This window comes from Tyto alba, unplaced genomic scaffold (assembly GCF_018691265.1).
Source record: "Tyto alba isolate M040663 unplaced genomic scaffold, T.alba_DEE_v4.0 Super-Scaffold_24, whole genome shotgun sequence".
NCBI lineage: Eukaryota > Metazoa > Chordata > Aves > Strigiformes > Tytonidae > Tyto > Tyto alba.
Genome location: NW_024881298.1, coordinates 101,741 through 223,737, shown reverse-complemented (window position 1 = coordinate 223,737; position 121,997 = coordinate 101,741). Strand labels below are relative to the sequence as shown.

The 121,997-nt window shown below is 54.0% G+C and overlaps 4 protein-coding genes and 2 long non-coding RNA genes across 6 annotated transcripts; 1 reads left to right on the top strand and 5 right to left on the bottom strand.

Annotated features, from left to right (window-relative positions):
* Positions 1-3,544: 3,544 nt before the first annotated feature.
* On the bottom strand, positions 3,545-10,914 carry LOC122153828 (sushi, nidogen and EGF-like domain-containing protein 1). Its single transcript, XM_042797185.1, has 5 exons — positions 10,644-10,914; positions 6,961-7,091; positions 6,046-6,333; positions 5,554-5,691; positions 3,545-3,787 (listed from the first exon to the last, which is right to left on the bottom strand). Exons 1-5 carry the CDS (start codon positions 10,912-10,914, stop codon positions 3,545-3,547), a joined length of 1,071 nt encoding a protein of 356 aa, XP_042653119.1.
* Positions 10,915-12,585: 1,671 nt separating this feature from the next.
* On the bottom strand, positions 12,586-38,251 carry LOC122153827 (IgGFc-binding protein-like). The gene is made up of 19 exons (XM_042797184.1): positions 37,219-38,251; positions 36,793-37,127; positions 35,949-36,519; positions 34,362-34,963; positions 33,335-33,902; positions 32,054-32,640; positions 30,788-31,355; positions 29,929-30,128; positions 29,254-29,395; positions 28,367-28,698; positions 26,247-26,820; positions 24,635-25,233; positions 22,324-22,888; positions 20,424-21,025; positions 18,665-19,190; positions 17,234-17,436; positions 15,590-15,964; positions 14,338-14,622; positions 12,586-12,760 (listed from the first exon to the last, which is right to left on the bottom strand). The coding sequence occupies exons 1-19, from the start codon at positions 38,234-38,236 to the stop codon at positions 12,758-12,760; spliced, it is 8,655 nt and encodes a 2,884-aa protein (XP_042653118.1). The 5' UTR covers positions 38,237-38,251; the 3' UTR covers positions 12,586-12,757.
* Positions 38,252-38,271: 20 nt separating this feature from the next.
* LOC122153851 lies at positions 38,272-42,783 on the bottom strand. The gene is made up of 3 exons (XR_006165699.1): positions 42,201-42,783; positions 41,384-41,437; positions 38,272-38,442 (listed from the first exon to the last, which is right to left on the bottom strand). It is a non-coding gene; the product is annotated as an uncharacterized LOC122153851 (long non-coding RNA).
* A 417-nt stretch (positions 42,784-43,200) lies between these two features.
* LOC116959888 (IgGFc-binding protein-like) lies at positions 43,201-67,411 on the top strand. The gene is made up of 19 exons (XM_042797183.1): positions 43,201-43,830; positions 44,488-44,546; positions 44,693-44,728; positions 45,135-45,265; positions 45,746-46,027; positions 46,839-46,976; positions 47,636-47,820; positions 52,509-52,585; positions 53,373-54,620; positions 55,923-56,236; positions 56,902-57,232; positions 57,628-58,223; positions 59,300-59,864; positions 61,115-61,608; positions 61,665-62,646; positions 63,237-63,436; positions 64,108-64,488; positions 64,707-64,993; positions 67,319-67,411. The coding sequence occupies exons 1-19, from the start codon at positions 43,727-43,729 to the stop codon at positions 67,374-67,376; spliced, it is 6,468 nt and encodes a 2,155-aa protein (XP_042653117.1). The 5' UTR covers positions 43,201-43,726; the 3' UTR covers positions 67,377-67,411.
* Positions 67,412-67,427: 16 nt separating this feature from the next.
* On the bottom strand, positions 67,428-70,457 carry LOC122153852. The gene is made up of 3 exons (XR_006165700.1): positions 69,694-70,457; positions 68,564-68,644; positions 67,428-67,584 (listed from the first exon to the last, which is right to left on the bottom strand). It is a non-coding gene; the product is annotated as an uncharacterized LOC122153852 (long non-coding RNA).
* A 29,399-nt stretch (positions 70,458-99,856) lies between these two features.
* LOC122153848 (cytochrome c oxidase subunit 6B1-like) lies at positions 99,857-105,651 on the bottom strand. Its single transcript, XM_042797230.1, has 4 exons — positions 105,556-105,651; positions 103,627-103,734; positions 103,404-103,504; positions 99,857-100,073 (listed from the first exon to the last, which is right to left on the bottom strand). Exons 2-4 carry the CDS (start codon positions 103,730-103,732, stop codon positions 100,020-100,022), a joined length of 261 nt encoding a protein of 86 aa, XP_042653164.1. The 5' UTR covers positions 103,733-103,734; positions 105,556-105,651; the 3' UTR covers positions 99,857-100,019.
* Between the last annotated feature and the right edge of the window lie 16,346 nt (positions 105,652-121,997).

Sequence of the window (121,997 nt, the reverse complement as noted above, 5' to 3'; positions counted from 1 at the left end):
CAAATCCCCCAATTCCCCCCCAATTCCCTCCCAGTTCCCCCAGTTCTCCCCAAATCCCCCAATTTCCCCCCCAGTTCTCTCCCAATTCCCCCCCAGTTCCTCCCCAAATCCCCCAATTCCCCCAGTTCTCCCCCAGTTCCCTCCCAGTCCCTCCCACTTACTCCCAGTTCCCCCAAATCCCCCAATTCCCCCCCAATTCCCTCCAGTTCCCTCAGTTCTCCCCAAATCCCCCCAATTCCCCCCAATTCCCTCCCAGTTTCCCCCAGTTCTCCCCCAAATCCCCCCAATTCCCCCCCCAGTTCCTCCCCAATTGCTCCCAATTCCCCCCAGTTCTCCCCCAATCCCCCCAGTTCCCTCCCAGTCCTCCCCAATTGCTCCCAGTTCCCCCAAAATCCCCCCAATTCCCCCCCAATTCCTCCCAGTTCCCTCCAGTTCCCCCAGTTCTCCCCAAGTCCCCCCAAATCCCCCCCCCCCCCCCCCCCGTACTGCCAGCAACACCAGAACCCTCAGGGCGCCCCCCACCATCTTGTGACCTTTGACCCCTGGGAGGGGGGACACACACGTCAATCCTCGAGGACCCAGGAGTGGGGGGGGGGGATGGGGGTGGGGTGGTGAGAGTGGGGGAGGGGGTGTGCCCCCCCCCCCCCCCTCCCCCCACGCTCCCAGTGGACCCGGGCGTCCGGGTGGGGGAGGGGCGGGTGAGTCACAGCAGATTCCTGAGTGGGGCGTTACTGGGAGGGCCCTTTTGGGGGGGGTATGGGGGGTGGGGACGGGACAGACGACATGGGGGTCCCCCCCCCCCCCTTACGCAGTTCAAGGGCCCGGCCCCACGCAAGGAGGGACCCCCCACCACCACCCCCACGCGGGGGAACCCCTCCCCCCACTCAGGGCACCCAAGTATTCAAAGAGCCCCCCATCTGGGGGACCCCCCACGCGGGGAAACCCCCCTCCCACTCAGGGACCCACCCATTTAGGGGACCCCCCCCAACCGGGGGACCCAGGAATCCAGGAAACACGCCCCCACCCGTGGGACTCCCCACTCAGGGGATTCAGGAGTCTGTGGGAACTCCCCACCCATGGGACCCCCCACTCAGGGGACTCAGGAGTCTGGGGGACCCCTCGCACCCCAGGGAACCCCCCCACTCAGGGCACCCCGCCACCCAGAGGACCTCCCACCCGTGGGACCCCCCACTCAGCGGGGAGCCAGGCATCCGCGGGACCCCCCACCCAAGGGACCCCCCACCCAGGGAACCCCCACTCAGGGCACCCAGGCACCCGAGGAACCTCCCCCCAACTTGGGGGACCCCCCCACCCACCCAAGGGACCCCCCCACGCGTGCGGGGTGCCCCCACTCACCTTCCCACGTCAACAATGAGCAAACCAGGAATTTTTTTGGGGTGGGGGGGAACAACAACCACACCTAGGAGGGGGCGGGGCTACACCTGAGGGGGGGGGAGGTCATCACCTCGCCGTGGGCGGGGCCACAGGGGCCACCCACCCCCCGTGGGTGCTCCCCAGGGGCGGTGGGTGTTCAATGGGGGTTGTGTCCTCCCCTCCCCCACCCCTCCCCACCCGCCTCTTTCCCCTCCCCCACCCGTGCGCCTGGGGCCTCTTGGACCGGTTCAATGGGGCCTTGTTCTCCCACGCACACCCGGACGCCTGCGTCCCCCGTGGGGGCCCCCCCTTCCGCCCCCCCCCCGCCCACGCCTGACCCCACTGACCCCCCCCATCCCCCTCACAAGGGACCCATTGAGGCTGTTCCCAGGGTGGGGACGGTGTCACCCCACCCCCAGCATCCCCCGTGGGTGCCCCCCCCCCCCACCCACGCCCGACCCTGTCGCCCCCCAAGGGACCCACTGAGGATGTTCTCAGAGTGGGGTGGGGTGGGCTGGGGGGGGTGTCACCCTTACGTCCCCTCTCAGGGCGGGTGACGCTTTTCCCAAGCGTCGGGGTGTTGCCACCACCCCTGGCAACCCCACTACAGCCCAACCCCCCCATGCATCTGTGTGACACACCACACACACACCCCCCCCCCCAGGACTCAGGCGTCCACCCCCCACGGCCACGGGGAGTTCCTGGGGTGGGGGCCGAGTGGAGCAGGGGGTGGGGTCGGGTGTAACCGCCGTCGGATGGTGCGGGTGCCAGGCAGCAGCCGGGTGTAGCCCAGGGGTGGGTGCCGAGTGTTCTCTGGGTGTAGAACAGGGTGGGTGCTGGGTGTAAGCGCTGTAGGGTAGCTCGGGTGCCAGGCAGCAGCTGGGTGTAGCCCAGGGGTGGGTGCCGGGTGTTCTCTGGCTATAGCACAACGTGGGGGCCGGGTGTAACTACCATAGCATGGGGTTGGTGCCAGACACAAACCAGGTGTAGCCCAGGGGTGGGTGCTGGGTGTTCTCCAGGTGTAGCCCAGGGGTGGGTGCTGGGTGTAAGCACTGTAGCGCAGTGCAGGTGCCAGGCAGCAGCCGGGTGTAGCCCAGGGGTGGGTGCTGAGTGTTCTCCAGGTGTAGCAGGGGCTGGGGGCTGGGTGTAAGCGCTGTAGCACGGTGCGGGTGACAGGCAGCAGCTGGGTGTAGCAGGGGGTGGGTGCTGGGTGTAACTGCTGTAGTGGAGTGCGGGTGCCAAGCACCGACAGGGTGTAGCCCAGGGGTGGGTGCCGGGTGTTCTCTGGCTATAGCACAGGGTGGGGGCCGGGTGTAACCACCATAGCACAGGGTGGGTGCCAGACACCAACCAGGTGTAGCCCATGGGTGGGTGCTGGTGTTCTCCGGGTGTAGCCCAAGGGTGGGTTCTGGGTGTTCTCTGGGTGTAGCAGGGGCTGGGTGCTGGGTATTACCACTGTACCACGGTGATCTCCGGGTGTAGCACCCGCCGGGTGTTGCGCGGGTGTAACGCGATGCCCTCAGGGTGCCAGCTGGCGCTTCGCCAGGTGTCGTCTGGTGCGGCGGCGCAGCGGCACCCGAGCCGGGTGTCCTCCCAATGTAGCACAGCGTAGGAGCTGGGTGTTCACCGGGTGTAGGAAGTTGGCAGAGCGGGTGTTAACCGTGCGTGCCCATGGCACACCGGTGCGAGGGGGTGTGTGTGTGGGGGGGGGGGTGTGGGGGTGTCCCGGCATGTCTCTGCCTGTTGGCGCCAGGCGGTGACACCCCACGCTGCAACGGTGACGCTGACAACCGTTCCCTGTTCCCCACCCACACACCCACACACACACCCCCCTCCACCATGTCCCCCCTTCACGGCGCCGGGGCCACGTGACACGCGTGTCACCCCTCACATGTGTGTGTGTGTACACATGCACAGATGTTGTGCTTGACGGGGGGTGGGGGGGTGTGTGTGTCTTTATTGGTGTTTCCGTGGTAACATGTCCTCCGTGGTGATGTGCCCTTCTGCACGGGGGAGGGGGGGAAGGGAAGGAATTTAGGGGACACAAACGTCCGGGTGCCCCCCAGCTGCCCCACCCCAACCCCAAACCCTCAGCGGATCGACTGATGGGTGTCCGGGTGTTGTCGTCCCTGTCCCCCTCCCTCCCTCCCCGGAGGACCAGGCCAGCCCCTCACCACTCGCAGATGTACACCCTCTCCTCAGTGGTCGTGCGTGGGGTGGGGGATGGCGGCGGGGGGGTGTCGGGGGGCAGTGAGGGGCTGGGGGGTCCCTCGGTGACGGTGAACTCGTCCACGCGGAAGAGCCAGCGCCCCGGGATCCCCACGTTGCTTTTGTGGCCGATGCGCAGCACCGCCGGCGAGCGCGAGCCCGGGATGTTGTAGTAGTGGATGTCGTCCCCGCTGTTGAACCCAGCCTGGAGGCGGGGGGGTCAGGAGGGGGGGGGGGGGTCGGGGACACGGAGGGGGGGGTGACAGAGGGGGGACGAGGTGGGGGCAGGAGCCATCGGGGGCCAAGGAGCCGTGGTTCTGCCCCAATCCCCTTCACTTTGGCCCCAATCCCCTTCATTCCTGCCCAAATCCCCTTAATTCTGCCCAAATCCCCTAATTCCTCCCCAAATCCTCTTAATTTTACCCCAAATCCCCTTAATCCCACCCCATATCCCCTTAATTCCACCCCAAACCCCCTTAATCCCACCCCAAACCCGCTTGATTTCACCCCAAACCCCCTTGATTTCACCACAAATACCATTTACTCTGCCCAAATCCCCTTAATTTAAACCCAGATTCCCTTAACACTGCCCAAATCCCCTAATTCCTCCCCAAATCTCCTTCATTACACCCCAAGCCACCTTTGATTTCACCCCAAACCCACTTGATTTCACCCCAAACCCCCTTGATTTCACCCCAAACCACCTTTGATTTCACCCCAAACCCACTTGATTTCACCCCAAACCCCCTTGATTTCACCACAAACCCCCTTGATTTCACCACAAATACCATTTACTCTGCCCAAATCCCCTTAATTTAAACCCAGATTCCCTTAACACTGCCCAAATCCCCTAATTCTTCCCCAAATCCCCTTAATTCTACCCCAAATCCCCTTAATCCCACCCCAAACCCCCTTAGTTCCACCCAAAACCCACTTGATTTCACCCCAAACCCCTTTGATTTCACCACAAATACCATTAACTCTGCCCAAATCCCCTTAATTTAAACCCAGATTCGCTTAACACTGCCCAAACCCCCTAATTCCTCCCCAAATCTCCTTCATTACACCCCAAACCCCCTTGATTTCCCCCCAAATCCCCTTAACTCTGCCCCAATAACCTAACTGCACCCCAAATCCACTTAATTCCACCCCAAATCCCCTTGATTTCACCCCAAATTCCCTTCATTCCACCCCAAACCCCTTTAATTTCACATCAAACCCCCTTAATTTGGATTAAATCCTCTCAATTACAACCCCAAATCCCCCTAAATCTGCCCAAACTCCATAATTCTGCCCTAAATCCCTTTAATCCCACCCCAAATCCCCTTAATACCACCCCAACCCTCTAAAATCAGTCCAACCCCCTTAATTTAACCTCAAATTCATTTAATTCCACTTCAAATTCCCTTATTTTGGCCCAGATCCCCTTAATTTCACCCCATATTTCCTTAATTTGGCCAAAATCCCCTTAATCCCACCCCAAATCCCCTTAATTTGTCCTAAATCTCCTTAATCCTACCCCAAAACCCCTTAATTTGGTTCAAACCCCCTTAATCCCACCCCAATTTGCTTTAATATGTCCTAAAACCCCCTAATCCCCTTAATTTGGCCTAAATCCCCTTAATCCCCCACCAATCCCTTAATGTGGCCTAAATCCCCTTAATCCCACCCCGAATCCCCTTAATATGTCCTAAATCCCCCTAATCCCACCCCAAAGCCACTTAATTTGGCCTAAATCCCCTTAATCCCACCCCAAAACCCCTTAATTAGGTTCAAATCTCCTTAATCCCACCCCGAATCCCCTTAATATGTCCTAAATTTCCATAATTCCATCCCAAATCCCCTTAATCCCACCCCAAACCCCCTTAATTCATCTTAAATTCTCTGATTTCCTCCCACCCAGGCAGGTGGCCCCTGTCCCACGGGGACAGGGGGGAACACCGGGGTGTCCCCCGTGTCCCCAACACCCACCTGGGCCGGGATGCCCCCCAGGCCGGTGTGGGCATCCCCGGCGTTGGAGATGCCCGTGGTCCATTGGATGTCACCGTAGTTGAACATGACGAAGGAGGTGGCCCCATCGGTGGCCAACACGGCCTGGAAGGTGTTCACCTGCGGCGGGGCGGGGGGGAGGGGGGAAGAAGGAATGTCACCGTGTCACCGCGTCACCGTGTCACCGCGTCACCACGACCCCCCCCATTGCTGTGGCCCCCAGCTCTCTCTTTCCATCCCCGTGTCCCCGTCTCCTCGTGTCCCGCACAACATGGCCCAACCCCACCTCCCCGTTCACTGTCCCCGTGTCCCCCGCCATGTCCCCCCATCCCACCTTGTGACCCCTCCCCATGTCCCCCCCACCACCACCATTCCCTGTGCCCCGCCCCCTTGGGAGGTGACGCCGCGATTGGAGGCCACCAAGGCTGAGGGGGTGCGGATCAAAGATGGTTGAGCACCCCCTTTGTCCCCCACCTTGTCGGAGGCGGCCCCGAAGAAGGAGACGCGATGCCAGGTGGCCACGAAGGCCCAGGTGGGCCGGGGGGCTGGGTCAGAGGGGGCCACCGCGGGGACAAGGTCACGAGCCAGGCGGGCCAGCAGCTCCGGCTCCCGGCTCTGCCGGTAGAAGACTTCTCCTCCCAGTCTGGTGTCCACGTCAGCCCAGTATGGGGCCACGAAGGGGCGGTGGCCGGGCAGCGGGAAGGGCTGGGGGGTGAATTCGGGGACTCCTGTCCCAAACGACACCACCCCGTTGTTGTTGACCTGTAGGAGACAACCAGAACCCCCCCCAACAGTGACCCGCTCCTGGCGCGCGGCCGTCACCTGTGGTGGCCTTCAACTGTGGTGGCACCAAGCAGGGTGGCCCCCGGCAGGGATGTGTCTTCAACCACGGCAAACCCAGTCGTGATATCTCCAATCACGGTGACCCCCCAACCATCTCAGCTCCCAACTGGTGGCTCCCAGCCAGGATCCTCTGATCCATGGTGGCCCCAACCATCTTGACCCCCAACCATGGTGGCCTCCAACCGTGATGTCACCTACCCATGGAGCCCCAAGCCTGGTACATCCAACTTTGGTGGCCCCCAACCATGGTTTCACCAACTATGGTGGTCTCCAACCATGGTGGCACTCAACCCATGGTGACCCCCAACCCCTGGTGACCCCCAACCCCTGGTGACCCCCACCCAGGGAATCTCCACCCATACTGGTCCAACCCATGACGCCTTCACCCACAGTGGCCCAAATTCATGGTGTCCCCAGCCCAGGCCACCTCCAACCCCGTGATGTCACCCAACCACGGTGTCTCCAACCCACAGTGTCCACAGCCCGGGCCCCCCCGAGCACCCTGCCCCACAGCACCCTCCTGCCCCATCATGCCCTGGGACCCACATAGAGGGAGTGGTGGGGTTGTCCATAGAAGGAGAAGGTCTCCTCGAGGATGATCTTGGGGCTCATCCCGTCGTCTTCACGGGGGGTGGCCTTGTCCCCTGCGCTTGACCCGAAGGGGTAGAGCAGCTCATCTGGGGTGGGGGGGGTGGGGGGCACCCATCAGGGACCCACAGCGAGGAGTGGGGAACCTCCACGCCGTGGAGTGGGACCCCCATGGTGGCCCAGACACTATTCCTCCCCCCCCCATGTCGCTATGGGACCTTCCAGTATGAGTGTGGGACCTCCCAAAAGGGGTATGGGAACCTCCCAGTATGGGGCTGGAAGCCCCAGGGTCACCCTGGGACTCCCCACTATGGGGCTGGGACCCCCAGGGTCACCCTGGGACCCCCCACTATGGGGCTGGGACCCCCAGGGTCAAACTAGGACCTCCCACTATGGGGCTGAGACCCTCGGGGTCACCCTGGGATGTCCCCCAGTATGGGACTGGGACCCCATGGGATCATCTAGGACCTCCATGTCCCGTGGGTGCCCCCCCATGTGTCCCCACTCACCCGGGGGTCCCATGGGTGCCCCCCACATGTCCCCACTCACCCGAGGCTCTTGTGGGTGCCCCCCATGCTCCCACGGTGTCCCCACTCACCCAGGGGTCCCATGGGTGCACCCCATGTGTCTCCACTCACCTGAGGCTCGCGTGGGTGCCCGCCACGTTCCCACGGTGTCCCTGCTCCACTGGGGGTCCCATGGGTGCCCCCCACATGTCCCCACTCACCCAGGGGTCCCATGGGTGCCCCCCATGTCCCCAGGGGTCCCCACTCACCTGGTGGTCCTGTGGGTGCCCCCACATCCCCACAATGTCCCCACACACCCAGGGGTTCCATGGGTGCCCCCCATGTGTCCCCACTCACCCGAGGCTCTTGTGGGTGCCCCCCAGGTCCCCAGGGGTCCCCAGTCACCGGTGGGGATGAGGAGGAGGAGGAGGAGCGCGGGCAGAGCCTTCACCTGCCCAGGCCTGGGGGAAGGGGGTGGGGTGGGGGTAAGGGGCACTCGGCCCTCCTTCATCTGTCTGTCCGTCCTTCATCCATCCATCCATCCATCCATCCATCCATCCATCCATCCATCCATCCATCCATCCATCCATCCATCCACCCATCCATCCATCCATCCCCAGACCTTTCTCCATCCACATCTCCATGACCAGATGGATGGAGAAACCCTTGAAGATCTCCTGGATTTGTCCACCTAATCATCCATCCTTCTTCTGGGGATCCAACCACCCAACTGTCCACCTATTTCTCCTTCCACCCACCCAACCATCCGCCTCTCTCCTTCCTCAATGATTTTCTCCATCCATTCTTCAACGGTTTCTCCACCCAACCCTCCACCTTCAGTGGTTTCTCCATCCATATCTCCAGGGACGGGTGGGTGGGGAGGCCACCAGAGAAGTTCTTTGGTTTCTCCATCCATCCATTGACGCTTCTTGGATGGATGGAGAAAGCATTGAAGAACTTCCTTGATGGTTTCTCCATCCATCCATCCATCCATCCATCCATCCATCCATCCATCCATCCATCCATCCATCCATCCATCCATCCATCCATCCATCCATCCATCCATCCATCCATCCATCCATCCATCCATCCATCCATCCATCCATCCATCCATCCATCCTTCATCCATCCATCCGTCCATCCCTCTGTCCGTCCATCTGTCCTCCATCCACCCCTCTCCCCCCTCCCTCCCTCCCTCCATCCGTCCACCCCTCACCCTTCCATCCCTCTGTCCCTCCCTCCCCCTGTCCGTCTGTCCCTCCACCCCTCCCTGTCCCCATGGACACCTGTCCCCATGGCCCTGTGTCCTCCAGGTGTCCCCATTGCTGGCCCTGTCCCCTGTCTGTCCCTGGCCCCTGCCTGGCCCTGTCCCCAGCAGTGTCCTTGTCCCCATGCCCCCATGTCCCCCGTGTGTCCCTGTCCCCTCCAGATGTCCCCTGCCTGTCCCTGTCCCCACGGATGTCCCTGTCCCCATGTTCCTGTCTCCTGCCAGTCCCTGTATCCATATCTGTCCCTGTCCCCATGAGTGTCCTTGTCCCCATGCCCACATGTCCCCTGTGTGTCCCTGTCCCCTCCAGATGTCCTCTTCCTGTCCCTGTCCCCATAGATGATCCTGTCCCCATATCTGTCCCTGTCCCCATGTCCCTGTCCTCTGCCTGTCCCTGTCCCCATGCCTGTCCCTGTCCCCATATACATGTCCCCTGCCTGTCCCTGTCCCCATGTCCCTGTCCCCATGAGTGTCCCTGTCCCCAGGAGTGTCCTTGTCCCCATGCCCCCATGTCCCCCATGTGTCCCTGCCCCCTCCAGATGTCCCCTGCCTGTCCCTGTCCCCACAGATGTCCCTGTCCCCATGTCCCTGTCCTCTGCCAGTCCCTGTCCCCATATCTGTACCTGTCCCCGTGTCCCTGTCCCCATGGCCCTGTCCCCTGCCTGTCCCTGTCCCCAGGAGTGTCCTTGTCCCTATGCCCCCATGTCCCCTGCGTGTCCCTGCCCCCTCCAGATGTCCCCTGCCTGTCCCTGTCCCCATATCTGTCCCTGTCCCCTGTCTGTCCCTGTCCCCATGGCCCTGTCCCCTGCCTGTCCCTGTCCCCATGGATGTCCCTGTCCCCATGTCCCTGTCCCCATGGCCCTGACCCCAGGATTGTCCTTGTCCCCATGCCTACATGTCCCCTGTGTGTCCCTGTCCCCACCAGATGTCCTCTTCATGTCACTGTCCCCATGGATGTCCCTGTCCCCATATCTGTCCCTGTCCCCATATACATGTCCCCTGTATGTCCCTGTCCCCATGTCTCTGTCCCCCGCCTGTCCCTGTCCCCCACAGAGATCCCACAGGTGTCCCTGTTCCCATGCCCACACATCCCCTGCGTGTCCCTGTCCCCACTCTCACATGTCCCTTACGTGTCCCTCTGCCTGTCCCTCTCGCCCCATGCAGCTGGATCCCCGCCATCCATGTCCCCACTCGTGTCACGTGTGTCCCTGGCTCCATGGGGGTCCCTGTCCCTGTGTCCCCTGCGAGCATGTCCCCCTGTCTGTCCCTCTGCCTGTCCTTCCCCGCGTGTCCCTGCGTGTCCCTGTCCCCACGCACACGTCCCGTGGGCGTCCCTCTCTGTGTCCCCCCCACAAGCGTGTCCCCGAGTCCTCACATGTCCCTTGGCCCTGTGTCCCCCCATGTCCCCAAATGTCCCCCAGTGCCCTCCAGTGTCCCCCCCATCCCCATGTCCCTCAATGTCCCCTGTGCTGCCTAATGGCACCCCATATCTCACTGTCCCCCATGTCCCCTAATGTCCCCCACGTCCCTCAATGTCCCCCCATATCCCCATGTCCCCTAATGTCCCTCATGTCCCTCGTGTCCCCCCATATCCCTCAATGATGCCAATGTCCCCCAATGTCACCCTATATCTCCATGTCCCTCAATGTCACCCCATGTCCCTCAATGTCCCTCATGTCCCTCCATGTCCCCCCATATCCTCATGTCCCCCATGTCCCCCAATGTCCTCCATGTTCCCATGTTCCTCAAAGTCCCCAAGGTCCCCCCCGTCCCCATATCCCCATGTCCCCATGTCCCCCCATATCCCCATGCCCCCCATGTCTTCATGTCCCCCATGTCCCCCATATCCCCATGTCCCCCAATGTCACCCCATGTCCCCATGCCCTTCAATGTCCCTAATGTCCCCCCCATGTCCCCATGTCCCCCCATGTGGCCCATATCCCCCATGTCCCCCATATCCTCATGTCCCCCATGTCCCCCAATGTCCTCCATGTCCCCATGCCCCTCAAAATCTTCAATGTTGCCCCCATGTCCCCCCATGTTGCCCATATCCCCATGTCCCCCAATGTCTTCCATGTCTCCATGTCCCTCAATGTCCCCAATGTCCCCCCCATGTCCCCATATCCCCATGTCCCTCATGTCCCCACATGTCCCTCATATCCCCATGTCCCTTAATGTCCCCCATGTGCCCCATGTCCCCCGTGTCCCTATGTCCCCATGTCCCCCCGTGTCCCTGTGTCCCCATTTCCCACAATGTCTTCCATGTCCCCATGTCCTTCAATGTCCCCAATGTCCCCCCCATGTCCCCATGTCCCCCCATGTGGCCTATATCCCCCATATCCCCCATGTCCCCCATATCTTCATGTCCCCCATGTCCCCCAATGTCCTCCATGTCCCCATGCCCCTCAATGTCCCCAAGGTCCCCCCCATGTCCCCATATCCCCATGTCCCTCATGTCCCCCCATGTCCCTCATATCCCCATGTCCCCCATGTCCCCCAATGTCCCTATGTCCCCATGTCCCCCAATGTCCTCCATGTCCCCATGCCCTTCAATGTCCCCAATGTCCCCCCATGTCACCCATATCCCCATGTCACCCAATGACACCCCATGTCCCCCATGTCCCTCAATGTTCCCCCATATCCTCATGTCCCCCATGTCCCCAAATGTCCTCCATGTCCCCATGCCCCTCAATGTCCCCCATGTCCCCCCCATATCCCCACGTCCCCCAATGTCACCCCATGTCCCCATGCCCCTCAATGTCCCCAATGTCCCCCCCCTCACCCCATATCCTCCTGTCCCTCAACGTCCCCCCATATCCCCCTGTCCCCCCCCTCCATGTCCCCAGTGTCCCCGTGTCCCCGTGCTCACCGGGGTCCCATGGTGCCGCGCAGTGCCCACGGTGTGGCCAGAGCCATTTTTATCCCCAGGGAGGGGACAGGGCTGGGGACAGGCGGGGGGGGGGGGGGGGGGGGGGGATGGACCCCCCCAGGTGGCACCTCCCAGGGCCTCGGGCAGTTCCGCCTCTGCCCACACCGTCACTGGGGGGAACTGGGGTGGACTGTGGGCTCTTGAGGGGGGGAAGAGGAGGGGGGTGACGACACTGGGTGGCACTGGGATGGATTGGGAGGCACTGGGGGGGGGGGGGCACATGTGGGGAGAAATGGGGACACAGGAGGAGCAGGGATGTACTGGGAGGGATGGGAGGGATACACTGGGGTGAACTGGGATGCGCTGGGGTGGGGGGGCACATTTAGGAGGGGTGGGGGGCACGCGGGGGGGGGGGAATGGGATGCTCTGGGAAGGGGGTGCACAGCAGGGAGGCGGGGGGGATGCACTGGGAGGGACTGGGGGACACTGGGGACCCCAAGAACAACCTCCCCCCCCGCCCCTCCTCTTCCAGGCATCCGGGAGCCTCCTCCCCGCTCCCCGCCCCCCCCCCCCGTGGGACCCATGCATCCGGGTGCCCCCCCCCCCACACCCACACCCCCCCACACCCCCCCCCCCCGACCCGTGTCTGGGCACGGGGACAGGGCCGTGACGCAAAATATTGACCGAAACGGGTCAGGGGGGGCCAAGAACCGCCTGGGGCGCGTCAGGGCTGGCAGGGGACCCAGGCGTCCGGGAAACACCCCCCCGTGTCCCCCCCTCGGGGGACCCACGCATCCGGGACCCCCCCCACCCCCCCCAGGGCCCTCCCTTCCCTGTGACGCTCGCCCACGCTCTTCGCTTCCCCCCAAATCGCGCTGATTTCGTTGCAAAGCGACGGCTGGGTGCGGGTTTCAACAATTTATTTTTTTTTTGGGACACACACACACACACACACACACATGTAAAAAAACCTCAAATTTGGGGCTGGGGGAAGGGGGGGGGCGGGGAGGGGGAATGTCCCTTTTTTCATCGACGCTTCAGGTTGGCCACGATGACCCCAGTGATGAGGAGCGGTGTCCCATTGCCAGGCCTTTAAAATGTCGTTTTTCGGCATCACTGAGCCAAAAAAAAAAAAAAAAAAAAAAAAAAATAGAAAAGAAGACATTAATCCCCCTATTTTGAGGGCAAATCCCATTTTTGAGAGCTTTTCCCTGTTTTTTTTTTGTGGATTTCTCCATTCTTTTGCAGCTTTTCCTCCTTTTTTGTGCCTTTCCCTCCCTTTTTGCAGGTTTTCCCCCTTTTATTACAGGTTTTCTCCATTTTTTTTGCAGCTTTTCCCCCATTTTTTTTGCAACTTTTCACCCTTTTTTGCAGCCTCTACCCCTTTTTTGCAGCTTCCCCCCTTTTTGTGTGTTTCTCCCCCTTTTTTGCAGCTTTTCCCCTTTTTTTTGTGGTTCTCCCCCTTTTTTGCAGTTTTTCTCCCTTTTTTGCAACTTTTCCCCCTTTTTTTGTGGTTTTCCCCCTTTTTTTGCAGCCTTTCCCCCTTTTTTGCAGCCTTTCCCCCTTTTTTGCAGCTTTTCCCCCTTGTTTTGTGGTTTCCCCCCTTTTTGCAGCTTTTCCCTTGTTTTGTGGTTTTCCCCCCTTTTTGCAGTTTTCCCCCCTTTTTTTGTGGTTTTCTCCCCTTTTTTTGTGGATTATCTCCCTTTTTTTTTGCAACTTTTCCCCCTTTTTTGCAGCTTTTCCCCCTTTTTTGCAGCTTTTCCCCCTTTTTTGTAGCTTTTCCCCCTTATTTGTGCCTTTCCCCCATTTATTTGCAATTTTTTCCCATTTTTTGCAGTTTTCCCCCCTTTTTTTGTGGGTTCCCCCCCTTTTTTGCAGCCTTTCCCCCTTTTTTGCAGCTTTTCCCCTTTTTTTGGTGTGGTTTTCCCCCCTTTTTTTGTGGCTTTTTCCTCTTTTTTTGCAGCTTTTCTTCCTTCTCTGTGGCTTTTCCCCCCCTTTTTCCCACCTTCCCTCCACCCTTTTTTGTTTTTTTTCCCCCCTCTTTCTCCACACATGATGACAGCATCCAATGACGAACCCATCGGTTCCTTGCGGGTGATTTTGGGCCTGATTTGAGGGGAAAAAGGACTATTTTGGTTAACATGAAGGATGCCACCCGTGGAGGGCTTCTCTTGTGATACAGTGGCGGAAAAAAAGGTGATTTTGGTTAAAATCAAGAAATGGGACAATAGGTGAAAAACTCTTAGTGACAGTGGGATGAAGGTGGCGTCCGTGGGGGCTTTTCTTGCGTTAAATTGGTGGGGAAAAAAAGGTGATTTTAGTTAATCTGAAGGGAGGGGCTGAATGGCTGAAGATCTCTTGATGATGGTGGGAGGGAGGACAACCCCCGTGGGTGATTCCCTTGCGTGAAACGGTTGGAAAAAAGCCCAGTTTGGTCAAAACGAAGGAGCGGTTCAAGGCGTGGACATCTCTTGATGATGAAGACAACAAATGTGGGTGTTTTGAGTGAAATTGGGGGAGGGGGGGGAGCGCAATTTTGGTTAATAGGAGGGGATGGGACCAATGGATGGATGTTTCTTCCCGGTGGTGGCACCAAAGCCCACGGGGATGGAGCCATGACGGAGCTGGGACACGAAAAGAGATGAATCTCACCCAAAACAAGACCCCTGTTGTCACCTCCTGGGGACACTCACGTGGGAGAAGTCGATGGCTCTCCAGGCCTTGGCCAGCGCCGCCGCGTTGCCCACCAATTTCCCGTCGGGCCCTTGGAGGTCGTTGGCCGCGTTCCCGTCGTAGTTCCCGCAGAGCCCGCAGAGCTGCTTGCTCAGGTCCCGGCCCACCGTCACCGTCACCTCCCCGGCGGGGCTGAGGCCGACGATGAATTCGGGTTTTTGGGTGACCCAAATGGTGCCGCGGGTCTCGGTGACGGTCAACGCGCCGGAGAAGTCCACGGGGAGGGCAGCTGGGACGCCATTGACCTGGAGAAGACATCGACAGGGAGAGCATGGCTCCGCGCTTGGAAAGAAATTTAAAATGGGGGTGAAAAAAAGCCAGGAAACCAACTCATTTCTCCGCCACCAGCTTTCTCTGTAGTGGTGGAGCTCAAAACGGGGTGAAATCCCTCTGGTTTAGGTCTGGAGACACGGCATGACACGGGGAGGGGTACGTGGGGGCGTGGGGTGATCTCGTGGGGTTTGTTCCTGGGGGGTGGGAGGTGGGATGGGGACCTGGGCTCCCCCCATGGGGCTAAGGTGAAGGAGGGCATCCACGGGTGCTTCCTTTACACTAAATTACAGAAAAAAAAAAGGGCAATTTTGGTCAATATAAAGGGGTGAGCGGCTGCACGGAGCTCTCTTGGTGATGGTGGGATGGAGGACAACACCCGGGGGCGCTTCACTTGCACGGAATGGCTGGAAAAAAGCCCGGTTTGGTCAAAACGAAGGCGTGGATATCTCTGGACGATGGCGGAACGAAGAGCAGCACACAGGAACGCCTCCTTTGCAAGGAATTGAGGGGGAAAAGGGCGATTTTGGTTCAAAGGAAGGGATGGGCAAATACGAGGACATCTTCACGACAGCGCTGGGATGAAGGGTGGCACCTGCTCAAGCTTCTCTTGACTCCAAGCAGGGGGGAAAAAAAGCCCCTTTCACTCAAAGTGGAGGGTCGGGCAACTTCACGGGGAGTCGAAGGCAGCAGCGGGCCGAGAGGCGCCCCACGCGGGTGCTTCTTTTGCCGGAATTTGGCGGAAAAAAGGGGGTTTTGGGTCAAAACGAAGTGCTGGGCCAATGTGTGGACGTGAGGGTGGGGCGGAGGACAGCCCCTGCAGGTGCTTTGTTTGCACGATGCTGGCGAGGCGTTGCAAAATGGTGGGAAATCATGGATTTTGGTTACAATTAAAGGCAGGGAGGGGGCTTTGCCGGTGGCAGCAACGTGGGGGCGACCTACCCAGACCTTCCTGTCCTTCTTGATGGTGACGAAGGCGCGGGAGCTGAAGAGGTGAAGGGCTACCACAGCTGGTTGGTCCTGGTTCTCCCCCACATCAGCCAAGAGGCGGAACCAGGCGGAGTGCTGAGGGTCGCACAGGGTGGCCACCACGTAGATGCCGGTGGCCGTGGCGGTGCCGGTGGCCCCGTCGAAGGAGAGGAAGCGGGAGGCGGGAGCCAACGTGCAGCGACCCGGTTGCTCCACGCAGCCCCGGACGCCGTCTTTGAGGCCACACGCTTGGCCGAAGGGGCACCCGGCCCGGTGGCACTGCACGCCACCGGCCGCCTGGCACGTGCAGCTCTCGCTGCAGTCAGCGGAGAGGATGGTCTCGGCGATCTGCGGGGCAGGGACACTCAATAAAGAGAGGATTCCCCTTGCAAAGCTTGCAAAAATGGGGAAAAAAACGCTGAGTGCAAAGCATGTTCCCCTTGCAAAGGTGCAGGAAGTTAAAGGAATGCTGCGTGCAACCCGTGGCCTCCTTGCAAGGATGGAAAATGCGCACAGAAAGGTTGAGTGTAACGGGGTTTGCTCTTGCAAAAACTGCAGGGGGTCAAGAAATGCTGCGTGCAACCCACTGCCTCTTTGCAAAGATTGCAAAAATGGGGAAAAAACATGGAGTGCAAAGGGGTTTCACCTTGCAAATGTGCAGGAGGTAAAGAAACGCTGTGTGCAAGCCACATCCTCCTTGCAAGGATGGCAAATGTGCACAAAAATGTTGCATGCAGAAGGGTTTGCTCTTGCAAAAACTGTAGGAGGTAAAGAAATGCCACGTGCAACCCTCCGCCTCTGCAAGGACTGGGAATGTGTGCAGAAATGCTGCGTGGAGTGGATTTTGCTTTTGCAAAAGCTGTAGGAGGTAAAGATGCTATGTGCAACCCACTGCCTCCTTGCAAACATTGAAAAAATGGGGAAGAAACACAGCGTGCAAAGCGTTTTCCCCTTGCAAAGGTGCAGGAGGTTAAAGAAATGCTGTGTGCAACCTGCATCCTCCTTGCAAAGATTGCAAAAATGGGGAAAAAACACTGAGTGCAAAGGGGTTTCACCTTGCAAATGTGCAGAAGGTAAAGAAACGCTGCGTGCAACCCACGTCCTCCTTGCAAGGACTGGGAATGTGTGCAGAAATGCTGCGTGGAGTGGATTTTGCTTTTGCAAAAACTGTAGGAGGTGAAGACGCTATGTGCAACTTGTGGCCTCGTTGCAAAGATTGAAAAAATGGGGAAAAAACATGCTGTGCAAAGGGTTTACACCTTGCAAAGGTGCAGGAGGTAAAGAAATGCTGCTTGCAACCCACGTCCTCCCTGCAAGGATGGCAAATGTGCACAGAAATGTTGCATGCAATGGGGTTTGCTCTTGCAAAAACTGTAGGAGGCAAAGAAACTCTGTGTGCAACCTGTGGCCTCCGTGTAAAGATTGCAAAAACGGGGAAGAAACACGATGTGCAAAGGGTTTTCACCTTGCAAAGGTGCAGGGGGAAAGAAACGCCGCGTGCAGCCTGCCGTCTCCTTGCAAGGACGGCAAATGCGCACAGAAATGCTGCGGGCCATGGGGTTTGCTCTTGCAAAAGCTGTCGGAGGCGCTCGTTTTGCAAGGCCGCTCGCCACAAACCTTGAAGTAGCGGCCGCGGTGCAGGCACCCGCAGGCCTCGGCCGGGACGCACTCGTCGCCGTCGAAGAAGAAGCCGTCGTCGCACTGGCAGCCCTCGAAGCATTTGTGGGTGCAGGGGGTGATGGCGGAGAGGCTGGCGCAAGTGTGGTCGCAGCTGCGGGTGCAGAGCTCGTAGTGGCTGTTGGGGGGGCAGGCGAGGGCTGCTGGCGGGGGGAAGCGGGAAGAAAAGCACCGGCGTTATTATTTGCTCTTCAATTTCCTCCTTTATCCCCCCTGGGGAGGGGGAAACAAAAGCGGCACTTTGCAGTTGCACAATATTTACGCTTTGCAACAGCGCTGCATGCAGAGCGCTTCGCTCGGCCAAAAAAAAAAAATAAATAAAAATCCTTCCCTTCCAAAATGCCCGCAGCGGCTTTCCCCGGCCAAAAAAAATCCCCCTCAGCAAAAAAAAAAAAAAAAGAAAAAAAATTCCTCCCTTCCAAAACGCCCGCAGCGGCTTTCCCCTTGCAAAGCAAACCCAAATTTTGCATGCAACGGCCTTCCGCCTCGCCCACATTGGCACGGCTAATCGGCCGCTGGTTGCGACTGCTTCCCCCCCCTTGCAGGGATTTAAAACTGGCTCCATGCAGCTCCTTTCCCCTCGCAAAAAAAAAAAAAAAGCTGCATGCAATCGCTGCCCGCCCTGCAACCTTTGCAAATGAAGAGCATCTGCAGGCAAACACTTCCTCCTTGCAGAAATGCAACCCCGCTTCATGCAACTGCTGTCCTTCTTGCAACCTTTGCAAAACCATCGGCCGCATGCAACTGCTTCCCCCTTGTAGAAACTCATCCCTGCTGCATGCAACCATTGTGCTTCTTGCAGAAAGGAAACCCCGCTGCATGCAACAGCTTTCCTTCCTGCAACCTTTGCAAAACTAAAGATCAGCTGCATGCAACCACTTCCCTCTTGCAGAAACTCAACCCTGCTGAAATGCAACCTCTTTCCTTCTTGCAACCTTTGCAAAACTGCAACCCTGCTGCATGCAACTGATTCTCCCTTGCAGAACCGCAACCCTGCTGCATGCAACTACTGCCCCACTTGCAACCTCTGCAAAACCAAAGATCAGCTGCATGCAACCGCTTCCCTCTTGCAGAAACTCAACCCCACTGGAGGCAGGCACTTGCCTCTTGCAGAACCTCAACCCTGCTGCACGCAACCACTGCCCTTCTTACAACCTTTGCAAAACTAAAGATCAGCTGCGTGCAACCGCTTCCCTCTTGCAGAAACTCAACCCTGCTTCATGCAACCTCTTTCCTTCTTGCAACCTTTGCAAAACTGCAACCCTGCTGCATGCAACCGCTTGCCCCTTGCAGAACCGCAACCCAACTGCATGCAAACACGCAACCTTCCCCTCTTTCCCCCCCCCCCCTCCTGAATTTGGGGGGACTCACGGCAGCTGGCCGCCTCCCGCCACTCCTGCAGCCTCCCTCCGGCCGCTTGACACGCCGTGGCGTAAGCCTGCAACCCACGGCAGAGCCCGGCGGCCCCCGGGCGGCCGCAGCGCTCCCGTGCGCACCCCGCCACGTGCTCGCGGGGGGGCAGCACCCCGTGGCACCCGGCGAAGGGCCCCGTCGCCTCCGCCAGCACCTCGCAGGGCTCCGGCTGTTCGGAGGGTGAGCAAACGGGAGGGGGAGCGTGGGGGGAGTCGTGGGTGCAAGTCGGGGTGAGGGTGCCCCAGGCCGCCCCTAAATCTGGGGGGGCGGCGGCGTCGTTGGCGGCGTCGCCGTCAAAGCTGCCGCAGAGGCCGCGGGGGCGGCGGTGGAAAGGCGAAGGGAGGGTGAGCACCGCGTAGGAGACGCCATCGTAGAGGAGCTTGAGGCCCCCCCGGACTTGGAGAACCCGGTGGGGACCCTCCTGGGCCACCGTCAGGGCCCCCTGGGCCAGCGTCAGCGGGAGGAGGTGCTGCTCGCCGTCCACCTGCGGGGAGGGAGGGAGGGAAGGGGGAAAAGGGTGAGAAAGCCAAGTGGGATCGGCGCCCCGACGGCAGGTTTGCAACCCCAAATAGGGGGTTTGCAAATCCAGCTCTGCAGCCCGAAGCGGGGCTTGCACTGAAAAACAGAGATTGGACCCCAAAGCGGGGCTTGCATGGCTGGATTTGCATCCAAGTGTCAGGTCTGCACCCCAAATAGGGGTTTGCAAATCCAGCTCTGCACCCTGAAGCGGGGCTTGCACTGAAAAACGGAGATTGGACCCCAAAGCGGGGCTTGCATGGCTGGATTTGCACCCAAATGTCAGCTTTACACCCCAAATAGGGGTTTGCAAATCCAGCTCTGCACCCTGAAGCAGGGTTTGCACCCCAAAACCAGAGATTGCACCCCAAAGCGGGGCTTGCATGGCTGGATTTGCACACCAACATTAGGTTTGCAACCTGAAGTGGGGCTGGCACAGTCTGATGTGCACCCCAACAGCAGGTTTGCACCCCAAAGCAGGGCTTGCATGGCTGGATTTGCACTCAAGTGTCAGGTTTGCACCCCAAATAGGGTTTTGCAAATACAGCTCTGCACCCTGAAGCGGGGCTCACACCAAAAAACCAGAGATTGCACCCCAAAGCAGGGCTTGCATGGCTGTATTTGCACCCCCATGTCAGATTTGCACCCCAAACTGCGTTTGCAAATCCAGCTCTGCACCCTGAAGCAGAGCTTGCACACCAAAACCAGAGGTTGGCCCCCAAAGCGGGGCTTGCATGGCTGGATTTGCACCTCAATGTCAGGTTAGCAACTTGAAGTGGGGCTGGCACAGCCTGATGTGCACCCCAACAGCAGGTTTGCACCCCGAAGCAGAATTTGCATGTCCAGCTTTCAACCTCAATGTCAGGTTTGCAACCTGAAATGGGGTTTGCAAATCCAGCTCTGTGCCCCAAAGCAGGTCTTGCATGGCTGGATTTGCACCCCCATGTCAGATTTTCACCCCAAGCGGGGTTTGCAAATCCAGCTCTGCACCCTGAAGTGGGGTTTGCACCGAAAACGAAAGATCAGCCCCCACAGCAGGGCTTGCATATCTGTATTTGCACCCCAGATCAAGGTTTGCACCCCGAAGTGGGGCTTGCAAAGCCTGCTCTGCACCCCGAAGCAGGGTTTGCACCCCGGAGCCGGGTTTGCATGCAAGGCCTCGCGGCCCCGACAGCCATTTTTTTGCAGGGGCGCCACTCACCGTCACCTCCCAGGCCGTGCCCCTGGCCATGGCGACGGTGACGCCGTGCACGGTGACCAGCAGCCGCCGGATGAGCGGCTCCTCCTCGCCGCTCTCCTTCTCCACCTCCACGGCGAAAGGCACCAGCGGGTCCTCGGGGCCGGCGGCCTCGACGGCCGCCAGCGTGTAGCTGCAGCTCCCGGCAAAGCGCAGCAGGTGCCCGTCGAAGGTGCGGTAGGTGGCCGCGCCCAGCACCTCGCAGCGCCCGCACTCGCGGGGGTAGCAGCCCTGCACCCCGTCCTGCACCGTGCACTCCTCGCCTGCCGTGCAACCCCCCGGCTGGCACTCCACCGCCCCGGGCCCTTTGCAAGTGCAAAGCTCGGTGCACCGCGGGCAGGAGTAAAACGTCTCGCCCGCCTTGTAGTAGCGGCCCTGGTGCAAGCAGCCGCACTGGGCCAAGGGGACGCAGCGGTCGCCGCTCTGCAGGAAGCCGGCGTCGCAGAAGCAGCCTTCGGTGCAGGGAGCGTTTTTCTCGCATTCCTCCATTTCCGTTTCGCCGTGGCACGTGGCCGGGCAGGCCGGGCCGCAGAGCTCGTAGTGCTGGTTCGGGGGGCAGACGAGACCTTTTTGGGGAAGGGGGAGAGACAAATCAGCAGGGGTGATGTTTGCATCAGCCAAAACCTTTGTGCGTGGAAGCCCGAAACCCCCTCCCCGTGCAAAATAGCCTCTGCGCATGAAAACCCCTTATGCAAACCAGCCGTTGCATGTGCAATCCCCAAATGATTCACCCGTGCAATCCCCAAATGATCCGCCCGTGCAATCCCCAAATGAGTCACCTGTGCAATTCCCAAATGATTCGCTTGTGCAATCCCCAAAGGATTCGCCCATGCAATCCCCAAATGATTAGCAAGCCCCAAACCCTCTGTGCAAACCAGGAAACCTTCGTGCTTGCAAGCCCAACCCCCCGTGGGTGCAAGCCCCAAACCCCTCATGAAGCCTTTGCTGCGTGCAAGGCTCGAGTGATTCATGCAAACCTGACAGCCGTCGTGCGTGCAAACCCCAAACTACTTGTGCGTGCAAGTCCCAAAACCTCAGTGCAAACCAGAAAGCCTTTGCCTGTGCAAGCCCCAAGCCCTTTGTGCAAACAGGAAAGTCTTCACGCATGCAAGAACCAAATAATTCGTGCAGGCAAGCCCCAAACCCTTTGTGCAAAGCAGAAAGCCTGCGTGGGTGCAAGCCCGTCATGCACATGAGCCCCACACTCTTCGTGCATGCAAGCTCAACCTCAACTGTGCAAACTAGAAAGCCTTCCTGCATGCAATTCCCAAGCCCTTTGTGTATGTGCAAGCCCCCAACTCTTTGTGCAGGCTAGAAAGCCTGTGTGGGTGCAAGCCCTTCATGCATGCAAGCTCCAAGCCCTTTGTGCAAGCTAGAAAGTCTTCCTGAGTGCAAGCCCTTCATGAACACCAGCCCCAAACTCTGCCTGCATGCAAGACCAACTGCAACCATGCAAACTGAGAAGTCTTCATGCATGCAAACCCCAAATAATTAGTGCATGCAAGCCTCAAACCCTTTGTGCAAACCAGAAAGCCTGCATGGGTGCAAGCCTTTCATGCATGCAAGCTCTAAGCCCTTCGTGCAAGCTAGAAAGCCTGCGTGGGTGCAAGCCCACCATGCATGCAAGCTCTAAATCCTTCATGCATGCAAGCCCCAAACTCTTTGTGCAATCTCCAAAGCCTGTGCAGGTGCAAGCCCTTCATGCATGCAAGCTCCAGGACCTTTGTGCAACTGCAAAAGCAAGCCCCCGCCCCTCAACGCAAGCAAAAAAAAGCATTTTTGAGCGCAAACCCAACCACCTCCATGCCTGCAACCCCACCCCGAACACCACCCACCCCCTCACCCCCCCCCCCGCTCCACGTACTGCAGAAGGTGGCGGTGCGCCACTGCCGGATGCGGATGCCCTGGCTCTGGCAGGCGGTGACGTAGGCGCTGATGGAGTGGCAGACGGTTTCTTGATGCCCCTTGTAGAGGCAGGTGTCGAAGAGACAATCGTTGAAGTAGGGGGTCGGGTCGATGCTGCCGTGGCAGGCGGCGAAGGGTCCCTGCTTCTTCACCAGGAGCCCGCAGTGCTTGTCGCCCCGGTAGGCGCGTTTCTCCGCTTCCGTGCAAACGTTGCAATTCTCCGTGCAACCGGCCCAGCAACCGGGGACGTCGGCCACCTTCCAGGAATCGGCAAACTGGATTTCGTCGGCAGCCGGCTGCCCGTTGCGCAAGTTGAGGTCGTCCTGGGGGTCGCCGTCGGCGTTGCCGCACAGGCCGCAGACGGCCCGCGAGTAGGTGTTGGGGAGGATGACCCTGGCGTAGCTGTGCCAGTCGAAGGTGACAATGACCTCGAAGTCGGTCTTGATGAAGCCGTGGACGCCGCTCCGGTAGGCGTGGAGCTTTTTGCCGTGGTCGTAGGGCAGATCCACCAGGATCCCGTTGACCTGGAAGGACGTGGCGCCACTTTTGAAGCCCACCGAGATGCCACTCAAAGATTTTGAAGGCCAAGAGGCCACTCAAGCAACTTTGAAGCCCCCCCAAGATGCCCCACAACAAGCTTGCAGCAAAACCATTGGCCATACAACCTTGAAATCCACCCAGATGCCAAGCAACAACCTTGCGAACCGACCAGGCCCACCTGAGCAGCACACAATGAGCTTGCAATCCAGCAGGGCACCAGGCAACCACCTTGCAACCCAACCCAATGTCACGCAATGACCTTGCAACCTGGCCAGACGTCATACAACAACCTTGCAAACCAGCCAAATGTCATGTAACGACCTTGCAACCCAGCATAATGTCACGCAACCACCTTGCAACCCAGCCAAATGTCATACAACAACCTTGCAAACCAGCTGAGCACCATGCAACGACCTTGCAACCTGGCCAGACGTCATACAATTACCTTGCAAACCAGCCAAATGTCATGTAATGACCTTGCAAGCCAACCCAATGTCATGCAATGACATTGCAACCCACCCAGAGGCCTTGCAGTGGGTTTGCAACAGCAGGGCACCATGCAATGACCCTGCAACCCAGCCAAATGTCATGTAGCAACCTTGCAACCCAACCCAAAGTCATATACTGACCTTGGAACCAACCAAGGGACCTTGAAATGGGTTTGCAACAGCAGGGCAACATGCAATGACCTTGCAACCCAGTGATCATGCAACGATCTTGCAAACCAGCTGAGCACCATGCAATGACCTTGCAACCCACCCAGGGGCCTTGCAATGGGTTTGCAACAGCAGGGCACCATGGAACGACCTTGCAACACAGCCAGATGTCATACAATGACCTTGCAAACCATCCAAGCACCATGAAACAGTGTTTCAAACCAGCTGAGCACCATGCAATGACCTTGCAACCTGGCAAAATGTCATGTAATGACTTTACAACCCAACCAAATGTCATGCAATGACCTTGCAACCCACCCAGGGGCCTTGCAATGGGTTTGCAACAGCAGGGCACCATGCAATGACCTTGCAACCTGGCCAATGTCACACAACCACCTTGCAACTCAGCCAAATGTCATACAACGACATTGCAAGCCAGCCGAGCACCATGCAACGACCCTGCAACCCACCCAAATGTCATGTAGTGACCTTGCAACCCAACCAAATGCCACTTAAAGACCTTGCAACCCACCCAGGGGCCTTGCTATGGGTTTGCAACAGCTGGGCACGATGCAACGACCTTGCAACACAGCCAAATGTCATGCAACCACCTTGCAAACCAGCTGAGCATCATGCAATGACCTTGCAACCCCACCAGATGTCATGCAATGACCTTGCAACCCAAACAAATGTCACATAATGACTTTGCAACCCACCCGGAGGCCTTGCAATGGGTTTGCAACAGCAGGGCACCATGCAATGACCTTGCAACCCAGCCAAGCACCATGCAACGACCTTGCGACTCAGCCAAACGTCATGTAACGACCTTGCAACCCAACCCGATGTCATGCAATGACCTTGCAGCCCAACCAAATGCCACTTAATGACCTTGCAACCCACCCAGGGGCCTTGCAATGGGTTTGCAGCAGCAGGGCACCATGCAACACCCTTGCAACCCAACCCGCTGCCACGCAATGACCTTGCAACCCGCCAAAACACCTCACAAAGACCTGGCAGCCCACCCAGATGCCTTGCAATGACCTCGCAGCTCCCCGGCGCCTGCTTCTCCCCTACCTTGAGCTTCTCGGGGTGCTCCTGGCTGAGGCTGAGGGTCACGTTGTAGACTTTTAAGGTGACCTCCTTAGTGTAGGAGACCACGCGGCTGCCGCGGTTGTTGTTCTCCACGGTGACGGTGAAGGGGACGAGCGTGGGGTCATCCGAGCAGAGGGCGGCCAACTGGTAGACGCAGGTGCCCATGAAATCGAAGCGGCGCCCGTCGAAAGTGGTGTAATGGGGGTCGCCGGTGGCCACGCAGACGGCGCGGCTCTTGGCCACGCACCGCCGCACGCCCTTCACCGTGGCGCACCGCTCGCCCCGCTTGCAGCCAGCTTCCTTGCACACCACCATGCCCAAATCCGGGGCGCACCTGCAGCGAGCCTGGCAGGTCTCGTCGGCCCAAAACTCCTCACCGGGCTTGTAGTAGCGACCGTCGTGGGTGCAGCCGCAGCTGGCCACCGCCACGCACTGGCCGCCGCTGAGGACGTAGCCCTCGTTGCAAGCGCAGGTCTCCACGCAAGGCTGGCTGCAGGAGGCCGGCGCGTCCCGGTTGCTGCACGTGGCCGGGCAGGCGTTGCCGCAAGCTTCGTAGTGGCTGTTTTCGGGGCAAGGTAACGCTGCCGGAGGGCGGGGGTGGGGGGTGGGGGGTGTGAAAAATGGGACAATTAGAGGCGGGGAGGCTGCAGCAACGTCACGTGAGCATTGCAAAGAGTTCGCGTGGCGAGCAGTTTGCACGCGGCGCCCCGCGGAGGGATATTGCACCCTGGGCGTGCCCCCGAGCGCTTGGCATGCAACACCCTGCGGAGGGGTATTGCACCGCGTGCCTGCACTGGGCGCTTTGCACGTGCTGCCCTGTGGAGGGATATTGCACCTTGTGCGTGCACTGAGCACTTTGCACGCACCGCTCCAGGGAGGGACATTGCACCGCATGCCTGCATCGAGCGCTTTGCACGTGCTGCCCCGTGGAGGGATATTGCACCCTGTGCATGCACCGAGCGCTTTGCACACACTGCTCCAGGGAGGGATGTTGCACCACGTGACTGCACTGAGTGCTTTGCACGTGCTGCCCCGCAGAGGGATATTGCACCCTGTGCGTGCCCCCGAGCGCTTGGCATGCAACACCCCATGGAGGAGTATTGCACCGTGTGCCTGCACCGAGTGCTTTGCACGTGATGCCCCGTGCAGGGATATTGCACCCTGTGAGTGCACCAAGAACTTTGCACGCGCTGTCCCGCCGTGGGATATTGCACCGTGTGCGTGCACTGAGTGCTTTGCACATGCCTCCCCGCGGAGCGATATTGCACCGTGTGAGTGCGCTGAGCACTTTGCATGTGCTGCCCTGCGGAGGGATATTGCACCATGTGACTGCACCAAGTGCTTTGCATGCGCCTTCCCGCAGAGGGATATTGCACCGCGTGCCATTACCAAGCACTTTGCACACATCATCATGCAGAGGGATATTGCATCGTGTGCATGCACCTAATGCTTTTTTTGCATGCAGCATCCCCTCTGCAAATAACCCCGAGCGCTTTCCCATGCATCCCCCCCGTGCTCAATATTCCCTTGGTTTTTTTTTTTTTGCAAAAAACCCCCCCCAGCACATCGCCCGAGCAGGAAACCCATTGCTTACGGCACCCCGACGGCGTCCGCCAGTCGTGCACCACCGCCCCGTGCTTCTTGCAGGTGGTTGCATACGCCTCCAGCACCTGGCAGAGGATTTTCTTTGCCCCGGCGCTCATGCACACGTCGTAGAGGCAGCTGCGGTAGAACTCCCGAGGCTTCACGACGTCGTGGCAAGCCTTGAAGGGCCCCTGGAAGGTTTTTTTGAGCAGACCACAGTACTGGTTGCCCCCGTAGAGCTCCTTTTTCTCCTCCTCACACACCGGGCAGTCACCTTCACAATAATCCCAGCAAAATGGGTCATCGTCTTCAGGGATTTTCCAGCCGCCGGCCCAGGCCACCACAGCAGCGACGTCGGTGCCATGCTGGGGGACGTCGTCCTCGGGCTTGAGGTTGAAATTGCCACAGAGGCCGCACGTGTGCTTGTAGTAGCTGCTAGGGAGGTCAATTTGCAGGTGCCAGATCCAGTCGTAGGTCACGCGGAGCCCGAAATCCGTCTCCAGCACGGCGCTGAGCCCGCTCTGCGTGAGCTGCACCCTCCCGGCCTCCAGGCTCACCGGCAGCAGCGTCACCACGCCGTTCACCTGCGGGCGGGGAACACCGGAGGTGAGCGCCGTGCGTGCGATTGCCTCGCTGCGGCCTGTGCCTGCCCCCACGGCGGTGTGCAGTCACCCTGCAGTGCTGTGCAAGGGCTTGTAGCACCATGCAAGGGCTTGTAGCACTGTGCAAGGGCTTGCAGCACTGTGCAAAGGCTTGCTGCACTGTGCAAAGGCTTGCTGCACTATGCAATTGCCTTGCAGTGCTCTGCAAGGGCTTGTAGCACTGTGCAAGGGCTTGTAGCACAGTGAAAGGGCTTTGAGCACCATGCAATCACCTTGCAGTGCCGTGCAAGGCTTGTAACACCGTGCAAGGGCTTGTAGCACTGTGCAAGGGCTTGCTGCACTGTGCAATCGCCTTGCAGTGGTGTGCAAGGGCTTGCAGCACCATGCAAGGGCTTGTAGCACTGTGCAAGGGCTTGTAGCATAGTGGAAGGGCTTGTAGCACTGTGCAATCCCCTTGCAGTGGCGCACAAGGGCTTGCAGCACCATGCAATCGCCTTGCAGCGCCGTGCAAGGCTTGTAGCACAGTGCAAGGGATTGTGGCACTGTGCAAAGGCTTGCAGCACTGTGCAAGGGCTTACAGCACCGTGCAATCACCCTGCAGTCACGTGTGAGGGCTTGCAGAACCGTGCAAGGCCTTGCAGCACCGTGCAAGGGCTTGTAGCATTGTGCAAGGTTTTGTAGTATTGTGCAAGGGCTTGTAGCATTGTGCAATCGCCTTACAGAGGTGTGCAAGGGTTGTAGCACCATGCAAGGGCTGGCAGCATCATGCAATCACCTTGCAGTGCTGTGCAAGATCTTGCAGTGCTGTGCAACGGCTTGTAGCATCATGCAATTGCCTTGCAGTGGCGTGCAAGGGCTTGCAGCAGCGTGCAATTGCTTGAAGCCCCGTGCAATCGCTTTGCAGCGGCACGCAAGGCCTCTGCAGTCGCCCACCGCAGCTTGCAGTTCCTGCCGGGGTGTTTCTGCAACAGGCAGCCACCACCATGGCAGGCGACCGCGTGCGGTGGCGTGCAACGCCCCGCTGCAGCGCACGGTGGCTGCACTGCCCCGTTAGAGCGTGCGACCAACCGCCGCCAGCTCCGTGCCATCCTGGCAACATCCAAACGTGGGGCCAACCCTCAATCAGCGGCCGCTGAGATGCTCCGGGCATCCAAAATTCCTCCTTTTTTTTTTGCCATCTCTGCCTCGGTCAGGCTTTGCTTTTGCCTCACCCGACTCGCCTGTGCTGGCTGCCACTGCAAACCTCCCGGGGAGGGGTGTCCCACCCGCTTTGAGGTTTCTTGCAGACCTGCTGGAGCCACCTTTGGTGCTTTTGGATTCCCTAAGGGTCAAAAAAAAACCCTCAGCAGATCCCCGGTGGAGCCCAAAGTTTCAAAAAACCCCCATTCCCCTTGGAGGGCTTGAGCCGAAAATAACAGTGGCCCTGACGGAGGAGGAACATGGTGGGCCAAAAAGGAGGTAGGGAAGAGGTGGGCGAAAAAAGACTCGGGGGAAAAGCCAATTTTCCCGCCGTTTTCGGCCAACTCACCCTGACTTTGCCCACTTCCCTCCGGCGGATGGAGATGCGTTGGCCGTAGACCTCGATGGTGGCCAAGCTGACGTAGGAGACGGATTTCACGCCGCCGCGGAGGTCGTTCTTGCCTTCCACCTTGAAGGGCACCAGCGCGGTGTCGTTCCCACAGGATTCGGCCATGGTGTAAGTGCAGGTGCCTTGGAAGTCGAAATTAAGCCCGTCGAAGGTTTTGTAGTGAGGGTCCCCCCAAGCCCAGCAGGTGGAAACCTGCGATGGGACGCATTTAGCTTGTCTGCCTTTCATCTCGCACCTCTCCTTGGGCCGGCACCGAAGGGCTTTGCAGGGATCTGGAAGGAAACGAAACCGTGGGAGCAACGTGGGGAGATGTCGTGGTGAGGGGCCGCCATGCAAACCAAAGGTCCTCGGCGGGTGCTGAGGTCCCACCAAGCATCTTCTGCTCCCCGCCGGGCTTGGGCAGGAGTTCGGCAGCTCCAAGACGTAAATCAGAGCACAACAATCCGTCGCCAAACCCCAATTCCCTCTTTTCTGCTAGCTTTTTTCCCCCCTTGTTCCTTGGAAAAAAAGTGTCGAGATTAGATCCATCCTTCAAGGTGCCAGCATGGTTAAAACAAGACCCGCGAGCGAATGCAACGCCAAGGGGCGGCTTTTTTTGAAGCGTTTTGCTCCTCCAAAATTCTCCCACCACATCCCTGGAGCCTCTTAGGGTTGGAGACGGGACCTGTGGCCTCATCTTGCCGTAGGGTTTGCACCTCAGCCTGCACCTCTAAATTAAACACCCACCCCCCACCCCGGGTCTGCTCTGGCTCCGAGATCCTCCCTTTTATTTATTTATTTGTTTGTTTGTTTGTTTTTTCCACTCAAGCAACCCCAATTTTCCTTACTTTGATTGATGCAACCCAAGGCCCCATCCCGGACTTCACAGGTTTCATCGTCGGTGCAGCTGTGGCTGCTGCAAGTCAAGCCCTCGCCGGGGACGCACGTGCAACGCTGCTGGCAGTTCTCCTTCAGGACCGACTTGTGGGGCTGCAGGGCGAGAGGTGGAAAAGTGTGGTGATGAGAAGAGCAGGCTGCGCTACGCAGGAACGCATAAAAATACGTAGAAGGGGAGGGGAAAAAAAAAATCATATATTCAGGTCTACTGGAGAGAATAAGCGGCTTTGCAAAATGCAAAATTGCTGAGGAATTGATAGCTTTTGTTGCAAGGAAAAAAAAAAATGCAAAAAACCCCCATCCCTTCACCCTCTTCCATCTCCTCTGAAGGAAAAATATTATTATTTAGAGCTTTCAGCTGCCGAAAGCACTGCTCCTCTCTGAGTATCCACAGCCGTGCTAGCACCTTTATGCCAAGTGATAAAAGAGATGGAAATGTCCTAATTTTCTTCACAGAACCACTCGACAGATGGAAGATTCTGAGGTGTTTTTTTTTTTTTTTCCTCCAAGGTGCTTCGGGCTGTGCACACGCCACCTTTGGAGCAACGTGCTGGCGAGGCGGGTGGAAGGAAAATGTTATTAACCCCCACACACACACCCCCATCCAAAACTCAGGAAGTGACCACCTTGTAATATTTCCCGTCCACAAAGCATCCGCATTTGTCCCGGGGAACGCAGTTTTCCCCGTCAAAGGTGTACCCGTTCTCGCAGCGGCAGCCTTCGACGCAGGTTTTAGGGCATTTGGAGGCATCGACAAGCCCCGTGCAACTGTGGACGCAGAGGTTGGTGCAGAGGGAGTAGCTGCTGTTGGCCGGGCAGCGGAGGGCTGGAAGGAAAAAGACGAGAAGCCCAAGCTTGAACATTGGGTGGAAGAGCGGTGCCAACCCAGAGTTGCACCCCAGGGAGACGGCAGAGCCCAAACATTGACAAAAATACGACACGTTGGCGCTTGGTGTTGGGGACGAGTGGGAAAAGCCAATGCAAGAACCAACCAGGTGAAGTTTTCTCAAGGTTGGAACGTCCCATTTGCCCCCAGCGTCCATGAAGCTTCACCCCGTTGGCGCTTGCGTTGGTTTTTCCTGTTTTCAGCCCATACCAACAAAACAGCACCTGTTTGGTGCCCAGACTGCCAATGAAAATCCGCTGGCTTGGCACCTGCGTTGGATTCTCCTCCTTGCCCAAAACACGGATGAAAACACTCCCGGTTGGTGCTTGCGGTGGCTTTTCTCATCCCCAGCGCCAATGGAAATGCTCTCCCTCGCGGTGGCTTTCCCCGGGTGAAATTATTTTCACGCCACCATTGTCCTCCCCAACCCAACAGAACCACTTGCGTCGCCTCATGCATCGAGGGCAGCCAGCACAGACACCCAGCCCCAGCGTCCTTTAGAAATAAATTGTGAAGCCCCACGTATTTTTCAATTCATCCCAACGAGATGCGATTTCCTGCCTGTGGAGGAAGTTTCCCACCCGTGAGCCCCAACTTACGGCAGAAGGACGGTTTCCTCCAAGCCCCGATGATGACGCCGGCCTCTTGGCACGCGGTGGCGTAGCTCTGGATGCTCTGGCAGAGGACATGGGTGTCGCCTTCAGCGAGGCAGAGGTCATGGAGGCAGGCTTCGAAATACAGAGCGGGGTTGATGACGTGGTGGCAGGAGTCGAAGGGGCCCTTGGAGACCTTGAGGATGCCGCAGTAGTTGGGTTTTTGGAGGATGACCTTCTTCTTCTCCTTGCAGATGGGGCAGTCGGCCTCGGGGCAGTCATCACTGCACGACCCACCCGGCATTTTCCAGGCAGAGCCAAAGGCCAGGGCGTTGGCAGCCCGTTGGCCACCAGGGAGGAGGAAATCGTCGTTGCGTTCCCCGTTGTAGTTGCCGCAGAGCCCGCAGAGGTGGCCCCGGTAGCTCTGAGGGACTGTGACCATCACGTGGTGGAGGAGGTCATAGTGTACGACGAGGCCGAAGTCAGTCTGAAGCAGGACGCCCAGCCCGTGTTGGAGCACCTGGACCTGCCCCTTCTTCAGGATGACTGGGAGGTGGTGGGATACGTAATCCACCTGGGACAGGGAGAGAAAAATCCTCCGGTGAGCCTCAAAGGACGCTACCAGGAGAAGGCTATGGAGGAAGGAGCAAAAAACATTGGGGGAAACACCTTCCAACCAATCTTTTAATGAATTTTTAAGCTCCCCCTTTGAAACTGGCAGACAAATCAGGGATGAGAATGGCTTCGTCTTGGAGATAGGGGTGAGGCATCCCCTCCGTCAAGTAAAAACAGGTTTGGGGCTCCCACGCTCACACCTGGAAAGAGGTGGCCCACGAAACACGGCCTTACAGTGGCCATGCAGCTTCACGCCAGGGTCAACGCGAGCCTGTGGACTTTGACACCAGCATGCTTGCAACCAAAGAGAGCTACAGCTGTGCTTCACCCTCCACCACGACAGGTCCCTTCTTGCCTCACCCCAAGGTCAACAGGAGCCTGTAGACGGCGTCACCAAAATGTTTGCACTCAGAGGTGGATCACAAAGCACAGACTTACCATCATGGTTGGTTCCCTCTCTTGCCTCGTTTCAAGGCCAACATGAACCCATAGACTTTGAAGCCAACATGTTGCACCCTAAAAGAGGTGGACCACCACGTGTGGATCTACTGCAGCTGTGTCCCTCCGGCCTCATGGCCAAGTCCACATGAGCCCGTAGACTTTGTCCCCAGCACGTTTGTCCCCAGAAAGAGGTGGAGCACAAAATAACAGCCTTACCATGACAACTCCTCTCTTGCTTCGTGTCAAGGTCACCGTGAACCCGTAGACTTCAACGGACAATGCTTGGATGCCGGAGACCTTCCTCTTCTGCCGGGGTTCCTTCTCGATTTTCACAATAAATGGTTTGACGTTGTCCCCAGAGCAGGTCTCGGTGAGAATGTAGGAGCAGGTGCCCGGGATGTTGAAGGCCATCCCATCAAAGGATAAATAGCTGCGGTCGCCTGTGGCCATGCAGGCCCTAGGCATCACAGGTTGGCATTGGAAGACACCATCGATGACTTTGCCTTCGCTGCCTTCGGGGCAAGAAATTTTTTGGCAGGCCACGGTGCCGCCAGCCTGGCACTGGCATTCCTCCTGCTTGGTGGGATAGAAGGTCTCCCCTGCCTTGTAGTAGAAGTCCTGTTTGAGGCACCCGCACTGCGACATGGGGACGCACTCGTCGCCGCTGAGCACGAAGCCTTTGTTGCACACGCAGCCCTCCCTGCACTGCTGTGAGCATTTTATTGGGGTGTAGATGCTGCTGCAGATGTGGCTGCAGCTCTGGGAGCAGATCTCGTAGTGGCTGTTTGCAGGACACGAAATACCTGCCACAAGACAAGGAGATTCGTTAGGAGCAAGGAAATTACAGGCCGGATCCTGCAATTTTCCTGCAATTAGGGACACGGTGCCTGGTGACGAGGTTCACCAGTTGGTTATTTTTTTTTTACCCAAATGCTTCATGGTTCAACCTCTTCTCTTCCCCACTGTGGACATGATGAGGGAAGGGGTGTCCATAAGGGACATTTCAACACTTCTGAGGTGGCGATTTTAGGCCCCTGAATTACCTGGTTTTCCCCATTATCATAGAGGAAACATTCCCTCAAGCAACAGAATCGCTCCCACGTTGGGTCCCCAGTCAACATCCAGGTCTGGTCACTCTCCCCTAATTTAGGTAGTTTTGGTGCATCTCATGTGATTTGCCCTCTAAGTGATGCAGACAATTAGCCCTCACTCATGTTTTAGCCAATGCAAAGAAATTGGTGCTTATTGGGGCTAAATTCTTCAATCCGTCATAGACGGATGAGACATCTTGTTCCCCGGAAGGCTTTGTTTCTGGGCATTGGCTGTAAACAGAGATGATGGGACCAGCCCGGACGTTGGACAGGATAAAGAACCACTGAGTGAGATGATTCCCACCTCTGGTTTGTCCCCACATGGGTTTGGCCCAGGATTGGGGTTCCCTTTGATGCTCGTGACCCCTCACGAAGCAAAAAACCCCCTCCAATTAGCCCAACTCACTGCAGAAATTGTTCGTCCTCCATCTCCCGATGATCACACCAGCGGCCTGGCAGGCAGAGGCGTAGCGGGTGATGATTGGGCATATCACCCCCTCCCGGTCCGGGAAGAGGCAAAATTCATGCACGCAGCTTTGGAAGTATTTGCTGGCATCCACATGATGATGGCAAGCTCCGAAGGGTCCATCCACTTGCAGCATGATCCCACAAGCCATCTTTGAGGCCTTCTGGTGCTGCAGAGCCGCCTCCATGGCAGGACATTCCGCCTTTGACAGCTCCACGCAACCCGGGACGTCCATCACCTTCCAGCTGTGCCCCAAGGTGTCTGGGTTTGCTGTCACTTGGCCGTTCTTCATCATCATCTCATCGCCTGCATTCCCGTTGAAGTTCCCACAGAGGCCACACAGTGTGTTTGCGTAAGTTCTGGGCACTGTGACAGTGACTTGGCTTTGCCAGTCATAGGTGACAGTGAGGCCAAAGTCGGTCTCTACCACCGCTTCCTGCCCACCTCTGTAGATGAAGATCTTCCTATCTCCACCATGATATGGTAGATTAGCCAACTGATCATTGATCTGGGGACAAAAGCAAAGGAAAAAACCCAACATTTTTATCCAACAGTAAAGGCAAATTGTGTTTTCACACCACCTGCAACTTGATCTCCAGCCAAAGCACCCAAATTATGTAGACGAAGACTTTTGAGATTTAATCATCTGCCCCAAATATAGATGCCCACCAACTTAGAGGGGAACAGTGCCTGAGGCTCCACAGCCTATACCACGCACCAATCTTCTGCTTCAGGTGGTGATCCTTATATTTAGGCAGTTAAATATTATCTTGATTAACGTGGGACAGACCTGGTATCTTTGGACCTCAGCTGCGTGGTTGGAGACAAATACTCAGCATTACCCAATACAGAAAAAAACCTACAGAGGAGTGCAGGTGGAAGAGAATAAATGGGCCAAGGAGGTTGGGGTGAGGAGCAGAAAGTGAAGAACATAGAGATTAGATAAAGAAACATTTGCTAAACTCACCATGATTTTGTTGGGGTGTTCCTGGCTGATTACAATGTTTTTGCCGTAGACTTTGACCATCACAAGAGCGATGGAGGACAGACGTTCATTGTCATGGCGCCCGTTTTGCACCAGCACCTGGAAGTCCACCAGATCTTTTCTCTTCTTGCACAACCCAGCCAACTGGTACATGCACGTGCCCTGGAAGATGAACTTCCCACCATCGAAGCTCTCGTAGTGGGTGGCACCAACCGCCGCACAGGTCCCGTAGGCCTTGGGATAACAACCCTGGATGCCGTCCTCCACCCGGCACTCTTCCCCGGCATGGCAGCTGGTCCACTGGCATATGGCCCTTTGGTGGTCCTCATCGCAGACGCAGCGTTTGGTGCAGGTGCTGTCGCCCCAGAACTCCTCGTGGAGGCCGTGAAGGCGGCCCTCGAAGACGCAGCCACACTCATCCTGGGGGACGCACTTGTTGGCATCGAGCACGAAGCCCTCGTGGCACTGGCAGGTCTCCACGCAGGCCGAGGCATCGCAGTCAGTGGGCATCGCGGCGGTGTTGCAGGTGGTGGGGCAGGCAGTGCCACACGCGGTGTAATTGCTGTTCTTCGGGCAGGAGAGAGCTGGTAAAGAGACAGGACACCATGGTCACGGTGGGATGGGACACCATGGTCACGGTGGGATGGGACGCTGTGGTGATGGTGGGATGGGACACCGTGGTCACGGTGGGATGGGACACTGTAGTCACGGTGGGATGGGGCACCGTGGTCACGGTGGGATGGGATGCCATGGTGACAGTGGGATGGGACACCGTGGTCACAGTGGGATGGGACGCCATGGTCATGGTGGACATGATGCTCCTTGACCGTAAGAAAGTGCAGCAAAGTGGTAAGAAAACTTTCATGGGCTTTCTAGATCTTCTGCACGGACCTTCTGGATGTACTTTCTGGAGTCTGCATGGACTTCCTGGACTATCCACATGGACTTTTGGGAGTCTCCGTGGACTCACCGGACCTTCCACATGCACATGATTCTGGAGCCTGCATGGACTTTCAGGCGAGACTTTTCAGTCTCAAAGGATGTTCTGGACCTTCCGAATGGACTTTCAGGACTTTCAGCAGAGAATTTTGGGAGTCTGCACAGATTTGATGGACTTTCTGCTTGGAATTCTGGGACTTGGACTTTCTGGAGTTTCTACCTAGACTTTCTGCTTGGACTTTTGGGACTTGGACTTTCTGGAGTTTCTACACAGACTTTCTGCATGGACTTTCCGGACTTTCTACACAGGCTTTCTAAAGTCTCCATGGAGTCTGCATGGACCTTTCTGCTTGGACTTACTGCAATAACCTTTTCCAGACCTTGCTTGGGATCCACAGCCCTTTTGGGCCTGCCTTTGTGCAGCCTAATTCAATACAACCCGGCCTCACCTGGCTAGGGAGATGAAGAGCGCAAAGGAGAATCAAACCTCGCTGTTGATGCAATTTCCATTTAATTCCTATTTTCTGCTCATTCCCATCCCATCACCCCTTAATTACACGCACCGTAATTAAAGTCACAGCGCCCTGCCCACCCAACAGGAGGATTTTCTGCCAACCAGGAGCTACTCACGACAACGTGCCAGTGTCCTCCAGTCAGAAATGGTGATTCCCTCCTCCTGGCAGTCATCTGCGTAGGCTTTGAGCGCTTTGCATAGCATGACGTGGACCCCGTCGTTCACACAGAGATCATAGATGCAGTTTTTCAGGTAGATGTCAGGGTTGATGGTGGCGTGGCAGCGCTCAAAGGGCCCTGGGTGTTGGGTGAGCAACCCGCACGACGTCTCCCCCTTGTATTTCGCCTCCTCACCCCATTGGCAACGTCCACAGTCGCCGTTGCAGGTGTCCCAGCAATGATGGCTCTCGTTGGCCACCTTCCAGCTCCGGCCCAGCTCCACAGCGTTCTCCGCCAGGTTGCCATCAGACATGAAGGAATCATCCTGGGGGTTGCCGTTGCTGTTGCCACACAACCCACACACTTTGCCGGAGAGCGTACTGGGGAGCTTCACCACCACGTGGTTGTCCCAGTCGTAGAAGATCTTCAGCCTGAAGTCGGTTTGAATCAGCACGGACTTACCCCGCTGCTGCAGGCGGAGTTTCCCTTGGGCAAGGGAAATGGGGAGGTGGGAGCGATGGTTGTTTACCTGGAAGAGAAAAAAAAAAAAAAAACAAAAAAACCAAAAACAAAACATGAAAACCAAACAAATAATATCAAGCATTGGGCAAAAAATTGAGGTTTTTAGCTTAGAGATGTCTTCTTGCAAGAGATGACCGTGCAGTAGCATCACCGACTCGTGTGTGGCAAATTATAGAAGTGTTTAGGCTGGAAAAGTCCCTTAAGATCATCATTAATTGTGTTATTCCAATTAAATATCGTAACATTGCTTTGGATTTTATAATTATTTTCTTTTGCATACCCTCACGATCCCGTTCTCGGCCCTGACCACAGTGATAGTGATGTCGTAGACACGGATGATCAGGGAGCCAATGCAGGAGACTTTTTGGTTAGCCCTGTGTTCGTTTTTGGCCTCGACTCTGAAGACAGGCAGGGTCGAATCGGAATCACAGGTCTTGGTCAAGGTGTAGGTGCACGTGCCCATGAAATCAAAGGTTTTCCCATCAAAGGTTTTGTAGTGGGGATCGCCGGAGACCCAGCAGGTTGAGAAGGTTTCTTGCATGCATGCGGGTTGCTCATCTGACCCCCTGCAGTTGTCCTTGCATCCCAGGTCTTCACAGGAAAGCAGATTAGAAGCTGGTGAAAAAGGGAAAAAAACCCCATGAACGGCGACCATGGAGAAGACCCCGCCTTCGGCAAGGTGCAACCACGTGTTGGCCCTACTTACGTGTGGCACAAAGACCGGCGAAGCCATAACCGACATAATATCGGAAGCCAAAGACCAGGAGCCCGAAGGGCGAATGCTCGTGCTCAATGGTCTGGATTTCTGCTGGTTGGTTCATGGTGATGGGGGCCCAGGAGAAGTCTGTGCCGGGAATCGCTTGCCAAGCTATGGTTCCCTCCACCTTCTGGTTGAGGGTGATGGTGCTGGTGTCCGCATTACGGGAGATGAGGCTCATGTAGTTGTCATAGCCAGACGGACTACTGACTCGGTAGGACGTGCAGTAGGCAGAGACGGGTGGGATGTTGAGTAGGAAGGGGTCTTTGCCCTTCAGGTTCTTCTTGGCACCGGTGAAGAAGAAAACCACCTGAATCGCAGCCGACGAGCTCAGGTGAAGAGGCAAATTGGCACTCATCTCGAACTTGTGGACCCCCTCGGCCTCAATGTCTTCAGTCGCAGCCGAATTACCCCTGTTGTAGGTCAGGGAGGCTTTTGTGTCTGCCACAACATAGACAAAGTCAATGTTCGTCTGCAAGGGGATGGGCGGGACAATGTAGGTTTTCCCCCACGCGCTGACAGGCAGAAGCTGCTCAACCACATAATCGCAACCTGCGTTCACCTTCACACAGCTGTGTCCACTGAAGACCGCCACGTTGTTGTCCGATACGATCTTAGTGCCGGACAAATCATCTCTGCTTTGCAGTTGGAAGCTGTGGTAGGGGTCCAAGAAGACGCGGAGGGTGGACCCAGGGAAGTAATGCCTCCCTCCGTAATAAAACTTGCCCAAGACCTTGATGGAAACGGTGGCCGGTGACTTCCCGGCCACGACAACAAACTCCTTCAAGTAGTCGTGGTTGATGTCCTCTGGAGTCACCACGTAATATTTGTTGCCCAACTTATCCACAGGCAAAACGGTGGTGGCACCCGCAGTGTGACGTTTGGAGCTGATGAAGACCACGGAGATCTCCTCGGTGGACTGAATCAAGACGGCTTTATCCGAAATCTGGCTGCCGACAAGTTCCATGTCGCCTGGGATCTCTAGAGAAACTGACTGGTCTTTGCCAAGGATGACGCTGTTGGCGAAGGTGCCGCCGTGCGCTCTCACCGTCACCTTGGTGGAGTTGAAGTAAGCCGTAAGGAGGAGGTGGATGTCGGGGTGGCTGAATTCATCGTAATTCTGCAGGAAGACGGTGAAGAATTCCTTGCCACGGAAAGATGCGGTGGAAAGACCTGGGAAAAGCAGGGAAAATGGTGTTTTTTTGGTGATTTTTGTCTTTGTTGTTTTATTTTTTTGTTGTTGTCAGCTGCAGAAATGACAGTAATTTCTACTGTAAAAATTCTATTGTAAAAAAAAAAATAATTAAAAATCGAGAAATAAGGCTGCTTCTTTTTTGGTGCAGAAACTTGCAACAGGAAGTTCCGCAACAAACAAGGAATGAGGGTGTTTGGTTGAAAAAAAAAAAGCTGCAGAATGTTCTGAAAAAAATAGGGAATAACACCTTTTTTTTTTTCCACAGAAACACACAGTGGAAAGCTCGAAGAAATGAGGAAATAAATTTTCCTGCAAAAATTGCAGTAGAAGTTTATGAAAATTAGAAATTAAGGATTAAATATGGGTTTTTTTCTTGCTGAAACATGCAGTTAGAAAGGCTTGAAAAATAAAAATGGGAAAGAAAAGCTTTTTGCTGCAGAAATTGCAATAGAAATTTTGGAGTTTGGGGGTTTTTGTTTTGTCCTTTTTTTTGTGGGTTTCTTTTGTTTGTTTGTTGTTTTTTTTTAAAGCACATAACAGAAGGGGTTTATTGCAGAAATTCTAATAGAAAGGCTGGAAAAATAAAAATCAGGTATAAGAGCATTTTTAGAAGAAACCTGCACAAAGTTGTGAAGGAAAAAACAAAAAGAGAAAGGTTTTTTGGGATGCAGAAATTGCAGCAGAAAATCCTGAAAAAAACTTCACTGGAAATAGGTCTTTTTTTTTGCTGCAGAAACTCGCAGTCTTAAAAAACTAAGAACTTTTGTTGCGGAGGGAAATAAGAATAGGAATCTTTTGCTGGAAAAAAATGGGGAATATGGGCTTTTTCTGAAAATAGAAGGAATAATAGAATTTTGGTGGTAACAAAGCTGGTTTTAAAGACTTCTTGATGAAAACCTCCTAAGTAGGAAGGATTTTTCTTTAAAAAAAAACCCAAACAAAAACAATAAAAAGAAGTAATAAGGCCTTTAAAAATTTTTCTTCTTTCTTTTTTAAGAAAAAAAACCCACCCAGGTGTGTGGATGTTAACAAGAAAAAAAAAAAATTAAGGGCTTTTTCTTAAAAAATATGGGTAATAAGGGCTTTTTCTGAAAGGAAAAGAAAAAAAAAAAAACAAACTGATAATAGGGTTTTGGTGAGAAACAGGTGATAGGATTTTTTTTGTGTGTGTGCATAAAGAACAAGTGATGAGGCTTTTTTATTTTTCTCTGATAAAACAGATAATAAGGTGGTTTGGTTTGGTTTGGTTTCCTGGGGGAAAGAAACTCCAAATACCACACCCCCCCCCCACACACACCCCCCCCCAGGTATTACAGGTTTTTTAATGCTATAAACCCATGAGGGACTAAGGGTTTTTTCTTGACACCGCCCTCAATCCAAACCAGATTAAAATGAACTTTTTTCTTCTTAAAGGGAAAAAAAATACAAACCAAACAGGTAATATAGGCTTTTTTTTTTTTTTTTTTAAATAATAAAAACCCCCAAACAACAGGGAAAAATGGCATTTTGTATCATGAACAGGTGAGAATTTATTTTTTTTTTAAATACCAAAACCAAGGGGAACATGTTTTTTTCTTAAAAAAAAGAATCCCACAAACATGGGAATAAGAACTTTTTGCTCAAGAGCAAACAGCTAATACGGACTTTTTGGTGAAAAAAAAAAACAGGAAATCAGGGCTTCTATTGGGAAAAAAGTCCTAAAGAGGTGATGAGATCTTTTAGCTAACAAAAAACCCAACCCCAAAAACCCTAAAAACGCCAGGTGATAAGGTTTTTTATAGAAAAAAGAGAGGTAATAAGGGCTTTTTTGGTAAAACCAGGAATTTGAGTTTTGTTTTGTTTTGTTTTTTTTTTCCTTAGAAAAAGCAAGGGAAAAGGGCACTTTGGTGAAAAACAGGGAATAATGAGATTTTTCTGGAAAAAAAAAACAGGTAATAAGGGCTTTTTTTTCTGAAAGAAAAGTAGCTAGTAAGAGGGGTTTTTTTTCTGAAAAATAAACAGGTGATGGTGAAGGTTAGTGAAATAACAGGTTGTTGTGTTTTTTTAAAGTGATAAAATCTTTTTCCTAGAAGGAAATGGTGATTAGGGCTTTTTTTTTCCGGGGGGGGGTGGGGGGGGGGGGGGTGGAAGGGGGGGAAGGTATTAAGGGCTTTTTAGTGAAAAAGAACTGGTAATGGGCATTTACTGGTAAAGGGGCATTTGAGTGAAAGAAAACAGATAGTGACGACTTTTTGGTGTGGAAAAGACAGACAAATGGCAAGGGCTTTTTTTCTGAAAGAAACAGGGAATAAAGACTTTTTCCTAGGATAAAAACGAACCAGATAAGTAACTACACATGTAAATAAGGAATAAGGACTTTTTTCTTAAAATAAAAAGTGATAAAAGGGAGTTTTCTTTAAAAAAAAAGCGGGGCAATAAGGCCTTTTTGTCACCCTAAAAGAAAGCCTCTGTGTATAACGGCTATTTTATCTGATTAAAAAAAAAGAAATTGGTAATATATATATATTTTTTATTTTTTTTTACCTCAAGAAACCCACACAGCAAACAGGGAACAAGAGCATTTTCTTTAAAAAATGAGGAAATAAGGACTTTTTTTTTTTTTTTCCTGGGGGAAAAAAGGTGATAAGGGCTCTGCTAAACAAAAAAAAAAAAAAAAAAAAAAAAAAGGCAAGCTGCTGATAAGGACTCTGGTGAAAAAAAAAAAAATCAGGGGGTGAGAGATTTTTGGTAAAGAGGCAAAGACGTAATAAGATCTTTTCGCTGTGGGAAAATGAGGGAATAAGGCAGATTTTCTGAAAAATAAAGAAACCGAGAATAAGGACTTTTTGCTGCAGAAGAAAGTCCTAAAATAATCCCTAACCCCAGGAAATTCGATTTTTTGGAGGAGGGGGGAGGAAATGGGGTTGGGTTGCTGCTCACCACAGAAGAGCGCCAGGCAGATTGGGAGCCACCGCGTCCTGCTCGTCGCCATCGCTGGGAAAGAAAACAAACAACGACCAAACCCCATGAAAATGCTTTCTTTTTGCGAAAAAAAAAGGCCACTCAGGGATCAGCTGGGGCTCACAGGCGCCCCAGGTGTCTCCAGCATCCCCTCTTGGCCCCAAAATTGTCCCAAAAGGCTTTTTTCGGCCCCGTGGAAACCTCTTGCAACTCGTTTTGGGTTGGGGCTGAATCTTACTCGACCCCCTCGGCCCAGCGTCACCCCTTCGCCACCTCCTCCAACCCAACAATCCCCAAACCCCCTCCTGACGCCACCTCGAAGGTCTCCCACCCTTCCCATCAAACCCTCCCGGTAATCTTCCACAAAGCCTCCCAAGGATGAAATCTGCCCCCTCAAATCACCAAAAGTTGGGTCGAAAAGGGGCCAAATAGCAAGGCCGAGCCTTCCTCCCACCTTGCTCTCAGAGCTGCTGGTCCCCCATCGTCACTCAACATCTGTGGGGGTTAACACCCAGGCCGTCGTGCCCAATGGGGATTTATGGAACGGGTTCCATCAAAACCAGGTCTACCTGGCCTTACGAGGAAGAAAAAAAATAAAATCTGCGTTTTATATAGTTTTGCAGTCAATTTAACCCACCTGGGGCTCCCGTGTGGTGAGCGGAGACGTCACCGACACCATTTTGCTTTTGTTCAGGTGGCGCCCACCCGGGCTCACACCCGGACAGGACAAGGCAAAATGCAAAAAAAAAGAAAAAAAAAAAAAGGCAAAATAAAACCTCAATCCCACCCCACTTACCCGCCGGCTCCTTTCTGCCTCAGCGTCTCTCTTTCCTCTCCCCGAAGCCCATGGATGTATGAAGATGGATGAAAAAACCACGCAGGGATGGTCCCAAAATCTCCCTTTTTATAACCAGATGGGGCTTATCTGTATTTTCCTGAGAATCTCCTGGCAGAGCTTCACAGGAGAAGCAGGAGAAGGAACTGGCTCTGAAACAGGCCGATTTCAGCCGATTCAGCAGAATCTCGTGGAAGGGGATGGGGTAGGGGCTGCTGGGTCTTGGCACGGCCCGAGGAGGTCAGGTTGCAAAACTGCTCTTGGAGTTCCCGAGAATTGGAGTTTCTGGCCCAAGTGGCGGAGCCAGGACATGAAAATGTGCAGCTGGTTTCCTTCACCTGCCCCGTTTCCCTTGCAAAAGCAAAAAAAAAAAAAAAAAATCCGCTGTGGACTTGGTGGTGGGTGCAGGATCTGCAGGAGGCAGAACGATGGGTTCAGGGTCCATAGGGGATGGTGCAATAGGCACGGGATCAACGGGGGACGTTGTGATGGGTGCAGGATCTGCAGGGGATATTGCAAGGGGTGCGGGGTCCACGGGAGATGGTGCAAGAGCTGCAGGGTCCAGAGGAGATGGTGCAATGGGTGTAGGGTTCATGGGGGATGGTGCAATAGGTGCAGGGTCCATGGGGGATGGTGCAAGGGGTGCAGGACCCACAGGGGCCATTGGGATGGGTGCTGGACCTTCAGAGGATGTTGTGATGGGTGCTGGACCCACAGAGGATGTTGCAATGGGTGCAGGACCCACAGAAGACGCTGCAATGGGTGCAGGACCCACAGAGGAGGCTGCGATGGGTGCAGGACCCACAGCCCTCCCTGCTGACAGCCTTTCATCTTGCTTTTATTTCGCGATTGCAAAGGCCTTTGGGCGAAGAAATCCTGCTGCCCGCACAGCGGCCCCGGCTGTCCCCTCGCACCTCCCCAGGCCTCTCGCTCTTCCCCCCACCCCTGACATCTGCCCAACCCGCCCCCAAAATTTCATCAAACTGCTGGAAATTATGCACGCACAGCACGTTTTTGCTCAGTGACCCCTTGTTCTCGCTCCCTCCAGGGGTGGTGGTGTGTCAACTGTTTTTTGGGGGTTTTTTTTGTTTGCTTTTTTTTTCTTTTTTTTTTGTTTGTTTTGTTTTGTTTTGTTTTTTGTTGTAGTTTTGTTTTGGTTTTTTGTTTGTTTTGTTTTTTTTTTTTTTTTTCCCCTGACGTTTAATTAGAAAAAAAATCCCTTATGGGAATTCCCGAGAACTGGAAACCCACCCAGCGTCTCCTTGCCAAAGCCTTATCTAGAATTCAAAAAACATCAGGAGGAGCCAAAGGTCTCCCATGTCCTAAAATCCTCCCCCCCCCGAGAGACCCCGGCAGGACTGTGGATCCGTGCTGCTTTGACAGGCAGAAAATTGGCAGATTCCACTGCATTTACATTGCTTTTTTTTTTTTTTTTTTTCTCGTGGTGGAGGGAGCCAGGAGGGCTGAGTGTTAAAAAGAGGGGTAGGATGAGACAGAAACCCCATTTCTCGGTGGCCGAGCTCGTGTCGGTGCCTCTTCTCTCCTCGTCTCGCTTTTCCCTCGGGAAATCAGGACGCGGCCAGATCCCGAGGTAAGAGATTTTATTTCCACTGCGAGCGTCCATCACTCCCTTAAACCCTCTCTCTTTAAATCACTGAAATCGCACGAATTCCAGCAGCTGCCCTCTCTCTCCAAAGGGCTTCAACCTGCACAAATTGAGCGGAAACACTCCCCAAAAAGCACCCGGTGCCGTTGGGCCGCTCCGGAGCTGGAGTTTGTTTTGCAAAATACGCCCATGGGTGCTGATCAGATCACCCCATTCCCATTGGGCATTCTCCATCCTGCCTCAGTTTCTCTTTTCCCAGCCAGGAAAACACCCAGGTGTTAGGTTTGGGGGTTTTTTAATGTTGTTTTGTTTTTCACCAAAACTCCTCCAATTTATACCCAGCCTTGCTCCGGTGGGTGATTCTCACAAGCAGGACCCCTGGGCTCAGTCCTTAGGGTGGTGCAAAAAGGGATGACTAAAGGGTTAAAATACACTCAGGAAACCTGTTTTTTCTCAACTCTCGGTCAGTAAGAAAAATAAAAGCTTGCCTAATCATGCAATTATTTTTAAAAAAACGGGCAAAATAATCCATATCCACCACGCAATGGGGAAAAAAAACGGCGGGGAGAGGATGGCTGGTATTTTAAAGGGAAACTTTTCACCTCCAGAGCATCCGTTTGTTTCGTTTTTTAATTTTTGCAGGTTTTTTTATGATTTTGGTGGGATGAAGCCCTTCTTCACTTCCCTACTCCTGATGTTAGGTAGGTTAAAAAAAAAAAAAAACAACAAAACAAAAAAAAAAACAACAAAAACCAAACAATTATCTTCTGAGAATGCTGCTGGATGAAAATGTCCTGGGTGATGGTTGCTCCCAGGTTAATATTTCCCCTCCCCGTCTCTTCCCCAGGAGCTGTGATGAACGTCCAACCAGCGCAAGAAGAAGGTGGGTATTTGGGGGTGTGGTGTGTGTGTGTTGTGTTAATAGACGGTATTTCCACCCAAAACGGGGTTGTTCCTGCTTTAGTTTGGGAAGTGGGAAGGCAGCAGAGCTTCCTCCCAGCTACATTTTGGGGTATGCGGAAACCAGATGTTCTATTTTTGCCCTGTTTGCTCCCAAATCTGCGTGTCCCCCCCCGTGATTCCCGTGGGGCGGTTCCCTTCAGCCCCAGTTTCACCCCAAGCTGCTGGGACGCCCACGAGAAATCAACCCCATTTTCGGGAAGCTGGAGCACAGGTCCCATTTAACCTCGGGAATCCCAAATCTGGCAGGCTTCACCCCAAAACGCATGAAGTTGGGAGGGGCTGGGAGGGGGGGGTTCCCCAATACCTCAGCCTCTTCCTTCCTGCAGGATCCTTGCTCTACCCCTATGGTCCGGACCAGGGCGACCATAAGAACCCCAAACTCGATGATGGGACTTCGAAGAAGGTCTCCCTCACTGTGCCCTTCACCTTCTACAGCAAAGAGTACCAAAGCCTTTACGTACGTGAGCCAAAATTCGACGTCGCCCTTGCGTGTCTCTCCATTTTTCCAATTTCCCACCTTTTTTTCTTGGCTCCCTTTCCCAGTCCATTTTGGCACTTGCCCCCCCAACAAAATCTACCTGTCCATGGGATTGACCTGGTCGCCTTAATATGAGGGGTTTTTGGGGGGGGCATCCAAGCATCCTTGTGTGGTTGGTAGGTCTTGGGAGGAGATCTACACCCTTCTGGAGCAGTGGGTGGGAGGTCTGTGGCCACGTTTAGGGTGTTATATCCCACCACCCCCCTCATTTTGATGGAGCTGTAGATGCAACTGTGACCTAAACATCTCCAATACGGTCGTAGAGACGCAGAAGTCGGTGGTAAGACCCCATCTAGGTCTCGTGTCCGTCTCCAGGCTACCACAGCCGAGTCAAGGCGTTGAAAACCAACCTAAGTTGCCACCACCACCACCTTGGCATTGACCTGGCGTCTTTTGTAGGTGAACAACAACGGTGTGATTTCCTTCGACACCCCAGTCCGCCAATACACCCCCGACCCCTTCCCCCTGGCTGATGGACGCTCCTTCGTGGCCCCGTACTGGGGGGATGTGAACAATGTTCTGGGAGGGGACGTCTTCTACCGAGAGACCACCGACCCGATGCTGCTGGCACGCATCACCAAGAGCATCAACAAATATTTCCCCGAGATTCCCTACACGGCCACATGGGCTTTCGTGGCCACCTGGGACCACGTGGCCTACTACGGCTCTACCTCCAATAAGGTAAGGTCCACAGCCATGACTTGGAGGCCAGATAAGGTCACACACATGAAAACTGATTTATCCCACCCTGACTCGGTGCAGAGACGAGCCCGTGGCCACAGGCAAATGTGTTTTGGAGAGCAAAGCAAATCACGGGGCCTCAAATCCATCATCACCTGTTGGACCCGCAGCCCTTTTGTTGGCTTTACGTTCCCTTCATTGGCCTTTGCAACCCACTCATTGGCTTTTGCAACCTATCTGCTGCTCTCATGACCCGTTTGTTGGCCTGACGCTCTATTGGATGGCCTTTGTGACCTCCTCCTTGGCCTTCACATTCCATTCTTGGCCTTCACAACTCATTCGTTGGCCTTCACGACCCATCCATTGGTCTTTGCTACCCATTCATGCGCCGTCATGACATTTGAGGTGAGCATGTATTTGAGGTCCCCCCTGCCAGCCCTGGATGGGTTCGCAAAACCCCATGGAGCTCCTCAACTATCCCTAGGTGTTGACACGAAGGTGCCACATCCAAACCTTTACTCCCTGATTAATTTTATTGGTATTTTTTTACTGTGTGGAAATCCAGCTTGTCTACTACACTCTTCCTCTGGCCACCCCGTGCAGAGAAAGAGGCTGTGGTAGAGCACCAAAAGGGCTCATCTGAAGGTAGACACCAAAAGACCAGCTTGGATGGGCCATGTGTCACCAAGATGGCTTCCTTGCACAGCTCTGGGGGAGGAATCTGCACCCGCGTGCAGCCCTGAGGGCTAAATCCCACCCCTACCTGCTCATCCCACCCCTGACGGTATCATCTCCCCCTTCCTTTTTGCAGGGCAACACCTTCCAAGCCATCCTGACCACCAACACCAAGACGTCCTTCATCATCCTCAACTATTGGGATATCCAGTGGACTACGGGGACGGCGAGCGACGGTGACCCCGAAACAGGTCTCGGAGGCACCCCAGCCCATGTACGTCGTGGGGCTGAAGGAATAACCTGAGGGAAATGGGAGGAAGGGAGGGGAGAAATTGCCCAGCAATATTTTTTGGGGGAAAAACCCAAGATTTGCCGAAGGTAGGACTTTGGCCCACAACGTTTGGGGGGAAAACAACACTGAAGGTAGGACTTGGGCCCATGATATTTTTTGTAGAAGGTGATACCAAAGATAAGTTGGCCCAAGAGATTTTTGGGGGGACAATACCCGGTTCATCCAAGACTGGAAGTTGGCTTGAACCATTGTGGGGAGACAACAGCGCCAATGGTAGGATGGTGGCCCGCAACATTTTTTGGGGGAAAACACCAGCTTCACTCACGGTAGGAAGTTGTCCCATCCCATCTTCCGGGAACAACGATGATGAAGTTTGGAGGTCGACCCACAATGGTTTTTGAGGGGAAAACACCACATTTGCTCATGGTAGAAGGTCGTCCCGTAACATCTGCTGGGGATAACGATGATGAAGGTTGTGGACTGGCCCATAACATTTTTGGGGAGGACAATGCCAGGTTGACTGAGGACCGGAGGTTGGCCCGTAACGTTTTTCTGGAGACACCCCCACCACCGGGAGGAGGTTGCCCCACACCCTGGGTGAGGTTAACCCTCAAAATCCTCCATTTTGGCCCCATTTTCAGGCTGGCTTCAACAGCGGAGATGACACCAACTTCTACAACATCCCCGGGTCCCAGACCGAAGCCATCATCAACATCACCATGACCTCCAACGTCAAAGTCCCGGGGCGTTGGGTCTTCCAGGTGGATGACTTCAAGGTGACGGGGGTCCCCACTGAGGTGCCCAAGGCCGCCAACGACTGCTGGTTGTAAGTTGAGTTTTGGGGGTGAAAAACCTAGAGGAAAAAAAGGGAGAATTGAGAATTGCTTGGAAAAATGTTTCCTTCTCTTGAGTCCTTGGTTTCTTCTGGCAGATAAATCAAGGTGCCTGGAGCAGAAGAACCAACCCCGTCCCCGTTGTCCCCATCCCAGTTGTCCCCGTCCCGGTTGCCCCGTCACACGCGTAGGTCAAGGTCACCCAGCGGGATGTGCCAACCTCCACCAGACCAATAAAACCGCAGCTGAGACATCGTGCTCCCGCGTCTTCTTCATTTCTCACACTTTTTAGACAAGATGTGCCAGAATTCATCACTTTTTGGCCTCTTTGTGCATTAAATTATGGCTTTTCGCACTCTATGTGCAAAAATTTATAATTTTCTTGCCCTCTGCATACACAAATATAGGAGCTTTTTGTGTCTGTACATAAATTTGTGTTTTATCTCCATCAGTGCACATGAATTTACATTTTTTTTTATACACTATGCATGCATTTATGACTTTCTGCCTTCTGTGAGAATAAATGCATGATTTTTTTTGCTTGAGTCTTCATAAATTTGTGGTTTTTTGCTCTCTATGGCCACGAATGTATGATTTTTTACGCCCCTCTGCATGCATGTATGAATTTTTTCATGCCTGTGTGCATGAATTTATGATTTATTGCTGTCTGTGGAGGCATTTATTATTTTTTTCACTCATATTTATGATTTCTTTGCCCTTCTGTGTGTGTGAGCTTTAGATTTTTTCACTCTAGCTGTACAAATTTAAGATTTTTTTGCATCCTGCATGCACAAACTTATGATTTTTTACTTTCTTTGTCCAAATTTATTATTTTTTGCCCTCTGTGTGCACAAATTTATTTTTGTGTGTGTGTGTGCATGAATTTGACTTTGTTGCATTCTACGTGCAAACATTTATGATTTTTCACTCTGTATGATTTTGATTTTCTTTGCACTATGCGCACAAAGTTATAATTTTTACACTCTGTGTGCATAAATTTATCATTTTTTTTACCCTCTACAAGCACAAATTTATGATTTTTTGCACACTGTGCACAAATTAATGATTTCTTGTACTCTCTGTCATGCAACTTTTTTTTTTTTTTCCCCTCCTTTTTTGCCAAAAATGCCAAAAAAATATTTCCAAATGCTCTGGGCTCATTTTATCTGTAATAATCCTGGATTTTCCCTGTTTATGGGCATTTTCCTGCAGGGATGTGAGGTCAGGATTGTACCAAGAGCCCAAGTGACTAATTTTGGCGAAAAATCCAACTTTGACGGGAAAAAAATCACCTAAAAAACCACAAATTGAGATTTTTTTTTTTTTCCTTAAAGAGGAATTTTATTCCCTAAAGAGAAAGTGGTTTTGCGCATGGAAATGAGCACAAACACGCAACATGCAACACACCGGTGGGCACAGCATGCAACACGTGAATGACACACGTGCGCATGACTCGGCACGGGCAGAACACGCCAGCGTGCACAGCACAACCCGTGTGTGCAGGACACGCTCGTGTGCACAACGCGCTGCAGTGCAGCACAACACAACACACAGCGAGTGCGCACACATGTACACAGCACACACGTGCAACAGGACGTGTGTGCGACACAGCAGTCGACACACAGGAGGTGTGCACACGTGCACGACACACAAACACCGGTGCAACACTGCCCCTAGGCGTGCCCAGCACACATTTGCACGTCTCACAACGTGTGTGCAACACGACAGGGGCAGCCAACAGACTAGGTGTGCACACACGTGCACAACACACAACACACGTGTGCAACGCCACACGTGTGCAACACAAGCCAGCCATCAGGCCAGGAGCGCACACATGTGGGCGACACGCAACTCATGCGTGCAGCGCAACGCTCAACACGCAGAAGGTGTGTGCAACACGTGTGCGCACAACACGACACATGCGTGCAACGGGACACCACGCTCAACACACACCAGGTGCACACAACACGCCAATGCACAACACGCCTACACACAACACCCCCCACCCCGAGGTGTGCGCGCAGACACACAACACGCTTGCACACAACGCAACGCACGCACGGCGTGCGCACTGGACACAGAACACGCGTGGCGCTGCACAAAACCACCACAGCCACAACACTCCACACCCACAACACACCACTCGCACGCAACAGACAACAAATGCCCCTCCACACACACACGCAACATATGGAACATGACACACAACTTGAAACAAAAACCCCCAAAACCATCGCACCCGCAACACGCTCTGAGACGTCACAACGCACATGCACAGAACACACAACATACAACTTGGCATGAACACCCCCAAAAACATTGGACCCACAACACACATGCGCACAACACACACGTGACACGCAACTTTGCCCACAGCCCCCCAAATTGTTGCCCCCACAACATGCTCTGACACGACACGACACGACACACACAACTTAGCACAAACGCCCCAAAAGTGTTGCACCCGCAACACGCTCTGACACGTCTCAACACGCACAACCCCCCACGACACGCTCTGACACGTCACAACGCACACCGCACAGAACACACAACACACAACTTGGCACAAACAACCCCAGAATCACGGGACCCACAACACGCATGCACACAGTGCGCACAACTTTGCACACTGGCTTCAAAATATTGTACCCACCACACGCTCCGACATGACACAACACACAACTTGGCACAAACGCCCCCCCAAAAACACCCCCTGCAACATGCTCTGACATGACAGCCCACACGCGACATGCACTGACACCCTGTCACGCACAGAACACGCACATGGAGTGCACGACACACAATTTAGCACAAACACCCCCAAAAATAATGGACTCGCAACACACACCCACACAACACGTGACACACAACATTGCCCACAACCCCCCCAAAATGTCACCCCCACAACACGACATGACCCACACAACTTGGCACAAACACCCCCAAAAACATCGCACCCGCAACACGCTCTGACATGACACACGCTCCCTGCCCAACTTCCCACCCCCCCGCCCCCCCACTTTGGCCCTATTCGTTGTCCCCCAAAACTGTGTTTTTTTCAAAAAAAAACCCCACTGCCTCACCCCACTCCCATTTTTCCAATTTTTAAAATTTTTTTGGCCCATTAATGCACCCCATTTCTGTAAAAAAAGAGTCCCACCCATTTCATACCCCTCGCCCCCACTTGTAATTCTGGCGTAATTCCAACCTTCCCAGGGGGAAAAAAAAAAAAAAATCCTTATTTAGCAATCCAGAATTTTTTTTTTTTTTTTTTTTTTTGCCATTTGCATCAACCCCCAGCTGGCCTGGCTTTAATCAAAACAATGTTTCCCTCCCTGTTTTCACCTTTTTTTCTTGCCAAAAATGATGTCAAAGCTCTGGGTGGGTCGGTCCCCTGGGGCCGTCTGTATTTGTCATTTTTTTCCCCCTCTTTTCGGCAAAATATAATAAAGGGAGGAGCAGGAGCCAGCTGCCCCAGGGTCGCTCTCGGTATTTCCATCAAGGATTTGAAGGACAAAAAGGAACTTTTTGGGGCCGGATAAAAATCAGAGGCAGGTAAGGTTAAATATATATACACATAAATATATTTTTTCACAGAAAAGAGCCAAAAATATGAAAGTTACATCTGGAAGTTCCTCAGATCCCCCCAACCCCTGGTTTTGTTCCTGGTAGCAGCTGAATTTGACTGTTTCTGAGGGGATTTGGGGGGAAAAAAAAGAGGGAAAAAGAGGGAGAAGGGAGGAGGAAAGAGAAAAAGGGAGAAGGGGAAAAGGAGGGATAGGAGAAAAAAGAGGGGATTGGGGGGTAAAAAGGGAAAAAGGAAAGAGGAGGAAGAAAGGGAGAAAAGGGTAAAAGGGAGAAAGGGAAAAGGTGAAAAGTAGAGAAAAAGAGGGGATTTGGGGGTAAAAAGGAAAAAAGTAAAAAGGGGGAGGAAAGGGAGAAAAGGGAAAAAAGGGGAAAAGGAGAGAAAAAAAGGGGATTTGGAGGTAAAAAGGGAAAAGGGGAAATGGATCAAGATAAACAAGGGAAATAGGGAAGAAAAGAAATAAGGGGGAAAAGGGAAAATGGAAAAAATGGGGGAAGGAGAAAAAAGGAAAAGAGAAAAAAGGATAAAAAGAAAAAAAGAGGAAAAGGGGGAAAAAAGGAGGGGGAAATGGGGAAAAAAGGAAAAAAGGAGGAAATGGGAAGAAAGGGGGGAGAAAGGGGAAAAGAGCAAATATGAACTTTCAAATATCGAATTTCGTAAAAATGTGGGGGGACCCAAATGCATCATCCTGGGTCTGTTTCCATGGAGATGTGAAGTGATGGGAGGGGTGGTCCTTTGATGGGGGACGGCAGGTGTACATGCCAAAAAAAAAAAAAAAAAAAAATTAGATTTTTTGGGACAGGTGTATGTGCAATAAAAATAGTGACTTTTGGGATGAGTATAAGTGAAAAAAACCCAGATTTTTGGGGTGAGTGTGAGTACAAAACCCAGACTTCTGGGCCGAATGCAATGCAATACTTATTTTGTGGACAAAAGCAACTCATATTTTTGAGGATGTATGTGAGTCTGAGTGTAATAAAATGTTGGATTCTGGGATATGTGCAATAAACCTCAGAATTTTGGGCCATGGGCAAACACAAGTGCAGTTTTGAAAAAAAAATGGAGAATTTGATCATTTTTTTTTACCTTCTGCAGCCAAAGCACCATGGACGCCAGCCCGGGCTGGGGAAGAGCTGATGTGCCGCTGAGGGTCTGGACCATCGTGTTATGGGGTGAGTTCAAACAGCATGGAGAAATCCATCATAAAACCTGTAAAATTCCCCCCCAAAATGTGAATCGCCTCAAAATAAGATTTTTCCAGTCCAAAAAGCCACATTTTGCACCCCCCCTCCCGTGCAATGATTGAGAAGAGACAAAATTCCACACCCCCCCATGATGTGTAGAGGGGAAACCAAGAGGCAAAGACCCCATCCAAGCCTTGTTTTGGGGGAGATTGATTGAAAATAGGGCAATTTTCTCCCTGTTTGCAACCCAGCACCTGCCGTGCTCCTTCAACGTAATCTCTGAGCGTGGTTGTCCACGTTCCCACCCCTGTGGCCTTTTGGAGGTGAGCGGGGACGCCTTAAAAATCCCAATTTCTCCCTTTGAATTACCCCACCTGCCATGAAACCCGTCTAAAAAGCTCATCTCTTGCCCAGGGAATTAATTGTTATTTCTTCAAATGTCTATTCAAATTGATTGCCCTCTTAATTGATATTCCTTCCAAACAATGTCTTCAATATTTGTTCAAATCAACAGACCTTATTTCTCCAACTTAATAACCCATCAAATCAATAGTCTGTCAAATCAGAAGTTCATCAAATCAATATTAATTCAAATTATTATTCCTCCAAAATAAATAATATCCCAGAAAATCTCTGTTCCTTATCCACCAAGATTAAATCAGGTGCCACCTCAAGCCCGACTTGAGTCTTGGTCCCCATCTAGAATCGCCAAATCCGACCTTACGGATGATGAAGGCACTGACAGCAATTTCTCCTCTTCTTCGGGCTTTTCTAGGCCTTTTTTACTTGATCAACGTCGCTGCGTCGGCTCCGCAGCACCTGGGGGAAGACTTTGTGGTGACCTTCATGCAAAATGGTTTGCAGCAGACCCTCAACAGCGACTTCAAGCTGCTCATCACAGGTTATTCGCCCTTCACGTCTGTAACCATCTCCATGAAGAAGCCAGGCTTGAGGATGACGGTGCAGGTGACCACGGGCCAAACCATCCTGGTGAAGATCCCGCCCCAAGCGGAGATGGTGGGAAGTAAAACCTTCGACAACACCGTGGTGGTGAGGGCCAACAACGCCATCTCCTTGGTGATGGTCAACGAGAAACCCACCTCGGTTGACTCAGCCGTGGTATACCCAGTGCACAGCTGGGGCACGGAATACCACGTTGTGACACCCAACGTGGGCACTGACCGCTACGGTGAGTTCGTGGTGGCCGCCTGGGATGAGCCCACCATGGTTGATGTGCACCTCAAAGCCACGGTGACCTACCAAGGCCGGTCTTACCCCCGGGGCTCAGTGCTCCCCATCAGACTGGAGCCCTTCCAAGCAGCCCAGCTCCAAAGCCCGTCTGACATGTCTGGCACAAAGATCGTGGCGCAGAAACCCGTCGCCGTCTTCACTGGCCACACTTGCTTGGCCAGATTCGCCCACTGTGACCATTTGCTGGAGCAGCTCCAGCCCGTTTCCAGCTGGGGCACCACCTTCATCGTGCCGCCATTGCCTTTCGAGACTCAGTCTGATATCATCTACGTCTCCACCTCCCAGCCAACGCGCGTGGAGTCTCAACACGGGGTCACCAAGACTGTTCGGGAGCTACGGCCCAGCCGGTCAACGCTCTACGGCCTCCAAGCCTTAAATACCTTGTACCTTTCTGCCAATGCTGGCATCCAGGTCATTTTTTTTGCCGACGGGGGTCATAAAGATGCCATCTCTTACGACCCATTTTTTATGACCGTCCCAGATGTCTCCAGCTACTGTGACTCCTACAAGATCTTTGCCCTTGACGGCTACGATAATTACGCCCTGCTGATAGCCAAGACCTCGGAGACGTCTGGAATGACGCTCAACAAAACGCCGCTGAGAAATGTCGCGTGGAAGCCCATCCCGGGCACCGATTACTCGTGGGCCGGGCAGAATTTGGGCAGTCAATTCGCCGTCCATACGGTGGAGCACAAGACGTCCCCCTTTGGCTTGCTCAGCGTGGGGATCCGGGAGCAAAAAGCCTACGGGTCAGCGGCGGTTTGTGACAGCGGTGAGTGTCCTGGGGCCACCTCCAGGGCCCTTCACCCCCTTTTTCCCACGCTCCTGCCCCCTCTCAAAAAGCCTGGCTGCAATGCAAGGCAAACCCACATATTTTTAGGAGTTAAAATTCACTCCTCCGAGTCAGGCATTGATAACATCCCCTTTCCATCCCTGTAGTTGAGAAACGCTGAGCTCGCGCCTAGAAAAGTGGCTAAAATTAGCTGATTTGAGCTGAAACCCAGCTTTTCTCTTGTAGCACAAGAATAGATCAGTCTAAAAGGGCGTAATTAATCCAACATGGCTTTGGCTCATTTTAGGAGAGGATATTTCTTCTATAAATATATAATCTCTAAATAACCTATAAATAAATAATCCATTATTACATCAATGAAAGGAGCCTCAAGCGATCAACCCAGATGTTCAAGTCCAAGCTTAAGGCAGCTAAACCTACTTCGGATACATTTTTATCTATACATTTTTATTTAGAAATTATTTATAGATGTATCATATAATTATATAAAATCATATATATGACATATAAATATAAATATAGAATATTTATTTATAAATATTTATCTGTAGATAATAAATCATCTGTAATTAAACAATCAATAAAGGGATCCTCAAATGATCAACTCAGATACTCGAGACTAAGCCTAAAGTTGCTAAACCTACCTGGGTTAAATTTTTATCTGCAAGTAATCTATCAATAAATCATCTGTAATTAAGTAATCAATGAAAGGAGCCTCGACTGATCAATGTAGAAGTTCAAGTCAAAGTTTAGGGTGGCTAAAGCTACCAGGAATAACTTTTTATCTATAAATAATCTATAAACAAATCATCTATAATTAATCACTGAAAGGAGCCTCAGGTGATCAACTCAGATGTTCAAGTCTAAGTCCAAGGTGGCTAAACCCACCTGGGCTAATTTTTTATCTATAAGTAATCTATAAATGAATAATCTGTAATTAAGCAATCAATGAAAGGAGCCTCAAGCGATCAATGCAGAAGTTCAAGCCTAAACTTAAGGTGGCTAAACCTACCAGGGGTAATTTTTTATCTATAAATAATGTATAAGTATTTTATAAATAAGTCATCTGTAATTCAGCAGTTAATGAAGGGAGCCTCAAGCAATCAACACAGAAGATCAAGTCTAAGCTTGAGGTGGATAAGCCTACCTGGGATATAATCCCTGCTTTAATTTAGTAGACAACTGCAGGCGCTGGCTGACGGCCTGCGGTGACGGTGCTACTTGCGCTGTCCCCGCGGCCCCACCTGGCCCCCGCAAATAATCGCCTGCGATTCCTTCCAGATCCCTGCCGGCTCGTGCAATGCCGCGCGAAGGAGACGTGCAAGGTGGAGAAGGGGGAGGCCGCCTGCGTGCACGACTACATGGGCACCTGCATGGGGTCGCCGTCCCTGCAGTACCACACCTTCGACGGGATGACGGTGGACATCCGGGGCGGCTGCACCTACACTGTTGCCAAATATTGCGGCAACGATCCCACCCTGGCGCCTTTCGTCGTGGAGGAGAAGAGCGGAGGCCGCTCCCAGGAATGGTTGACCAACATCTACGTGTACGCCCACAACATCTCCATCCACAAAGGCGAGGGAGGCAAAATCCAGGTGGGTTTTTTTTCCAGGCTGTGGCAGTGTGGGAGCCTTTCGTGCCAAGTGGAAGAGGATAAAACTTGTGTGTGTGGGGAGGCTGAAATTGAAAAATTAGGAGAACCACAATAACTGTGGAGTATTGGGAAATTTTGCATTAGAAATCAAGAGACGGTGAAGAAAAGCGTGCTTTGTACCTGACTCAGAGTGTCTTCAATTAAACCATGCTCACTTTTTGGTCAGAATCAAGAAAAAAAAAACAATTTGAAGGATGCGACTCTACCGTGAGGGTGGCTTTATCCGTTGGGCCCACCAACCATGGAGATCCACCACAAAAAGGGAGTCTAGACAAGCTTTTCCAAGGTTAGATGAAGTTCCTCCCAGATGTACAGCTCAGTGGTCTTAACGTAAATGAGATGTTAAGCTCAGAAGTTGAGGGAGATGGTTCTCCCATGACACATTTGGGTTTTGGTCTTTTCCCGATACAGTGGATCTAGAGGACGTGGGCTCAAATTGCTGGTTAATGCTGATAATTACTTCTTCCTGAAAGAAATTTCTCTTTCTGGTTGTATCTACATGCTTTTTGGGGGTTGTGAACTCTTAGCAAAGTGATCATCGGCTGAGATGTAATTCTTCTTCTTCTCCTTTCCACCCCCCCCCCCCCCCCACCCCCCCCCCCCCAGGTCAACAACAAACTCACCAGCCTCCCAGCAACCCTGGAAGCAGGGAAGATCCAGATCTCCCAAAACGAGGGTCGGACCATCCTGCAAACAGATTTTGGGCTGCAGGTGACCTATGATGAAGACTGGGCCATAATGGTGGCCGTGCCCAGCAGCTATTTCGGGGCTACCTGTGGACTCTGCGGCAACTTCAACGAGGACACCGAGGACGAGACGACACTTTCTGATGGCACTCAGGCTGCCAGTGTGGAGGATTGGGCTGAGAGCTGGCGGGATCCCTCCTGCCAGGACGATTGCAGAGACCAGGAGACACTGCAGGACACAGCAGGCTGTGGTGAGCTCAGATGGGGGGGTCCCCAAGCATTTTGGGGGAGAAAGAAGGCGATCCACAGGGGGATCTGCTCACAGGTTGCTGCCCAGCCCACCAAGCTGATGCTTGTAGGCATCAACGTAACCAAAAACTCCAGCACTGGGGAAGGATTGTGTTGCTCTTTTCCTGCCAAACCACCCCAAAATGTACCTTATGTCACTTTGGATGTCCATAGCTCAGAGAATTATGTTGAGGTTTTCCTGAGGGCCATCCCCACAGGGCGTCTCAGGAACTCCAAATCACTTGTAGGTGTCAACTGATCCAACGTAGGAGCCCCTCTAAGGAAAGTGCTTGGCTCACACATTGCGTTGCCCTTTTTTTTTTTTTTGAGATCCTCTCCACAAATATTATCCCCGCAGCTCAGAGATGCCCCAAAAACAGCCACTTCGAGGCCTGTGGGACGGCGTGCCCTGCCACCTGCACCGAGCCCAAAGCCCCCGCGTCCTGCGGCGAGCCATGCACGGCGAGCTGCCAGTGCAACGAGGGCTTCGTCCTCCACAACGACTCGTGTGTCCCGGTGGAGACCTGCAGTTGCTTCCACAATGGTCGCTCCTACAAGGTCCGGGAGGAGTTTTGGGAGGACGGGAGCTGCCAGAGCCGGTGCCGATGCGAGGCGGGGGGCAAGGTGGCTTGCAGGAAGGCTGGGTGCAAAGCCCATGAGAAATGCGTCACGGTCAGCGGCGTCCCCAGCTGCCAGGCGACCAAGTATTTTACCTGTATCGGGACGGGCGATCCTCACTACACCACCTTCGACGGGTTGAGGTATGACTTCCAAGGGACCTGCATCTACCAGTTCGCAGCCCTCTGCACCCAGGACCCCAAACTGGTCCCCTTCACCGTCAAGGTGGAGAACAACAACCGGGGCAGCAAAGCCGTTTCCTTCACCAAAACCGTCACGTTGGAGGTCTACGGCAACGTCATCAGCATGAGCCAGGAGCACCCGCGCAAGGTCAAGGTAGGTGGCTGCCAAGGACCTCACACACCCTGCATCTAAACCGCTTATTTACTATGTTTTCCCCCCAAATCCCACTTTTTTTCCTCACGCAAGCCTCTGTGGAAGCGTTCATTTCTGCCTGCTGTCTCCAGAGGGAGCCCCAAGCAGCTAGTTTGGATTTAAACACCTTATTTTCAAACACTTAAAAAAGCTCATATGAAAAAAATGAAAGAAAACCCCCCTACAGCTTGTTTATGGTGTGGTGGAAACATCCAATTTTTGCTCTGGCAAACTTAGCGAGTGGAAAATATCCATGACTAATAGCAAAAATGCTTCTACATTCAAAAGCATCCACTTTGCTTGACGCCTTCAGCTTCCTTTTTTTGCTCCCATGTGGCTTTCTGAGTTTATATTTCCTTTCTCCCTGACAACTGGAAACTGACTCAATTAATTTGGGAAAGGTTCAATTCCCGCCTTGCTTTAGCCAAAGTGTTGCACAAAAGGGCTAGCTACAACTTTTCCTTTACTTTTCTCTCTGAACAATAATATTTTTCACTTACCGTAGAACCCTATGCCTGGAAATCCCCCTCATGCGAAAGGTTTTTGCAGAAACACCCAAATCTTGAGCAATTTGCATTTCACCATAAAATCTCCTCCATGCAAAGCACTTTGCAAAATCCCTCAAATCTTGAGTGATTTGAATTTGTCCAGAAATCCTCCCTGTGCAAAGGCTTTTGGAGAAACACTCAAATCTCAGGGAATTTGCACTTCCCTGGAAAGCCTCTCTGGGTTTTGTAGAAGCACCCAAATCCCAAGCTATTTGCATTTTATCTGGAAATTATCCTCGTGCAAAGTGTTTGCCAAAACCACCCAAATCTTGAATAATGATTTGAATTTGCCCGAAAATCTTCCCTGTGCAACGGGTTTTGCAAAAAAACCACTCGAATCTCAACCGATTTGCATTTGCACGGAAATCCTACACACCCCCCCCTGCCACCCCGCCCCAGGTAAAAAAGGTTTTGCAAAGACGTCTCAATCTCCAGTGGGTGGCATGAGTGGTTTGCCACCCAGTGCCACCCCCCCAACACCCTCCCCAGGTCAACGGCGTCTTCGTGGAGCTCCCGTTCACCCAGAAGGGCCAGTTCGAGCTCTACCACAGCGGCGTCCACGGCTTTGCCCGCACCGCCTTCGGCATGCGGGTGAGCTTCGACTGGTACAGCTACGCCCGCGTCATCCTCCCCGACGCCTACGCCGGCGCCGTCTGCGGCCTCTGCGGCAACGCCAACGGCGACGCCGACGACGACTTCGTCACCCGCGACGGCCAACGGGCCGTCGATGAAATCCAGCTGGCCAACAGCTGGAAGGTGGGAGACGTCCCCGGCTGCTCGGCCGGTTGCGTGGGGGATTGCCCGACGTGCAACGAGGAGCAGAAACAACCCTACCGTGGCGACAGCTATTGCGGGGTGATCGCCAGGAGTGGGGGGCCCTTCCGGGCTTGCCACGGCACCATTGACCCCACGCCCTTCCTCGAGGATTGCGCCTTCGACGCCTGCCACTACAAAGGCCACCGGGACACCCTGTGCAAAGCCATCGCCGCCTACGTGACCGAGTGCCAGAGCCACGGCATCAGCGTGGAGCCGTGGAGGATGCCATCCTTCTGCGGTGAGCGGGGCCCGAAGGGGATTCCCTCCCCCCCCTTTTTCTTGGCCATAAAAATAAGATTTTGAGCCCACCCGCCCGCTCTTGGCTTCGCTTAGAGCCAATGGAAACCCAAAACGCCTCCAAAACTGGGTTTATTTGCCCCATTTCCAACATCTCCTTGCGACACAGCTGCTTGATCCGCTCCCTCCCCAGCCCTGAGGCCAAATGATGAGTTTAGATGCAAATACGGATGTGGGGAAATTCCCTCCAATTAATTTCCAAAGCAAAATTCCTTCCTTCATGCAACGGTACAAAATAAATCCCCATTGTCCTCCAGATTCTTCCCTGATGCAAGGAAGGGAAATGCAAAATTAGTTCCTATTGCTCTCCAGAGCAATATTGACACTCAACCGCTCAAGATTTGCTTGGATTTACACCCTAGGCTTTGAGCTGATGAAATAACAGGATTTATCTGCCCCCTTTCCAACCATTCCTTCTAGAAAAATCATTCTGTTCTTTCCCTCTACAGCCCCGAAGCCGAATGATGAGTTTAGATGCAAATATGAACATGGGAAAATTCCCTCCAACTCATTTCTGAAACAAAATTTGCTCCTCCTTCATGCAACAGAAATCTGTATTGCCCTCCGCGTTCCTCCTTCATGCAAGGAAGGGAAATGTAGAAGAAAGCCCAATCGCCCTCCACCTATTTCATTAATGCAAGAAAAGGGAATGCAAAATAAATCTGCATCTCTCTCTTAATATTTTATTAATGCAAGGAAGAGGAATGCAAAATAGTTCCCCATTGCTATCTATCTCATTAATGCAAGGAAAGGAAATGTAAAATAAATCCACATTGCTCTCCAAATATTTTATTAATGCGAGGAAGGGGAATGCAAAATAATTCCCCATCGCCCTCCACCTATTTCATTAATGCAAGGAAGGCAAGTGCAAAATAAATCCACATCGCTCTCCAAATATTTTGTTAATACGAGGAAGGGGAATGCAAAATAATTCCCCACTGCTCTCCATTTATTTCATTAATGCAAGGAAAGGAAATGCAAAATAAATCCGCATCGCTCTCCACATATTTTATTAATGCAAGGGAGACGAATGCAAAATAAATCCCCTTTGCCCTCCAGAGCAATATCGATGCTCCTCCACCTGCTTGCGTTTGCCCCCCAACCTTTGCTGCAACGATGGGAATACTCACCCTGACGCTTTCAGCTGCAAACCCGAGTGGGGCTTCATGTTTTCTCCTCCATTTCTTGCAGGCCCCTCCTGCCCCCGTCATTCGCACTACGAGCTCTGCGGGAGCAGCTGCCCGGCCACATGTCGGGGCCAAGCCACCCCCGAGGGCTGCGCGTCGGTGCTGTGCACCGAGGGCTGCTTCTGCGACGAGGGCTTCGTCCTCAGCGGTGACGAGTGTGTGCCGGCCGGCGAGTGCGGCTGCGAGCACCGGGACCGCTACTACAAGAAGGGCGAGGATTTCTACGCCTCGTGCCGGGAGAGATGCCGTTGCAAAGCCAAGGGGGTGGTGGAGTGCGAGGAGGTCTTCTGCGGCGCCCACGAGGAGTGTCGAGTAGAGGACGGGGAGCTGGGGTGTTACCCCGCTGGCTACGGGCGGCTGGTGGTGTCGGGTGACCCGCACTACGTGACGTTCGACGGGCGAGCCTTCGACCTCCCGGGCTCCTGCACCTACGTCTTGGCGCGGGTCTGCAAGCCGGAGCCGCGGCTGACAAACTTCTCGGTGCTGCTGGAGCATGAGGTGGGCGGCCGGGGTAACGTGGCCTTGATGAAGAAGGTGATCATCTCCATCCACAGGCACACAGTCAGCATGGAGAGGGGACGGAAGTGGGAGGCGACGGTAAGTTGGGACAACCCCGCGCCTCGGTGGAGGCAGGCGTGCAAAATCTGTGGGGCGCACGTAAAAATCCCTCGGTGCACACGGGCATGCAAAATCCCCCGCTGCGGTCACCCGGGCAAAATCCCCAGTGTGCACGTGCGGGCAGAATCTCCCCGCTGGTAAGTCAGGACGTCCCCGCCCCTCGGTGCACATGTCTACTCGAGATCCTTTGGGCCACGCATGCATGCAAAACCCCCCGGTGCGTGCACGCAAAACCCCCCGGTGCACATGTGTGTGCAAGACCCTTTGGTGTATGCGTGCATGCAAAACCCCTGGGGTGCACACGTGCGTGCAAACGCCTCCATGTTCCTACGTGCACGTCCCAGGTGGATGGGGAGCGCTACACGCTGCCGCTGGTGACGGAGGACAAGAAGCTACGGATCGGCCAAGAAGGGAACAACATCATCCTCCAAAGCGCCGCCGGCCTCCGGCTCCTCTACAACGTGGCCACCTACCTCCTCATCACCATCCCCGACGCCTACCGGGGCCGCGTCTGCGGACTGGGTGGCAACTACAACGGGGACCCCGGCGACGACTTCCAGCTGCCCGGCGGGTCCCTGGCACGGAGCACCGAGGAATTCGTCACCTCCTGGAAGACGCCGATGGAGGACGGAGCGTGCAGTGACGGCTGCAACGGCGAGGCGTGTCCCGTGTGCGACGCCACCGACACCGCTCCCTACAGTGCCAGCGACTCTTGCGGCCTCATCCGGGACCCAGCGGGACCTTTCGGATCGTGTCACTCCCGGGTGAGCCCGGTGGAGTATTTCAACCACTGCCTCCACGACGTCTGCATTGCAGACGGTGCCCGGGACGTGCTGTGCCACAGCCTCCAAGCCTACGCCGCTGCTTGCCAAGCCGCTGGGGCCGAGATCGGCAGGTGGAGAACGACCGCATTTTGCCGTAAGTGCTCCAGAATATCCCCATGGAGACACTCCAACTCCTATTTTCCTCCAAAGCCACGTTTTTCCCCCAGTGAAACCCTACAATTTTGCAATCATCCTTTTTTTTTCCCCTGTTTTTGAGGCAAGCTCACCTTCACTTTATCATCACCAAGACAACACACAAATGACCCACGTAATATCATGCAAGGCTGCCTTTCACTTAACCCCCTCAAAAATCTATCAAATAGCCTAGACATTATTTTTAGACCTCCCCAAAAAGCTCATTTGCAGGCTTCAATCACCTATTTCCCACCAAAACCACCCTGGAAGTAAGAAATTCCAGCATACCACCTCCAAAACATCAATATTTGTGTCAAACGAGTTCGAAATGAGCATCCCTCTGCTTTGCCTCGAGGTGTAGTGACATGCAAGTGCTTTAACTTGGATGTTAAAAGCAGGATTTGGTTGTTTGAACATTGAAGCCATCGGAGATGCCCAAGAACATCGATCAGCCATGGGGGATGCCCCAATGGGCCCAGAAAAAACAGTCATGACTTTTGGGGGGGAGGGGGGAAAATAACAGTATTTCTCCCTTTTTTTTTTCCCCAGCCCTTTCCTGCCCACCCCACAGCCACTACGAGCTTTGCACCCGCACCTGCGATTTCACCTGCGCCAGCCTCTCCGTGCCGGCCCCGTGCAGTTGGACGTGCTTCGAGGGTTGCCAATGCGACGATGGGTACCTCTTCAACGGGGAAGCCTGCGTGTCCCTGGAGCAGTGTGGCTGCATGCACCGGGGACGGTATTTCAAGGTAAGGTTGACCATCAAGGCGTGGCCTTGGCATTTTGGGTGGAAATCAGGTTGAGGAAGGATTGTGGGATGTGTTGTCCCCTCCGGATGATTCAACAGCTTCGGGGATTCAGTCTTTGATGGGGTAGGTTGTCCCATCTCATTGATGCAACTGGTTTGGGGACTCTGTCTTCAGTGAGGTGGGTTGTCCCAACTAGATGATGCAACCGGTTCATGGCCTCAATCTTTGGGTCAACGCAACTAGCTTGGGGACTTAAGCTTCAGCGAGGTAGGTTGTCCCGTCTAGATGATGCAACTAGTATGGGGACTCATTTGGTGAGGTGGATTGTCCCATCTCAATGATGCAATAGACCTGGGGATTCCATCTTTGATGAGGTTGATTGCCAGTTCAACTGGGTTTGGGACTCAATCTTTGATGAGGTGGGTTGCCACTTCATTTTAAGGACATATATCCAAAATAATGCAATTAATAACAACCTAAAATATATATTTTTCTCCTCTGGACCAGGGGAAAAAGAACAATTAATTTGTCGAGTTGCACAAACTCCACCAAATCCATCTCATGCATTTTCTTCCTCCCTCTGGGATTTCTTCCCCGCCTGAAGATGGGAAATTCCCCCAAATTTGGAGATGGTGTCCATGTGGATTAACCCCTGAGGTCTTCCTTTCCAGGCGGGTGAGACCGTCATCTCCAGCAACTGCTCCGCAAAATGCAGTTGCCACCTGTCCCAGGGACTCATCTGCGAGGACATACAGTGTCCCCCAGACGAGGTCTGCGCCACGCGGGACGGGGCGCAGCGATGCGTCAAGCGGGAAGGCCGGTGCCGGCTCTCCCCAGGGGCCTCCCTGACCACGTTTGACGGCGCCGGGGGAAAGCTCCTCACCAGCGGCACCTACAAAGTGGTCGCCCTTTGCAACGAGCAGTCACCCAACTGGTTCAAGGTGGTGGTGGAAGTCAGCGAGTGCCGGGAAAACAGCATCCCGGCCGCCGTGGCCGTCTTCATCTTCTTCCGCGAAGCTTTTATCACTGTGAATAACAACATGGAGGTGTGGGTAAGCTGAGGCAGGGCACGGGCAACCCTTGCAGATGAGCAAGATGAGAAGTTAAGACATGGAGTTTGGGTGGGACTTATCTCCTCTTCCTTCAGGCGCCCTCAGGTGTTCAACCCCAATGACATCTTTGCGCTGCACTGTTTTTATGGGGCAGTCTGAGATTTTTTTTTTTTTTTTTTTTTTTTTTAACCCGTTTCCGGCATTTTGCCTTGCTGCAGGTGAACGGTCTTTTCACCCGCCTTCCAGCTGTGGTGTCCAAAGCTGTTTCCTTGAGCGCGGCGGCGGGGAACATCACCATCTCCCATACGTCGGGGATGGATGTGCTCTTCAGCCCCAGCGGGGAGGTGATGGTGACCGTAGGGCCCACCTTGGTCAACCAGCTCTGCGCTCCCTGTGGCAACTTCAATGGTGACCCCAGTGATGACCTGAAGTTGCCGGACGGCCGAGCTGTGAGGAGCATTGCAGAGGTTGTTGATGCCTGGAAAGCCAGGGATTTTGCGGGATGGTGAGTGACCCCAAAAAGCCCCGCCCCCCCAACCACGGGTTGGTATTTTCTTTAAGCCTGGGCAAGCAAGAGGGTAGGGAACCTCCACGGGGCATCAACGGGTTGGGCTAGGCGGCATCCAGGAAGGACTTCTCCATCTTCTTTGGTTTCATCCACAGCGACTGACACACAAACCCAAGGAAATTATTCGGGTAAGTGACTCTTCTCCTCTTTTGCTGCCACATCTAGCGCTACAAATGCTCCTGCAGCCCCGTGATTGGTTGACCCTCCCTAATTAATTACCTGAATAATCGGGGATTTCCGCTGCATCAATATGGACCAGCCTTAGAGAGACGGGTACAGAGTAGACACCCAATGCCTTCGCTTCGACGTAGGACATCCTGTGCAAAATGGGTCTCGACCAAAATCACGATGCCCAGGAAAGTTTTCTTTGTAGAAAGAGAAACTGAGCCCAGATCAAGCTGAAAAATAGTTCTTTGGTATATCACGGGATGTCTTCAGCGTCGCTGTGCTGCTCAGGGTTGTCCCCACGAGAAGAAGAAAGAGTCAAATATGGGGCGACTTGAATTTAGATAGATTTCCCCATGTATAAAGTGGTCTTGATGAATATAAGATATTTTTGCCCAATATTAAATGATCTTGCTGAACACAGGGCCTTCTTGCAAAACACAGAGTGGTTTTGCTGAATATAGGGCAACTTTGCCGAATGTAGGGTGATCTTGCCTAACACAGAGGAAACTCGCCGAATATAGGGCAAACCAGAAAAATATAGGGCCTTATTACCAAATATAGAGCAATCTTGCTGAAGATAAGATGATTGTGCTGAATATAAGGCAATTTTGCTGAATATAAGGAGATTTCGCTGAATAGAAGTTGCTCTCGTGGAATACATAGCGAATTTGCCAAATAATGAGCAATCTTGCCCAATATAGAGCCCTTTTGCCAACTATAGAGCCATTTTGCCCAACATACAGCCATCTTACTTAATATAGGGCCATTTTGCCCAATACAGAGCCATTTTTCCCAATATAGAGCCATTTTTTTCCCAATATAGAGCCATTTTGACCATTATAGAGCCATTTTGCCTAACTACACAGATATTTTTCCCAATATAGAGCCTTTTTTTCCCAATATGGAGCCATTTTTCCCCATATAGAGCCATTTTTTCCCAATATAAAGTATTTTTTTTTCCCAATATGGAGCCATTTTGCCCAACTACAGAGCTATTTTACCCAACATAGAGCCATTTTGCCCAATATAGAGACATTTTGCCCAACTACACAGCCATTTTGCCCAATACAGAGACATTTTGCCCAATACAGAGCCATTTCTCCCAATATAGAGCCATTTTTCCCAATATACAGTCACTTTGCCCCATATAGAGCCATTTTTTCCCAATATAGAGCATTTTTCCCAACATAGGGCCTTTTTGCCCAGCTACAGAGCCATTTTGACCATTATAGAGCCATTTTGCCCAACTACACAGCCATTTTCCCCAATATAGAGCTTTTTTTCATAATATAGAGCCATTTTGCCCCATATAGAGCCATTTTTTTCCCAATTAGAGTATTTTTTTTCCCAATATGGAGCCATTTTGCCCAACTACAGAGCCATTTTGCACAATACAGAGACATTATGCCCAACTACACTGCCATTTTGCCCAATACAGAGACATTTTGCCCAATACAGAGCCATTTTTCCCAACATAGAACCATTTTACTGGTCATAGAGCAACCCCAAAGCCACCGCCGTGGGGCAATGAAGATCCCCTCAAGGGCCGCCCCATCTCCACCTTCCGCTTGCTTGCCCGTGCACCTTGCCCTTGTGCGCCCACCAGGCTGTCCTCACTCCACTGCCTCCCCCCCCAGCCCCCCCTGCCCCACGCTGCCTGTCCCGCACGGCACCTCTGCACCCCCACCTCACCCCCCAAACATGCCCTAACCCAACCCTTTCACCCCTGCTACCCCTCTGCTGCTGGCTACGAAGACGCTCCAGAGGGAGATCGGACAACGTTGCAACAACGGGGTGGTGGGTGGGGAGGGAATTCCAATTTTTTGGCGACACCCACGCCGTGGACGATGAAGCCGACAACACCGTAAGGCGGCCAGCCAGGCTTGGAAACTTTTTGGGGTGCAAAACTGTGCGCGGGGACAGGATGATCCCCCTCAAAACAGGGTTGCGTTGAGCAAACCTCACCTTTCGGGAAGGGGGAGGATGCAACTTTCCACCATCCCCGCGGGGCTGCGATGACGAGGGTGAGGAAGGGCTGTTGGTTCCTCTTCAAAGGGTGACCCTGACAGCTCGCCCACGTTTCGTCTCTTGCAGCCGCGCCTCCAGCCTCGTGCGGATGGAAGTGGAAGCCCCCGTCTACCCTGTGCAGTAGGCGAAACCGCACGGGGACCGACGATGCGAGAGGACCATTTCCGTGCCCGCCCACACGCCGGTTCACACACTTCTTGTAAATACTCCTGCAGAGGTTTCCACGCCTCCAGAGGCACCAACCTCACGCTGAGTTTCTGCAAGCGCGGAAGGAAAACCAGCGCTGATCTCTGATGGGCATCTGCAGCAGCAGGTCTCGCGGCCTCAAAGACCTTCAAAAAAAAACCAAAAAACCACCAAGATAAATGCTTGATCTGGCCTCAAATTGGTGAGAAAAATGGGGTATTTTAATGACCTGATCTATGTCAGGTAGAGCCCGAAGCTGAGATGATCCATCTGCACTGGAATGGCCTGAAGGAAAGCGAGATAAACACCTCGAGCCAAATTAAACATAAATTTGAGATCAACAGTCCCAAATCCCAGCCATTTTTCCCCAGAAATGCACTAGTCCTACTGAATGTTTCCAGTATAATGCTGCCTGCTGTTGGGTAAATCAATAAACCCTTTTTACAAAGTTTTTTTCTTGTGGGTTTATGGGGTCTTCTTTTGTTTTGTTTTGTAAATTCTAGGGTAGGGGGGAAAATAAGATTTGTCTTCCCTGTTCCCACTGTTGGTGGGGAAACACCCCCATGAGGTGCCCACCTATTTCCCATGGTGAAACAACCCACCTGAAGTGTCTTCCTACAGGGAATCAACCCACTCAACGTGTCTTCCCACAGGGAGACAACCCACTTGAAGTGTCTTCCCATGGGGAAAAAAAAACGCCCAAAGTGTCTTCCTATGGCGAAACAACCCACTCAACGTGTCTCCTCATGGTGAAAAACCCACTCAAAGTCTCTCCCCATGGGGAAACCATCCAACATGTGTCCCCATGCTGAAACAACCCACTCAAGTTGTCTTCCCCCAGGGAAAAAAACCCACCCAACGTGTCTCCCCATGGCGAAACAACCCACCTAACATGTCTCCCCATGGTGAAACCCACTCAAAAAGTCTTCCCACAGCGAAAATACCCACCCACAGCATCTTCCCACAGGGAAACAACTGACCCAACGTGTCTCTCACGGTCAAACACCCCACCCACCCCCTCTCCCACGGCGAAACACCTCAGTTTTCCGTGGGGAAACATCCCAACATATTCCCCGTGGCGAAACCCCCCAAATTATTCGCAATGTGGGAGCACAGAGGAATTACCGTGGGGGAAAGACCTTGTCAGAGGCGACGCAAACACAACGTCGGCTCTTGTGTTACAGCACATGGGGCGACGGCGGCGCCCTGAGAGAATAAAAGCAAATAGAGAATAATGGACAGGTTGGAGGGGGGGGAATAAAAAAAAAAAAAAAAAGGAGGATTGGCTGCTTGATAAATAAAATTGCGGGGTTTTTGAAGCCAGAAACTTGCTTGAGTTGGCAGCAGCCACATGCACACGTCTGCATGCACCCACTGTCCCTCTCTCTGGGAGGGATTTTTAATGATCCTTCAATATTCTTGTTTTTGAAACATAAAAAAAAAACAAAACCACACACAGCTGTTTCCCGTGAAGTCCATACAAAATCAATCTATTTCCACCAAAATCTTTCCTTCCATCAAGTCAGCAGGAAAAAAAATTCACTCGAGTCAAGAAACCCACAATAATTCTGGGGTTTGTGCAACAGCGACACAATCAGAGCGCGGAGAAGTGTCCTGAAGGGCTTAATGAGACTGAACCCTCAATGTAATTAATTAGAATAAATCCCAGAGCAATTTTAACAAACCCCAAAGCAATTATAAACCCCCTGGAAGTATGTATAAAAACCTCCAAAGTATCTCAAATGAATTATAAAATATTCCAAAGTAGTTAGACGTTTTCTCAAAACATTTATAACAAATCCCAAAGAGATCGTGGAAAAAACCCCAAAATATTTGTGAATTATCCCCAAGGGATTCGAGCAAGTCCCCAAGCAATTCAAACAAAACCCAAAGCAATTCAAGCAAAATCCCAAAGCAAATCAAGCAAAACCCCAAAGCAATAAAAGCAAAATTCCAAAGTAATTCAAGGAAAATTCCAAAACAATAAAAGCAAAATTCCAAAGTAATTCAAGGAACATTCCAAAGCAAATCAAGCAAAATCCCAAAGCAATAAAAGCAAAATCCCAAAGCACTAAAAGCAAAATTCCAAGACAATTCAAGCAAAATCCCAAATCAATTCAAGCAAAATTCTAAAGCAATTCAAGAAAATCCCCCCGGAATTTCTAAATTATCCCCAACAAATCCAAACAAACCCAAAATGGTTAAAAAATAAAAGACAAAATGTTATAAATCGCTTAATTCCGGCCTCTCGGCACCTGCGTCAGAAACGCTGAACACTTCTGAGCGTCCCCAGAGCACCAAATTCTCCAGAAATCCAACAGAATCCATCAGGAATTCCAGGTCATTAATCACTGGCCACTTTTGGACGGCGTCCCCGAGCAGAAGATTGAATTTGCTCTTTTTTGGCCCAAATATTAGCGAGGGGTCGGAGGTTCTTGATTTCCTGGGAAAAATGTTTTCTCCGCCATCCCAGGTGTCTGTTCTAGGAGGGGGCAGGGATGAATCCAGGGCAGGGGTGAGGAAATTGACTTTTTTTGAACAACAACAACAACAAAAAATTAAAAAATGGGCGGAGGCAACGCCCCGAGTTCCAATTTCCAGGTGAAAATTTTCGGGGGGTGCCGGGGAAGAGGGGGAGGGGCCCCCCGGGGGGGGGGGGGGAGATGACTTGGGGGGCCCTGGGGGGGGGGGTCAAGGCCCGAAAGAGGAGCCGGAAAAAAGGTCCGGGGGGATGGTGCGGTCACTGCGAGGTGAAATGAGGGGCACTGAGACCCACGGAGAGGGGAATCGTGACCCACGGAGAGGGGAATCGTGACCCACGGCGAGGGGAATCGTGACCCACGGAGAGGGGAATCGCGACCCACGGCGAGGGGAATCGTGACCCACGGAGAGGGGAATCGCGACCCACGGCGAGGGGAATCGTGACCCACGGAGAGGGGAATCATGACCCAGAGAGGGGAATCGTGACCCACGGCGAGGGGAATCGCGACCCACGGCGAGGGGAATCGCGACCCACGGCGAGGGACGGCGCACACCCCAGCGCGGCCTCCCGCACCCCAAAGCCCAACCCCCCCCCCCCGGCTCCTTCCCGCCCTTCCGGCCCCGAGTGTGCAAAATCCCGGGGGGGGGGGGGCAGGGGGGGAGAAAACGGCGAGAAAAAACGTTTTGCTTTTTTTATTTACCTCGGGGGGGAACAGAAATCTGAGGTGTCTCCCTCCCCCGGGGGTTGGGAGGGGGCGGCCACGTCTCTGCTGTCGCCATGATGGGGGGGGGAAAAAAAAAAAAAAAAAAAAAGAAAAAAATTAAAAAAAAAAAAAAGCAAAGCAAAGCGAAACACACTGCCCCCCGCTTAAAAAAAAAAAAAATGGAAAAAAAAATATAGTTTAAAAAAAAATTTGGAACAAATTCAAATATTTGGAACAAATTCGGAGCTCCGAATTTCCCCGAAAGGCGAGCGCAGCTGGCGGGGCCCCCGCTTGGTTTTTGCAACCCGAGATGCGGCGAGCGGAGCTGAAGGAAACACTCCCCCCTCCCCCCCCCCCCCCCCCCCGCGCCTTCACTATCTCACTCCATTTCCTAATTTTTTTCTTTTTTTTTTTTTTTTTTTTTTTTACAATTTTTTCGCCCCAAGCCATTGCCGACTGCGAGCGGGACAGGCCGCAGTTTGCAAACCCCTCGGCTGCGCTCTGCAAAAAGCAAAATCCTACCCCCCCCCCGCTCCCCCCCCCCCCGCCCCCTCCCGGGGTTAATCCCCTCCCGAACCTTTCGCAATCTGCAAACGGCTTCCCCCGCGAAAAGCAAAACTGCTCTTATTTATTTTTTAATTTCCGCCCCCCCCCCCCCCCCCCCCCCCCGATAAGGAACCCGGATCCCGGCAGGATTCTGCTGGGGTTTGTTTGAAATTTATGGGGGGGGGGAGGAGGTGGAGGGTGATTGGCCCAGGTCAGAGAGAGGGGATGGAGAGAGGGGGAGGAATAATCCAGCCGGAGTGCAACTGCAAACGGGGGGATGGTTTAACCCGGTGCAAATGCAAAAAAAAAAAAAAAAAAAAAAAAAAAAAAAAAAAAAAAAAAAAAAAGAGAGAAATAATTAAATCCGATGCAAAAGGTGCAATAATTAAGAATGATGCAGATGCAAAAGGAGGGAGGAATAAACACTCTGAGTGCAAACGGTGCGATGATTAAACCAGCTGCAAATGCAAAAATAATGAAGAGAAAAAATTAAACTTCATGAAAAAGCAAACAGAGCAATGAGTAATCTCGGTGCAAATGCAAAAAGGGGCGAGAAATAATCTAGTTGGGGTGCAAATGCAAACAGTGCAAGAATTAGAAATGATGCAGATGCAAAAGGAGGGAGGAAGAACCAGGCCCAAGTGCAACTGCAAATTATGCAATGGTTAAAGCAGAAGAAAATGCAAAAAAAAGGAGAGAAATAATCCAGGCTGAGTGCAACTGCAAATGGTGCAATGATTTAACACCGTTTAAATGAAAAAAAACCAAAAAACCAAAAAAACGGAGACAAATAATTAAATTCGATGCACATAGTGCAATAATTTAAAATAATGTAGATGCAAAAGGTGGGGGGAAAAACTTGGCCCGAGGGCAAATGCAAACGGGGCAATGATTAAACCCAAAGAAAATGCAGAAAAGGAGAGAAATAATCCAGTCCGAGTGCAAATACAAATGGTGCAATTGTTTAACCCGCTGCAAATACAAAAAAAATGAGAGAAATAATTAAACTCCATGCAAATGCAAACAGTGCAATGATTAATCGCGGTGAAAATGCAAAAATGGGGGAGAAATAATCCAGTTTTGGTGCAAATGCAAACAGTGCAATAATTAGAAATGATGCAGATGGAAAAGGAGGGAGCAATAACCAGGCCCAAGTGCAATTGCAAACTGTGCAATGATTTAACTCGGTGCAAATGCAAAAAAAAACCCAGACATAATTAAACTTCATGCAAAAGCAAAGAGTGCAATGCGTAATCTCAGTGCAAATACAAAAATCGGGAGAAATAATCCAGGCTGCGTGGAAATGCAAACGGTGCAATGATTTAACCCAGTGCCAGTGAAAAAAAAAGGAGAGAAGTAATTAAATTCGATGCAAATGGTGCAATAAATTTAAATTATGTAGATGCAAAAGCTGGGGAAAAAAATGTGACGCAAGGGCAAATGCGAATGGGACAATGATTAAACCAGACGAAAATGCAAAAAAAGAAGAGAAATAATCCGGTCTGAGTGCAACTGCAAACAGTGCAATGGTTTAACCCAGTGCAAATGCAAAAAAATGGGAGAAATAATTAAACTTCATGCAAAAGCAAACAGTGCAATGAGTAATCTTGGAGCAAATGCAAAAATGGGGGGAAATAATCCAGTCTGGGTGCAAATGCAAAGAGTGCAATAATTAAAAGTGATGCAGATGCAAAAGGAGGGAGGAAAAAACAGGCCCCAGTGCTACTGCAAACGGTGCAATGATTAAACCCGGTGGAAATGCAAAAAAAAAGGGAAGAAAAAAAAAAAAAAAAAAAAAGAATGAAAGCCGCTGCAAACGGAGCAATAATTCCAAATTAGAGATGCAGAAGGAGGGAGGAATAACCCAGGAATCTGGGGGCGCCCATGACCCCCGCTTTGCTTTGCAGCCATGATGGGGTTGGTCAGGATGTTACTGGTGAGGGTTGTACGGGTTGGACTGGGAGGTAAGTGCTGAGGGAGGGGGGGGCTGTCCCTGTGATCCTGAGTCCTTTTTTTGGGGGGGGGGGGGGGTGTCCCTCCTGCCACCATTTTTCCACCCTCGTGTCGCTGCTGCCATCTGCTGCCCCACTTCAGACATGCTAATATATGCAAATACATGCTAACGCACACACACACCCCTTTTTGACCCCCCCCTTTTTGCACCTCTTTCCTTCACCCCTCTTTTTGAACCCCTATTTTACACCCTGTTCCTGCAACCCCCTTTTCCCACCCTCCTCCCGCACCCAATTTTTGCACTCAAATTTACACCACATCCTGCACCTCCCCCTCACACCCCCGCCCTTGTTGCACCCCGTTTTGCAACCCCTTTTTGCAATTTTTCTGTGCACCCCCCCTTTTCAACCCTCTCCCTGTCCCACCCCATCTGTTCCACATTGAATTTTTTCACCTTTTAATTAAAGTTTTTATGAGTTTGGGGTTGGATTGGGTTGGGGTTGGGGTTGGGGTTGGGGTTGGGGGTTGGGTTGGGGTTGGGGGTTGGGTTGGGGTTGGGGTTGGGGGTTGGGTTGGGGTTGGGGTTGGGGGTTGGGTTGGGGTTGGGTTGGGGTTGGGTTGGGGTTGGGGTTGGGGTTGGGTTGGGGTTGGGTTGGGGTTGGGTTGGGGTTGGGTTGGGGTTGGGGTTGGGGTTGGGTTGGGGTTGGGGTTGGGTTGGGTTGGGGGTTGGGTTGGGTTGGGGTTGGGGTTGGGGTTGGGTTGGGGTTGGGGTTGGGGTTGGGGTTGGGTTGGGTTGGGGTTGGAGTTGGGTTGGGTTGGGGGTTGGGTTGGGTTGGGGTTGGGGTTGGGGTTGGGTTGGGGTTGGGGTTGGGGTTGGGTTGGGGTTGGGATGGGTTGGGGTTGGGTTGGGTTGGGGTTGGGTTGGGTTGGGGTTGGGGTTGGGTTGAGGTTGGGGTTGGGGTTGGGTTGGGGTTGGGGTTGGCGTTGGGTTGGGTTGGGTTGGGGTTGGGTTGGGTTGGGTTGGGGTTGGGGTTGGGTTGGGGTTGGGTTGGGGTTGGGGTTGGGGTTGGGTTGGGGTTGGGTTGGGGTTGGGTTGGGGTTGGGTTGGGTTGGGGTTGGGTTGGTGTTGGGGTGTCAGGATTTTGGGGGTTCCCAACTGGAGCATCTTCAAGGGATCGAGGTGCTGGTGGGGATGTGACGGGGAACCCCAGGGGGTTCTGGGTGATTTTGGGGAGGTCCCACCTGAAGAATCCTGGGGGGATTGCGGCAGCGGGGTGGGGCGGGGGGGTTCAGGGTAATACAGGGGGATGATTCCTTCACGACAGACCCAAAAGCCTCGTTTCTTCCCCCAGTTTGCTGCAGCTCCCCGGCTCCTTCCGGCATAAAGGAACGGAAAAAAAAAAAAATAAAATAGGGGAAAGAAATTGTTTTCTCTCCTGGTGCTTTTCTCTTCCCCCCTTTGCCCCCCCCCCCCCCCCCCCCAGAATACAACATTCCACCCTGGGGACCCCAAAACACCGTGGGGTTCCCCCAAACCACTCGAGGAACCCCCAGGGCTCCCTGGGGTGCCCCTAAACCCCCTTGGGGCCCCCAAAGTGCTCCAGGGATCCCCCAAATCACCCCCCCAAACATGTCAGGTGACCCCTAAACCCCTCAGGGACCCCCCCAAAATGCTCCAGGGATCCCCCAAATCACCCCGGGACCCTCCACCCCTCCCAGGGACCCCCTTAACAGGCCTGAAGCCCCCAAATCCCTCCAGGGGACCCCCCCAAATCATCCCAGTACCCCCCTAAACTACCCCAACGACTCCCCAATCCCCCCAGGGACCCCCCCCCAAAAACCCATCCGAGGGCCCCCTCAGCACCCCAGAACCCCCCCAAAACCCTTCGAAGGACCCCCCCAAATCCCCCTTGGGACCCCTTAAACCACCCCAGGGACCCCCCTAACCCCCGAAGGACCCCCCCATACCTTCCCGGGACTTCCTCAACCCCCCTGAATCCCCCCAAGCCCCACGAGGGGACCCCCCCAAATCACCCCAGTGACCCCCCCCAAATCCCCGGGGGTGTCTCCAGCCCCCCCGGGGACCCCCACGGTCCCCCCGAATCCCCCAAACCCTCCCGGGGACCCCCCAAATTATCCCAGTATCTCCCTAAACTATCCCAGGGCCCCCCCCCCACAACCCCTCTGGGGACCCCCTAATCCACCCCAGGGACCCCCCCAATCCCCTTGGGGAGTCTCCAACACCCACCCCCCACCCCCCCCGCCAAGGACCCTCTCACTCCCCCTAAACCCTCAATCCCCTCCAAGGGACTCCCCAAATCCCTCCAGAGAACCCCAAAATCACACCAGGGACCCCCAACCCCAACTGAGGGCCCCCCCCAAACTGCCCCGGGGACCCTCTCAACCCTCCTGGAACCCTCAAAACCCTCCAGAGGATCCCCAAATCCCCCCCGGGAACCCCAAAACCATCCCAGACACCCCTTAAACAACCCCCAGCAATCCCTGCACCCCCCTCCATTGACCCCCCAACCCCCCCCTGGGGACACCCTCAGCCCCCCCCAAAACCCCCAAATTCCCTCCAGGAACCCCCAAACCACCTTAGGAACTCCCTAAACCACCCCAGAAGCCCCCCCAATCTGTTCAGAGACCCTCCCTCCTCCCCCAAGACCTCCCCAAACGCCCCTGGGAACCCTGTCAGCCCCCCCAAAACCCCCAAACACCCCCCAAACCTCTCTAGGAACCCCCAAACCACCCCAGAGACCCCCCAAATCTGCCCAGGAACCCCCTCTCCTCCCCCAAGACCCCCCAACCCCCCCCCTGAAAATTCTCTCAGCCTCCCCCAAAACCCCCAAACCCTCTCTAGGAACCCCAAAACCACCTCAAGGACCCCTTAAACCACCCCAGGTATTGCCCCCTCCTCCCCCAAGACCCCCCCAAATCCCCCTGGTGACACCCTCAGCCCCCCCAAAACCCCCAAACCCCCTCTAGGAACCCCAAAACCACCTTAGGGACTCCCCAAATCACCCCAGAGACACCCCCCCAATCTACCCAGGAACCCCCACTCCTCTCCCAAGACCCCCCGAAACCCCCCTGGGGATCGCCTCAGCCCCCCCTCAAAACCCCCAGACTCCCCCAAAACCCTTGTAGGAACCCCAAACCCACGCCAGAGACCCCCCCAATCTGCCCAGAGAACCCCAAACTCCCCCAAGACACCCCCAAAACCCCCCTGGGGACACCCTCAGCCCCCCCCAAAACACCCAAACCCCCCTAGGAACCCCCAAACCACCCCAGAGACCCCCCCCAATCTGCCCAGGAACCCCCTCTCCTCCCCCAAGACCCCCCCAACCCCCCCTGAAAATACTCTCTGCCACCCCCAAAACCCCCAAACCCTCTCTAGGAACCCCAAAACCACCTTAAGGACCCCTTAAACCACCCCAGGTATTGCCCCTCCTCCCCCAAGACCCCCCCAAATCCCCCTGGTGACACCCTCAGCCCCCCCAAAACCCCCAAACCCCCTCTAGGAACCCCAAAACCACCTTAGGGACTCCCCAAATCACCCCAGAGACACCCCCCCAATCTACCCAGGAACCCCCACTCCTCTCCCAAGACCCCCCGAAACCCCCCTGGGGATCGCCTCAGCCCCCCCTCAAAACCCCCAGACTCCCCCAAAACCCTTGTAGGAACCCCAAACCCACGTCAGAGACCCCCCCCAATCTGCCCAGAGAACCCCCAACTCCCCCAAGACCTCCCCCAATACCCCGCTGGGAAACCTCTCAGCCCCCCCAACCCCCCCAAACTCCCTCCAGGAACCCCCCAAACCATCTTAAGGACCCCCTAAACCACCCCAGGGATCTCCCCCTCCTCCCCCAAACCCCCCTGGGAACACTCTCAGCCCCCCCCCCCCCCCCAAACACGCAAACCCCCTTTAGGAACCCCCAAACCACCTTAAGGACCCCCTAAACCAACCCAGAGACACACACCCCCCCCCCCCAATCTACCCAGGGCCCCCCAAGACCCCCCTACCCCAACCCACAGGTATCCAAAGGGGGACCCAAGAGTCGGGGGGGGGGGGGGGGGGGGGCGCTCACGATCCCCTGGAGCATTTTGGGGTGTCAAGCGTCCAAGGGGATGGTCCCAAATATCGGGGGGGGGGGGAGGGTTCCGGGGGGGGGACCCAAGTGTCCGGGCCCCCTCGTTTGGGGATTCTCCGGACCGTGATGCCCCGGTGCCGCCTGTTCATTTACTCAGCAATTAACGGCGACGGGGGAGGGGCTGACCCGCACCCGGGTGGGGGGGGTGAGGAGGGGTGAGGGGGGGGTCCCCGGGTAGCTGGAGCCCTTTTTTGGGGGGCTGGGGGAGGTCCCCAGATCTGTGGTCCCCGGTTTTTTTGGGGGGGTGTGGGGGGTCCCCAGATGCCTGGGCCCCTCAGGGCTGGTTAATTTGGGGAGGGGGGGTACTTGGGTCCCTTTTTAGGGAGGATGGGGGTCCCCGGGAGGATGGGGACCTTTTCTGGGGGGGTCCCCAGATCCTTGGGCCCTGTTTTTTGGGTGGGGGGTGGGGGGTCCCCGGATGCCTGGGTCCCTCAGGGCCAGTTAATTTGGGGAAGGGGGGGCACTAAGGTCCCTTTTTTTGGGGGGTGGAGGGTCCCCAGATGCCTGGGTCCCATTTTTTTTTGGGGGGGTGGGGGGTCCCTGGATGCCTGGATCCTTCAGGGCTGTTAATTTGGGGAAGGGGGGGGCACTAAGGTCCCTTTTTTGGCGGGGTGGGGGTCCCCAGACACCTGGGTCCCTCAGGGCTGGTTAATTTGGGGAGGGGGTGATGAGAATTTGGGTCCCTTTTTGTGGGTGGATGGGGAGGGGGTCCCCGGATAGCTGGGTTCTTTTTTGGGGGGGTCCCCAGATGCCTGGGCCCCTTTTTTTTTTGGGGGGGGGGGTTAAGTGTCCCCAGATCCCTGGGTCCCTCAGGCCCAGTTAATTTGGGGAGGGGGGGGGCACTTGTGTCCCTTTTTAGGGGGGATGGGGCAGGGGTCCCCATGTGGCTGAGGCCCTTTTCGGGGGGTGTGGGGGTCCCCAGATGCCTGAGCCCCATTTTTTTTGGGGGGGGTGGGGGTCCCCAGCTGGCTGAGTCCCTCAGAACAGGTTGATTGGGGGGGGGGGTAGGGGTTGAGGGGAGGAGATGTTTGGGGGACTCCTTGGTGACATTTGGGGTATCATCCCCAGACACCTGGGTGTCCTGTGTGGCCCCCCCCCCCCACTCCCGATGCCTGGGTCCCCGGGTGCTCCATGGGGCCCTGCCCAACACCCCACCCCCCCCAAAAGACACCTGGGTCCGTGGGTACCCCCCCCATCCTCCCCCCCCCCCCCTTATCTATTGTTCCGGAGAACAAAAGGCTCCTGCCCTGTCGCAGCCCCAATTATCCGGCGCAGGAGAGCAGAGGGACCCAAGTGTCCCCAAACAGGGCCTGGCCCGGCCCCCCCCGGGGTCCGGGGAGGGGGGGGGAAGGGGTGCCTGGGGGGAGGGGGAGGGGGGGGGGGGAGGGAGATGCCTGGAGGGATGGAGGGATGGTTGGAGGGGTGATCGGATGGTTGGAGGGACAGAGGGAGAGGGATGAAGAGATGGTTGGAGGGATGGAGGAAGTTGTCTGGAGGGATGGTTGGATGGTTGGAGGGCTGGAGGGTTGGAGGGGTGGAGGGAGGGATGATTGGGTGGTGGGAGGGATGGTGGGAGATGGCTGGATGGATGGTTGGAGAGGTGAAGGAAGAGGGGTGAAGGGATGGTTGGATGGAGGGAGGGATGGAGGGCTGGTTGGATGGATGGTTGGATGTTTGGAGGGTTGGAGGCCTGGATGGTTGGGTGGTTGGAGGGATGGCTGGGGGGATGGAGGGATGGTGGAAGGGATGGAGGGAGATGGCTGGAGGGATGGTTGGATGGTTGGAGGGATGGTTGGAGGGATGGAGGGATGGAGGGAGATGACTTGAAGGGTGGTTGGATGGTTGGAGGGATGGAGGAAGTTGTCTGGAGGGATGGTTGGGTTTTTGGAGGGTTGGAGGGCTGGATGGTTGGAAGGGGTGGAGGGAGGGATGGTTGGATGGTTGGAGGGATGGTGGGAGATGGCTGGAGGGATGGTTGGAGAGATGGAGGAAGAGGGGTGGAGGGATGGTTGGATGGAGGGAGGGATGGAGAGATGGAGGGAGATGACTGGAAGGGTGGTTGGATGGCTGGAAGGATGGAGGGATGGTTGGAGGGATGGAGGGAGGGATGGAGGGATGGTTGGATGGTTGGGTGGGTGGTTCAATGGAGGGATGGTTGGAGGAAGAGGTGGAGGGACGGAGGGATGGTTGGATGGAAGGATGGCTGGAGGGATGGACAGACGGAAGGTGGGATGGGTGGATGGACAGACGGAGGGAGAGACGGGCAGGGGGATGGGTGGGTGGGTGAAGGGTTGAGCAGAAGGAGGGAGGGATGAGGTGAGGGACCATTGGAGGGAGGGAAGGACAGACAAAGGGATGGAAGGACAGACAGAGGGAGGGAAGGACAGATGGAGGGAGGGAAGGAAGGACAGACGGAGGGACCAACAGAGGGATGAATCATTGGAGGGAGGGATGGAGGGATCGTTGGCTGGAGAGAGGGATGGAGAGATCATTGGATGGACAGATGGACGGACGGACGGACAGATGGCTGGAGGCATCACTGGGTGGACAGACAGACAGAGGGAGAGACCACAGAGGACCCACCCCCCCACACCCCGCGCCCCACTGGCGCCAGCCGGCACCCAGAGCCCTCAAGCCCCAGATCTTATCTCTGCCCTGGGGCCCAAGGTGCCCCCCAGGCCCTGCCCCCCTCCCCAGGGACCAGTGGGGTGGCACTGGGGGGGGGGGGAGGGGGGCAGGCGGAGCCAGCACGCCATTGGTTGACGCCACCCCGTTGGCCCCTACAAAAACCCGGAGCCCTTGGAGGAATCACAGCCCCGTGGCCCCGGCACGGTGAGTCCCGGACATCAGGGACCCCTTTCCATTTTGGGGGGGTTATGGGGTCTGTGGGGCAGGGTGCGGCCAGGATTTGGGCGGGGTTACGGGGTCTATGGGGTCTATGGGGTCTATGGAGCAGGGTGGGGCCAGGATTTTGGGGGGTTATGGGTTCTATGGGGCAGGGTGGAGCCCGGATTTGGGGGGTTTATGGGGACTATGGGGTCTATGGGACAGGCTGGGGCCAGGACTTTGGGGGATTATGGGGTCTATGGTGTCTATGGGGCAGGGTGGGGCCAAGATTTGGGGGGGTTATGGGGTCTATGAGGTCTATGGGGCAGAGTGGGGCTGGGATTTTGGGGGTCTATGGGGTCTATGGGGTCTATGGGGCAGGGTGGAGCCAGGATTTGGGGGAGTTATGGGGTCTATGGGGCAGGGTGGGGGGCCCAGAGGCCTGGGTCTCACATTCCTCTCCCCAACGTGTGGGGCAGATGGGGCCTCCTCAGACGTTGCTCCTCTGGCTTTGGTTCCTGGTGCAGTGCGGTGAGTCCCGTTTGGCCAAAATCCCCGTTTCTTCCCCCAAATTCCAGCCTGCCCCTCTCCCTCCTCCCAGCTCCGCCCATCTCCTCCTGCCCTGCCCTGCCCCACCTTGTCTCCGACCCCAGATTTGGCCTTTCCAGCCCCAAATCCACCTGTTTTTTCCTTCCACCTCTCCTTCTGCCTCTGCAACCCCAAATTTGGCATTTCCACCCCCAAATCCACCCACCCCTTCATTCTACCTCTCTTTTTCCATTTCCAGGCCCATATCCCACATTTCCAGACCCAAGCCCACCTACCTTCTCCTTCCACCTCTCCCTTTGCCTCTCCAGCACCAAATTTGGCATTTCCAGACCCAAATCCACCCACCCTCTCCTTCTGCCTCTCCCTTTCCATCCCCAACTCCAAATCTGGTATTTCCAGACCCAAATCCAGCATTTCCAGACCCAAATCCACCCACCTTTTCCTCCCACCTCTCCCTTTGCATCTCCAGCCCCAAATTTGGCATTTCCACCCCCAAATCCACCCACCTTTTTCTTCCACCTCTCCCTTTGCTTCTCCAACCCCAGATGTGGCATTTCTAGCCCCAAACCCACCCACCTTTTCTTTGCACTTCTCCTTTTGCCTCTGCAACCCCAAATTTGGCCTTTACAGACCCAAACCAACACACATCTTCATTCCACCTCCCCCTTTGCATTTCCAGACCCAAATCCAGCATTTCTAGACCCAAATCCACCCACCTTTTCCTTCCACTTCTCCCTTTGCATCTCCAGCCCCAAATTTGGCATTTGCACCCCCAAATCCACCCACCCTCTCCTTCTGCCTCTCCTTTTCCATCCCCAACTCCAAAACTGACATTTCCAGACCCAAATCCAACATTTTCAAACCCAAATCCACCCACTTATTCCTTCCACCTTTCCCTTTACCTCTCCATCCCAAAATATGGCATTTTAACCCCCAAATCCACCCACTCTCTCATCCCACCCCTCCTCTTGCTTGTCCAGCTCCACATTTGACGTTTCCAGCCCCAAAATCCACCCATCTTCTCCTTGCACTTCTCCTTTTGCCCCTCCAACCCCAAATTTGGTATTTTGAGCCCCAAATTCCCTTCAGAAGGAGCCACAGTGAGTGCTCAAGACATATTGAAGCCCCTGGGGAATCAACACCCTAAAATCTTCCAAAGAGCACGGGCCCAAGGGAGGAAAGAGTTAAAGTGAGAGGAGAACAAACTCAATGGGGAATTCAGCCTCAGTGGACAACAAAAGAATCTGCCCCACCCAGTGGGAGGGGGTTCTCTGGTGTCTCATAAGGGGTTGGGCTGTTGCTCATTCAGCTCCTGCTTTTTCTCCCGCAGGTGCTGATCCGCCAGCCCAGAGTGGAGCCAAGCTCTGCCGTGGGGTGCGGTGCGGACCAGGGAGCACGTGCAAAATGTCAGACGCCGGGCCCAAGTGTGTCCCCTTGCCCTCGTGTGAAAACTACCAGTGCAAGGGGGGGACCCAGTGCAAGATGGTTGATGGGTGGCCCAGGTGTGTCCCACTCCCTTCATGCAAGAACTTCCAGTGTGGAACTGGAACCCAGTGCAAGATGGTGGATGGGTGGCCCAAGTGTGTCCCAATCCCTTCATGCAAGAACTTCCAGTGTGGAACTGGAACCCAGTGCAAGATGGTGGACGGGTGGCCCAAGTGTGTCACACTCCCTTCCTGTGAGAACTTCCACTGTGAAACTGGGACACAGTGCAAGATGGTTGATGGGTGGCCCAGGTGTGTCCCACTCCCTTCATGCAAGAACTTCCAGTGTGGAACTGGAACCCAGTGCAAGATGGTGGATGGGTGGCCCAAGTGTGTCCCACTCCCTTCCTGTGAGAACTTCCACTGTGAAACTGGGACACAGTGCAAGATGGTTGATGGGTGGCCCAAGTGTGTCCCACGCCCTTCATGCAAGAACTTCCAGTGTGGAACTGGAACCCAGTGCAAGATGGTGGATGGGTGGCCCAAGTGTGTCCCACTCCCTTCCTGTGAGAACTTCCAGTGTGGAACTGGAACCCAGTGCAAGATGGTGGACGGGTGGCCCAAGTGTGTCCCACTCCCTTCCTGTAAGAACTTCCAGTGTGGAACTGGAACCCAGTGCAAGATGGTGGATGGGTGGCCCAAGTGTGTCCCACTCCCTTCCTGTGAGAACTTCCAGTGTGGAACTGGAACCCAGTGCAAGATGGTGGACGGGTGGCCCAAGTGTGTCCCACTCCCTTCATGCAAGAACTTCCAGTGTGGAACCGGAACCCAGTGCAAGATGGTGGACGGGTGGCCCAAGTGTGTCCCACTCCCTTCATGCAAGAACTTCCAGTGTGGAACCGGAACCCAGTGCAAGATGGTGGATGGGTGGCCCAAGTGTGTCCCACTCCCTTCCTGTGAGAACTTCCAGTGTGGAACTGGAACCCAGTGCAAGATGGTGGACGGGTGGCCCAAGTGTGTCCCACTCCCTTCATGCAAGAACTTCCAGTGTGGAACTGGAACCCAGTGCAAGATGGTGGACGGGTGGCCCAAGTGCGTCCCACTCCCTTCCTGTGAGAACTTCCACTGTGAAACTGGGACACAGTGCAAGATGGTTGATGGGTGGCCCAGGTGTGTCCCACTCCCTTCATGCAAGAACTTCCAGTGTGGAACTGGGACACAGTGCAAGATGGTGGACGGGTGGCCCAAGTGCATCCCACTCCCTTCATGCAAGAACTTCCAGTGTGGAACTGGAACCCAGTGCAAGATGGTGGACGGGTGGCCCAAGTGTGTCCCACTCCCTTCCTGTAAGAACTTCCACTGTGGAACTGGAACCCAGTGCAAGATGGTGGACGGGTGGCCCAAGTGTGTCCCACTCCCTTCCTGTGAGAACTTCCAGTGTGGAACTGGGACACAGTGCAAGATGGTGGGCGGGTGGCCCAAATGCATCCCACTCCCTTCCTGTAAGAACTTCCAGTGTGGAACTGGAACCCAGTGCAAGATGGTGGACGGGTGGCCCAAGTGCATCCCACTCCCTTCATGCAAGAACTTCCAGTGTGGAACTGGAACCCAGTGCAAGATGGTGGACGGGTGGCCCAAGTGCGTCCCACTCCCTTCATGCAAGAACTTCCAGTGTGGAACTGGAACCCAGTGCAAGATGGTGGACGGGTGGCCCAAGTGCGTCCCACTCCCTTCATGCAAGAACTTCCAGTGTGGAACTGGAACCCAGTGCAAGATGGTGGACGGGTGGCCCAAGTGCGTCCCACTCCCTTCCTGTAAGAACTTCCACTGTGAAACTGGGACACAGTGCAAGATGGTTGATGGGTGGCCCAGGTGTGTCCCACTCCCTTCATGCAAGAACTTCCAGTGTGGAACTGGAACCCAGTGCAAGATGGTGGATGGGTGGCCCAAGTGTGTCCCAATCCCTTCATGCAAGAACTTCCAGTGTGGAACTGGAACCCAGTGCAAGATGGTGGACGGGTGGCCCAAGTGCGTCCCACTCCCTTCCTGTGAGAACTTCCAGTGTGGAACTGGGACACAGTGCAAGATGGTGGGCGGGTGGCCCAAATGTGTCCCACTCCCTTCATGCAAGAACTTCCAGTGTGGAACTGGAACCCAGTGCAAGATGGTGGATGGGTGGCCCAAGTGCGTCCCCACTCCCTCGTGTCAGAACTTCCCCTGCAAGGGCGGGACGCGATGCCAGATGGTGGCCGGGAGACCCAAGTGCCTCCCCACGCCCTCGTGTCGCCTCTTCCGCTGCAGTGAGGGCACGTGGTGCAAGATGGTGGGTGGTTGGCCCAAATGTGTCCACCTCCTGCCCTCCTGCCGGCCCATTCGCTGCCCCAAGAGGACCCAGTGCAAGATGGTGGACGGGTGGCCCAAGTGCGTGCGCAAGCAGCTCTTCCAGAGGGAAGCGCCACCACCTCCGCCTCTCCACGGGCCACCTTCGTGCCGCCACCACCCGTGTCCCAAAGACTCCACGTGCCAGGTGGTGGATGGGTGGCCCCGGTGTGTCCCAACCAAGATGTCCTCAAGGCGACCTTCTTGCGGTGACATCAGCTGTCCCAAAGGGACCACGTGCAAGATGGTGGACGGGTGGCCTCACTGTGTCCAAAACCAACCCTCCTGCCACATCTTCCAGTGCCAGAAGGGAACCGCGTGCCAGATGGTGGACGGTTGGCCACAGTGTGTCCCAACCCAGATGTCCCCAACGCAACCTTGCCAGGGCGTCCGATGTCCCCAAGGAACCTCGTGCGAGATGATCGACGGCCAACCGCGCTGTGTCCACAACCCACCCTCCTGCGACGCCGTCCAATGCCAGGTGGGCACCGTGTGCCACGTGGTGGGTGGGTGGCCTTGGTGTGGGCCGCCGAAGCCGTCCCCCTCGCCACCCGTCCCCAAAACGCCGACGTGTGAGGACATCCGGTGCCAAAAGGGGACGGCGTGCAAAATGCTGGGCGGGCGGCCCAAATGCATCGGTCCCCTCCCTTCCTGCAGCGACATCCAGTGTCCCCAAGGCACCGTGTGCAAGATGATCGGCGGTTGGCCCAAATGCATCCACAACCCGCCCTCCTGCAGCGACTTCCGGTGTCCCAAGGGGACCACGTGCCGGATGGCGGGTGGTTGGCCCCGTTGCGTGCAGAGAGGGCTGTCCCACCACCAATCAGCTTCTCTGGCTTGGGCGGGAAGCAAAAAACATTCCTACAGCCATCCCATCCCAAAACAAGGGCCCGGTGTGCCACCATCCTGCACCGATGCACGGTGTCCCCCAGGGACCACGTGCAAGGTGACCGATGGCCAACCGCAGTGTGTCCACGCTCCGCCCTCCTGCCGGGACATCCAGTGCCAGAAGGGAACCATGTGCCAGATGGTTGATGGTTGGCCACGGTGCGTCCAGTTCAAGATGTCCCCAAGGAGACCTTCCTGCAGTGACATCCACTGTCCCCAGGGGACCACGTGCAAGGTGACCGATGGCCAACCACGGTGTGTCCACATCGCGCCCTCCTGCCGGGACATCCAGTGCCAGAAGGGAACCACGTGCCAGATGGTGGATGGTTGGCCACGCTGCATCCAAACCAAGATGTCCCCAAGGAGACCTTCCTGCAGGGACATTGTGTGTCCCAAACACACCATGTGTCACATGATCAATGGCCAACCACAGTGTGTCCAAAGCCAACCCTCCTGCAGTGACATCCACTGTCCCCAAGGGAGCAGGTGCAAAATGACCGATGGGCAACCACGGTGTGTCCAGCACCGACCATCCTGCGGTGACATCCAGTGCCAGAAGGGAACCACATGCCAGATGGTGGATGGTTGGCCACGCTGCATCCAAACCAAGACCTCCATTCAGAGACCTTCTTGCGGGGATGTTCATTGTCCCAAAGGCACCACGTGCAGGATGACAGATGGGTGGCCTCGGTGTCTCCACACCCTACCCTCCTGCCAGGACATCCAGTGCCAGAAGGGAACCACGTGCCAGATGGTGGATGGCTGGCCACGGTGCATCCAAACCAAGATGTCCCCAAGGAGACCTTCCTGCAGGGACATCCAGTGTCCCAAACACACCATGTGTCACATGATCAATGGCCAACCACAGTGTGTCCAAAGCCAACCCTCCTGCAGTGACATCCACTGTCCCCAGGGGACCACGTGCAAGGTGACCGATGGGCAACCACGGTGTGTCCAGCACCGACCATCCTGCGGTGACATCCAGTGCCAGAAGGGAACGACCTGTCAGGTGATTGATGGTTGGCCACGGTGCGTCCACACAAAGACATCCCAGAGACCACCTTCTTGCAGTGATGTCCACTGTCCTCAGGGGACCACGTGCAAGATGACGGATGGTTGGCCACAATGTGCCCACGCCCCGCCCTCCTGCCAGGACATCCAGTGCCAGAAGGGAACCACGTGTCAGGTGATTGATGGTTGGCCACGGTGCATTGAAATCAAGATGTCCCCAAGGAGACCTTCTTGCAGTGATGTCCACTGTCCCCAAGGGACCACGTGCAGCTTGTTCAATGGCCAACCACAATGTGTCCACACCCCGCCCTCCTGCCAGGACATCCAGTGCCAGAAGGGAACCACGTGTCAGATGGTGGATGGTTGGCCACGGTGTGTGCAAATGAAGACATCCCTCAGGAGACCATCTTGTAGCGACATCCAATGTCCCAAAGGCACCACATGCAAGATGACGGAGGGTTGGCCTCAGTGTGTCCACGGCCCACTCTCCTGCCAGGACATCCAGTGCCAGATGGGAACCACGTGCCAGATGGTGGATGGTTGGCCACGGTGCATCCAAACCAAAATATCCCCAAGGAGACCTTCTTGCAGGGACATCCAGTGTCCCAAACACACCATGTGTCAGGTGATCAATGGCCAACCACAGTGTGTCCAAAGCCAACGCTCCTGCAGTGACATCCACTGTCCCCAGGGGACCATGTGCAAGATGACGGACGGTTGGCCACACTGTGTCCACATCGCGCCCTCCTGTGGTGACATCCAGTGCCAGAAGGGAACCACGTGCCAGATGGTGGATGGTTGGCCACGGTGCGTCCAAATCAAGATGTCTCCTCGTCAACCATCCTGCAACGATGTCCACTGTCCCCCAGGGACCACATGCAAGGTGACTGATGGCCAACCACGGTGTGTCCATGCCCTACCCTCCTGCGGTGACATTCAGTGCCAGAAGGGAGCCACGTGCCAGATGGTGGATGGTTGGCCACGGTGCATCCAAGTCAAGATGTCCCCAAGGAGACCTTCCTGCAGGGACATCCAGTGTCCCAAACACACCATGTGTCACATGATCAATGGCCAACCACAGTGTGTCCAAAGCCAACCCTCCTGCAGTGACATCCACTGTCCCCAAGGGAGCAGGTGCAAAATGACCGATGGGCAACCACGGTGTGTCCAGCACCGACCATCCTGCGGTGACATCCAGTGCCAGAAGGGAACCACATGTCAGGTGATTGATGGCTGGTCACGGTGTGTCCACACAAAGACATCCCAGACACCACCTTCCTGCAGTGATGTCCACTGTCCCCAAGGGACCACCTGCAAGACGACAGACGGTTGGCCACACTGTGTCCACATCGCGCCCTCCTGCCAGGACATCCAGTGCCAGAAGGGATCCACGTGTCAGATGGTTGATGGTTGGCCCCAGTGCATCCAAATCAAGATGTCCCCAGGGAGACCTTCTTGCAATGATGTCCACTGTCCCCAGGGGACAACGTGCAAGGTGACCGATGGCCAACCACGGTGTGTCCACACCCCACCCTCCTGCCGGGACATCCAGTGCCAGAAGGGAACCACATGCCAGATGGTGGATGGTTGGCCACAATGTGTCCACACGAAGATGTCCCAGAGACCACCTTCTTGCAGTGATGTCCACTGTCCCCAGGGGACCATGTGCAAGATGACAGACGGTTGGCCACACTGTGTCCACATCGCGCTCTCCTGCCAGGACATCCAGTGCCAGATGGGAACCACGTGCCAGATGGTGGATGGTTGGCCACGGTGCGTCCAAATCAAGATATCTCCTCAGCAACCATCTTGCAACGATGTCCACTGTCCCCCAGGGACCACGTGCAAGGTGACCGATGGCCAACCACAGTGTGTCCACGCACCGCCCTCCTGCGGGGACATCCAGTGCCAGAAGGGAGCCACGTGTCAGATGGTGGATGGTTGGCCCCGGTGCATCCAATCCAAGATGTCCCCAAGGAGACCTTCCTGCAATGACGTCCACTGTCCCCAAGGGACCATTTGCAACTTGATTGAAGGCCAACCACGGTGTGTCCAGACCCCGCCCTCCTGCAGTGACAACCAGTGCCCGAAGGGGACAATGTGCAGCATTGTCGATGGTTGGCCCAGGTGTGTTGAACTCAAGACTTCCATCACGAGACCTTCTTGCAGAGACGTCCAATGCCACAAAGGGACAACATGCAGAATGAGAGACGGGTGGCCTTACTGTGACCATAACCAACCCTCCTGCCATGATGTCCAATGTTCCAAGGGGACTACGTGTCAGGTCACGGGTGGATGGGCTCGTTGTGTCCCCAAACAAACCTCCTGCCAGGATATCCAATGCCAAAAGGAAACCACCTGCCAGATGATCGATGGTTGGCCACGATGCATCCAAATCAAGACCTCCATTCGGAGACCTTCTTGCAGGGATGTTCGATGTCCCAAAGGGTCCACGTGCAAGATGCTCCATGAGTGGCCCCAGTGTGTCCACAGGCAGCCATCCTGCAGCGATGTCCAATGTCCCCAAGGCAGCACGTGCCACTTGGTCAACGGTTGGCCCCAATGTGTCCAAAAACAACCATCCTGCCATGATGTCCAGTGCCAGAAGGGAACCACGTGCCAGATGGTTGATGGTTGGCCACAATGTGTCCAAACCAAGATGTCCCCAAGGAGACCTTCTTGCAGGGACATCCAGTGTCCCAAACACACCATGTGTCAGGTGATCAATGGCCAACCACAGTGTGTCCAAAGCCAACCCTCCTGCAGTGACATCCACTGTCCCCAGGGGACCATGTGCAAAATGACCGATGGGCAACCACGATGTGTCCACAACCGACCACCCTGCGGTGACATCCAGTGCCAAAAGGGAACCGCATGCCAAATGGTGGATGGTTGGCCACGGTGTGTCCAAACCAAGACCTCCATTCAGAGACCTTCTTGCAGTGACATTCACTGTCCCAAAGGCACCACGTGCAGGATAACAGATGGGTGGCCTCGGTGTCTCCACAGCCCACCCTCCTGCCTGGACATCCAGTGCCAGAAGGGAACCACGTGCCAGATGGTGGATGGTTGGCCACGGTGCATCCAAACCAAGATGTCCCCAAGGAGACCTTCTTGCAATGATGTCCACTGTCCCCAGGACACCAAATGTAACATGATTGAAGGCCAACCACGGTGTGTCCACACCCCGCCCTCCTGCCTGGACATCCAGTGCCAGAAGGGAACCACGTGCCAGATGGTGGATGGTTGGCCACGGTGCATCCAATCCAAGACCACTCCGAAGCAACCATCTTGTGGTGACATCCGCTGTCCCAAAGGCACATCATGCAAAATGCTGCAAGGGTGGCCCCAGTGTGTCCATCACCAACCGTCCTGCAGTGATGTCCACTGTCCTCAAGGGTCTACGTGCCACGTGGTCAATGGTTGGCCCCAGTGTGTTCAGCACCGACCTTCCTGCAGGGACATCCAGTGCCAGAAGGGAACCACGTGCCAGATGGTGGATGGTTGGCCACGGTGTGTCCACACGAAGACCTCCATTCAGAGTCCTTCTTGCAGTGACATTCACTGTCCCAAAGGTACCACATGCAGGATGACAGATGGGTGGCCTCGGTGTCTCCACAGCCCACCCTCCTGCGGTGACATCCAGTGCCAGAAGGGAACCTCGTGCCAGATGCTTGATGGTTGGCCACGGTGCATCCAAACCAAGATGTCCCCAAGGAGACCTTCTTGCAGGGACATCCAGTGTCCCAAACACACCATGTGTCACATGATCAATGGCCAACCACAGTGCCTCCTAAGACAAATCTCCTGTCATGATTTTCAGTGTCCCCAGGGGACAACGTGCAAGGTGACCAATGGGCAACCACAGTGTGTCCACAACCAACCATCCTGCGGTGACATGCAGTGCCAGAAGGGAACCACGTGCCAGATGGTGGATGGTTGGCCACGGTGCATCCAAACCAAGACCTCCATTCAGAGTCCTTCTTGCAGTGACATTCACTGTCCCAAAGGCACCACGTGCAGGATGACAGATGGGTGGCCTCGGTGTCTCCACAGCCCACCCTCCTGCCAGGACATCCAGTGCCAGAAGGGAACCACGTGCCAGATGGTGAATGGTTGGCCACGCTGCATCCAAACCAAGATGTCTCCAAAGAGACCTTCTTGCAGGGACATCCAGTGTCCCAAACACACCATGTGTCACATGATCAATGGCCAACCACAATGTGTCCAAAGCCAACCCTCCTGCAGTGACATCCACTGTCCCCAGGGGACCACATGCAAGGTGACCGATGGGCAACCATGGTGTGTCCACAACCAACCATCCTGCCAGGACATCCAGTGCCAAAAGGGAACCACGTGCCAGATGGTGGATGGTTGGCCACGGTGTGTCCACACGAAGACCTCCATTCAGAGTCCTTCTTGCAGTGACATTCACTGTCCCAAAGGCACCACGTGCAGGATGACAGATGGGTGGCCTCGGTGTCTCCACAGCCCACCCTCCTGCCAGGACATCCAGTGTAAAAAAGGAAATACATGCCAGATGGTTGATGGTTGGCCACGGTGCATCCAAATCAAGATGTCCCCAAGGAGACCTTCTTGCAATGATGTCCACTGTCCCCAGGACACCACATGTAACATGATTGAAGGCCAACCACGGTGCATCCACACCCCGCCCTCCTGCGTGGACATCCAGTGCCAGAAGGGAACCACATGCCAGATGCTTGATGGTAGGCCACGATGCATCCAAACCAAGATGTCCCCAAGGAGACCTTCCTGCAGTGACATCCAGTGCCAGAAGGGAACCACGTGCCAGATGGTGGATGGTTGGCCACGGTGCATCCAATCCAAGACCTCCATTCAGAGACCTTCTTGCAGTGACATTCACTGTCCCAAAGGCACCACATGCAGGATGACAGATGGGTGGCCTCGGTGTCTCCACACCCTGCCCTCCTGCCGGGACATCCAGTGCCAGAAGGGAACCACGTGCCAGATGGTGGATGGCTGGCCACGGTGCATCCAAGTCAAGATGTCCCCAAGGAGACCTTCCTGCAGGGACATTGTGTGTCCCAAACACACCATGTGTCACATGATCAATGGCCAACCACAGTGTGTCCAAAGCCAACCCTCCTGCAGTGACATCCACTGTCCCCAAGGGAGCAGGTGCAAAATGACCGATGGGCAACCACGGTGTGTCCACAACCAACCATCCTGCGGTGACATCCAGTGCCAGAAGGGAACCGCGTGCCAGATGGTGGATGGTTGGCCACGGTGCGTTCAAACCGAGACCTCCATTCAGAGACCTTCTTGCGGGGATGTTCATTGTCCCAAAGGCACCACGTGCAGGATGACAGATGGGTGGCCTCGGTGTCTCCACAGCCCACCCTCCTGCCAGGACATCCAGTGCCAGAAGGGAACCACGTGCCAGATGGTGGATGGTTGGCCACAGTGTTTCCAAGTCAAGATGTCCTCAAGGAGACCTTCCTGCAGGGACATCCAGTGCCAGATGGGAACCACGTGCCACATGGTTGATGGTTGGCCACGGTGCCTCCAAACCAAGACTGCTCTGAGGCGGCCATCTTGCAGTGACATCCAGTGTCCCAAAGAGACCTCGTGCATGATGCTGCAGGGGTGGCCTCAATGTGTCCACCCCCAACCTTCCTGCAGGGACGTCCAATGTCCCAAGGGCACCACCTGCACCTTGACGCAAGGCTGGCCCCGTTGTCTGCCCAGCCTCTCCCTCTACCGATCTGTCTCCTGGGGCCACCCTGCTTCCATCCCTCCATTTTCTCCGTGGATCTCAACGTCGCCTTTGTCCTGCACCGGCCCCCAATGCCTCCCCATCGCCGGGTCCTGCCAACACGTCACCTGCAAGCCCGGCACCGCCTGCGTGGTGGTGCACGGCCATCCCGCCTGCGTGTCCCGCCCCTCCTGCCAGAACCTCCGCTGCGAGGCGGGAATGGGCTGCAAGGTCCTCAACGGGTGGCCCCGCTGCATCCGCGTCCCCTCCTGCAGCGAGCTGCGGTGCCCGCACGGGTCGACCTGCCGGGTGGCTCAAGGGTGGCCCAAGTGCGTGCGGATGGTGAGGAGCGCGCCTGCGGCCTCCTGCGCCAACCTCTCCTGCAAATCCGGCACCGTGTGTCGCCTGGTGGAAGGTGGCCCCCGGTGCGTCCCCCCCGAGCCCACCTGCGCCGCCGTGCGCTGCTTGGAGGGCACCGCGTGCCGCGTGGTGGAGGGTTGGCCCACCTGCGTCCCCAACAAGCCGTCCTGCGACACCGTCCGTTGCCCGCCAGGGACCACCTGCCAGGTGGTGGACGACTGGCCCAAATGCGTGCCCAACAAGCCATCCTGCGCCGAGGTGCATTGCCCGGCGGGGACCACCTGCCAGGTGGTTGAGGATTCTCCGACGTGCGTGCCCAAGAAGCCATCTTGCAACGATATGCATTGTCCAGCTGGGACAATGTGCCAGATGGTGGAGGACTGGCCCAAATGCGTGCCGAAGAAACCGTCCTGCGATGATGTGCGCTGTCCATCCGGAACGACGTGCCAGATGGTGGCAGCCTCCCCCAGATGCCTCCCCAACAAGCTGTCGTGCAAAGACCTGCAATGCCTGAAGGGGACAACGTGCCAGATGGTGCAGGGTTGGCCCAAATGCATGGCCAGCAAGCCATCTTGCAACGACCTGAATTGTCCATCCGGAACGACGTGCAAGATGGTGGAAACCTCCCCCAGATGCGTCCCCACCAACCCATCTTGCAACGATGTGCAGTGCCCAAAAGGAACGACGTGCAAGATGGTGGAAACCTCCCCCAGATGCCTCCCCGTCTTGCAGCCCCCTCTCGTCTGCCATGTCTTGGGGCGTTGGCGGTACCGGGCCTTTGATGGGAAGAACTACGGCTTGGCCGGAGCTTGCACCCAGCTGTTGGTGACCACCTGCGACACCCAGTTGGCCACCCTCCAGGTTACTGCGGGCGGCCAGGTGGGCAGGGGACCAGGTGCCACCTTTGGCCACATCACGCTCCGCGGTGACGACTACGAGGTGGTTCTGCTCCGAGGAGAGGAGACGATGGCGAGGGTGAGGATACGGCCCTGGGGTCTTCTCCAAGAGGGGACCCAAGCGTCTGGGGTTTCCCACCCCATTCCCAACACCCCGACCCCCATATCTGGGAAGGGGCATCCGGGTGTCCCAGCTGAATGTCCCCTCCCCGCAGGTGGCCGGGCACCAGGCCCGCCTGCCCCTCTCGCTGGCGGGGGGCCGGGTGCGGGTGGAGCGGCGGGGGGGCCAGAGGCGGGTGACAACGGCCACGGGCGTGCGCGTGGCCTTCGGTGGGGACGGCGCAGTGACAGTGACGGCACCAGCGCTGCTGCGGGGACAACTCTGCGGGGTCTGCGCCCAGCCGGAGGAGGGAGACGGCGGGGGACAGGGGCCGCGGTGCAGTGAGTGGGGCGGGGGGAGGACGGGGGGAAGCAGGGGGAGGAATGGAGGTGGTGGGCTGGAGGAGGAGGAGGAGGAGGATGGGGGAGTGGACAGGGAAGGAGTGGAAGGAGGATGGAGGGATGGCGAAGTGGGTGAAGGAGGATTTGGGGATGGAGAAATGGGTGAAGGAGGGTGAAAAACTGGGTGAAGGATGGTGAAGGGATGGAGAAGGGGGTGAAGGAGGGATGGAGAGATGAAGAAGTAGCTGAAGGAGGATGGAGAGATGGAGAAATGGGTGAAGGAGGGTTTGGGGATGGAGAAATGGGCGAAGGAGTGTGGAAAAGTGGGTGAAGGAGGATGAAGGGATGGAGAAGTGGGTGAAGGAGGGATGGAGAAGTGGGTGAAGGAGGACTTGGGGCTGGAGGGATGGATGGAAGGACGGAGGAAGGAGGAGGAAGGAATGGAGAAGGGGAAGAAGGAGGATTTGGGTGGAAGGAGTGATGGAGAGGCTGGAGGGAGGGACGGGAAGTGGCTGACGATGGGCTGAGAAGGTGGCGGGAGGGCCGGAGGAAGAATCCTTCCCGAAGGACACGGGGCCTCCCCCCCCCCCGCCCCTCCTGTCCCCACAGCTCCACCCTGCTCATCCAAAACCCCCCAGGAGCCCTGTGTCCCCACCCCTGTCCCCCCCCGTGTCCCCCCCCGTGTCCCTGCCACTTGCTCTGCCCTGGGCCTGGGCCACCTCCGCACCTTCGACCGCCTCCACCGCGACTTCCCCGTCTCCTGCGTCCACCTCCTGGCCGGCTCCTGCCGCGGCGCCGGGGGAGCGGAAACTTTCCGCGTCCTGGTGCGCGGCGGCGCCGGCGGCATCGTCGGCGCCGAGGTCCTGGTGCAACGCACGCGGGTGGGGCTGGAGCCTGGGCGGGTCACGGTGAGTAGCTCCGAGGGCGAGGAAGGGAGGAGGAAGGCACGAGCATGGCTGCGGGAGGGCGGGGAGGGAGTCAGAGAGGCGAGGAGGGAGGTGTGAAGGTGAGTAACGCAGGAGTTAGGGCTTTCTCCCCGCGCTGGTAGTAAGTGGGGATGCGTTTGTTGGGCAAGTGATGAGTAGCGAGGGAGTAGTGGGCGTAAAGAGTGTTTTAGCCGGTCTGGAGGGCCCAAGGAAGGAGTAGTAAGTGATGAGTGAGGAACGCGTGTGTGGATGAGCAAGGTGGGCACATGTAAGGAATATAGGGTTGCCCAGGGATGTGTAGTGAGTTAAGGGTGAGTAGCGAGTGAGTAAGCGGGGTGAAAGCAGTGAAATCACGTAAGCTGGAAGCGCTGAGTATTGAGTAAAGCGTAAGTAGTAAGAGGGCTTGTGCCTGTCCAGCCCCTGACACCGGCTGCCCTGGAGGGCTGGTCCGAACTGGTGAGTAGCAAGTGAGTAAACTAGGAGCAGCCTGTGAGTAAACCACGAGTAGCAAAGAAACGGGGTCCAGGATGGCCGAACGCAGATTCCACCCCTGTGTTTTGACCCCCCCCTGTTTTTCTTGCCCCCTGCCTTCCCTCTCCAGGTGAACGGGGTGCCAACCCACCTGCCCCACGCAGTGGGGGCGCCGGCAGTGACCCTGGAGTCCCGGGGTTGGGAGGTGACGGTGAGGACCCCCCGGGGGGTGACGGTGGCCTTCGATGGGCGCCATGGCCGGGTGAGCGTCCAGGTCCCCGGCGGTTACGGGGGGCGGCTCTGCGGACTCTGCGGGGACTTGGACGGGGACCCCCGCAACGACGCGGCGCCGGGGGGAGAGGGCAAAGGGTGCGGTGAGGTTTTGGGGTGCGGGGTGGCGGGGAAGGGGGAGCCGGAGGGTGGGGGAGGGTGCGGGGTGGTGCTGAGGAAGGAGGGCCCGTTCCGGCTGTGCCACGGGACCGTTCACCCTGAAACCTACTACCGGGATTGCGTCGCTGACCGGTGTCACGGTGAGGGCGTGTGCCGCGTCCTCGCTGCCTACACCGCCGCCTGCCAGGAGGCCGGGGCCAGGGTCCTGGAATGGCGCTCGGACGGGTTCTGCCGTAAGTCACCCACCCAGCTCCCCGGGGATCCCGGGAGGGAGAATGGGGGGGACAGGGACCCACAGAGCACCCAGGGACCCAGGTGTGCTGGGAGTGGGTGGGTGGGGACCCACAGAGCACCCAAGGGGGCTCAAGGCACTCAGGGAGGGGGGACAGGGACCCACAGAGCACCCAAGGGGGTCCCAGCACCCAGGGAGGCGGGGACAGGGACCCACAGAGCACCCAAGGGGGTCCCAGGTACTAGGGGAGGGAGGGACAGGGACCCACAGAGCACCCAAGGGGGTTCCAGCACCCAGGGAGGGGGGGACAGGGACCCCCAGAGCACCCAAGGGGGTCCCGTCACCCAGGGAGGGGGGGACAGGACCAACACCCGCCTCTCCCCTCCCCCCCAGCACCCAAATGCCCGGCGGGCACCCATTACGCTGTCTGTGCCCCCGGCTGCACCCATGGGTGCCGGGAGGGCTGCGTGTCCCCCCCCGGCACGGGGGGCACCCATGGGTGCTGGGCACCGGAGGGGAAAGCACCAGGTGCCACCGGCCCCCCGGGGACCTGCCGGGCCGTGGGGACGCGGCACTACCTGAGCTTCGACGGGGCGACCGTGGCTGTGCGGGACAACTGCTCCTATGTGGTGGCCCAGAGCTGCGGGTCCCCCGGCGTCCACCCCTCCTTCGATGTCACCGTCACCGACCCAGCCCGGAGTGACGGCGGCGGTGGCCGTAAGGTCACCGTCACGGTGGAGAAGCAGCGCTGGGTGCTGTGGGGAGGGCGCCCCGGCGTCGTGGAGGTGAGAGGGGATGGAGAAGACCGGGCTGGGTGGATGGAGGAGGAGAAGGATGGGCAGAGGGATGGAGGAGGACGTGGATGGATGGATGGATGGGTGGGTGGATGGATGGGTGGGTGGATGGATGGATGGGTGGGTGGATGGATGGATGGATGGATGGATGGATGGATGGATGGATGGATGGATGGATGGATGGATGGATGGATGGATGGATGGATGGATGGATGGATGGATGGATGGATGGATGGATGGATGGATGGATGGATGGATGGATGGATGGATGGATGGGTGGGTGGATGGATGGGCGGGTGGATGGATGGATGGATGGATGGATGGATGGATGGATGGATGGATGGATGGATGGATGGACGGACGGATGGATGGATGAGGTTGGATGAGTGAGTGAAGGTCAGAAGGTCAGCTGGAGGACACGGACAAGCAGCCTCTGGCTAGAAGGAACATGGTGGAGGCCCGGTGGGGCGGCTGACCGTGTCCCCTCCCTGTCCCCCCCCCAGGTGGACGGCACCCCGGTGGCGCTGCCCTTCTGCCCGCAGGGCGGGGCCGCTTGCGCTTCAGCCCGAGGTGCCACCACCCTCCTCATCCTCGCCGCCTTCGGCCTCCGGGTGACGGCCGGCCCCGGGGCCGCCCTGGCCGTCACCGTGGCCCCACGTCACCGCAATGGCACCTGCGGCCTCTGCGGCGACTTTGACGGTCACCCGGCCAATGACCACCTCCACCGGGCCACTGCCGGGCTCACGTGTCACCGGCCCTGCCCCGGGCCTGCGTGTCCCCCCTGCCACCAGCCCCCCAAGAGGACCTTCGTCCACGCCAAGCTCTGCGGTCTCCTCCGCCACCCTCAAGGACCTTTTGGGGAGTGTCACGCTGTGGTCCAACCCGGGATCTTCTTTGACATTTGCCTCCGGGAGCTCTGTGAGGCCCGTGGGGATGACGAGGTCCTCCACGAGGTCCTCCACCAGGTTCTGGGCGCCTACGAGGCCACCTGCCACCAGGCCGGGGCTCGGGTGGGACCTTGGAGCCCCCCCGACGGATGCCGTGAGTTGGGGGCCACGGGGCCATGGGTTTTCTGGGCGTGGGCGGGTTCCTCGGTGGCCACCCGTGATGTCCCCTCTGCCTCTGTGGCCCTACCCGTCGCTCTTGACCTCCACGCAATCTTCTCCAGCTCTGTCCACCCACGACATTGTCCCTCCACAGTGTCCCCGTTGGGTGGCCACACCCCCTAGGGTGGCCATCCGTGCCGTCTTCCACCCATGACATCTTTCCGTCTCTCTCCGCGGTGTCCCCTCTCCAGCTGTTCATCTGTGGTGGCCTCCACCTCTCGTCACATGTCCATCTCTGGTGTCCCCTCTATTTCTCTTCACCCATGACATCCTTGTGTGTCCCCCCATGACGTTCTCGTGACCTCTACGTGTCCATGACATCCTCACATGTCCCTCCATGACATTCTCCACCTCCCTGCCCACCCATGACCTCATCATGTGTCCCTGATGTCTTCTGTCTGTCCCTCCATGACGTTCTCCACCTCCTTGTCCACCCGTGACCTCGTCACGTGTCCCTGATGTCTTCTGTCTGTCCCTCCATGACATTCTCCACCTCCTTGTCCACCCGTGACCTCATCACGTGTCCATCTCTGGTGTCCCCTCTATTTCTCTTCACCCATGACATCCTCGCATGTCCCTCCGTGACGTTCTCCACCTCCCTGTCCACCCGTGACCTCCCTACCCATCCCCTCCATGCTGTCCCCCGCGGTCGCCGTGGCCCCACCCAAGCCCCGTGTCACCCACAGCCCCGTGGTGCCCCGAGGACTCTCGCTGCCGCCCCGGTGACACGTGCGGCTCCCACCGGACGCTGCGGCCCCGGGACCTGCCCACAGGTGAGGGGCCACCACGGAGGGGGGACACGAAGGGACCTCCAGGTGAGGGGCCACCGTGGGGGGTGGAGAAACCAGGAATGGAGGAGGAGTGGAAGGATGAGGAGATGGAGAAACCACTGAAGGCCAGAGGGATGGTTGGGTGGATGGAAAAACCACTGAAGGTTGACGGTTGGATGGCTGGATCCACAGAAGAAGGGTGGACAATTGGGTGGACAAATCCAGATCTTCAATGGTTTCTCCATCCATCTGGTCACGGAGATGTGGATGGAGAAAGGTCTGGAGATGGATGGATGGATGGATGGATGGATGGATGGATGGATGGATGGATGGATGGATGGATGGATGGATGGATGGATGGATGGATGGACGGACCATCAAGGAAGTTCTTCAACATTTTCTCCATGCATTGAAGACGTGTCAATGGATGGATGGAGACACCAAAGAACTTCTCTGGTGGCTTCCCCATCCACCTGTCCCTGGAGATATGGATGGAGAAACCACTGAAGGTGGAGGGTTGGGTGGATTAGATGGATGGAGACACTGTTGAAGGTCGACAGTTGGGTGGTTGGATCCCCAGAAGGATGGATGATTAGGTGGACAAATCCAGGAGATCTTCAAGGGTTTCTCCATCCATGTGGTCATGGAGATGTGGATGGAGAAAGGTCTGGGGATGGATGGATGGATGGATGGATGGATGGATGGATGGATGGATGGATGGATGGATGGATGGATGGATGGATGGATGGATGGATGGATGGAGAAACCATCAAGGAAGTTCTTCAACGCTTTCTCCATCCATCCAAGAAGCGTCAATGGATGGATGGAGAAACCAAAGAACTTCTCTGGTGGCCTCCTCACCCACCCGTCCCTGGAGATATGGATGGAGCCACCATCAAAGGGGGTGGAGATGGGGGGCGTGGGGGTCCCAGCAGAAGCCCCCTAACCCCGTTTCCCCCCCTTCAGGGGAGCTGCTGGGAGCACTGCCGCTGCAAGGTCTCGCCCCGGCTTTGGGGACCCCCGGGGGCATCATGGGGCAGCTCCTGGGGTGGCCCCTCGGCCTCCGACCCCTCGGGGTTGTCCCCGTGGTCCCATAGTTCCCCAGAGGTCACCCGGAGTTGGAGGGGGGAGGGGGGGGGGTGGGGGGATTGTCCCCCCTTACCCCCCCCCCCCCCCCCCCCAGTTTGTCCCCACCCCCAAGTTTTTCGTGAATAAACATTTTTTCGTTCCGGGCTCAGGGGGGGTGGAGCTCTGGTTTGTCCCCAAAATCAATGCGGGGGACACCCCCACACCCTTTGGGGACGTCCCCACCCACCTTGGGGACACCCCCACACCCTTGGGGACATCCCGCCCCGCCCCTCCCAGTACAAACCACACCCAGGACCAGTTCAACCCTTTATTGGCTGTGTGCCCCGCCCTACCCCCCACCCCCCCCCAAGGTGACACCCGTGTCCCCTCCCCACCTCGCCAGGGTGGGGGGGGTGGCATTGTCACCCCACGGGGACACGGATGTCCCCTCCCCACCCCAGGGGGGGGTGGGTGAAGCTCAGATCTTGCCGGGGAAGGTCCCCTCCTCGCGGTACTCGTCCCACGTTGTCACCTGGGGGGGGGAGGAGGGGGGGCAGGGTGACAGCAGGGGTGACGTCACGGGACACACACACACACACACACACCCTGTGGGGACACCATGGGGGAGCCAAGAGGGACCCAAGGACAATGGGGACACGGTGGGGACCCTGAGGAGGACCTGGGGACACCCTGGGGACATGGGGGGGGGGACGGACACCGAGAGTCATGGGTGACACCCTGGGGACATGGTGGGGACACCGAGGGTCATGGGGACACCGGTGAGGACACGGTGGGGATCCTCAGGGCCGTGGGGACACCGTGGGGGGACCCGAGAGGGAGTCAAGGACAATGGGGACACCGTGGGGACAAGGTGGGGACCCTGAAGAAGACCTGAGGACCATGGGGACACCCTGGGGACATGGTGGGGACACTGTGGGGACCCTCAGGGCCATGGGGACGTCGTGGGGACACCCTGGGGACATGGTAGGGACACTGAGGCCATGGGGACACCATGGGGACACTGTGGGGACCCTGAAGAAGACCTGAGGACCATGGGGACACCTTGGGGACATGGTGGGGACACTGGGGACCCTCAGGGCCATGGGGACACCCTGGGGACATGGTGGGGACACCAAGGGCCATGGGGACACCGTGGGGATACCGTGGGGACATGGTGGGGACAGCATGGGGATCCTCGGGGCCATGTGGACACCATGGGGGACCCAAGGACAATGGGGACACTGTGGGGACAAGGTGGGGACTCTTGAGGAAGACCTGAGGACACCCTGGGGACATGGGGGGGACACCGAGGACCACGGGCACATCCTGGGGACATGGTGGGGACACCCTGGGGATCCTCAGGGCCATGGGGACATCGTGGGGGACCCAAGGACAATGGGGACGTGGTGGGGACATGGCGGAGACCCTGATGAGGACCTGAGGACACCCTGGGCACATGGGGGGGACACTGAGAGTCATGGGTGAAACCCTGTGGACATGGTGGGGACACCATTGGGACACCGAGGGTCATGGGGACACGCTGGGGACACCGGTGAGGACACGGTGGGGATCCTCAGGGCCGTGGGGACACCGTGGGGGGACCCGAGAGGGAGTCAAGGACAATGGGGACACCGTGGGGACAAGGTGGGGACCCTGAAGAAGACTTGAGGACCATGGGGACACCCTGGGGACATGGTGGGGACACTGTGGGGACCCTCAGGGCCATGGGGACATCGTGGGGACACCCTGGGGACATGGTAGGGACACTGAGGCCATGGGGACACCATGGGGACCCTGAAGAAGACCTGAGGACCATGGGGACACCTTGGGGACACGGTAGGGACACTGGGGACCCTCAGGGCCATGGGGACACTGTGGGGGACCTGATAGGGACCCCAAGACAATGGGGACATTGTGGGGACCCTGAGGAGGACCTGAGGACACCCTGGGGACACCGAGGGCTAAGGGGACACCGTGGGGATACTGTGGGGACATGGTGGGGACAGCATGGGGATCCTCGGGGCCATGGGGACACCATGGGGGACCCAAAGACAATGGGGACACTGTGGGGACAAGGTGGGGACTCTGAGGAGGACCTGAGGACACCCTGGGGACATGGGGGGGACACCGAGGACCACGGGCACATCCTGGGGACATGGTGGGGACACCCTGAGGATCCTCAGGGCCATGGGGACATCGTGGGGGACCCAAGGAGAATGGGGACGTGGTGGGGACATGATGGGGACATGGCAGGGACCCTGAGGAGGACCTGAGGACCATGGGGACACCCTGGGGACACTGTGGGGATCCTCAGGGCCATGGGGACACCGGGGGGGACACAATAGGGACCCAAGGACAATGGGGACACTGTGGGGACACGATGGGGACCCTGAGGAGGACCTGAGGACACCCTGAGGACATGGGGGGGGACACTGTGGGGACCCTCAGGGCCATGGGGACATTGTGGGGACATGGTGGGGAGCCTGAGGACCATGGGGACACCATGGGGACACTGTGTGGACATGGTAGGGACACCAAAGTCCATGGGGACACTGTGGGTACACCATGGGGACACTGTGGGGATCCTCAGGGCCATGGGGACATGCTGGGGGACCCAAGGACAATGGGGACACCGTGGGGACATCGTGGGGGACCCAAGAGGGACCCAAGGACAATGGGGACACTGTGGGGACACAGTGGGGACCCTGAGGACACCCTGGGGACATGGTGGGGACACCGTGGAGGACCCTGGGGGACGTCATGGGGGACCCCAAGTGGTGTGGGGACACTGAGGGGACACTGTGGGGACTCTGAGTGGACCCCGAGGGGTTTGGGGACATCCGGGGGGACACCATGAGGACCCCAAGGGGCGTGGCGACACTGTGGGGACACCAAAGGGACTTCAAGGGGACCGTGGGGGCTGTGGGGACACGCTGGAGACACCAAGGGTCATGGGGACACTCTGGGGGACCCCGTGGGGACACTGAGGGGACCCCCAGGGCCGTGGGGACTTTGAGGGGATCCTGGGGGCAGTGGGGACACTGTGGGGGGACACGGGGACCCCACGGGGACACTGAGGGGACCCCAAGGGGTGTGGGGACACTGTGGGGACACTGTGGGGACCCTGTGGGGCTACTGAGGGGCCTGGGGACACTGTGGGGGGACACGGGGACACCACGGGGACACTGAGGGGACTAAGAGCTGACACTGAGGGCTGTGGAGACACTGTGGGGACACCATGGGGACTTTGAGGGGATCCTGGGGACCGTGGGGACCCCAAGGGCTGTGGGGACACTGTGGGGGGGACAGGGGGACCCCATGGGGACACTGAGGGGACCCCAAGGGGCGTGGGGACACCGTGGGGACCCTGAGGGGTGTGGGGACGCCTTGGGGACACCATGGGGCTACTGAGGGGTGTGGGGACACTCTGGGGACTTTGAGGGGACCCTGAGGGCCGTGGGGACCCCGGGAGGGACCCTGAGGGCCGTGGGGGGACATGGGGACACCACGGGGACACTGAGGGGACTAAGAGCTGACACTGAGGGCTGTGGGGACACTGTGGGGACTTTGAGGGGATCCTGGGGTCCGTGGAGACACTGTGGAGGGGACGGGGGGACCTCACGGGGACACTGAGGGGTGTGGGGACACCGTGGGGGGGCTACTGAGGGGTGCAGGGACCCCATGGGGACACTGAGGGGACAGCCTGGGAACTTCGAGGGGGATCCTGGGGGCTGTGGGGACCCTGGGGGGACCCTGAGGGGCTACTGAGGGGTGCGGGGACCCTGTGGGGACATCGTGGGGTCCCTGTGGGGTGTGGGGACCCCGTGGGGACATCTTGGGGACCCCATGGGGTGCCACTCACCCAGGCGGTGGGACAGAGCGACTTGTAGACGCGCTGGTACCACTGGCAGGGAGCGACATCCGCCCCTTTGGCCGCCATCGCCTTCTCGCAGCGGTGGAAATCTGGGGGGACATGTTGGGGGGGGACCCTGAGGGACAAAAAGGGCCGAAGAAAAAAAAAAAAAAAAAAAAAAAAAAAATGGGAGAAAAAGGGACAAAAAAAAAGGGAGGAAAAGGGACCGTACCCAGGTAGTTTTGCCAACAGTTCCTGGTCTGGTTCTGGTTGGGGAAGCGGCTGTCGAACGGCGCCGTCTTGTAGCGCTCCAGCTTGGCCTTGATGTCCTCTGCCATGGCTGGGGAGGCCGGGTAATTAAAAGGGGGTTAATTAAGCAGGGATAATTAATTACACACACACACACACACAGCCCCCCCAGGTCCCCTTCCCGTTGCGAAAAGGGAGGGGGGGTAATGGGGGAAGAGTGTGCTGGGGAAAGGGGAAGCCCTGTAGGGGGGTAATTAGCAGGGGTAATAAACCCCCTCAGGACTAATTAACATCCCCTGGAATTAATTAACACCCCTTAGGCTTAATTAATTAGCCCCAGAAATAATCAATCACCCCCAGCTACCTTTCTCATAATGAAAAGAGGGAAGGTAACAGGGGGAGAGTGTGTTGGGGAGGGAGGAATGCTGGCAGAGGGTAATTAGCAGGGGTAAATAACTCCCCCCTGGAGTAATTAACACCTCCTGGGATTAATTAACACCCCTGGGATTAATTAATTAGTCCCAGAATTAATCAATCACCCCCAGCTCCCTTTTTCATAATGAAAAGAGGGAAGGTAAGAGGGGGAGAGTGTGTTGGGGAGAGGGGAACCCCAATAGGGGGTAATTAGAAGGGGTAATTAACTCCCCCTGGACTAATTAACACCTCCTGGGATTAATTAACAACCCCTGGCACTAATTAATAAGCCCCAGAAATAATTAATCATTCCCAGCTCCCATTCTCATAAGGAAAAGGGTGAAAGTAATGGGGGGCAAGAGAGTGTTGGGGAGGGGGAGAACCCCAGCAGGGGGTAATAACCCCCCTGGACTAATTAACACCCCCTAGGACTAATTAACACACCCCAGGCATAATTAATCCCCCCCCAGCTCCCCTTCACATCATGAAAAAGAGGGTGGTAATGGGGGGAGAGAGTGTTGGGGAGGGGGGAACACTGGCAGGGGTTAATTATCAGGGGTAATTAACTCCCCCTGGACTAACACCTCTTGGGATTAATTAATAAATCACAGAAATAATTGATCACCCCCAGTTCCCATTTTCATAATGAAGAGGGAAGGTAACAGGGGGCAGGAGAGCATTGGGGAGGGGGGAAACCCTGGCAGAGGGTAATTAGCAGGGGTAAGTAACCCCCCTGGAATAATTAACATCCCCTGGGATTAATTAACATCCCCTAGCATTAATTAATAAGTCCCAGAATTAATTAATCACCCCCAGATCCCCTTCCCATTGTGAAAAGAGAGATGGTAACAGGGGGAAGGAGAGTGGGGGAGGCCCCTGCATGGGTAATTAGCAAGGTTAATAAACCCTCCCGACCAATTAACACCCCTCAGGACTAATTAACACCCCCAAAAAACAATTAATAAGTACAAGAAATAATTAATCACTCCCAGCTTCCCTTCCTGTCATGAAAACGGGACGGTAACGGGGGGCGAGAGTGTCGTGGAGGGGGGAACCCCAGCAAGGGGTTATTAACAGGGGTAATTAGCCCCCCTCAGACTAATTAACACCCCCTGGGACTAATTAAGAATACCCCACAGAATAATTAAACCCCCCTGGGATTAACTAACCGCCCCAGGGAATGCGAAGGGGATGGTAATGGGGGAGGGGTGGGGAGGCAGTCATGCTGGCGCGGGGTAATTAACGAGGTTAATTAATCTCCCCAGACTAATTAACACCCCCCTCGGGGCTAATTAATAACCCCCTGAGACTAATTAAGCCCCCGGGACTAATTAAGCTCCGCCCCCCGGGACTGAAAAGGAGGAAGGTGATATGGGGGTGTGTGTGGGGGGGTAATTAATGGGGTTAATTAACCGCCCCAGTAATGAGGGGGGAGCGGGAGGTTCCCAGTAACGCCCCCAGAGCTGTCCCAGTGCCCCCAGTTCCCCCCCCGCCTCACCGGGCGCCACCGACTCCGCTCAAAGTGACCCTCCCGTCGGAACCAACGAGACGCGACGGAAGCGCAGCGCGCCGCCGGACGTGACGCAACGCGCCCAGAGGAATCCAATGGGAGGAGCAGTGGAGACGCAAGGGGTAGAGCGGCCGAGGCGGAGGGAGGGGCCGGTGAGGGGGAGGACTGCGGCGGCCATAGAGATAAGGTGGGAGGACTGAGGGTCGCCGGCGGCCGAAGGACCCCGGAACTCCCTCAAAACACTCCGAAACCGCCCCAAAACGCCCCTAGGACCCCAAACTTGACATTAACAATCTCGTGTGTCCCCCCCCTCCCCCCAATACCCTGTTCTTGTGCTAAAATATCCCCCAGGACCCCCAAATCCTCCCTGGACCCCCAAAATAGTCCAAAATGGTACCAAACACCCCACTCCACCCCCCCCCCAAATCGTCCAAAACGGTACCCGAAACCCCCAAATAATCCCTCTAGACCCCTAGAATGTCCCCAGATATCCCCCAAGACCCCCCAAATGCCCCTCGGGACCCCCCCAGATGTCCCATTCCTGTCCTCAAATCCCTCCAGGACCCCCCAAAAGTCCCATATTTGTTGCTAAATCCCGCAAGAATGTCCCCAAATCCCCCTCCAGAACCCTCCAAAATGTCTCATCATTGTCTCTAGAACCCCCCAGGACACCCCCAAAGTCCCGTATTTGTCCCTAAATCCCCCAGGACCCTCATAGTGTCCCCAAATCCCCCCCCCCAAGACCTCCCAAAATGTCCCGTTTCTGTCCCCAAATCCCCCCAGGATCCACAAACACCCCCTAGAACCCCCCAAAAGTCTAATCTCTGTCCCTAAATCCCCCCCCCCAAATGTCCTCAAATCCCCCCAGGCCCCCCCAAATGTCCCATCTGTCTCCAAATTCCCTCAGGACCCCCAATATGTCCCCATATCCCCCTCCAGGACCACCCAAAATGTCCTATTTCTGTCCTCAAATCCCCCCAGGACCCGTAGACACCCATCAGGACCCCCCAAAAGTCCCATATTTGTCCCTAAATCCCCCCCAGCAACCCCAAAATGTCCCCAAATCCCCTCAGGACCCCCAAAATGTCCCATTTCTGTCCCCAAATCCCCCCAGGACTCCCCAAATCCCCATCCCTGTCCTCAGATCCCCCCAGGACCCCCCAAATCCCCATCACCGTCCCCAAACACCCCTCCAGGACCCCCAAAAGCACCATTTCTGCCCCCAAATCCCCCCGAAGCACCCCTTAAAATGCCTCAGCCCAGTCCCCAAATCCCCCCAGGACCCCCCAAAAAGTCTCACCTCTGTCCCTAAATCCCCCCCCAGGACCCCTGATTTAATTGACTGAAGTCCAATTTCAGAATAGGCGTACAATTTTATTTGGGTTCAATCAATTCAGGGTGAGAAGCAATAAGCAAAGCAGCGCGGGGAGTCTCAGCTCCGCGACACGCACCCCGAGTTCTAACAGCAGGGTCCTTTATGCCCTTGCACCGGCGTCTTGGCCAAACCCCGTTGTCCTGCTCTTCCTCCACTGGATCATTCGAGTTGCTGGGGTACGTGGCCGTCCCCTGTTGAGTCCTTTGAAAGTCCGGAGGTCTCTGCCTCTTGCCTCGCTGTTCTCCTGTTGCATCTTTTGAAAGTGGCGGGGTTTTGTCTTTTCGGCGGTATTTCCCCAGCAGAGGTTGCTGCAGCTCAAGGCGGGGTTTCTAAGAAGCGGTTGCATTGTTCCGAGCAAGAAGCACACTCATCTAATAAAATTATTCTTGCAGAGTCTCGATTTGATTCCGACATTCATCACAATTACTATGCCGGTTGTAATGATCACACATCATTTCAGATCCACACAGGGTACAACAATTACACTTATCACACCATATTCTATTTAGACATGAGTCGTGCCTGTGTTTTCCACAATTCCCCACTTTGTTTATCTCATTGATTCATGTCTTGGTTTCTAATTCGATAACAGCTTTCCGTGCTGCCGTTAAAGTTGGGGTTGTTTCAGTCCCTAATACCATTAATGGTGTCTTATTATTCTTTATTTCCGATTGCATACTTTGCACCACCGATCGTATTAACCAAGTAAAACATGGAATTATACAAGGGATAGTTAACAACCCTCAAAATATCCCCAGGAGTAAAATACCCACGTTAGTAATCCAATCACCATTAAAGAATGACATCCATGATCCTAAATTTCCAGTGTTAAACCCATTCCGCGTTTGCACTGGGACATGGGCTACTTTCTTCATTTCTCTAACCAGTTCATCTACAGCCCTTCCTTCGTCATCTATTTGTATACAACAATTGGTGAGGTTAAATTTCCCACAAACTCCCCCTTCTTGTGCCAACAGGTAGTCCAACGCTGAACGATTTTGGTATATTGCAGTTCCCATTTTTGCATTTTGTTTTGCAAGTAGGCTTAAGGCATCTCTGGTTTGTTCACTACTGTTTCAACTACTGCTTGTAGCCGTATAATCCTGTTTAACATATATATCGGAGTTCAGTAGCCCCAAGATCCATCCTCCGCCCATGTTGCAGGATCATAATAGGCTATTATTCTCTCTGGAGGCCATTCATTCTCTTTCCAATTCCCAATTTGTAAATCTCTCTTGTATCTCCTCAACTTATCAGATTCTGTACACACAGGAACCCCCAATCGTTCTCCCCTACCTATTGGCAACAAGAAGCAGCTACATCTAATTGTACCTACTATACATGACCCAACCCAATTCTTCGGTAAAGCTGCGAAGGCTAATTTTCCACAAATCCAATAGTGTCCCTCCGGTGCAGGCCAACCACTAGGTATATCGTTCCCATTTGTCCAGTTGGCCACTTGTGGATTTATTTCCATTGGGTCCCTCCATTTATCCCAATCCTTCCTCGTTTTATTCCATATATAGCCTCCTTCACAAATTAAATTTCCCACTGGCTCCCCTTTCTTGGCTAGGTGTTAAAAACGGCTTCTCCCTATTATATTAGTTTGTAAAATCCACGTTTGTCTTCTATCCTGACTATTTATCTTCTAGATCCTAGGGTCAGTTTTATTACTCTCTAAGGCTTCCCAAGGCCAATGTTCTCCCTGATTTGTCCCTCCACACACATAACAATTCATTACTTTTAGCGCTTTTGCTATATTTTCAGTTCACAAACAGATTTTTAGCAACTGTGGGAGTTTCATACTGGACTCCTGTTTCCATTTCATGATAAAACGAGTTGAATAACAAACAATGTTGTATGGTTTGCCTTACTTCTTGATGATAAATTATTCGGATTATGGCTCCTGGATTGTAACCAGAGGCCCAAATCTTGATTCCGAAATCTGTTACCTTTTTTGTTACTCTCCAGGACAAGGGATCTATAATTGTCCAATTGACCAGCGTACAGTTATAAAGTCCACAAGTTGAGCTTGCCTTTATCTTTTCCAATTTGGCCTTCAGGTGGGGACAATGATGTTCCTAGCCCCAGTTAGTTGTTGCCCAACACACACCCTCCCATGTATTTCCACACAAGTGGCCTCCGTGGACCCCGGAGGTGAGATAAGAATTTCCACGATTCATACACATGTATTTTTCAGTTTTCCTGTATTGTCTCCTCTGATATATCTCCACAGTCAGCAGAGTAATAGTCCCTATCTACCGCTTGGCAGACATCAAAAATGACCGATACCGGGGAATTAGGACTATAAACCGGATTACTTACTGCCAAAGTTTTCCATCCATCATATTTATATTTCCCTTTCTTCATGTATCCCTCTGTTTTCAATTCTATCCAATAGAGAGTTGGAAGTACTTCAGGATTATAGCACATGACCGTGTTGGCTGAAAGATCCTTGCGGAGTTTATATTTGGTTATATATGCAATCACCCACAATCTGCCCTTTACATTCGTAGTGGCCATGGTATATCAATGTATGGGAGACTCTATCACCTTGCATTGTTACAGCAACACACTCACTGCAATGGTGGGAAGAGGAGTCCACACCTTCCCGCAGGGTTCCAGTCAGGACCCGCACCAAGAGAGGTCCGGTCAGGATCATAATGCCCAGCGGTCACCGCCCCAGGGGTTGCAGCCCTCGGCAGACCTTGTCAGCTGCAGCACCGATTCCCTCCGGGCTTGCCCTCTCTGGCTTTCACCAGGGTGTGCCTTCCTTCTCTTTGTGGGTCATAGGAATTATTTTACTCCATACAGGACTTTCAACACGAACAAGGGCTTGGAAAAAGTGGGGAAAAGCGGGTTCCTTTAGTCAAAAGATAATGTCTGCTCCCTGTACGCCGTTCAATTAGAATTTACCTTGTTACAGGAGTCAATATGAACCTCCCTCAGCCGTCACACCAAGTCCTTTTAAGGGTAGGTTTGGTATTTCCAGGTTCAGTTACAACCCTCCATTCCTTTATAGTTCCCTTCACCCTTGATGCATGTGTCCATCCCTTTTCAGCCGTCCTTATCGCCGTTTCTGTGGTTAAAGGAACAAGAAATGGACCTTCCCATCGGGGGTTAAGGCTGTCTTCTTTCCAGCTTTTTACCAACACTTTATCTCCCAGCTGAATTTTGTGTATTGCAAAATCCAAAGGGGTGCTCTGGGCTAATAATCCTTTAGCCCTCAGCTCCTGCATGTTTTTCTTCAATTCTATGATATAATGTTGAATAGTCATTGCGGAGCCGCGGACGAACGACACGCCGAGACGGGTTCAGTGTGGGTGATAGAGCATCAATCAACGTGTGTTTTTATTGGTCCAGGGTACATATATTTATACAGACAATGATAATTATTATGCCTACTAGTCACTAGCTGATTGGCTTAAGCTCTAAAGGTCGTATTCGCACGGTCCACCTACTTGCAGTTAGCTTACAGCCCAAGCTTCTCATAACACTAAGTTTCTCATGCTACTATTTCTGATTCCTGTTGACTTGTTTTCAATACACGACAGTACCGTAACACAATGTTTCTCAGACCACCGTTACCATAACACTGGGTTTCTCAGACCACTATTCCTAATTCCCCTTAACCTGTTTTTGACACACCACGGTACACAGGGCTGAAGCGTCCTTGACATTCCTCCTGTATCAGCAGCTGCGAGCAGCTGCAGGCAAACCCTAGTGAGGCCCAGCATCAGCAGCTAGAGCAGGCTCTGATCATACAATTGCTCGGTGGGCTCAGGACCCTTGTCTCTGAGCCATTCTCCAACAATTCCCCCTTTTTCTTTTTGTATGAGCAGAGCCTGCGCTAACGTTCATTCAAAGATTTTCTTAATACATGACAAGGCACAACTTAGGCATGCAGGCTTACAATCTACTGGCTAAAGGCACAGGACCCTTGTCTCTGAGCCATTCTCCAACAAGTCATATCTTCCAATTTAGGATGATCTATTGGCAACCCTTGGGCATAAGGCATTCCATACAACATTTCAAAAGGTGAAATTCCAGTTCCTGAATTTGGCATAGTTCTGATGTTTAACAAGGCCAGGGGAAGACACTTTATCCCTGACATTTTTGTCTCAATCATAAGTTTGGATAACTGATGTTTTAGAGTCTGATTTACCCTTTCCACTCTTCCAGAACTTTGGGGATGCCAGGGAGTGTGATAGTCCCATTGGATTCCCAAAGCTGATATAACATTTTTAAGAATCTTAGATGTAAAATGAGATCCTTGATCTGAGTTGATTACTTTAATCATCCTGTATCGGGGAATGATTTTCTCAAGTAATTGCTTTGCTACTGTCTGAGCCGTGGCTCTTGTAGCAGCGAATGCCTCAACCCAGTGTGTTAGCTGATCAATGACCACCAAAAGATACTTATAACGTCCCACCTTTGATAATTCAGTAAAATCCACCTGTATCCTTTCAAAGGGTCGGTGAGCCAGAGGACTCCCTCCTTTTGGTGTCTGTCTTATTTGGTTTTTATTAATTTTCTGACAAATTAAACAATCCTGCACCTCTCGTTTTGCAATTTCAAAAATTCCTATACACCCGTAAAATTTTAGGAACTGATCCACAAGAGCTCTAGCTCCCCAATGCATCTGTTGATGTAACCTTTGCAATATCCTTCTGGCATACCCTTTTGGTAACATTTCCCTTCCATCTGGCAAAATCCATTTATCGTCTTTCTGTTTAGCTCCTCATTTTTCATATTCCAATATTTCACGTTCGGAATAAGCCTTTTGTTCATTCGTTTGTTCCTCTTTCAGTCCTGGTTGCTGACTGGTTGTCAAGGTTAAGAGAGCCGCTCGCTTGGCTTCTTCATCTGCTAAATTATTTCCGCTAATTCTAAATTGCAACCCTTTTTGGTGTCCTCTGACATGAGTTATAGCTATCGCCTTGGGTTCTCATATAGCCTGCAATATTTGTTTTATTAGTTCTTCATGGACTAATCCCTTTCCCTGGGTATTTATTAAACCCCTTTCCTCCCATATTTTTCCAAAGGTGTGGACTATTCCAAAAGCATATTTTGAATCCGTAAAAATTGTTCCTTTCTGATTTTGCAATCTTTTCAATGCCCCCAAAGGGCGTATAATTCAAATGCCTGCTCTGACCAACTGGCACTCAGTGGCCCAGATTCTACTACTTCAAAATTGTTCCCGTCTATGATGGCATACCCTGATTTTCTCTTCCCTTCAATCACTCGCGAAGATCCATCTATAAATAATCTTTCCCTTTCCTCCAACTCTTCTTCCTCTAGATCAGGTCTAATTTTTGTTTGCAACTCTACTAAATCTAGACAGTTATGCTTGAGTACCGCGGCCTCCTCCCATCCCCCAAACAAAAACTGTGCTGGGTTCTGTGCCACAGTCATCCTTAAATCCAAATCGGAGGAGTGAATTGAAATAGCATTGTATTTTAATAATCTACTGTCGGTAAGCCATTTATCTGCTTTCTGTTGGAGGATCCCTCTAATGTCATGAGGGGCATATACTACTAAAGATCCCCCGAATGTAACCTTCCTCGCTTCTTCGACTAACAAGGCCACAGCCACCACTGCTTGCAAACACGTTGGCCATCCTCTGCTTACCGGATCTAATAGTTTTGAAAAATACCCCACGGGCTTTTTACTTCCAGCCCGATCCTGAGTAAGCACTCCATAGGCAGTATAATTACTGGTTATTTACAAAGAGTTGGAACGGTTTATTTAGGTTGGGAGACTCAATACAGGAGCCGTTACCAGGGTATCCTTAAGACTTTGGAATTTTTCATCATCCTGTGACGACCATTTTATCACGTTCGAAGTAAGTTTTTCATATAAACACTTTACCTTCTCACTGAACCCCTCCATCCATTGTCTGCAATATCCCAGCAGTCCCAGTAATTGTCAAATTTCTCTTTTTGTTTTTGGAGCCGTCAAGGCAACTATCCCTGCTATCCTGTCTGGGTCTAATTTCTTCTTCCCTTTAGTGATCCAATGCCCTAAGTATTTTACCTCTGGTTCAGTAAATTGCAATTTACTCCGTGACACTTTCAGTCCCCTTTCTCCAAGAAAATTCAAAAAATCTATAGTGTTCTCCCAAACCTCCTTTTCCGATTTCCCCGCTATTAACAAATCATCTACATATTGTGGGAGTTTTACTTCACCTTTAGTTTCGAAGGACGTGAGTAATTTTTCTAGTGCCTGTCCAAACAAATTTGGAGATTCAGTAAAGCCTTGAGGTAGTACTGTCCACCTCAGCTGTTGTCTTCTGCCTGTGACCGGATCTTCCCACTCAAAGGCAAAATAATCCCTACTGGCTTCTGATAGTGGGCAAGCCCAAAAAGCATCCTTCAAATCTATTACACTGTACCAGATATGTTCAGGGGATAGTTGATTCAATAAAGTGTGTGGATTTGCCACTACCAGGAACCTAGTGATGGTCCTCTGGTTGACGGCTCTCAAATCCTGGACCGGCCGATAACTACCATCTGGTTTCTTAACTGGAAGGACGGGGGTATTATGTGGGGACATGCAAGGCTCCAAAGTCCCTTTTTGAATTAAATCATCAATTATTGGTTTTAATCCTTTTCTTCCTCCTAACGAGGTTGGATATTGCCTAATTCTTATTGGTTCTCTTGGGTTTATGATTCCCACTCCTAGCGGTTCAATATCCAATTTTCCTATTTCTCCTTTATTATACCAAACCTTCTGGGTTATCCGTTTTTCATCCTCTTCAGTTAAGTGATACAACTTTACAGAGATATTGTGTCTCTCTACCTCTAACCCTATACCCAATTTAATAATTAAATCTTGTCCTAAGAGATTCTTCAACTTCTTCTTCAACTAATAAAAAGTCTCTTTTTATTAGTTGAATAAAAGTCTCTTTTTATTAGTTGAATAAAATATTCTTCTACTTCTTCAACTAATAAAAAGTCTCCTACACATATTCAAGTTTTTGATTCAATTTCTACATTCTTAATAATGGGGACTCTAAAAGGTTTCCCGTTAGCACCCACCACCAGGGTTGTATCCCTGCTGATTTGACAACCTCTAGGAATATGCTGGACCGTCAATTTTTCAGCCCCTGTATCTACTAAAAATGCCACTTCCCCTCCTTAGGGACCTATTTTTAAATTTATCCAGGGCTCCGTTATTGTTCTGGTCCCCAAAATATGTAGCCCCTGACACCCCTATTCTTCATTCTTAAAACATCTCTTCATCTTTCATTCGCTTCCAACAATGCCTTTGGATATGTCCCTTCCGCCTACAATAATAACATTCAGGTATTCCCCGAGGAGAACCCCTATTCCTCTCCCTCGGGATCATTGACTGCCCTCTTTTACCTTCCGATCTGGGAGTTTTTTGAGATCGTTCTCTGTTGTTCCTTTTGCAGAATTTCCCGGACCGCCGCTACAAATAGTTTTGCTTTCTCTTTCTGCTTCTCCTCATCTCTCCGCACATACACTTTCTGAGCTTCCCTCAACAATTCCTGCAGTCCTCGATCTTGCCAATCATCCAACTTCTCCAGTTTCTTTCTTATATCTCCCCAGGATCTGGCTACAAATTGGGGTTTTAATAACGCTTCTCCGACCGGAGAGGCTGGGTCCACCCCAGAATACATCTGTAAATTTTTTTGCAACCTCTCTAGCCAGTCCGCAGGAGACTCGTCCCTCCCCTGATATTCGCTAAAAGCCTTGTTAATATTTTGCCTATCACGGGCATTTTGGTTATTCCAGTTTGGGTTCTGGTTAGGCCATTTTTGTTCTCCAGGAGGGCCCTGTTGGTGCCTTCTCTCCCACATCCACATTCCCGCTTGTCTAATCATAGATCTTTCTTCGGCCGTAAATAATATTCCTAAGATAGACTGCATTTCCTCCTGGGTGTAGGTATGAGGACCTAGGAACTGATCTAATCGTTCAGAGGCTCCCAAAGGATCGTCTAGTAAATGACCCATTTCCTTTTTAAAGAGTCTCACATCACCTGTATTTAAAGGTACTGTTACAAATCCAATTCCTCCTATGTCCCCTCCCATCGGTACCTCTTGAAGCGGGGCTAGGGTCACTGCTTCTTCTTTTTCATGAATTTTATCCCTCTCTCTCTGTACTGTTTTGCTCCTGGTGTGACTAGAAGGAGGAGAGGGTGGGGGAGCCAACGGAGAGGGGTCAGGAGGCAGTTGGGGATTTATTCTCTCCTGACGGCCTTCCGCGTTCTGCCTTATATAAGGTGGGGGTAAATTATCTAATGGCTCCCATGATAACGCGTTTGGTTTAGTTTCTATTTCTTCTGTTTCCTTTTCTTTCTTTTCTTTCAAAGGAAATAACGAAAGCGATCTTCCAGTTTCTGAGCCTTTCCACAGTGCAGCATATTCACTCTCTTCCTGACTAAAGGGTTCTTTACTATTCACATATAGATTCAATGCCTGACAGATCCAATCATCAAAAGATCCAAATATCGGCCAATATAGGTGACCGGGCCGAATTTCCTCTTTTGTCCATACTTCCATACAGTAATGGACCATCTTTTCCTTAGTTTTCCCGTTCTGAGATGGCCAGGAACCCCAGTGCTTAAGCATTGTCCCAAGGGGACTGTCTGGGGGGATATCTGGCAATTCTTTTTCCTCCTTTCTTCCCTTTTCAGATTTTGACCCCTTTTCAGATTTTGACTTATTTTGGCCCATTCTTAGGAATTTTGTGGCAACTCCTATCGCCCTTGTAGGGGGTTGGATCCAGGGAGTTGAATCCCTCACCCACCCACGTATCCCTTGGGAATTCTGTGGCAATTCCTCTTGTCCTTGGTTACCGGTAAGAGTGTCTTGCGGGGGGGTTGAACCCTTCACCCACCCACGTACCCCTAGGACCCACGCTCCCACCCACGAGTCCTATAGGATCCGCTTCGGTCCTTCACCGGCCGAATCCCCTGCGGGAGTTTGGAACCGTGGTTAGCAGACCTCCGCACCCGCTTCGGAACTCAAATCCTGGCTCCGAAACTATTTTTGTTTCCAGGGTGAGGTTCCGTCTCAATCACACTCTCACGCCCAAGCAACCGAATCCCACCCAACCGAACGGCAGCCCTTATACTCACGACTCCATCGTCTTCGCTCCGATCTTCGTGCACCGGAATGACGGGTAATTTACACTGCGGTCTTTCCCTTGGAGCTCCGATTCCTTTGGTTATTGCCCCTCTTTTCGCTCGTTGATCCCCAGAGATTAACCCGCACTGCTGCTCCTCGAGCCACAATTTGTGGGGCGTCCCCCGAGGAACAACAATTCAGGAAACCACTTGGAGAGCAAGTTGGGGTTGCCCAGTTGATATAATTGACTGAAGTCCAATTTTAGAATAGGTGTTATAGGTAGATTAAGGCAAATCACGCCCAAATATGGATTAATGAATCTTTATGAAGGTAAGAGAGCAAATGCAGCGCTGGGGTGGCCGAGGAGTCGCAGCTCCGTCCAGGCTCACCAAATTGTTTAAGTTAAAACCCCCCTTTTTATCCACACAGCTGCTGGTTTCAACACCTTCGGCACGCCTCCCGGCTTCTTCTGCGATCTTATCTTCCTCTTTCTTCTCCTCGCTTCATATAATCTTAACAAAGCAGTTAGCTACAAATTTCGTTAACACAAGCTGCTTCCCATGCTTTTGGTTACCCAGGGTCTTACTCGAGATATGTTGCTATAGAAACATAACCTTGTGGTTTCTTTAATGTTTACTCATATATCAATGTTACAGAAGCCATGCTTTGTTCCCTTCTCAGACGGGATGTAACCGTCTGGTTTCAACATCCTGTGCAGGGGCCCCCAACCGTAGGTTCTTGTCTGACTACTTAATACTTTCCTATTAAGCTCCCTAAGCAAAGCAAGAAATTCAAAGGTTAAATTCTTAACATTCAGCAAATTATCTTTTAACCATGTATAACAACTCCTGCCCTTTTCTATTTACCCTTAATTTGCTGATGCAACTTCGCTAATACATCACGAGCTGCTTCTAATGCAGGATTTTCATCTAATATTGTTTTCATCTCTATTTCAGATTGTCTCACCACCATCAGTTGTACCTTCTCTAATCTATTTTTAACAAAGGCTACAAACTTATTAAGAATACATGCCCCAACTGTCAAAGCGATCAAGATCATTACGAGAGGTCCAACCAGAGTGGATATTAAAGTAGTTAACCATGGTGACTGATTGAACCAAGATTCGTACCAGGAGGATTGGGCCTCCCGTTCTCGCTTTCTTTTCTCTAGTCCCTCCCTCAATTTGGCTAATGAATCTCTTACAGCTCCAGTGTGGTCGGCATAAAAACAGCACTCCTCGCCCAAGGCGGCACGTAGTCCTCCTTGTTGCAAGAACAAAAGGTCCAATCCTCTCCTATTCTGTAGAACTACCTCAGATAGTGAGGTCAATGACTTTTCTAAATAGGATATAGGTTTCTTAATGTGGGCTAAGTCCTCATCTACTGCAGCTCTGAAAGAAGTTAGGCCCTGTTGTTGCACCAAGGAGGTTACACCTGTAGCGGTTCCAGCAATTCCCAATCCTAACAAGGTTGTGATAGTGATAGCAGATACAGGTTCCCTCTTGCTGAGTCGGTGTGCTGAGTTACTCCAATGTGAGCACATAGCTTCTTCTCCATATAGGAGAATCCTTGGTACCGCTGTGACTTGAACACAGAATTCAGAGGTATTTTGTTTAATAGTGGTGATAGATAGGCAGGGTGTTAGCCCACCATGCCCCTGGACTTGGTAATACCCATTTAGTGGTGGGCGAAAAGTTCTGACTCTGGTTTGTGCATAAGGCCTTTCTCCCATTTGTTACTCTCCCTATGCACCAACCACTCCCTCTGATCTGTTGGAGAGTGGTCCCTGCTTTCCGTTCTCTCCAGTTACATCTGGAGGGGCTCTCCTCATCAGAAGTGTTGAAAGGAGAGGAGACAGCTATTCCTTCGTAGAAAGGCGGCTTAATGTCATAGCATAACCAACAGGAGATAGTGAAATTTGGATCTGTAGCGTTTAAAGCCTGATAGGCTGCCTGCTTTACAGCCCAAAGGGATACATCAGCCTTTTGCTCATCGTTCATCTTAAGGGTACTGGTTGGATCTGACCCCTGAGATATTGTAGAAGTCTCTACTTTTTTATCTTTTTCCTTTTACCCTTTTGTTCTTTAATAATTCAATTTGGGCCTATAACTTGGGAATTTTTAACCTCATGTTTTTGAATACGTATTAGGACCCCCCTATCGGTCCCAGGTTCCCAAAACCTTATTCCCCAGGTTCGTCCCGTTAGCCATCCGGGATCTTGGTGTTGCAATATCGAGACCCTCAAGGACTTGCAAGTCCCAGCTCGATTTATTCCACCACCGTGATTATAGGCAGGCTTCTGACAATTATTGGGCCACCAGTCAACACTCAAAAATTTGTCCCTGTTAGGTGCCTCCCATCCTCCAGTGGTTATGGTTTCACAACCCCAATAGGCACAATAATAGTGGTTAGGGAAGTTGCAATAACTTTTGCCGGGATTTGAACTGGGACACCAGTAGGTAGCTTTTAAATTTGTCGCTCCCCAGGAATATTGTCTAGAGGGGTGACATTCAGAGTGTTCCGTGCTTCCAGCATATCCTACTGTGGAGTCTAATAATTCACAATTGGTCATGTTAAAGGAGGGTGCACCTGTCGTAATGTTAATCTTGAGAATTTTAGAATCGTCCCATCTAGCGATGGTCCAAATGAAAGGCTGATGATATTCACTCTCGATGGTGAGGCCAAATAACAATATTAACAGAATACCTGTTTCCATTTTCTCCACTATTCAATATCTCTCTGCCTTTTCCTCGTCTACTCCCTTGCAAGGAGCAACGGGATCTCAAGGTCTTCTTGCCAGCAGTAGATAGTCTTCAGGGGAATAGAACAGGCACCAAGTTACTCTTGTTCAGGGCCCTCTTCTTTTCTTACCTCCAGGGGGCTGCGGCCACACCACTTTCTCTGGTACACCAGAAAAAAAAAAATGCCTACTATCAATACCCCAAAGATGACAATGAGCACTGTTAGCAGCATGGGTTCAGCTACTAATAGGTCTGGGATTTATGCAGTGAACTTGCAGTCTTGGCAACACACAGTCCTAATGCTCTATACCAATCGGTTTTGTAAATTTCCCAGCGTTCAGGCACTAATAATTCCCACCCACAGAACAATTTGCAAATTTCCACCTGGGCTTCTGGACTCCTGTTGATTATGCCGCGACACTTCATACAATATGGTTGTCTTCTAAATGATATACAAGACCATTCCTTATTACAATTAAAGCATTTACACACTACCCAACATAAATGTTCTGAATCAGGGTGCTTGATGCAGGGAATGTCCAGCAAATCTCCGAATTGGGGTGTTTCAGGAATCTCAGTCTCTACCTCACAACATAATACAACATACCAAAGAGTATCCACCAATCTATATATTCCAGCACCGCCTGTTTGTTCAGGTAGTGGTTCTTTTACGCTCCAGGGTGCAAAGCGAATTCTCCATAGTGTCCCTCCTGGTAGAACCTGAAAGAATCTATTTAAAGTGTCACTTATCTCCTCGTCAGGGTTACTCATTCACTCAGTTCCTGCTTATTTTCACCCGCAGTGTCCCGGGCTGTGGAGTGGCAGTCCACTTTCTTGGTGAAACCGGCCCTTCAATTCTGCTGGCGTGTGTCCACCCCTTCTCCGCAGTCCGCACAGCTGTATCTGTAGTGAGCAAAACAACAAAAGGCCCTTCCCAACAAGGTGTTAGGGAAGTCTCCTTCCAGGTACTTGATCTCCAGGTTGCATTTTATGGATTGCAATATCTAGCGGAGGCCGTTGCACCACTAAACCCCTCCTTCTTAACTCCTGCCTCCTCTTGGTAAGTTCCATAATGCATTCTGTTAAAATCTTATTTTCAACCTTAGGGTGTTCGACTGGTAAGCCGAAATCGTATGGCATTCCATATAACATTTCGAAGGGGGATGTACCAGTGTCTGTTCGTGGCTGAGTTCTAATGTACAGCAAAGCTAGGGGTAGGCAGTTAACCCAATTCATTTTCGTTTCTATCATGAGTTTTGTTAAATGTTTCTTTATTTCCCCATTCATTCTTTCCACCTTTCCAGAACTCTGTGGATGCCAAGGAGTACGATACTCCCATTTTGTACCAAGTAATTCAGTTGTTTCTTTAATTATTTTAGATGTAAAATGTGGACCGCGGTCTGAATCAATTACTGCAATTGTCCCATATCTTGGAATGATTTCTTCCAGGAGAATTTTAACAACCGTTTTTGCAGTGGCTCATACCACTGGAAAGGCTTCCACAAAGTGGGTAAGATGATCAACCAGAACTAACAGACGCTGATACCTCCCAGCCTTCGGTAATTCAGTGAAATCTACTTGTATCCTCTCAAAGGGTCTTTTAGCTAACTCCCGGCCTCCATGAACCCTCTCCCTAAGTTGTCGTTTATTTACCTTATGGCAGGTTAAACACCCCTCTAAAATTTTCTTGCCTAACCCATATATCCCTACACAAGCGTAATTTATTTCAAATTGATCTATCAAAGCTTGGGTTCCCCAATGTGTGGTCCGGTGTAATTTGTTCAATATCCCCCGGGGCTAATCCCTTAGGAAGGATCTCCCGGCCGTCAGGCAATAACCATTTATCGCCATCTCTCCCTGCCCCGATTTGCTTTAATTTGTCCAATTCTTGGGAAGTGAAAGTTTTATCCGATTTAAACTTCTCTAATTTTGGTTCCTCTTCTAAAGTTTGGACCACTAAAAATGCAGCTCCTTTTGCCTCCGCATCAGCCAAATTATTTCCCCTTATCAGGGGGGTGAGCCCTTTCTGATGTCCTTTGATGTGAACTACGGCTATCTTCAATGGTTCTCTTAATGCTTTCAGGACTTCTAAGATTAATTTCTCATGAACTAATCCCTTTCCTTGAGTATTAACCAGGCCTCTCTCTTCCCAGATTTTTCCAAAGGTATGTACCACCCCGAATGCATATTTTGAGTCCGTATATATGGTTCCAATCTTATTTTCCAGGAGCTTTAACGCTCTCAAAATGGCGTATAATTCACATGCTTGCGCGGACCAGGCTTTATTCAATGGCCCTGATTCTTTTACTTGGAAAGTATATCCATCTATGATGGCGTATCCTGATTTCTGTTGCCCTTTGACCACGCGTGAGGAACCGTCTACAAATAATTTTTTGCCTTCGTCTAATTTGTCTTCCTCTAGATCTTCTCTTATTTTTTGTCTGCAAGCTTATTAATTGGAGGCAATCATGTGTTAAATTTTCTTTAGGCTCCCCGTACAAAAATTGGGCTGGATTCTGAATAGAGGTTGTTTCCATTTGTAGCCTAGGGGAGTTAATTAAAATTCCCTTATATTTCAATAACCGACTGTCTGTGAGCCACTTGTCCGCTTGTTGTTGTAACACCCCCCGGATGTTATGTGGAGTATACACTTTCAATTCACCCCCTAGAGTAACTTTCCCAACCTCTTCTGCTAATAATGCAGTAGCCATTATCGCCTGTAAACATGTGGGCCACCCCCGACTCACAGGGTCTAATATCTTAGAATAATACCCCACAGGTTTCCTTTGCCCTGCCCATCCTTGGGTCAGAACTCCATAAGCGGTCCCTTTATCTACATTAATAAAAAGCTGAAAAGGTTTACGAATGTCAGGTAAACTGAGGACGGGTGCTTCTGTTAGATCTCTTTTTATAATTTCCCAATGCTCCTCATCCTCCATCCTCAGGGGTCCATTTCACCAGTCCATTTTTAGTTAATTTTTCATATAAGAATTTCACCTTACTGCTATAATTTTCTATCCATTGCCGGCAATACCCTAATAATCCCAATAACTGTTGTATTTGTCTTTTAGTAGTGGGTGCTGTCAAGGACAGAATCCCTTTAACTCTCTCAGGATCCAATTTCTTATAACCCTTTGTAAGCCAATGTCCCAGGTATTTTACTTCTTCTTCAGTAAACTATAATTTAGGCTTGGAGACTTCTAGTCCTTTGAGACCCAGGA

Bases quoted from the DNA above. Each gene is read 5' to 3' on its own strand.
- LOC122153828 (XM_042797185.1), bottom strand. From the start codon at position 10,914: ATGAGGGACATGGGGATATGGGGACATGGGGGGGACATTGGGGACATT. The intron at 6,334-6,960 runs GTGGGTCCCAGG...TGTCTCCTACAG, and splicing joins AACCCCACCACTCCCTCTAT to GTCAACAACAACGGGGTGGT. The intron at 3,788-5,553 runs GTGGGTGTTGGG...CCCCGCCTCCAG, and splicing joins TGGGGGGCATCCCGGCCCAG to GCTGGGTTCAACAGCGGGGA.
- LOC122153827 (XM_042797184.1), bottom strand. From the start codon at position 38,236: ATGGAACTTGTCGGCAGCCAGATTTCGGATAAAGCCGTCTTGATTCAG. The intron at 30,129-30,787 runs GTAAGTTGGGGC...TTTTCCTTCCAG, and splicing joins GAGGAAACCGTCCTTCTGCC to CCCTCCGCTGCCCGGCCAAC. The intron at 29,396-29,928 runs GTGGTCACTTCC...CTCGCCCTGCAG, and splicing joins TGGACGGGAAATATTACAAG to CCCCACAAGTCGGTCCTGAA.
- LOC116959888 (XM_042797183.1), top strand. From the start codon at position 43,727: ATGAGACAGAAACCCCATTTCTCGGTGGCCGAGCTCGTGTCGGTGCCT. The intron at 56,237-56,901 runs GTGGGTTTTTTT...CCCCCCCCCCAG, and splicing joins GCGAGGGAGGCAAAATCCAG to GTCAACAACAAACTCACCAG. The intron at 57,233-57,627 runs GTGAGCTCAGAT...TTATCCCCGCAG, and splicing joins GCAGGACACAGCAGGCTGTG to CTCAGAGATGCCCCAAAAAC.
- LOC122153848 (XM_042797230.1), bottom strand. From the start codon at position 103,732: ATGGCAGAGGACATCAAGGCCAAGCTGGAGCGCTACAAGACGGCGCCG. The intron at 103,505-103,626 runs GTACGGTCCCTT...ATGTCCCCCCAG, and splicing joins CTGTTGGCAAAACTACCTGG to ATTTCCACCGCTGCGAGAAG. The intron at 100,074-103,403 runs GTGAGTGGCACC...TCCCCCCCCCAG, and splicing joins CGCTCTGTCCCACCGCCTGG to GTGACAACGTGGGACGAGTA.